General features: G+C 45.7%; 1 long non-coding RNA gene across 1 annotated transcript; it reads left to right on the top strand.

The window, feature by feature from the left end:
• On the top strand, positions 25,192-139,391 carry LOC106503076. Its single transcript, XR_001296746.2, has 4 exons — positions 25,192-25,364; positions 110,399-110,482; positions 137,209-137,339; positions 137,805-139,391. It is a non-coding gene; the product is annotated as an uncharacterized LOC106503076 (long non-coding RNA).

The following is a 144,179-nucleotide window of genomic DNA, read 5'->3' as shown; positions in this document are numbered from 1 at the left end:
ACCTTGTGCTGTGTGGACAGAGCCTGTCACCCCAAGGCTGGATGAACCGGGTGATCTATGCTTAATCTCCCCTCCGTGTTATTTCACTTCGTTATTTATGTTTTGTTTATACAGCATGTCCTATGTGCCGGACCTTCTGTTAAGCACTTAACAGATAATAATTTATTTGATCTTTGTAATCATCCTGTAGGCAAGGACTATTGTTATCCTGAGTTTGATGAAAAAACTGAGGCACAGAGAGGGTAGTGAATTTCCTCCCCAGGGTCCCAGGGCTCGTAAGTGGCAGGGTAGGATTCAGCCCAGACAGTTTGGTTGAGTTGTCATGCTGCCCCCGTAGGAATGGGAGATTTGGTCCCTCTGGTGTCTTCCTGCTTGCCCGCCTCTGCCCTGGGTCAAAAGCCACATTCTCATCACTCGGGTCTTCTGGCCTCTGCTATAGCAGCCACATGCCCTTCTGAAGCAGTGGACTCTGTCTGTGTGCCTGGTCTTGGCCTTGGCAGCATCCTGAGCCCAGGAGTGAGGAGCGGAACATGCCACCCTCTCCCCTCCTTTGTCAGGAGCCACCAGGCCCTGAGCCAGCCACCCCGAGGGAGGAGCTTGAACACCCTGGGCCTGCCGCCACCCACGAACGTGTCCTTTCCCAGAAACACAACCAGGTCCTTTCTTGGAAACTGACAAGGGGATGCCAACAGACAAAAAGCTTAAAGGTCCTGCTATATCCACCCTGATTGCCACCTGTACCCACCAAAGTCCCAGAGTTTGGGACAGAAATACCCATGTTCTTTTATCTGCTCCTCTGAAGTCTGTGCTTTTTCTGTGGGGCTTACGGGATGTAGCAATCTCTTTGGGTCAGTCTCTGAACACTGCAGACGAGGTAGCTGGAACAAAGGTCTGCAGGCTAGGCCTCTTTTGTTAAAGGCATAGCCCTTGCATCGGCTTTGTGCCCTGTACACAGACTGATTTTATTTTCTGAGTTCAGGTGGCGCTTGAGCAATTCCCTTCTGCTGCTTGTTCATTCAGTCAACAGATGTAGACAAGCCATGCCCCGTGCAAAGCACACGGAAACCAGAAAGAAAGCAGCCCCAGTTCTTGCCTCATTGAGCTCACAGTCTCCTGGGGGAAAACAAATAAACGAGCAATTGCACCTGAATAGAGAAATGCTTTGATAGTAGCAAACAAAGTGGGAGAGACAGGTAGCCTACTCGAGGGTGGCCTGTCAGGGGCTGATGCCTGCCCTGGGTCCTGGGATGGATTACCTGCACAGAGGAGAAACGGAGAAACTGTCCAAGCGTAAGGAATAGCATATGCAAAGGCATGAACGGGGAGAAAACACTTCTGAGTGATGCATAATGTGACAGTTGAGCATAGGATTAAAACTTATCAATCAAGTAGATGCTCTTAATGTGAGCAGGTGATGTTTGGCACCACAGCAGCCACCTTGTGATCATGAAGCTTGAGGATTAGTGCCAACTCCTTTGGGATGTTTTGTAAAGTATTAAATACCCTTCGGATCTAAGCAACTTTTGTTGTTGTTGTTACTTTCACCTTAAAGGATATTAACTGATGTAGCTATGGTAAGGAGTTGGCCTTTGCCTTATGACAATGTGAAGACATAAAATGTTAAGCAGTCTGCCTTTACAGATATGTTACATCTGGGATGGCTGTGTGTGTGTTCCCCAGCATTGCACACTCCATTTGTGTCCCTGCTTTATCAGTCTAACCAAATAGCAGTTTAAATATGGTGATAGAGGCAGACACATTTCTGTCCCATACCACTTCCCAGAACAGAAAGCCTTGTGAACAGTCACTCCTCTAACAAGCCACTCTCATGCAGATGCTCACAAGGAGGACACCAACTCTTTTCACACCCGCCCCTTGCTTCTGAAAAACTTTTCAAATTCATCATTATTTATAAAGTTAATACTCATAATGCAAAGGTTTCTCTTTGATGTGGGAGTGTTTTCGAAGCCTTGGTGACCTATATTGCCAACATACTCTGTGCGAGGTGAGGCAGGGACCGGCTGGGGAATTACCCGTGTTTAATGAACACTAAAATTAGAATTTGACTGAAATCCACAGAAATGGCTCGACAGCAAGTTCGAGATGCCCCTGGGGAGCTGTGGGCAGCTCAAATTTACCCACAGGCGTTTTTGAAAATGTTTCTTTTTTTTTTTTTTGAATCAGCATAGTTGGCTCTTTTGAGCCGAGAATGCTGCTTGCTCTCAAAGCTTCTCCCAGCCCCTCCCCTAGCCCCGGACACTGATGCTTCAGAGACAGCTAAGCGCCTCCACGGGCCTTTGTCATAGTGGTCAGGCCCCAGTGACCACGGTGCATGGGGCGGGGCGATGGCCTGTCTGCCCTGTTGCCAGTGGTCACACCCCTCATGGAAAGTTCTAAGAAAAATCGCAGCATCAAAAGTGAGTGTAAAAGAACCCTGGATATCCTCCTGTTCCGTGGACCCTACGAACGGGGACTTGGGGTTGATTCTGATATCCTAAAAGAGTTAATAGAAATTCTCCTTGGAATGAGAACAAAAGCCCTAAGTGAATACACGAGCTTAGTTCGGTGACCATCACTCCAAACCCAGGAGTAATAAAGACGACAAACCACTAGAAATGAAGTCCTGGTTGGCGACTGGGCGAGAGTTTGAGGTGCAGTTTCAGTGCAGCAGCCTCATCTCCCAGGAGAGGGAGCGTCTAGGAGGTGGGGGCAGAACCAGAGTTTGGAACTCAGACATCTCGGTTCTGAAGCCAGTGTGCTCCGTCCGGGGTTCCTCAGCCCACGGTGCACTCCAATGCTGTGTACAAAGTGCAGGAGAATTCTGGGGGAGTGCTTTTATATACTTGTGTAATTCTAAAACTTTATTTTCTAAGTTATAAGAGCATTTATAAAAATGCTTGCTTGGACACGTTTTAAAATAGAAAAAGTTAATAATGACTTCTAATTCTCCTCCAGTCTCTCCTCACTAGGAAACTGATGGTAACATTCAGTCCTTGATAGTTGATAGTTTTTGATAGGTCTTTGATAGTTTTTTATATTCTTAGATATAAGTACAAATATATAAACTATAGGCATATATGTCTGCATGTTTGTAATAGGACATTCTATTCAGCATTTTGCTTTTTTACTTATAAAGTATCAAAAGAAAGATGACAATTAAAAAAACAACCCATCAGAAGTATCTTTCCTCATATAGCATCTAATTCTCCTGACTACTATAAAATGAATTTATCAAAATTTATTCACCATCCCTTAATGACCCTTTCATTTACTTTTCCAGAATATAAATTTGCGTATCTTCCTCTCCTGTCATGAGCACCATGGGTACTCAACTTGAGAGCAAATAAGAATCACATGGTGATCTGATTAAACCCGATTCTGGAGTCCCACTTCAACAGTTTTGAGTCACCAGGTGTAGATGGGCCTGGGAATTTGAATTTCTTAAGCTGCCAGGTGTGGTTTGATGCTGCTAACTGAAGACTAGGTTTCAAGTGGCTCTGCCTTTCTTCAAAATCCTCAGTCAGCTCAGGGGTGTTGGGGAGTTTGTCTCTTTACCAAAGCAGCTCCTGAAATTTCATCTTCCTTTCAGCCTCAAAAACACCTCCCTGTTAGCAGAGGTCCTCGGGCCAATGTCACACGCTCTGTGGTGCCCTCTTCCTGTACCAAGGGTAGCTCCTGCTGGCTGCAGGCCTCACACTGGAATTGAATTATCATCATATCCCACATTATATCAGTCATCCACACTCGAACCTCAGACAGTCTGCTCAAATAATGCTAACCTGGGGCCTGTATCCTATTATTTTAAAAAAGAAAAATTTTATGGCATTACACATCAACCCTAAGGTTTCCAGTTTCTTGCATCTTAAGGCTCAGTGAAACACCTGTATATGTAACAAGCTATCAGTCAGAGGGCAAAATGTTTCAACCTTCGGTTCTGAACCCCAACCACCAGATGACCTGGATTGTTATCCCTCAGCTGCCTGTCTGCAGTGAGGCTGTGGAACCTTCTCATCACCAGCTTCTTCTGACATACGTGTCCCTTTTACTGACCCTCAGGAAAATATATTTTTAAAAAGCTAGCTCTTGAAAATATCTACATAGCATTCTGACATTCTTCGGATTATATTTGCAAGGTCGCTCAATTCTTTGTTTTTACATTGTTTTAAAATATGTGTTGCATGGCCTATAGGGGATCTAAATATATGTTTCCCTGGATATTTGCAGAAGAGTGTGATGTTGAGAAATAGTTGCCTTCTATGAAGTTCAAATATTAAAAACACAGATATTCTGCTGCTAGAAAAATGTTAACGGACGAGATGTTATCTTTGCAGGGGGGTGGTATAAGAAAAATGCATTTTCCGCTAATCCCAGCCAATCAATAGCACCACCTGGAGAACTTTCTTCTTCAGGTGATTCACAGGCTCCTCCCCCAGAGATTCAGACTCGCTAGGTCTGGGGATCTGGGGATTGGGTCCTGAAATAACTGAAATGAGCAGGTTTAAAGATTGCTGGTTTCCGTTTCTGTCTTTGTCAACTCGATCACGAGTCTTTGGACAACAGGCGCTCCTGGGTGTCTTTCTGCCCGGGTGCCTGGCGTGGAGTGGTGTGCTAACTGACTAGCGCTGACGCTGTGCGCACGGCGGGCCTGCCTCACTGCTTTTCTAGAAGCGTTTGTGCGCAGCCAGGCAGGCGTTCTGGACTGTCCTAGCGCTGCTGCTGTAGGACCACGAGTGTAAGTAATCATGTGAGAGTCTTGCTTGTGATAGATCTGTGAGAACATTCTGTGCAAAACATTCCCTCCCCCTCCCCTACAGACTCAAGCAGGTTTTGTTGTTCTGCAAAAGTCAGACTTTCCTGAAGTATCTGTGAGCATGGAGTGAAGCCTGATCCTGGTTATAATCCCTATTGTCATCTCGTTCTTGTATCCTTCTGTCTACCCTGGGGCCAGGTCAAACTGCCCACCTTCCTACGCTTTCACCTCCAACCAAACTTCCTGCCCTTGACCTTGGGGTCCATCAGCTTGCCCTTCGCTTTGCTTCTCCAGCAGATTCAGGGTTGCCTCTGGGGCTCTCACCTTTCATTTTATTTTCACTAACTCCTCTGGGGCTGCTATTTTTATCCTTATGTTTGAGGTGTCGAGACTGTTTAAGATGAGGCCTGTGCTGTGGGCACAGCTCTCCTCCGCAGGCTGGGGGCTGCTGTCCCACACGGCCAGCTTGCAGCATTTACCTGGACACCCTGGGTGACTCCCTTCCCCATTCCTCCTCCCCTTTACTCCACACAGCTGGAACGCAGGCACACACTGCCATTTATTTGTCAAGTCGATAAGAGGGGAAAATGTTGGTTTGCAAATTTCTGAAGTCACCTGCTTTTTCTGCACCGGTCACTTCTCTTATCCATAACTCCTCTGCTTCTGACTAGTAGCCGTGATTCTCTTTTTCTCCTGTAACATCCTGTCCCTGCAGTAAGGCTCTTAAACTCTTTGAGACTGGGAGTTCATCTCACCCCTCTCTTCCTAACACCCAGGGGGCCCAGGAGAACTAAAAGACGGCTTGTTGAGTGAAATGTTAGGGCCCAGATTTCTGAAGACATAGCCGTTGATGCACAGCAAATTAAAATGATCATAAATGAAATTCTAATGGTTTAGTTTTGAAAGTGTGAAAAATGTAAGCTTAGTTTATGAAAGCATTTACGAAAATGTTTATTTTATAATATTTATTTTAATGAGTAAAAAAGAAAACATAATTAATTTCTCCCCACCTTTCTCCAGTCTCTACATGCTAGGGAGCTGATGTGAATGTTTTGATATGTGGCATTCTATATAGCTTTTCCTACTCTTGTGTAAACAGTCAAGTATGTAACTATATAGGCATGTGTTATGGTTTTAATGGGATTTTTCACATGTTACTTGTTTACAGTTAGACATAAACACCCCAAAGCAGCACCCTGTGACAGCTGGCTAATTGTCTACCTCAGTGATTGCCAAGGAGATTCTCAGGCACTGTTGACTCCTGTTGATATTACACAGCAGAGAGCAAATATGTGTTGGTGTATTTATTGGATGGACGGGTGAATGAATGAATGAGTGAATTTGGATGACTCCAAAGGAGGCTCAGATGCTAGTTTCCCCCTGACTCTGCCAGATGCCCCTCTCTGCCCATCACGCTGGAAGCCAAACCCGACAGGCCCGTCTCCCGGTGGAGAACCGCGCGGTCATTGTATCTCTTTCCCTTTGTTCTCCACCCTTGTCTGTCCCTGGGAAGGCTGGGCAGGGGCGCTGAGCAGCCAACACCAGACAACCCCTTTTATTCCTTTTGACGGCCTCAGGGAAGTTTGATGGGGATATTTCCATAATCGATGAGGGAGCCCTGTCACCCCAAACATGGAGTCTTTAAAGAGAAAAGGTTTATGCAAATTAGATATTGATGGAGTAATGATTAATTGGCTCCGAGCCTTTGTTAATATGCAATTGTAGTAACAGAGATACATTTATAATTATTTCGGTTAATTGTTCAAACAAGCACTCAGGACTTAATTGCACAGAGTAATTGAAGAGCCTTGGTATCAGGATTATTTCTTTCCAGAGAAAAATCAGAGTTCTTTAACTAGTTGGATTCCTGTGCCGAGGGGCTTAGGTGCATCTTTGAGGTCCTGGTATCGGCAAAGGAGAGGGGACAGCCACATATTCATGGATCTTCCTGTGTCTGCAGACGGTTGGGGATGTGGGCTTTGAATTCGGTCACATAAAGGTTCAGAGTTCCAACTCCACCTGTTTAGTAGCTCTGTGGCTTTGGGCAAGTTATTTAGTTGCTCTGAGCTACAGAAGCCAAATCTGTGAAGTGAGAGGGATAACCCTTCTCTTTAGCAATAGTGGGAAAAATATATGAGGCGGTCCATGTGAAACCCTCTGCTCCTTGGTGCCTTGTCCCCAGTGAGCAGGCCCAATGGGAACCGGCGCGGCCGTATTTACCAGCAGAGCCACCGGCGGAGGCGAGAGAACGGCAGTGAGTACAGGCTGCCCATCACCTGTGAGCCCACGAAGGCATTGAAGCGCTGGGGGTAGGAGGGGCACCAAAGGCCTGACTTGGAGCATTTTTAAAAGCACAGAGGTGGGAAGAGATGGGAGGAACATATGTCCACTCCGGACTGCTCTGTGAAAGTGATGCCAAGGAGCTGGCTTGGCTGCCCGCCTCCTGATCAGTGCTGTTGGCAGATTCCAACTTTTCTCGCAGTTACCTTTGTTCAAAGTCTCTCTCTCTCTCTCTCTCACTCTCTCTCTCTCTCTCTCTCACACACACAAACACACACACACACACACACACACACACACACACACACACACACACTGTAAATCTTGCAGTGGGGAGAAAGAACTCTTGATGTTGCTTGCAAATGGGCAGGCCTTCCCACAGTCCTTGTGTTTCTCTCTCCCTCCTCTTGAAAGTGGCCACTCCCAGCCATGCAGGGCCAGAGGCTGCAGGATGAGCTAGCTGGAATGGAGGGAGTATGCCGTGGTGTTCGGAGCACGGACTCTAGAGCTCAGCCAGTGTCCTTGCCAGTCCAGGCTTTGCACTTCAAGGCTGTGACCTTGGACCGGCTTTGGAAGCTCTCTCTGGCTCATTTTCCCATCCACAGTTTGGACCTCATCGGACTGAAGGGAGGCATAACTGGGATGGTACATGTAGGGTACTTATTTAGCACAGAGCCTGGCCGCTGTAAGCGTCTGACAGCTGTGTGGTGATGAGGATGAAGATCAAGATCCTGGGGAGCTCAGGCAGCACTTCAGGCGCCACCCGAAGGGGGTCACACTCTCCCACATCACCCCATCAACTGCCACCCCATAGAGACACCCAGAAAGGCTGTCCCCCAGTCTTCCTCATCTCTGGGAATTTAGGAGCCTTTTTAGCCTATGGCTCAAGTCATCCCTGTTCATTTCACTCTTTTCCCACCTGAGGTTGAAACGAGGAAGCAAAGAGCTGCTTTCTGTGGCGGGTACCATCCAAGAGTTTCAATCACAGCAGCAGCTCTTCTCCCACCCAGATTGTGCTCTTCTCACTGTCTCTGGAAAGATTCTTTGTTTCCAGGTCGACTTTGTACACTGTATCTGCATCTGACACTTTCTGTCATGCTTTTTGCATCTGCTTACTTTCAGCCTTTGTGTGTCTTCATGTTAAGACACATCTCTCATAGGCAATAAGAGTTGGGTTTTGATTTTTTTTTTTACCCATTTTGACAATTTCTCTCTTTTGAATTGAGTGTTTATTCTATTAGTATTGAATGTCATGATTGATGTGACTGGATTTAGGCCTGGTTTGCTATTTGCTTTCTATTTGTCCCTCCTTTTATTTTATTTTTGTTCTTCTGTTCCTGCTTTTCCTACTTTCTTTTTGGTGTTAAAAAAAAATATATATATATATAAAATTATAAAACATATTAGAGTTCCATATTAATCTATTGGCTTTTTAGATAAACTTGTTGGCTTTTTATACTTGAATATATATCCTGAACCATGCACAGTTTACTGAAGGTCAGTATTGTTTCACTTCTAGTAGCATGCGGAAAACCTCCAACCATATGGGTCCATTCGCTCCCACTGACCCTCTATGTTACAGTTATATGGAAGTCTTATATCTATGTAGATTATAAGCCTCACCTCACAACACAACTTTATAATATTTGTCTTAAATGAAAAATTATAGAGATTGGCAAACTCTGACTTGCAAGTCAAAAATTGACCTATCACCGGCTTTTGTAAATAAAGTTTTATTGGAACACAGCTGGGCTTGCAGGTTTCCATAGTGTTTGCGGTTATGAGTAGTTGTGACAGAGACCATATACCTGCCAAACCTAAAATATTTCCTATCTATCTTCTGGCTTTTTTTCAGAAAATATCTGCGGACCCCTGCTTTAACCAATCATGTGTATTATAAAGAAACTAAAGGGGGGTGGTGGTTTAATGCCTTTCACCGTTTCCCAGGCAGTCACCACATCTGAAGCCCTTCTTCTTTATCTTAGTTGAAATATAGCCCCCTCTGCTTCCCTGGGGACTCAGTGGTCAAGAATCCACGTGCCGATACAGAAGACGTGGGTTTGATCCCTGGGTTGGGAAGCTCCCTTGCAGAAGGAAATGGCAACCCACTCCAGTATTCTTGTCTGGAGAATGCCATGGACGGAGAGGCCTGGCAGGATGCAGTCCATGGAGTTGTTAAGAGTCAGACACAACTTAGCAACTGAACAACAACAACGATCTCCTGCTGTAACAAGGAGTGAGACCAAGGAATTTTGACTATCAGATTACAGAGCTGACTGTAAAAGGCGGCGGGCTGCACTCAATACTATGGGTTTTCTGATATTGTATGAATATTTGAACATGGCTTAGGCAAAGAAATCCTATTGTGAGTTTCATAAATGTGGCTAGCGTTGTTTTTATGGGATGACTAGGTGCCAGTCACTGGGGTAGATGCTTGCAGTGGATTGTCTCATTGCATCTTGACGGAAACCCTCTGACGTGGTTATGGTTAATGTCCTGGTTCACCTGAAGGTCCAAGGGATGAGCCTTATACTCAAGGTCAAGCACCCTCAGGGAGCCAACAATCAAACCCAAGGCGTGTGATGGTAGGACTCATGCTCTTGACCAGCGCTGTGCTTGGCCTCGTTACCCTTTGTGGTGTGTCTGTCTGGGCGGACTGTCAGCTCCTAGCATGCATAAGCTAGGGCTCTCTCGCCTGGAGCAATATCCACAGGCCCACAGCGTTGCCCGGCCCCTGGTGTGTGCTCATGGGTGTTGAGAGGCAGGGCTAATGTGAACTGTCTGGTGTAGGGCAGATACCAGAAATGGAAAATGAGCGGAGTGTTAGAGAATCAGCAGACTTTGGGGTCGGGTGGGGCTAATGCCAAACCTGAAAGCAGGACCTGGGGAGGAGGCATAGGCAGGGTTCCTGGCAGGGCAATACTAGAGACTTAATTAGGAAAAACAAATTCATCTGAAAGAGGCACAGCTTGATGGAAGACACACATCCATGCCCCAAAGAGGGAAGGGATACATTTCAGGACTAGGTGGAGAATCAGGCTACCTAGAGAAATCGCTGGATGATGTTAACTTGCTTTTGGAGGGTTCAGAACCTGCCAGCCCTTCCCCAGCTGAATGTAAGAGAATATACCTCTCTCTCTCTTTCTCTCTAAGTTTCAGCTCCTGGAGTCTGGCTCCTAATATCAGGTGCACAATAAATCCTTGCTGAATTAAATTAAAATGTTTAAGGAGCCATTTTCTGAGCCAGGCCACTCTCTGCTGTCAAGGAAGAATTTATTTAACAAGTCCTACACTTTGGCACATGGATTCTACTTCTCTTGGCTGGTCTGTAGCCATGATTTAAGATGCTGAGGTTGCTGCCCATTGTTGGGAAATAGATTCTTGGTTGGGGAAGGGGTGTGGCTTAAAGGTTTGGGAAGAAGATAATTTTAAAGAGTTCTGAAAAAGATTGTTAGTTTATACGCTGGTCCCCCTAGAGGTCTCTGGCTCCTTGAACTGTGTACTTGGTCTTCAGAAGTCATAATTCCCTGAAGGCAGTTGGGTTTTGCATCAGCATGAACAACTCCAGGTCATCTGTCTGCAAGAGGCAGGGAATATGGTCTGGTGTAAGTTTTCCCCGCCCCCCTCTTCCCGCCATGGATGTTGTCCGTTGTGAGCATCATCTTAAATAGGATGAATATCTGCAGTGTCTGGGAGCAGTGATCAGCACTTAGAAGACATGGCCCCTGGTTATAACTCCGTGGTGTGTCTTTCCTCCTATTTCATGACCAGCAGCAAAATCTTTCCTCCCCTGAACTTCCCTGAGCTTGAAAAGGCGATACCCTTTCCGAGACACCCAGAGCTAAGATGGAGTGTCCGTGCCAGGACTTAACGATCACCTGTTTCTCAAGAAGACAGCTCCAGCAGCTCGAATGAGCCCTGTGATTCAGTGAGTTGAGAAGGAAAGGAGACGTTTTAATTTTAGTGGACGAGTGCCGTGTGGCTTCTGGGAATCCCAGCACTCAATCTCCGCTCCTGCGAATGCCAGCTCTTGTCCCCACTTCCATGGGGTATGAGAGCTAGACCCTCCTTGCCAGGGAGGCATCTGCAAACTAGCTCTTGCTTCTTCAGCAGGCACCAGGGGGGCAGAGTGACAGAGAAACCCCTTAGGTACTGGTCTGGGCCCATGTATCTCTTGGCAGAATGCTCAGGATGCCATTACATTCTTCCAGACCTAGTACTTGGGCTCAACACACAAGTTGTAACCTTCTTTATTGGTCTCTTGAGCTGGACCTTCAGATCCTTCCAGGTATAATTATCTGAGAAGTAGACTCTGTCTGCTTAATGCTGTAGGATTCTCTCCTAAGCCTAAACAGTTCCTTTTGCAGAGGTGATGTGAAAGATGGAACAGTATTTCACAGACCCCAAACACTTGGGCAAAAGGGAGAGTTGGTTTTACCTTCTGTTAGTGAGTGCTGAAGTTATCCATGAAGTTAGATGGCTCCGTTTAACTTATCTTGAATGGTTCAGTGTGGAGTGAAGGCAGTCTTATTCTGAGCAGAGTTGTCTGCTTCTGTTCAGTTTTACTTTGAAGCCCCTTTCAGCAGGTGTTTTTCTTCTTCTGATACTTCTCCCAAATACTACTCCTGAATATTTTGCACAAATGAACAACACAAAAATATTAGTGACTTTAAAGATGGGAAACCTGTGACCCCACTCTAACTCCTCATGATTTCATTTTTATCTCCATATTCCTGTTTAATTTACACAGATAAGATAATACTTAACCTACCCTTTAGTGTTTTATTGGTACCTCATCACTTTCCTCTGTGGTGCTGCAAAGTCAGTTTAATGGTTCCTTAGTATTCCGTCCTATTGTGTAACAAATACTGAAATTGTCCCCAAGTAATGAGCATTTATGTGGTTTTAAGGACTAACTTTTAGAGAAAATCTGCATTAGATATCTGTGTGCATATTATTTTATTTTCTTGTGTTTCTCTTGAATCGTATCATTGGGTAAAATTCACAGAAGCAGGACAGTCACGTTCAGGACTGTTTTCGTGAATCTTGTTCCTTCTTTATAACACTTTCCGACACGGCTGCGCCAGTTTACATGGAATGAGTGAATGAGTGTAGGGCGCGCTGAAAACTCACCACGAGTGGATGTCACGGTTTGTAAAACTTAGGTTTGAGAGATTATGTCACTTTTGCTTAATTTTCATGTATTTGATTTCTCTCCAAGCTTTTGATCTTCTTTCTAGCAAGAGAGACCTGGCTGTTCCCAAACTAATCAAAGGCAGTGTTTACTTGGCTTTAAAGCATACACAGTCATTTTTAAGTGCTGAGAACTCCTGTAGCTTCTTCTTCTAAGAGCCACACACAAAAGAGAGGGGAATGAGTTATTTAGCAACATGATAACCTGGAGTTACCTTTCCCTAAACAGGAGAAAAAAAAAAGTTCTGCTTAATTATTTGTTTCTCACACTGAAGACCTCAGTTCTGTTATTTGTCATTAATCCAGTGGAAAATTTCCAGTCTTCATCCTGCTTGAACCTCCAGGGTGCTTGTCCTGGGCCATTCTCTCCTTGAAATAATTCCTCGTTTGACTTTGTTTTCCCCTGTTTCCTCTCACTTCAGCTGCTGTTTGGGATCCTGTATGGCCTCTGTCTCCTCCCACCTGGCCTTTGAGTGTGGGATGTTCTGGGACTTAGCCTTAGACCTTCTCCTCTCCTGAGCTCCCTGGACAATCTCATCCCCACAGAGTCTGCCATTATCACTTCTCTGCCATCTTTATCTCCCACTGGAGTTCCAGATTTGGAGATGTGAGCATTGCCTTAGGACCCCAGTGGCTGCTCTGAGTACAGCGTGGTCTGCTCTACCTCCTTTGGAGTCCTCCACCCTGGTCTAGGCACGTCTGCTCATTGGCGGACCAGAAAACAGCAGTGTCCCTGATGCCTTTTACCCTTCTCGCCCCTCATCTCTGCCCATGTCAGACCTCATTAACTTCACCTCTAAAACCTCTCTTGACTCCATTCAATTCTCACCGTCTCCTGGGCTGCCTGCCACCTGCATACACGTGGACTGGTCTTCCTACCTCGGCTCAACCTTGCCTCTCTGCATTCTACTCAATTCTGTTCTTTTTGCTGAAGCAAATTGCTTCTTTTGGTTAAAAAAATCTCTGTGGCTTCACATTACTCTTCGAATGAGGGCTAAAACCCTACCGTGGTCCACCTGGCCCCATTGACCTCGTCCTTCCTGCTCTCCAGCTTCGTCTCATTGCACACTCATGCCTGCTCTCCACAGCCCCAGCCCTGCGTGGGCCTTCTCTCCATTGCCCACACGCTCCAGGCTCTCTGCTGCCACGGGGCCTTTGCACGTGTTGTCCCCACTGTTGGGTGTATCTCCTTCCTCCTTTGTCTCTGGTTCCTTTTAGGGATGTTGGGGTTAGTGTGGGGGGCACTGCTCACTATTTCCACTCAGCTCACAGGACTATTGTCAGCTGATGGTTGAGTCTTTCCCCAGGGTTTGTCCTCAACTGAAAGGAGCTGCCTTGCCCAGAGAGTTATGACCGGGTTGACGAGGGTACAAAGTCTAAGACTCTGATAAGAATCAGGCTCTTGGCCAGGTCCTCTGTTGCCACTTTTCCCTCTGCCCCGTGCAGCCTCCCTCACTCCCTTGCAGGCGATGTTTCTGAGAGCACCCCACCACAGACCCTTTGCACTCAGATCTGCATGTCAGAGTCTCTTTTCTGGGGGCCTTCCTCTTCATCCTTTAGATCCTGGTCCACACATCACGTTGTCAGGACATCTTCCCCAACTCACCCCAGTCTCTGTATTCATTAGTGTTGTTCATTAATGCATGACTAGATTTTAAGCTTCCAGAAAGCAGGGAGTTCACCAAGTCTCCCACTCCAGACTATCCCTGCGCTATCTCCCCAGGTGACGTTGAGTTAGCTGCCAGACACGGCAATGAGACCACCGTATCCAGCCCAGATGAGTTGGCCCAGATCAGAAGACCTACTGGTCAACCCACAGAACCATGAGATATTAAAAAAAAAAAAAGTGTGTGGGAACAAATTGCTTTAACCTATTGAGTTTGGGATGCTTGTTCTTTGTGTCTTCCTGCCAATTAAAAATGTGAACACCTGAAACGACTATAAAGGGTTAAAGTTTCCTGAGTGAGTAGATTGGATTTTGTCAATAGTTAAATGTTCTAAGCTTATGCAACTTTACGGCTCAGCTAGTAAGGAACCTGCCTGCCATGCAGGAGACCTGGGTTTGATCCCTGGGTAGGGAAGATCCCCTGGAGAAGAGAAAGGCTACCCACTCCAGTATTCTGGCCTGGAGAGTTCCATGGACTGGAGAGTCCATGGGGTCGCAAAGAGTTGGACACGACTGAGCCACTTTCATTCATTCATATCCAACCAAGGATTTCTAACTTGGTAATTGCTGTCCTGACCGACTCTACTTCTGACTAAAGATAAGAGAGTGAAGCCAGGTGGATGTGGAGGGAGGGGATGTGCTATCCTGGGGAGCATAAAGGTACCCAGCTACAGAGTTGTTGTTGTTTTGCTGGAAGGTCTTAAATGAACTTATCAGTCTCTGTGAAGTACTGAGCCCAGCTCGGTGGTGAGCCATAGAGTGATGCTTCTTCCGTGTTTCACAGCATTTAGCTCATCTGTAGACGGACCTGTGTCTTTCCAAGGCAGGCTCCTGCAGACACGTTCACCTTTAACATGTACAGCTTGCATGTTTAGATCCCTTCATACCTGTTTCAACATACTTTCAAAATCCCCCCAAATCACTTATCTCAGACAGCGGTACATCTTTGGGAAAAAGAAATATTTGCATAAAAATCAGAATACCAGTATTTCTCAATAAAACTGGGGAAAAAAATCAGACTAGCAATTAAAAGGCATAGAGGTCTCTGCAGGTGAGTGTAAATTGAATTGGGAATAGGATGTACAACAAACTTTTCAAAAAAAAAACCACTAATCATTCAGTAACACAGTTATTTTTTAAAGCTTATCCTTTCAACGTCTTCCACTTTATTTTTTTTAATGCTTCAGTGACTAAAAATGGCAAAAACATTTTATTTATGTAAAAAGAAATCACTTGTATGCAAAGTTGCAGCTGCTTCTTATAGGTATACAAATGGATAAAAGCCTGGGAACATGCAGTTTTTCGTTTTTTAATGGAAATCTTGATTTGCTCTTTAGTGTTGAGTTGAGAATCCTTCATTCAGTGGTATCTTGGAGTTTGAACTGGATTGACAGCAAAAAATGAAATACTAGAGAGACATTTGTATCCTGGTTATATCTCATTAGATGCAGTTGTGCTTTTGAGAACTATAACTTTCTGGGTTAGAACAGAAAATAAAAAGTGATGATGGTGATGACTGTAATAATTTGTAAAATGTCTGAAATTTCTAATTGTTTAATATTACTTGGTCTGCTTTCCCCATCCTCCACACCCCTGTTTTAAAAATAAAGAATGTTTAAAATAGAATAATAACATGAAAATCATTCAGAGAAAGTAACCCCCAAATGTGTACTCAATTAGCTTGTTTTTGATGACTTGGAAGAAAAAAGACATTCACTGTATATATTGCAGATAGGAATGATGCTTTTGTAAAGAAAAGCAAATAATCCCTTATCTTTTGGAGCACGATTCAGGCTTGTTTATTTATTTTATCCTATTTTTTTTGAAGCCAGTCAGGTCAACTTCTGAAGGCAAAGGGGGTGGGTAGGGTTTAAAGGACGTGACCTGGGCTGGACTGAGATGGAGTCATGGTCAGACCTTATGTCTGGGCTCCTGTCCTTTGGAGGAATGTCTGGGCAGAGTGGATTCAGGAGAAGCTGACCTTGAACTTCCTTGGAAAAGCTCTTGATCCTCTGCTCTGACCCATGGGCTAGCGGCAACTCTTAACCAGGGGTGACTCCGTCCCCCAGGTAGCAATGACAAAGTCTGGAGATGTTGTTGGTCATCACATTTAGAGAGGAGGTTGCTCCTGGCATCCAGTGGGTGGAGGCCAGGGTGCTGTTGACCACCCTGTGATGCACAGGACAGCTTCCACCACAGAGAATTAGGGTCTAGATGTTATTATGCCCAGGTGGGAAACCCTAGTGCAGTGAGACTGTTTGGAATTGCTTCAGAGGCTCTCACTCAGAAACCACTTGGATGCTTTGGGGGTTTTTCATGAAGAGGAGTGTAGGTGATTGGTACCCTCCCTCCCAGGGTGTTTTGTCAATGAGAAAGCAGAGTCACAAAGATTGTCAGCAGAACCCAAGCAAGACCTCAGGTCCTCAAGGATGAGCAGGTCTAAATGTTCATTTCCTGCATGTGACTCCCACTGTGACGGACTCTGCTGCAGGCCTGGCAACAGCAAGGTCTTTGCTTCCACTTCTGACCGTTCTCAGCACCAGCCATCCCCAGCCCAGGCCTCAGCCATCAGTAAATGCCCTCTTGTTCCAGCATTTTAAACCTCTCTCACCAAATCTGTACCTCCGTACTCAGCCATGTGTGAGTCAATTCCATCCCCCAAAGAAATGAGAAACAAGCCGTCAGGAGAGCTTCTCTTGCTCTGCCTCGCTGTCTCCCACATGGCCGTCTAGAGCACGACTTCCTCTGTCCCCGCCGGCTCCCCGCCTTCACTCCGCAGCCGCTTCAGGGATGCCCTTCTCTACTTTCCCCGTATTTCCTTGCTTAGCGCTGGCCTCCTCATGCTAGGACAGGAGCTCCCGTGGTAGGGTGCTTTCCCCTGCTGCCCTGCGTAGAACAGGGCAGGCAGCGTAGGTTCTTACCAACTGTGTTTGGAATGAGCGCATGATGAGTGATGTTCAGTTAACTCTCTGACATCATGGTCTTCCCTGGGATGAGGAAAGTGACATTTCTAGAACCATGGGAAGCTGTATTTTTCAGCTCCCAGAACAGCCCCGCGTTCTGCCTTTCCCTTTTTAAAACCACCTATGCATGACTGGTGACATACACCGATTACATACCTGCGCGTGTGTGTCATGCTTGGTATTGTCCATGCTCTTAGGCCAATCAGTGCTACTCGAAAACTGTCAGGAAACAGCATCTTTTTCTTTTTCTGGTCTCAGCTTTGCTTCCACTTAGTCTCACTCTGGTGGAGGTCAGTTGTGAATGATGAACTCACAGTGCTGCGGGTTGGATCCTGTTCCTCCCAAAGGTGCGTGCAAGTCCTAAGCCGCAGCCCCTGTGAATGTGACCATATTTTATTTGGAAATAGGGTCTTTGTAGATGTAATCAGGTTGAGGCCCTAAGTCCAGTGATTGGTGTCCTTTTGAGAAGAGGCCTTTGGGACATACAAACATGAAGACATCCGGGGGAAGACCATGTGATAACAGGCAAAGACTGGAGTGATGTGTCTGCAGGCCAAGGGGTGTCAGAGATGGCTGGCAGCCTCCAGAAGCTGGGAGAATGGCCTGGGGCAGATTCTCCCCAAGAGGCTTTGCCAGGAACACGGCCCTGCTGACAGCTTGATCTCAGACTTCCAGCACCCAGGCTCAGGAAACACACTTTTATAGTTTTAAGCCCTCAGTTTGTGGGAATTTGTTGTAGCAGCCCCCAGAAACCCACATGCCAGGCTAATAGTCTCCAAATGTGCAGGTCCCTTCAGCCAGCCCTTGCAGCTGAGGAAAGCTGTGTTGGAAATAAGCCCCAGGCTCTAACTGGCCGGCTCAGCACTGTTGGACAAAGGGTGTCCATGTGGTGAGGCAGCGAATTCTTCTCTCCACTGATGAGGGAGGCGACAGGTGGCTCTGGGATCCCTGGGCCTGAGCCCTGTGGGTCTTGCATGAGCTCTCGTGATCTGGGGCTGCTGGGGATCCCTGGGTCCCAGAAAAGTAGAAGTGGGGACCCGAGCCAGGCTCCAGTTTAGAGGAAGTCATCTGAGATCATGGACCAACTCGGGAGATGACTTGAGGGAACCAGAGCATCAAGGCTCTCTGCTTCGGGGACATCTATGACGTCAGAGCCGTCATTCTGACCCCTTGGGTAGATTCTTGCAGCTTCTGTGTGTGCCCTTTGAAAGGGGAACTTACTTGTATTTACTTACCAGATACTCATCTCGAATGGTAAGCTCTCAAGCTTTACGAGGGGAAGGACCATTTCTGTCTGTTTACTACTCTTAGCCCAGCACATCGCCCAGTACCTGATACACCGTAAGCCTCACAATGTATATGTGATGGGATTGAATTGATGGGAGGTGTTCACGTGCAATCGTATATCCTTAGGTAATTAACAAATGAGTTCAGTTATTGTTTTAAACGTGGTTGCTTTAGTACTTTAAAGAAAATTTTAAGGAATCCTTAGGTGCTAAAATGTATAGGGAAAAAATGATCTAAATCAAAGCACCTCACAACCCACAGACCTGTACAACACAAACCGTGAACCCTAAAACAGACTGTGGACTTGAGTTAATAATGTGTGTTGTATTTGCTTATCAGTTGTGACAAATACACCACACTAATGCAGGATACTAGTAACAGGGCAAACTGGGTGGAGGAGAGAAAGAGCAGAAGGTATGTGGGGCCTCGCTGTGTTTTCTGCTCAGTCTTTCTACAGACCTGAAAGCACTCTAGAAAATAAAGTCTGTTAATTAAGCACTCTAAACACACGGAAAAATCTAACCTCCTTGTATTTTGAAGACTCGCGCTTACTTTGCAGGATTACTATCAAGACTGCACACACACACACACACACACACACTCACACACAGGCTCACACACACACACAGAGTTAAATAGTTGCTATGAAGTTGGCTGTAGAGAGGAGGCTGAGGAATGGCTTTGCTCTCTTCACTCCGTACACTACTATTGGGAACCCCCGTGGCAAGAGTTTTTACACAGATTAACTCCACAGATTAATTTTTATGTGCAGAAGCTCAGAAAAGTATCAGAGTGAAATTGATAACAAATTACAGAGTTAATGCTCCGAATCTCGTATCATCATTTCTGCCACATATATTCTCTGATGCTGGAAGCTCCGCCTCTTATATGATTCTAAGATCTCCTTGGCACAGCCTCTCATGCAATTTTTATCCAGCTACTCTAAACTCTGTTTCAGCTGGAAGGCAGTGTTCTGGCCAGCACCATGATCTGTATTTTGATCTTTATTTCCTTCTGACTTTTGGAGAAAATCCAGAAACTTCATCTGACAAGTACAATGTGACAGGTATGATATTAGTGACGTGAGAGTGTTCAGAGGCCTCCTCCAAAGTCCATCAAAGAGGAAGTGGTCAGAAGTGGTCAGTAAGCTGGTCTCAGCTAGAGCCTCTGCCAAGGCTGTTTCTAGAATTTCAAGATGCAGAACCAGGTAGTGAGTGGAACGCAGAAGACCAGAGAGTCTAGTTGTGACGAACCTAGTGAGAAAATCAAACAGCTACTCAAAAGCATAATGAATGGGTGGGAGGAAAGAAAGTAAGACCTGAGCAGGGTAGGGAGGTGAGGGCGGGTTGAGGGCAAGTTTATTACGTGAAAAGTGCTAAAGAACCCAGGAAGTGAGATCTAGGAGCAGAGAGAAGGGATTCAGGACAAGTTTCTGGTTTGACCAAGAAGTTCTCTGGGGGTAACCAGTAAAGGGGAGGATTCATCCAAGTCACTTATTGGCTCTTTAATTGTCAGGCGGTTTTTTTTTTTTTTTTTTTTTTAACGTGATACTGCTCTCTCTGATGTGGAAATGCATATCCTGTCTTCAGGACCCTTTGGGAACAATTCTTTGTGGGGCCCTTGTCTACAGGTAATTTCATTGTAAACTTTATTCACCTTACGAGCTATGGTGATTTACTGATGAAACTGTAGGACAGTGGGCAGAGAACATGAGTTTTTCATTGTCCAGTCTCCACATACCAAGGCACCATTGCATCAGGTCCAGAGACTGCTTCTTTGTGCTTTTCATGGTCAGTAAGGCATTCCTGGCTGATTTCACGTCTTCCATCATAAGCAAACAGTAGCAACCCCATTATTATTCATACTGCCATGGCTTTTCATAACCAGTTCATACTGAAAACAACACAGATATTCTTGCCTCTGCAGCTCCCAATACCGTTGATTTAGCTCTGGTCCCAATATTGTTCATGATGCAGCGTCATCCTTCACTCTACCTGTGAATGCCAGCTCCCGCTGATTCAGAGGTTGTGCTTTGTTGATGTTGACCAGAATACAACCTTACCAAGAGTGTGCGGGAAAACAGGCGCGATGACTGACTTTCTGGGCACGTTAAACCTACCATTTGGAATTTTTTCTGTACTGACATGAAATGTAGAACACTCCATCCTCCGGTGGCGTCTTCTTTGGAGCTGTCGAGGGCTTAACCACTGCGTGCCTCGTGTGTGATCTCTTTCACTGCTGGTGACACCCTGCCACCCACAGAGTGGGACGCACAGGAGACACCAGGCAAGAGGCCTGTGGGTGGAGAAGGGAGAGCAGTCCACTTGGCAAGAAGCGTCTCTTTCTCACCCAGCCTGACCTGCCAGGCCATGTTCCTGGAGCCAGGGTCCGGCCATGGGGCCTCAGGATGACCTCATAGTATGAATCCTGGAGCTCTGGGGGCACTGACTCCACGTCCGGGGTGAAGGACCCACAAGTGCTCCAGAAGGGAGGAGTGAAGACTGAGGTCTGTTTCAAGGGAGGGACTCCCAAGTATGGGGTCAGTGAAGTCTGGGCCTGGAGGGCACACTGCCTGTGTACAGTGAGATTATAAACTGCATGTCTTCACATGGGGTCGCTGCTCCCTGGTTTCCTGGCGCACTTCCCTTTGACCCCCATTCAGGTCCTGTGTTCCACCAGCTCTTTGTTCCTTCAATGCAGTTCTCTGTGCCAGGCCTCTGATAAGCAGGTGTTACAAGTGAATTTCTGTCTCCAAGAAAACCTTTTCCTTCTTCTTCTGATGAGAACTTTTTATTCTTCAGCTCCAGCTTACTTATTCCCTCCTTCATCAAACCTTCCAGAAGCTTCCCAACTGCCTCATCAGAACATCCATTCTTTCCTTCATCCAGCCAGTGAGAACTTTTTAGTGAGCAGCTACTCCTCTCTGCCAAGCCCTGTTTCAGGCACTGTAGCAACAACAGTGACTAAATAGGCCAACCATCATACAGGCTCCCTCTGGACTCTGTGTATCTGTTTCCACTTAACTTGTGTTGAAATTGTCTCTGGTGGTGGTTTAGTCACCGAGTCAAGTGCAACTCTTTTGACCTCATGGACTGTAGCCCACCAGGCTCCTCTGTCCATGGAAGTTCCCGGGCAAGAATACTGGAGTGGGTTGCCATTCCCTCCTCCAGGGAAATTATCTGTACTTGTCAGCAAATGTTTTCTGTAAAGGGTCAGATAGGAATTGGACTTTGTGGGATGTATGGACTCTGTTAAAATTGCTCAGTCCCACCACTGCTGCAGCACAGAAGCAGCCAAAGATAGTAGGCAAATAAGTGGGTGTGGCTGAGTGCCAGTTAAACTTTATTTACAAAACAGGTCAGGGGCCTTGTTCTGCCCACCGTCGTCGTTTGCTGCAATAGAAGATAAGCTCCATTACAATAGGTCCTTGTTTCTTTACTCTTTCTATTTTATTGTTTTTACTGTTACCTGAGTGCTGAGAACTCGGTGCTGAGCACACTGCACACACAAGGGATTTGACATAAACGAAGCAAGAGAAGTAAAGGAGTGTCATCCATTAAACTGGGAAGTTTTTGAAAGACAGGGTCCATCTACACAGTGATCAACATGAATAGGTGTTGAATAGATGAGTGAGCTACAGGAACACCTTCCTCCTGAGACTTCCTCCTGGTCAGTGCCTCTGGTGGGTGGGCAGGAACCGGGCAGGTCCAGGCCAGCCTTGTTATCCTGTCATGTTGCAGCTGCCTCCTCGGCAGGCTGAGTCGAGCATGAGGAACCAAAAAGAGAATTCCAGGCAGGCCTCCTGACTGGCGCAGGCCCCATGGCCAGCTCGGTGACAGCCTGCTGCAATCTTGCAGAGCAGCAGTCCAGTCCAGGGAACTCGGCAGCAGAAATGGCCATTAAAGTGAAACACGCCTGCCTGTCAGAGAGAAGCAGCGACCACAGGAGCCCGATCGCCACCGTCAAAGCGCCTGTCAGCACCAGCCCGCTTGTTAAGTTTCTGGGGCCCTCCTTCCTGAGCAAGGGTCAGCCAATTGGCTCTGACAAGCAGGGCCCTGGCGTTTGGCGGGGCCTGTCAGCTGAGACCCAGAGGTGAAGCGGGTGCTGCTTTGGAAACGGGGGCCTGACAAGTGCCTCCAGATCAAGACAAGAGAAGGAGAGAGGGTGGGGGTGCTGAGCTGGGGGGCTCCAGGCAGCGGGGCCTCCCCCAGGAAGGAAGTGGCTTTGCTTCTGTGTTGTGTCAACTTTGCTGTTGCTGGACAGTCGGCGAGGTTTCAGACAGATCACCGCCCCTTTGGGAAGCCCGAATGACTTGGCAGACAATTTCAGGCCTTGATTTGATTGATAAATCCTTTGTGACGGGAGGGGATGAAACAGGCCCCCAGTTTGGTACATACGAATAGGAAATTAGCTGGCAAAGTTGTCAAAGATAATTAACTTTCCTATTCTGCGGGTCTATTCAGGTTGACATCCTGAAATTATTTAGAAATGCACATGTCAACGCTCTGACAGAATCTGCGGCTGATCAGATAAACAGATTTGGAGATGTTTGATTGTAAAATGATGTAAGCGCTTAGCCGGTGTTTTATCACTGCGAGTTTCCGTTTGCCGCTGTGGGTGATGTTCAGGGAGAGGGTTTGGTGGCTAGGGGTGGGTGGGGGCCAGGGGTGTAGGGGTGGAGAGATTGAATAGGATGCACCAAGTACAACAGACTTGGCTTCTCAGTTTACTCTCAATGAGTTGAGAAATTCCTAACCTTCAATTCAAACACAGTTAACCTTGGACTCAACCCAAGGGCTCCTCTCCAGCCCTCAACCCCCAGTACGAAGGAGAGTTTTCCAAAGGATTTGGCAGCAGGCACGTGGTTCCTCTGTCAAACCCAGTCTTGGCCCAACAAGTACAGGGTGCGAAATCCCCTAGAGTCACTGCTGTTTCTTATTCACCATGAGTCTGGGTAGATCACTGGGTTGTCATTGTTGCCGTTAGTCACTCAGTCACGTCCAGCTCTTTGTGACACCATGGACTGTAGCCTGCCAGGCCCCTCTGTCCATGGGATTTTCCAGACAAGAATACTGGAGCGGGTTGCCATTTCCTTCTCCAGGAGATCTTCCCAACCCAGGGATTGAACTCATATCTGCTGCATTGCAGGCAGATTCTTTAGCACTGAGTCAGTCACCAGGGAAGCCCAGATCACTGGGTCTCACAGGCTATTAAGAGCAGAGAATACCTTTTCAGCATTTCCATCTTGTTACTGCAAATTGCTTCTTTAAAAGACCAGTTCAGAGCCAAATTCTTTCAATGAAGAAATTCTTTCCTCCGAGTGAATGAAGGTGAGTGAGAACTAACATTTACTGAGCACCTACTCTGTGACAGAGGTCAAGGTGGACACGGTATTGTGTCGTTTGCTTATTGTAACGTTTCTAATTACCATAGTAGACAAGTCTTTATCGTTTGCCTGCTGAGAAAATAGATACTCAGAGGGGTTAGCTCAGCTACTGAGGTGAGCCAGCTATCTAAGAAGTGGCATTTGGACTCGAGCCTGGTTTGGCTGCTTCTGCTCTTCCCTCACCACGATTTTCGGGTCAGTAGAATTGTAGACTCTCAGACGGATGCTGCCAGTGCAGCAGATGCAGGCAATGGGCGCTCTAGCCCTGGGTTGGGAGGATCCCCTGCAGTAGGAAATGGCAACCCACTCCAGTATTCTTGTCTGGAAAACTGCCTGGACAGAGGAGTCTGACCCCATGGGGTCCCAAAGAGTAGGACATGACTGAGCAGATGAGAAGGCACACATGCAGACTCTCAAACAGAAAGGATTCTGAAGGTCATGGAAGTCAGCGTTCAGCAACCCAGAATCCATGGGCCAAATCCAGCACTTGTTTTTGACAGGCCTACAAGCTAAGAATGTTTGTTTGTTTGTTTGTTTTTTGCATTTTTAAATGGTTGGGGAAGAAATAAAAATAATGTTTCATGACATGAAAACTACATGAAGTTAAAATTTGAACGTCCAGAAAGTTTTTTGAACGTAGGCTCACTCATTCATGTATGTATGTCTATGACTGCGTTTGTGCTACAATTGCAGAACTCCATAGTTGTAACAAAGACCATATAGCCTTCAAAGCTGAGAATACTTACTGCTTGAGCCTTGACAGAATACATTTGCTGACCCCTGGTTCACTGGTTGTCTCAGTGAGAGCTTATTGGGCTGGCAAAATTATTTGCACTGGCAAAACTCTCAGCAGGTATTATCTAATTTATCTTAACTACTCAAGGTAGGTGCTCATAGGTGAAGAAATGATAGGTTCAGAGAGGTTCAAGAAGCTGGTCAGGCTAACTCAGTAGAGCCAGGATTCATGGCCTGAGTTCACACTCAAAGCAATGCACTCAGTTCCCTTATTTTATTGCCATTTCACTGTAATTCACGTTACCTGGACATAGCTTGAGACGCGATGGTGATGACCACTGAGGTGGGCAGAGTAATGGCCCCCAAAGAGGTCCTCATCCTAATTCCCAAAACTGAATACTTTCCATGGCACAAGTGACTTTGCTGGTATTATTGGGGATCTTGAAATGAGAAGGTGGTTCTGGATTATCCAGATGGGTTTAAGGACAAAAGGGAGGCAAGGAGTCAAAGAAAATGAAAGAGACAGGATGATGGAAGCAGAGGTTGGAGTATTGTGGGGCCACGAGCCAAGGGATACAGGTGATCCTAGAAGCTGAAAAACACCATGGAGGTATATTCCCCTCTGACCTGAATGGCGAGAGGATACGTTTGTGTTGCTCTAAGATGCTAAGTCTGTGTTCATTTGTTACAGCAGCCATAGGAAGCTAATATACACTTCCCACATCCTTGGCTTCAAGCTGCTCAATGTGGTAAAGGACCCCACCCATCAACAGAAGTAGATTTCAAAGAAAAATCTGTACTGCAAGTGTTAAAAATAAATAACTTCTTGGGGAGTGGAATCAGTCTAGAGGCCTTCCTAAGAAGGGGGTTAGAGAGCTTGCAATCCTGCAGATCTGTCTTCAAGGAGGTCCTTTCTTTATTCCAGTTTCTGTGGCTGGATGCTGGCATCTCCCAGGATCAGCCGCATGAGGTAAGGAAACAGAGAAGAATCAGAGGCAGAAGGACAGACATCTGTCGTGCTTTCGTCTCAGCAACTCACACTACACTTCTGAGGCTAAACTCGGGCTTTCTGGCATGTGACCTAACCTGAAACCATGCTCCTTGGTGAGTTTTCTCCTCCTGTTTACGGAGGAGCTGAGCTTCTGCAAAAGGGAAATCAGAATCTCGCCTGCATTTTATTAGTATTGTGACCATTTGCAAATTAATTTGGAAGGCAATATAATTTACCTCTTGTATAGAATTCAGTTTTGATTACTGCCATGTCACTGCATTTCCTGCTTTCACGAAAGCTCTTATTATGAGAAATTAAGATGCCTTCCTCCTTCATCCAAATAAAATAAACATACGGCTGTGGGATGCTACTGAATTAAAAAATATCATTTAATCCAGGGAAGATAATTATTTGAAAGAAACTGGAGAGGAGAGACTCAATCTAGGGTTTGAATGTTGACATGAAATTGTGAAGGCTATTTTCACTCATCACTGACTTTTAATAGCACTTTGTACAGAGTAATTTCCAGCATAAACCTTGTTAATGTGATATTGGTTATTTCAGAATCATGTCAGGGAGTCGGAGCCATTCCCCAAACCACTGTTGGGGTGTCCCGGTATGTGGGCCTAGGTATTCAAGAAGTGGTACTTAATGACACATTTTGCCTTGCCTGTCAGTTGACTTTATTTTCTGTAGTCATGCTTTGTTCAAAATGGCATTTGGGAAGAGAGCAGAAAAGTTAGCTGCTGTAGACATACTGTGTATATACCATGCTGTGTATCATATGAAGGCTGTGTGTGTCTGGGGCATGGATTACAGATTTGAGAGACTGGTCTTGACTTTCCATGCTGGCCCGTGTGCCCTGAGTTTTGTTTCCACTGTTAGAGTCCCTGTCATACATGTCCTTGGAACTTAGCACTTGGAAGCATACCCTGCCTGACTTCCAGCTGCCAGGTGAGTGCTCTGTCTGGCCTCAGGAGCCCGCTCTGTCCATTTTGAAGCAAGCTGGAAATGCTTAGGAGCATTAGTCCTCAGTCAACAGCTCACGTGAACTGGTGGGGAGAGAGAGTGAATGCCTCTCCTGGGATGAGGGTGGGAAGCGTGAACATCTTACGGCTCTTCTGCTGCCCTCCCAGTGTTACCCAGAGAAAGCCTGGTTGCCTTCAGTGGTAATGTGCGTGAGCCTCCATGCTTTGTAGCTTCTGTCCCTTTCTCGTCCCTGTCTCTTACTCCTTGGCTGGTTTTTTCCTGTAATTGCCTCCAAAACAAACCACTTGCACCCAAATCCTTGTCTTGTTGTCCTTTGGTGGGGAAACTAGTTCAAAACAATCATTATTCCAATGAGTTCATTCGCTTATTTATTAAACCCTGGTTGGGAGCCTGTTCAGAGCAGGCAGCTGAGAACCACGTTAAGACCCCTGCCTGGAGGAACACAAACCCCATCGAGCAGACAGATGTTAAACAAGCAAACAGACACAGAAAGGATAGTTTTTTCAGGTTGTACCTACGTGTCCTGCTGGAAATAAACAGGGCCGTGGGGGAGAGTGATTGATGGGAGAAGATTTTCATAGAGTGGTCAGGACAGTGACTGAGGCCTGGAGGATGGGAAGGAGCCAGACGTGCCACAGTGAGGGCAGCGCTGGACAGTTCAAGGAGCGCAAAGGAGGAGGGTGGGCCCGGAGTGCTGAGGACAAGCGAGAAATGGGGTCTGACCAGAGGGGTGACCTTGATAGACTCTCCAGGTCCCCGTGGGCTGTGTTAAGATCTTATGCTTTAAGGAGAACAATGACTCAAGTTGCTGAAAAGACCGTTAGGCTAGATGGCCACTGTTGCTGATAAAGAGTGACGGAGGGCTCAACAGTCATGATGAGGGTGAACGGCAAGCAAGTAGCGCTTGCTGCGAGCTTGAGGCTCCATACCTTAAGATCTCACTTTAATACTTTGAGCAAAGCATTAAGTTGGGGGTATTTGTCATCCCTGTTTACTTGATGAGAAAATGCCAGACAAAGGAGTTTGGCTAGCTTACCTACAGCTGAGTAGGTTACGTGGGATTAAGTTGAGATTTGAACCTGGATCTCTCTGGCTCCTGAACTAATGCTCTTCCCATTGTTAAACCACACTGCCATCTTTGCTTTATTAAAAACACTGCTTAAAATCATTAATAAGCAGTAAGTTACCAATAAGACTCTTTGCAACCCCATGGACTGTAGCCCACCAGGCTCTTCTGTCCATGGGATTCTCTAGGCAAGAATATTGGAGTGCGTTGCCATTTCCTTCTTCAGGAGATCTTAAAGAGTTGGGCATAACTGAAGGGACTTTGCTCACATGCACACACCAATAAAAAAATTAGCCTGAGATCTTTTGATTCAGTAAAGAAAATCAGAATCAGGCTGTGAACTTAATTGCTCTATAATTTACATGTTTCCTGTTCAATGAAAGTATTAACGTAATTTGATCATTCTACGTCAAGCTTTGTGTCAAGCTTCTTCTCTGCTCTGGTTCTATTTGTTGTGCTTAAAAGTCCCGATGCCTGGGGGGCAGGTGGGGCGGTGTGGGTAGAGTATCCTGCAGATGCAGTGGTTGACTGCCATTGGGATGTTCATACACAGAAATAAAAGAAAAAAGAAAAAAAGAAAGGAAAATGCTTGTCTCTGTTCTGGGTGCCTACCATTAGAGCTTCATTACAAATGAACCTCTCCCCTCCTCTGACTTGTATCTGTAGGATTTGGTCAATTAGAGAAAAGCTTTGCTCATCAACTGTAGATGGTTAAAGTGGTTCAATAATTTCATTTGCCAATAGAAAGAGAAGGAAGAGGTGTGAATATAAACAGAGGAATATGTTTATCACTCTCTAAACTCCTCCACCTACTATTGATAAGCAGTTTAGTTCCTTCTTAGCTTGTTTAGCTAAAGAAATGGTCACCGACTCCCAGGGAAAGCCTTCAACTGGGACGATGGGATGTAGAGTGGAATCCTGGGGATATCAGGGAGTCTATTAAAGTCTGGAATACTTGCCAGATTAATATTAGCAATTCTGTTTGGATACACTTTGAATTTTATATTAACAATATTGACTTCAGTAGCTAAGTCAAATCAATCAAGTTGATTTTATTATTTTGATCGACAGGACCTCTTAACTCATTTAAAAAATAATTATTGAGGACCTACTATATACTGAACACAGATGATGTAACCATGAGCACAACACAGAAGGTTCCTACTGCTGTGGAGCTTCGGTGCAGCAGGGGTTTCACACAAATACATAAATCCCCAAACATCAGGTATACACATGAGTTATGATGCTAAAACACAGTGAAGTAAAGAGACTGGGGGCAGGGGGGCATCCTCAGAGAGCGGTCAGGAAAGGTATCCTGAAGAGCTCACAATCAGCTGAAATATGAGTGTCCGGCGTGTCACCATGTAAACATGTGGGAGAAGAGCTTTGCAGAGATAGGAAAGTGCAGACAGTATCAGGATGGGAATGATCTTAGTGTTTTTAAAGGTCAGAAATGAAGCCACGTGACATGAGCTGAGGAACCAAGGGGGAGGGAGGCAGGAGATGTTGGCCAGTAGACAGGGTGAGGATTGTGTACCAAACTGTATACGGTATTGGAAACCATTAGATGCTTTTTGTTAGACTCATAAGATGACGTGATATTCTTCTTTAAAAAGATCATTCCCATTACTTTAAGAGAGCAAGACCAGAACCAAGAGGAACAGCCAAGGAGCTATGGTGGCTGATGGGGAAGAAACACTGGTGTCTGGCATCAGACAGCAGAGTATATGGAGGGACCAGTGAGCGGGTTTGGAAAAGGTTTTGGTGTCATGCAATAGAAAATCTCTCTATAGTGGTTTAAACACAAAAGGCTTATTCTCACAAGTAGGAGAATTGGAGCCAGACAATCCAAGGCTAGTGTGGCAGCATTATGAAATCACCGAGGGACACCGGCTCCTTCTGCCTGGAAGCTCTGCTCTTTTTAGCCTGCTGCCCCATGGTCCAAAATAGCTACAGAAGCTCCAGCCATTAGACATATATTCGAGGCCACAGGAAAGTAGAAGGCCAGACCCCTTCTTCTTAAAGGTCATTTTTGGAAGTAGGCACCCACACATTTGGTTACAATTCATTGTCATACCTAGCTTCAAGGGAGGCTGGGAAAGTAGTCTGTTTGTAGAATGACATTTGCTGAGAAATAGACTGGATATTAGCAATGATCTAGCAGTCACTTCAGTCGTGTCCAACTCTTGGTGACCCCCTGGACTGTAGCCCACCAGGATCCTCTGTCCATGGGATTCTCCAGGCAAGAATACTGGAGTGGGCTGCCATGCCCTTTTCCAGGGACCTTCCTGACCCAGGGATCGAACCTGAGTCTCCTGTAGCTCCTGCACTGCAGGCAGATTCTTTGCCACTGGGCCACAGGGGAAGCCCTAATGATCCAGCAATCTTGCCTTAACCCTAGCACTACCCTAGTTTACTTGCCCAAGACCACGTAACTTAAAACAGGTGGGAGGGGCTGAGACCTAAGTTTTACTATTATTTGTTCCCTTATTTTCTGCCTTTCCTATACTCAGCTTTTCTATTTTCTTCACAGTTGAGAAAATGACTAGTTTTTTTCTCAAACACCCTTTCAGAGCTATTTATTTTCCCATTTTTAGCACCAGGACCATTCTCTGAGTTCTGCAGTGTTATGGGGAACAGAAGAAAGGGAGAGTACTGATTTCAACCTTGCAATGCAATCACTCCCTGCTTCCATAAATCAGCAGGTTTTTAGGAGGCGGCAAGGAGAGTGCCATCTGATTTTTACACACCTGATTCACAATAAAATCTGCACAGGGGCTTCTGGGGGTGCCTATTTTCCCAAAAGGCTGAGGTAGCAGAAACCCATCTATTATATAAGGGGAAAAGGATTCACCCATTTAGAAGTAACTGCTAAATGCTGGTATAGAGCTTTTTAACTTACAGTATCCATTTTTAATACAACTCGGTGGAGTGTATCTCTGCACGTGTCCTAAAACTCCCAGAGAGGATCCTTAATGACTTTTCTGCTATAAACCAAAGCTTTGTTTAAAAAATAAGAATAGCAGTGAATACCTGGATCTCAGATCGCTTTCACCAACGTGAATGTGTGGCTTCATGAAGTGCAGTAGTGGTAACTCCTCTTGCTCTTACAAGAACCATCCTCTCTCCTCCTCGGGTAAATTCACATGCGCTGGATGGCATGACGCGGCATTAGTGTGTGCATGACTCTGGGGCCACACATAAGCATAAAGGCAAAGCATGGCTTACCTGGGAACAGAAGCTGCAGTTAGCCCCATCAAGTTTTGGGTCTCAGGTTTCCTCACCACTCAGAGGAGGTTGGTTTAGACTGTTTGGGATTTCCATGCTCCTGGACAGGGCATGGTGGTGAGAACTGGGATTGGAAATCTAAGCATGCAGCCCCATGACTGGGGTTCTCAGCGGGCATCCGTTAAGGGAGCTCCTTCGATGAAACGTCCCTGCCTGTGCCCTGCAGAGCAGGGGCTGCCTTGCCCGCAAGTTCTCACGAAGCGCTCTTGGTGGTTTGATGCCGTGGTTGCCGTCATCCACACTTTACGGTAGAGGACGCTGAGACTGAGGAGAGGTCAGTAGCTCATTCTCACTCTTTATTCTCCAGTGGGACCCAGATCGGAGCTCAGACATATGACACCAGTGTATGGCCTTTCAGGAAAGCCAATTCACTACATGTATATTCAAAGTACATTAAGTTTTAAAACTTAGCAGCACCAAACATAAATAGATTGAACCATTTGGAATTGCCAATACTTGATATTATTTGTGCTAAAAAAAAATTGTCAATCCCATGTGGTTCAATGGGTAGATAAAGTAACCCTTTGCAAAGTCATTGTACTCAGTTTGGGGTTTGGCAAATACAATTACTGAAGGACTTCTGGTGTATGTAATTCTAATCCAGATGGGTATAGTACCCTTATCTAAAACCAACAAGCAATGGCATTATCAAAAGACTTGGTCATTACTCCTTGCTAAATATCTATTATCTGCTTTCCTCTGTAAGGAAAGGGCTTAGAGAAGAAAGCCCTGTACCAGCCCTTACTCTAGGATCTAGTAATACTGTCTCATCAGAGATCAGAGTAGTACTTCCTAAGTGATGGGTCTCTTTATGTAATTTCTGTGGCTGCATTTCAGAGAAAAAAAATTTTTTTTGTTGCTACAATGATTAAATTACAAAAGATAAAGAGATTTAAGCCAAAGAAGTTTATTGCAAGAAGAGTCAAAATATGTATGTGATATCAACCAATATGGAAAAATAGGACTGGAGAATATATGGGGGTTGCGTTAGTGACTGTGGAATGGAGCTGAGTTGTGTTATATTTCCTCCCTGCTTCTTTACATTTTCACATACTTTCTAATTTTCCTGTCTTATATTACTCCATACGAGAGGAAAATCAAGTCAAATCCTCAAAAATGAAAGAAAACTCTTCAAAAATAGCATTTAAATATGGCAGGACAAAAACATTAATGTGAAAAGAAAGTCTAATTCTGCCTTTTGAAGGAGGAAAATGTTGATTGGCTGAGAGAGGAGCTGAGCAGATCTACACAGGGAATGTGGAGAGCCAGGGAAAAGAAAGAAAATGGAAAGGATGGAACAGTGTGACCGTGAGCTGGGAGGACGTGAGAAGAAAAGGAAAGCCAGGGCTGCCCAATGCAGATCCTCCCTCCAATGCCGCAGCCTCCGGGAGGGCTCCCTGAGCCCCCTGCCTCCCCACCCCCACATATAGGGTGACCCTATAAACTCATCGTGTGTAACCAGGGCCTCCTGGTTTTAACACTGAAAGTCCCAGTTCCTGGGAACCCGCTGGGGGAGGCTGGTCAGCACCCCTCCTCTCCCCTTCTCTGTACAGTTGTAGCACAGTGTTACAGTTGTAACAAGTCAGCACTGTTGTTACAAGATGCGCCATTTCCTCATCTCTTCAGTTTCCTTGTATCTGTCTTCTCCCATCTGGCAGTAAATTTCAGGATGACAAAAACCATCCCAGTGACTTGCAGTTGTGGGTGTCGGTGGATTTATTGAATGAGGAGATGTGCTGGCCAGGCACAAGGGGTCCCGGCTGAGCATGTGTAAAGATGGAGCAGGGGCAGAGAGTCTGGTGTGTCAGGAGCTGAGAGTCTTCTCGCTTAGCCAGTGAGAGGTGTGCAGGCTAGAGCGAGGCCATGCTAGAGCGTTAGCATTTGGGGACTATCACACCCTTTCACTGTCTGCTGAAAGCGCTGGACCTGCTGCCCACGGAAATCCCCAATAATTGCACATCATTTTGCATATAGATTCAGAATTTTGGGCAAGAGTGGCATGACTACAGCCAGTGGTATGTTTCTTGTAAATGAAGTTTTATTGGCACATAGCCACAGCCATTCACCTACATATTGCCTATGGCTGCTTTCTTATTCAAGCACAGGATTGAGCGGTTGTAACACGCAATGCGATGAGCTTGTGAAGTCTCAAATACACCTTCCAGCCCCTTACAGAGAAAGTTTTCCAGTTCCTAATTTGTGAGCAGTTGAGAGCCTGGGGGTGGGTGGTGCCTAGACCCAGGTTAAACCCTTGCTGTAGAAGTGAGAGGGCTACTGAAGGAAGTTAAAGGTGACGGCAAAGTGGTTCGTCCCCCTTTGGCTGGTTTGGATGGTGTGGAAGGCAGGAGACTGGGAGCAGGGAAACCTTCATGGTGATAGCCCAGAGGAGAGGTGGTAAAGTCTGAATGAGGGCAGGGGGGTGGAGTGGCCAGCAGAGATTTCCAGATGCCTACCTCACCAGCTCTGCTTTGCTTCCCTACACCCTCAACTCGGCCCCAGACGCCCACACCCCTGGCATTTCTAGTCTGCACTTGACTACGAGCTGCTGCTGGGTTCCATACAGATACTGTCAAATCAGCCCTCTAAGGCTCATTGCTGGCAACGCACAGAGGTCTAAGCAGGGAGTTCACTTGTCCACTTCTGCTTTGTGGAGTGCTGGCTTTAAAAAGATCTAAACCCAAAGCTTGGTGAAAAAAAGATCTAAACCCCCATGGGGTTCACCCAGCAAGTCAAACAGCAAGCGTTTACTGTTGGCATTCAAAACAGCCGCTGCCTCTGAAGTGAGAGGTCTTGAAGGGTGTGCACTGGGACAAAATGAGGATGTGATGAGCTCTCACTGGTCACCACCTCATCGTCCACAATGCTGGGAGGTGACAAGGAGCAGAGAGAGGAGAGCATCGTGTACCCTCAAAACTGCTCCCCCCACCCCCCAAGGACCACCCGCTCTTCCCGCTTACAATGTCAGGGTTCGGGGGCCACGTGTGGAGGTGGGGTCCTGGGTGTGAGTGCTCATTCCTCCACTGGCCCTCGCTTTTCTCCCCCTCCACCTGGAAGAACTTGTGCTATTACTGCCATAAGCAGTGTTCTCAAGGAGCATCTCCACTAGTGCCAGGCAGCTGTGGGGCCCAGGAGCGTTCCCAAGGACGACAAGGTGAGCAAAGAGCTGCGAGGGGGAACTGCACCGAGTCGTGCCTCATGCGGATGCACCTCCAAGACATTCTGCCAAGTGAAAAAAAGAAAAAAAAAAAAAAAAACCAGTCACCAAAGAGCACAGATTGTATGATCGCATTTATGTGAAATGTCCAGAATGGGCAAATCTGTAGAGACAGGAAGCAGATGAGTGCCTGCCAGCAGCTGGAAGGAGCGAGCAGGGAGCGAGCGCTTAATTGGTCTGGGGTTTTCCTTTGGAGTTGATGGAGACATTTTGAAACTAGACGGAGGAGATGAACAGCATTGTGAATATACCCATTGCCACAAAACCGTTCGCTTTGAAGTGGCTGCTGTTATGTTGTGTGACTTTCCCTTCAGCAAGTCATTTCAGGAAGGAATAGGAGCATGGGGAGGAGGAGGAGGCGGCAGGGTGTGGGCCTGGAAGGCCTACACTGCTCCTTGGGGGACTCGGTCCTGCAGCCGAGCAGCCGTCTCCGTGTTGATGGCCATGCTACCCGTCCTCCCATCGCTATTTTCTCTCTGCGCCCTGCCACCACGTGCTGTTGGCTGGCCTCCAGAGTTCTCAGATCTACCTGCTTTTCTCCTGTCTCACTGTCACCCCCTTCCTCTAGGACCTTCATCCCCCAGCCCAGGAAATGCCCTTTCTCCCTGCCTCACCTCCACCCTGCACCCCTCCACCCACCCCTGGCCATAACGTTCCTCTTACGGCACATCTTGGGGCTGGGCCCCATGTCTTTTCTGGCTCCCTTCCTTTGGTAGGAAGGAGCCTGGCATGCCAAACTGAAGAAGACCATGGACTTGGCTTCGGATGCTCCAGAGCACCCTGGTTCCGACCCCGACTAGTGTGGCCTCTTGGCAAACCCATGAGGGTGTCTATCTATTAGCACAGGTTCTATCTCGTTTCTTCCTTTGGTTGCACGGTGGTAATGACAGTCTATCGTGGGGTTTGGTGAGAATCAAATGAGATTGCATGTGGCCCAGAGTTATTGAGCATTGGCCAGGCCCAACCCTGGACTAAGGACATTGTTTGAGTTTTCTCAAATAATAGAAGACTGTGTTCAATCTGCAACTATGTGTATATTTGATCCATCCAAGGAGCCTGGTAGGCTGCAGTCCATGGGGCCACTAAGAGTCAGACACGACTGAGCAACTTCACTTTCACTTTTCACTTTCATGCATTGAAGAAGGAAATGGCAACCCACGCCAGTGTTCTTGCCTGGAGAATCCCAGGGATGGGGGAGCCTGGTGGGCTGCCGTCTGTGGGGTCGCACAGAGTCGGACACGACTGAAGCGACTCAGCAGCAGCAGCAGCAGCGTTGTCATCATCACTTTTAAAGTCGCCTTCAGTGTGCTCCAGTGCTTTGCCTTCATGCTTTTATTCTGTGTGTGGTAGATCAGTTTACCACCTGTACCTGTGTGAGCGTGATGGCTTCACACTATTGTCTGGACAGTCCCTTCTGCGGGGAGCTCCCACTCTCCCCTCAGAGTCAGGCCACTTGCACTGTCTCTAGATAGCATAGTTTTCCTCCAGGAAGGTCTGAGAGGACTGAGGCTGTTTTCCCAAAGATTCCTCAGACTCAAGCTGAATCTTCAAAAGTTGAGTAGCCATGGGGAGTTGAGAGAGACAGAGACGCCCAGATCTTTTAGTCCTGGGTGCTGAGCCTCCAGCAGAAATTTACCCCACACTTGCAGCCACGTGTCCCAGAGTTGTTGTCCTGGCTGGCCAAATTTTAATCATGCAAACCTTTTGCATTCACGTATTTTACCAAGACCTTAATCTCTGGTTAAAGTGCCAGTCGTGGGTGGCATTTCTTGTAAATGCCCATGAATCTTCTGAGGGTGTCCTATGCGCATCTTTAGTGTGGCTGATCCCGGCTCTTGACTCCCTGCCCTGGAACGGACCCGCTTCTCTCATGTGGTCCAGAAGCTTGGCTGCTGCTGGACAGCTTCTCCTTTTCCTCTGATGACTCAGGTTGTGTCCAGGAGGCCTCATGGTGTGGGAGGTCTGTAAGGAGGCAGGAAACTGGCGATTGTTTTCTGATCGCTTGACAAAGAATATGACTTTCCGAATACCCAAAGAAGAACAGATTTCTTCCCTCCCTTCATCCGTCTCTTTATTCTAATCCCAGTCGTGGAACTGGCTGGCAGGGAGCATAGAGGCCCCAGGTCTTGGCTGAGATGTTATGAACAGTGCTCGGTATACCGATTCCTTGAATAAATGTTTATTCAGCACGTACTCTGTGTCAGGAATTTTGCCAGGTGTTGGAATATGAGGTGAAACACATGGACGTGGTCACAGCCCTCTCAAGGTCTATCATATAATAGGAATGACAAGTATGGGATTACCAGCAGCCAGTGTTGATCCCAGCGGCAGAAACAGGAACGTGAAACAGAGGCATCTCCCTGTGGCAGTCCCGGTGGGAGCTGAGGCCTGAAGAATGGAGAAGCGTGGATATGAGGGAGTGTTACCAGCCACCAGACAAGACGCAGAGAGGCTCAGAGAAAGAGGCCGCTCGGCACATCCCAGGAAGCGACAAGGCGTCATTGTGGTTGGAGGGGATGGAGAGTTCTACTGGGTTTCTGAGGATGGCGGGGAGGAGAAAAATGAGAAATGAGGCTAGAGAATGTTGCTGGGTCTGACATCCAAGTGCCTCCCTGGCCCCAGGGCGCCCAGAGAGTCTCTTCTGCACAGGGTTATGGTATGGCTGGAATCACAGGGCCCCCCTGAATTCTATCTCCCCAGCATTTAAGAACAAGTTATTGCTGCTAGATTGCTACTAGTTATTGCTAGTGTCTGCATCTACAAATTGACACAGTTGACCTGGTCATCCATGGAGATAGGAGGATTGGAGGTGGACACACTTAGTTACCGTGAGTTCAAGGCTTTCCTGGAGATGCTGATGCTGTGGTTGCTGCTCAGACCTGGCCCCCGCCCCCTATCTGGCCTCAACCAGCAGGCACAGAGCCTGAAAGGCTGACCAGCAGGCGGGCAGCTCATCCGCAGGCAGAATGCCTGTCATTTGTTTCTGACTTGGAGGAGAGGACGTGGGCACCAGACAGATGCAGACTAGGCTCTTGGTGGGGTCATCTGTTCATTCTGTTCATCCAGTCACTCTCTCCAGCATAACTTCTTCACACCAGGGAAGCACTTGTCATGGTGAGCCGGACAGGCATTGACCCTTGCCACCCTCAGAGACTTTACCATCTGATCAGGAAGAGAGAAATTAAACAGAGAAGTACAAAAACAATCACGATTGTTAGAGGAGCTAGAAAGGACTAGTAGAGCATTACCCAGTGCTCTTTACTTGTATGAAAGTTTATGGTTTGAATCTGGGATCTACTGCCTGTCTGATGGGAAGGTGCCTTCTGTGCCTTGGTTTCTTCATCTGCAAAGCGTGAGGAGTGGTGCTAAACCATGTGAGCAACGGTGGTTTTAAACTTTGCTGTATCTGAATCACCTGGTGAGATGTTAAACATCCCAGTGCCCAGACTATACCACACCAACTCACTCAGGATCCCTGGGGGTGGGGCCCAGACATTTAAGTTTCCTTAGAGGTTCCTAGGTGATTGGAATGCCCAGCCAAGTTTGGGAACCAGCACTCTAGCCCAGCCCTTCTCACACGTCCACGTGCCTATGAATCAACTAGAGTCTTTATTAGCTCTGGGATGGGACTGGAGTGTTTACATTTCCAACAGGGCCTGGCGTGTTCTCTGCTGGGGTGATTTTACCTCCAGAGGACCTGAGTCAATGTCTGGAGATGCTTTCAGTTGCCAGAACTTGGGGTGAAGGAAGGTGGTGTTAGCAGGCAGTGAGTGCAGGTCAAGGATACTGCTAAACATCCCGCAGTGCACAGGACAGCTCCCACAACAGAGAGATTTCTGGCCCCAAACGTCACCAGTGCCAAGGGCTGAGAATCCCTTTGCCAGGGTGAAGCTGATGCTGCTGTTCCCACTGACCATGCTCTGAGGAGCAGCAAAGTCCCCTCCTCCAGCTCAGCCACGACTCTGGGCTAAGCTGTCCAAGAGTGACCGAGAATTCCTCACAAAGCAAGCCGACCCAGTGAGCCAAGACTGAATTTTGTCTTTGGTTGGGGTTTTGGTGAAAGGCAGAGAGGATGTCTCCAGCTCCAAATCACTGGCGTTAGAGAAGCGGCCGTTTGAATGTGTGTAAGGATGTAGCCCTGAGAAATCAAAAGGAAGCTCCCGCGTTTCTACCGGGTTTAAGCAGCAAAGACAAAAGAACTGAAGAAGGCAAGCACATGAATTATTAACAGGCCCGGGTGTGAAAGTGTGGTGCAAGCCTTTTTAACACTGTTTGAGATCAGGATGAGGAAAAATGGGCAGAGACTTAATTGTTTCATTGACTTTTGCAGAGGAAACCCAGAGTCATCAAATACACACAGGGAGGGCAGAGGAAGAATTCGTGCACAACACTCTCCTCCCTCACTTTTCTGTTGAGATTAATTTGTAATTTATGGCTCTAATGACCTGCCTGGTGATGGGGTTCAGATCTGGACGCAGGATTCATGGCACGGCTACCCTCGCCCAGCTCTCGAAAGCCTTCCCTCCACCCTACTCCCCCCGCCCTCTTCAAGACCCCCGACATTTCTCACCCAGATGAGCCCCACATTTCTCATCCCACATGGCTTTCCTGCATTTGCTCTGCCAGCCTTCCCTTCGAAGTGTCTCCACATAGTGGCTGAAGGGACGTGTCTCAAAGAACAGCTGACCACTGCTGCCCAGGGGAAGCTGTTTAATGGCACCTCAGGCTGTGGTCAGTTACGTTTCCTAGGGTTCCCCTATTCTCTAGATCTGTGTTCCTCTAAGCATGATCTGTGGACCCTACTGGGTCCCCAGGAGTCTTTCAGGGGGTCTGCAAGGTCTAAACAATTTTCATAATATTAAGACATTACTTGTCTTTATCGCCGTCTTGACAGTTTCCCTGATGGCACAAAAGCCACAGTGGATGACAGTGCTGGTGCCTTAGCAGGAATCTAAGCAGCAGCTTCCAACTGTACAAACTGTCCTTGTGCCCTGCAGGACCGTGCTCTCTCGATGACACAGAAGACAAGCAAATAAGTACACAAAGCATTTTTCCCTTAAGAATGTCCTAGATAAAGCAATACTAATGATTAATGTAATTAAATCTCAACTCTTGAATACACATCTTTTCATATTTTGTGTGATGCCTCAGAAAGCATGCAGAAAGCACTTCCACTTCTGCTGCCTGGCAAAGCACAATGGTGGCCTCCAGGCAAAGCACTTGTGTGTTTGAGTTGTGAGCTCAACTAGCCACTTTCTTCATGCAACACCATTTCACTTGGAAGAGCAACTGACAGACAAATTATAATTATTCAGACTGAGGTATTTGGCAGACATTTTCTCAAAAAAAAAAAAAAAAAGAGATAGGCCTGTCACTTCAAGGAAAACAGCTGACAGTATTTTTTGCCACTGTTAAAATGCAACCTTTCAAGGGAAATTTAGCCTTTCGTACAACTTGTGTCTGCAACTGTGAGCTTGACAGCATCCCCATACTTGAATACTTCTGTGATGAGACTGATGGTATTAACATTGCGTGTGTTCTCAGTCACGTCCGACTCTGTGTGGCCCCACCGGGTTCCTCTGTCTGTGGAATTTTCCAGGAAAGAATACTGGAGTGGGTGGCCATTTCCTTCTCCAGGGGGTCTTCCAGAGCCAGGGGTCACACCTGCATCTCTTTTGTCTCCTGCATTGGCAGGTGGGCTCTTTTATCGTGAGTGCCAGTAAATGTGAGTTTTTAAAAAATGTGGTACAAGCAAAATATGAAAATATTTTAAAATCTGCATAACTCAGAGGATCTATATTTTCCAAATGAATTATTATGAGTGGGTTCAAGAACCATTCAAAGTACAAGATGGAACCCTGGATTTTAACTGGGCAGAGTACAAAATAAATTATTGAGAAGGTCTCAGATTCTACTATGCAACTAACCTTTAAGAAATACCTCTTGTTGAGTTTTGGTGTAGTATCAAACAAGACTAGCCATAGTCACTTGGAAAAAACTATTCGGATATGCTTCTCTATTTTCATTACATGTCTATGTGAGTCTGGCTTTGCTTCATATTCTTTAACAAAAATTAAATTATAACAGATTGAACGCAGGAGTCTATGTGAGAACCTAGCTGTCTTCTAAGCCAGACATTAAAGGGATCTGCAAACACTGTTCAACAATGCCACTCTTCTCACTAAATTGTTTTCTTAAATTGAAAACGATATTATTATTAAACAAAGCTGTGTTCCTTACGCTGACATGTAATGGATTTAGTATTATTATTGCAAATAAGTAGATAAATATTAAAATTTCATCCGTTTGAATTTGTAAAGGGTAAATACTGATAGACATAACTCACATAAACAAAAGCTGTTTGGGAACCTCAATAGAGTGTAAGTGTGTAAATGGGTCCTCAAGACCAAAAGTTTGAGATCTGCCGTCCTGGACCTTCACCCGTGTCACCTCTGATCTCTGTGCTCAGGACAATGTGCGACTCTTGTTTTAACCTGCAGTGTGCACCACCCTAGAGAGCCTTGCATTTCAGAGAGTGATCACATTACATTAGCAGCTGAAGTTTCGCAGGGCTAAGGAGTTTGGGAGTTTGGGAGACTTAATGACTTGCAGCATGGAAAGCCATGCTGTGAAAAATAATACCAAACAGCTGGTGGGAACTGAGTGCCCACCGAGAGCTGCCCTTGGGTGCGTCTGTCTTTCACCCTGAACTCACAGAACCTGTAACTACCAACCTTCCCGCGCAGCAGGAGCTGGGCTAGGCCACGTGTGGATTGCTTCTCAGTCTTCCTCCTACAAAGGGCGCTTGCAAAGGATGGGTTGGATTCACTGTTTTGCCTCCTCAGAGTGATGTCCTTTTTCTCCTTTCTCAGAGCTGACCTGAAAGTCACCATCAAGACCCGAATAGGCTGGTTTCCCATGAGAATGCTGCCCCTTCCACAAGCCCACCTCCTCAGAGCTGCAGGCATTTTCAGGCCTCATTAAGCCTCTTCATGGAGTAAGTTGTCTTGGCCTGGACCAGATGGACTCCCCGAGGAGATTTGGCTAAAACATCTTCTCCTGAACGTCTGAAGCTCCCATGCTCACAGGCACCCATCTGTTCCTCTTGTAAATGCATCTCAGCCGTTGTGTTTGGGATGATCTGGAATTTTCACTGCAAATGAGATATCCCTGCCCCGTTTCCTCTGACACTCAATTCCCACTTTCACAAGCGTTTGGTTTCCTGGGCAGACAGACTTCAGAGTGACGCTGGCACTTTGGATTCTTGTGTCACATTGTAGCACCCAAATCCTGCCATTCACCCTCCTGTTCTCCAGTCTCCCGAGTCAAGGTTGCTATATGAATAAGGGCAAAGACTAAATGGGAAATGCAGAAAGGCTTAGATGGAAATCCATTTCTCTTAGAATGCTATATAGTCCCCCCTCTGTGGGTTATTCCCGTTTTGGATAACTTTGAACCAGTGGATTCGTGATATATGGCTTTTTTGTGACTGGCTTATTTCACTTAGTATAAAGTTTTCAAGACTGATCGTGTGGTAGCATATGTCAGGTCCTCGTTTGTTTTCGTTGTCAAATAATATTCCTTGGTGCTATAACACATTTTATTTATTCATTCATGAGTCAGTAGACATTTGGCTGTTTGCCAGTTTGTGGCTCTAATGATACTATGTACATTCATGTAAAGGTTTCTGTGTGAACCTCGACTCTCGGCTCTCTTGGATGCATGTCTAGGAGTGGAATTGGTAGATGTATGGTGACTGTATGTTTAGCATTTCAGAGAGCTGCCAAGCTGTTTTTCACAGTAGCTGTGCCATGTTATAACTCCACCAACAATGTATGAGGGTTCTAGTTTTTTTATATCCTCACCAAGACTTATCATTGTTGGTCTTTTTGATTGATTGATTGATTCGTTCTTTTATTTATTGAACAATTAGGGAATTTCCTGGTGGTCCAGTGGCTAAGACTCCACGCTTCCAACACAGGGGGCCCAGGTTCTGTCCCTGGTCAGGGGACTAAGCCTGACATGCCACGTCTAAGAGTTTGCATGCTGCAAGGAAAGGATCTCGCATGTGGCAACAAAGATCGAAGATTCCACATACTGCAACTAAGACCTGCTGCAGCCAAATAAACAAACGTTAATATTAAAACCCAGCTAGTCACTGAGTGCCTGTGTGTGCTGGAGCCTAGAGAATAAGAGTTAGGAAATCACGTAAGGAGAGTATGATATTTGGCAGAGACTGATAGACCAAATGAAAATGCAAATAAAGGTAAAAATGCAATTATGAGGGAAATTACAGAGGGGTGGTTGTACATGATGTTATGTGACTATACACCAGGGAGGGTTTCCCTCAGGAGGCAATGATTGAGCTGAGATGTACAAGCTGAATAAGAGCTTAGTAGATATTTGATTATAAACAAGAGTGTTAATGGATCTCTGCCTCAGTTCTGCCTTTGTCATGGAGAGTTTGCCAGATCCACATAACAGAGTGGTTTGGGGAACTCAATGAAAGTTATTGTTAGGAAAGGATTAGATCCCTCAATTAGCAATTCTCTGGTTTCCTTTTGTGATCTCCTACCCTCCCTCACTCTCCAGAAGGAAGGGCTCTAGACAAAGGATAGTATTGATGGCGATGGTGGTGGTGATGATCTTGAGGTAGGCTCTGATTTGATAGGTGCCTTCTATGTGTCGAGCACTGTGCTAAGTAATTTAAAACATCTTATTCATTTCTTATAATGACATTGCAATAGAAGGAGGTCAGCATGAGATCAGAATGAAGCAGAAAAGGAAAGCGGAGTGTGGGAGACAGGCACTGAGTTTAGGTCTGAAGGAACTGGACTTGTAGTTGAAGTGACTCTTGAGAGAAATGTTTCTAAGTCTGTGTTCACAGAGCACCTGAAATAGACATTTGGTTTCAGAAAATATACATTCATGCAATTTAATTCTGTTTATACTTAGAAGGGTATTTTACTTCTTGAATATGGAATGCAGTTTCTTTTATTTTAAATTACTTCTCTGGTATTAAACTAAATAGTTTAGCTTAATCACATATAACAAACCTCCCAGTATAAGGGCCTGGATCCCAAATCTCGCTACAAATTAGTTTCCAGCCCAGGCAATAAATGCATACCTGGAGCAAATTCAAGAAGGGAAACCACTTTAATTAGGTTTGAAAGTGTCTCCAATCAGTTCCAGAATAGCTGTCACTGGATTTATGATGTACCTTCCAAATTGTAACTCTTTTCATATTCAACTGAAGTGAGAAGGCCGCAGAGAAACTGAACTTGATTTCTTGAAACCTAAACATTTATCTCCCCAAACAAGTGCCTCTAGAAAAGATGGGCAAGACTGATGGAAGGCAGGCCGGCTCACCTGTCTGTCGGCCTCTGTGGTAAGTTTCCACTTAATTGAGAGGGTTCTAGAAGGATTAATCCAAACAAACCTTCCTTGGAACATTTCCATAAGTATAGTCTGACCCCACTAATCTGTCACGCAACAATTGCACTCACTTTTACATTTGTGCCCAAATGACAGTAACACACAGCTTTCCTGGGGGAGGAGCTGGTGCTGAGACTCAGAGGCTAGACGGCTTGCAGAGTATCACTGACTTCTAAGTGTCAGAACCAGGATTCAAGCCCAGATTACTCTAATTCCAGAATTTTGAGCCCAAGGGACATATTCAGAATAAAATATCAGCAATAAAAATGATGATTAGTCACCTTATCTACGTGATTTCCAGCTGTTTTGAAACCGAGTCGCCTGTTAATTTTTGTTGGATTCTTTTAGCCTTGTTTTCGCAGCCATAGTACCTGAATGTGGCAAAACTCAAGAAAGTGGGCATGGCAGAAAGACGTGATGCCAGGGTGGGAAAAGTGGGAGCAGAGCCTGGCTTTCCACTTCGCACCGCTGCGACTTCGGGCTCAGCCACTCTGACAGGAGTCTGAGCAAGCTCCGGGAGTTGGTGATGGACAGGGAGGCCTGGCGAGCTGCAGTCCACGGGGTCGCAAAGAGTCAGACACGACTGAGCGACTGAACTGACTCTGACGCTTTGTCTCTTCCTCTGGGTAGAGGGAATTAACACCTCTGGGTAGAGAGCTGTGATGAAGCTGAAGGGAGAAAATGCCTTGTGAACTCTAAATTGCCTTCACATTGCTTACTACTTTCATCTAAAAGAACACCATGAAGTCTGACAGGAGTGGTATGCAAGGTCTGCTCTGAGAGGTAACTGGAGATGTCCTGCTTTGTCAGAAAGTCACCATGACTCTGAGCCTTGATCACTCACCAATCAGCTCTTTAATTCTTATGTAAATGGCATAGTAATTGTGAAGAAGATAGGGTATCTGGGTTAGAATTCCTGCTGTCTCCACAGTGTGCTGGCCACTGTAGCAATACTTTATGAATATTATCTCATTAAATAAATCTATGTGATTGGCAGGAGCATTATAATCCTCACTTCACAGACAGAAAGTGAGCACACGTTGGCTCAACTTACTGCAGTCCAGCTAAACGGCAGTTCCCTTTGGTTCCCAACCTTTTCTCCCTTCCATTTTGCTTGTTATTATCAAAGTAGTTTGCCAATGGAGATTATTTAACTCCTTCTCCTAGATGACTGTCATTTACCTTTGACTGTAAGATGATGTGGTAGGCAGGGGACTTACCTGGTGGCCCAGTATCTAAGACTGCGCTCCCAATGCAGGGGGCCTGGGTTCAGCTCCTGGTCAGGGAACTGGATTCCCACATGCTGCAGCTAAACGTTTGCATGCCACAGTGAAGACTGAAGACCTTCTGCAACCAAGACCCGGCAGCCAAATTAAAGCAATGAGCGAACAAATAAATATTGTTTTAAAAGATGACGTAATGGGGAGACTAAGCCTCCCCCCCATTGGCTGCCCACCCCCCCAAGAAAAAAGATGTCCACCTTGTAATTTCAGGACCTGTGAATGTGTTCCCTTACATGGCAGAAGGGACTTTGCAGATACAATTAAAGTAAGGCTCTCGAGATCGGGAGATTACTTTAGATTATGTGGATAGGCCCAATATCACCAGAAGTTTCCAGGATAATTAATACAAATGCCAGAGACAGAGATATGAGGACAAAGCAAAGGCTGGAGTGATGAATTTTGAAGATGGAACAAGAGGTAGGAGTCAAGGAAAGCATGCAGCCTATAGAAGCTGTTGGGGAAGGAAATGGCAGCCCACTTCAGTGTTCTTTCCTGGAGAATCCCAGGGACGGGGGAGCCTGGCGGGCTACAGTTCAGGGGGTTGCAAGAGCTGGACACGACTTAGCCACTGAACCTCCACAGAAGCTGTAAAGGATGAGGAAATGGATTCTCTGTTCGAGCCTCTGGGAGGAACCCAGTTCTGCTGACACGGCAGTTTTAGTCCAATAAGGCAGACCTGCTTTGGACTTCAGACCTCAAGAATATTGGGTTTTAAGCTACTAAGCTTGTGTTAAGTTTGTGGTAATTTGTTGTAGCAGCAATGGGAAACTAATACAGAGGGTCAGACCGAATGAGTGTTCTTGGCAGTCAAGACACGATCGTAAACATTCAAGCGTGTACAGCTGTACTGTGGGCTATAACATTCTCAGCAGCAGTGGATTGTGAAGCCAGCCAGTGAGGTCAAGCCCACGCAGCTGGGGAGGGCAGCTCCTGGAATCCAAGTTCAAGTCTTTCCAACCATGTCACCCTCCTTGTTCATAAATGTGGTCTGTGTGGCGACTCCCTCCAGGGCCCACAGCTGGTTGCCAGCAGAGCTGGGCTGAAATGTGGTCCTCACCCTCCAAATACACTTCTTCAAAAGCAGGGATGTGGACCACAGACTCCTCACAGAACGGGGATGTCTGACCTGCTCCTCTGCCTCTCCCACTTGACTGTTTCCGAAAGTACCTGAGTGTGGTGCTCATCCTTCGCTTGTGACTAGCCTGTCCTCACTCATGGTCTCGTGTGATGACTGACTGGCAGACAATGGTGAAGTAATCACCAGTGAAGCGGTTAATGTTTGCTGAATGTCCCAAGACTGCACTTTGACTCCTTGTCACCACCACCCATTATTGAGGGAGAGTCCTGATAGGGGAATCTCTCGGCATAAACAAGGGCTGGGGTTACTCATGGTTCAGGGTGTACCCTATAGAATGCTGTGTCCTCCCCAGTGCTGAGCTTAGGATGCAGCTAGATAACAAAGTGTTAGTTGCTCCGCTGTCAGAGACTCTTTTGTGACCCCAAGGACAGTAGCCCACCAGGCTCCTCTGTTCATGGAATTCTCCAGGCAAGAATATGGAGTGGGTAGCCGTTCCCTTCTCCAGGGGATCTTCCCAACTCAGGGATCAAACCTGGTCTTCTGCATTATAGGCAGATTCTTTACCTTCTGAGCCCCCAGGGAAGCCCAAAGTTGTGTCTCTGAGGGAAGGAAGGAAAGTGAAAGTGGATGGGCACCCGTTTTGTACACAGAATTACACCCAGTGAATTCAGATGGCTTTGTCTCACAGGGGCATTCTGGAGGATTATGGTTCCCCTTTCTAGATGTGGAAACTGAGGCACATATCCAGTGGGTAACAGGGCTAGAAATAGTGCTGGAGAGTTTAGAAGTGTGGGATTAGTGAGGGGAAAAGCCAGAGTTATAGTCCATACCTTTGGGTGACAAAAGGCATTCAGTGTCCTCTGTGTCCACCTGTGAACAGGAGAGTTCACACTGCATCACTGACCCGCACATATAGTTAATTTGACCTGCTAATGTCCTGAACAGAGCTGATCCAAATCTACTTGTGTGGGGTGCTGGGTTGGTGCAAACTACACCAGGGTAGGTTTCAAAGACTTGAATTGTAGTTTGGATATTATTATTATTTTATCTTGGACAGATTAAAAATTTTGAAAGAGGCTTTCCCCTGGACGTTCTTACCTATTGAGGTAGCATAATATAGAGAATATCTTAGGTTTTGAAGACAGGAAAACTGGGTTAAAATCCTGGTTCAGTTATGCATGAACTGCGGCCTTATGCTCCTTAACCTCTCTTGCCCTCAAGCTCATCATTAGGAAAATAATGGTAATTATATGGAGCTCGTCGGCCTGTTTCATCACTGCAGTAATAAATAACAAGCACCCAGAAGGCCCACTGGTGCCTGGTTTCCCAGTGGTAGCTCTCCAGTGAGGGACGTTCGTCTAAGTCACCTCTGGACCTCCTGCACGTCTCTCATTTTCATTTCTTAAAACCTTCGACTACTGTTTATGGGGAACTTATTACACAGTAGGCTATATGCCAAGGACTATACTTGCATTATCTCAATAAAGCTTCATCACAGTTTTAGCAGGTATCAGAATCCTTGTAGATAGGGAGAAGATAAATAAGTTATCCCTGTAACTAAAAATACCAATAGACTCAAGATCTGAATCTAAATATGACCATCTCCAGAACTCCCACTCTTAAAATTAAGCTCATATTCATAACATATATGTCTACACACATTATCACTTTTGTAGAAAAACCTGGACACCAACTCTCCTCCCTCCCCCCAATGCAAGTTGACAACCCTGTGGATTACTGAGTCCTTGCGAGTCCCTAGGTGGCATTGGGATGAGAAAAACCCAGTACGAACCACACCAATGCTTTCTACCAAAAGTTGTAACTGAGACTGATTGTCAAAGGTGTGAGGAAAGTGAGATTCAGATATTTGACTGCCCATGTTCTCAAGGAGTGGAAGAGTTGCTGCTCAAAGCTGATGGGAACTTGCCTCTCTGAGAACCAATCAGGAGAAGTTTGGGTTCTCATCCTAGTTTTTTCTCTCTTCCTTCATGCTGATTTCTCAACCATTCTATAGGCTAAGCCATAGGTTGGGAAAGCAGATGACTGAATTCTGTAACTTCATCCAGCTCACTTCCCCAAAAATTCACATTTAGCGAGCTTCTGTAATCTGCCAGGTAAGCTCTAGCAACAAGAAAACTGGACTTCCCTGGTGGTCCAGCGGCTAAGACTCTATGCTCCGAAGGCAGGGGGCTGAGTCCAACCCCTGGCCAGGGAACTGGATCCCACATGCTGCAACTGAGGGGCCCACATGCCGCCCCAAAGACTGAAGACTCCGTGCTGCAACTAAGACCCAGGACAGCCAAACAAATACTTTTTATAAAAAGAGTGCCAGAAAGAGAAGGTCCTTATCCTCAAACAAAACTTTAAAAAGCCTTGATTTGCAGCATCTGCCAGTGGTGTAAATACTCCTACCAAGGCCTGTTTTAAGCTTTGTATGTGATGTTACTGAATGTGGAGTTGGGAAGAGCTACCTACTGGCTCTGGTAAACCTGTACTATCTGGCTCCAGCCTTCCCCCTGTCTTCTTAAATTTCCTCTTTGCTGGAAAACATGTCCCTCCTTTGCCTAGTTAGCACCCTCTTATGCTTCAGAGCCTCACACAGTTGTCACTGCGGCAGAAGTTTCAACTAGACCCTTGTCCCAGATGGAAAGCCTTCTGAGAGCTTGAGAGGTCTTTCTAGTCATGGCCCTCTTGCATGAAATACAAGAAAGCACTTCCGGAGAGATTTTGACTGTGACTACACATGAGAAGGGCTTCCCCAGTGACTCAGCGGTAAAAGAATCTCTCTGCAAAGCAGGAGAGGCACAGAAGATCTGAGTTTGATCCCTGGGTTGGGAGATCTCCTGGAGAAGGAAATGGCAACCCACTCCAATATGCTTGCCTGGGAAATCCCATGGACAGAGGAGCCTGCTGGGTTACAGTCCACAGGGTCATAAAAGTGTTGGACACAACTTAGTGACTAAACAATAAGAACACAAAAGAACCTCTGAAAAGGGCCTAGAGATGAGTGTGATGTCAACACAACCTTGAAGCAGTCTTATGAGAGGAAACTTTTCTGTTGAAATGGATCTTGGAGTGAGTCCTGGGTCCCAAGGAAACTTCCACTACAAAGCAAACCCAATTTCCCCACAAAACAACTGAAAAGGGTTAGGCCAGCTGACATAGGCATCACATAATCCACGTGTTCATTATTGAGTCCTGGGCTCTTATTTTAAGCCATGTGAGGCTCTAACTTCCAGTGGCATTTTAGGCACCTCAGGGCAGCGTTAAGACATTTAGTCGAGGGCTTTGGAAGTACTGCAGCAGTGCCATCGTCTTCTCTCTAGAGGCTGCTGGGCTGATTTGGATAAAATAAGAAATGGCTTGACCCCTTAGCCTCAGACAAAATCAGGACAAAATCAAATGTTTGAACTTTCCCGGAGTTCATCCCACTTCTGCCCTATTGGTCTCACTTGCCTCTGCCTTCCCTTCCCAGTGGCCACTCACAGACAGCTCTGAGGATGTCCTGCCTGGAGTCAGCTCTTCCCGGGGTATTTCTGGCCTCACCCAAGATAGAAAGAACCCGAGGTCTCCAGAGGTCACCCATCTGAGTTTGCAGTCAGGCAAGAGAGGAGCATCTGCAAGACAGGGTCAGTGGCTGAATGCGCACCTGCTGATCAAACTAAAGCCGCCGACTCTGCAAAGGTCACCTTTACCATTCGTCACATTGCCTGCGAAGTCGATTCTTTTCCCCTCATGACCTGCTCTGACACCAAAGAGCTTTCTGGCGCCTCCTCCTGGGTCCAGGCGGCCTTTATCCGAAAAGGCCGGACCAGGGACACGTCCAGTGAGCTCCTGTGCGGGTGAGGCACGGCCATCCCTGTCTTCACTTTGCCACCGTCACTGCCAGCGTTCCAGAGCTCCAGGGGACCCTCTGTCCGTGGGCCTTCCCGGGCAGGAACACCGAGGTGGGCTGCTGTTTCCCACTCCAGGGGACCCTCTGTCCGTGGGCCTTCCCGGGCAGGAACACCGAGGTGGGCTGCTGTTTCCCACTCCAGGGGACCCTCTGTCCGTGGGCCTTCCCGGGCAGGAACACCGAGGTGGGCTGCTGTTTCCCACTCCAGGGGACCCTCTGTCCGTGGGCCTTCCCGGGCAGGAACACCGAGGTGGGCTGCTGTTTCCCACTCCAGGGGACCCTCTGTCCGTGGGCCTTCCCGGGCAGGAACATCGAGGTGGGCTGCTGTTTCCCACTCCAGGGGACCCTCTGTCCGTGGGCCTTCCCGGGCAGGAACATCGAGGTGGGCTGCCATTTCCTTCTCCAGGGGACCCTCTGTCCGTGGGCCTTCCCGGGCAGGAACATCGAGGTGGGCTGCTGTTTCCCACTCCAGGGGACCCTCTGTCCGTGGGCCTTCCTGGGCAGGAACATCGAGGTGGGCTGCCGTTTCCTACTCCAGGGGACCCTCTGTCCGTGGGCCTTCCCGGGCAGGAACATCGAGGTGGGCTGCTGTTTCCCACTCCAGGGGACCCTCTGTCCGTGGGCCTTCCCGGGCAGGAACATCGAGGTGGGCTGCTGTTTCCCACTCCAGGGGACCCTCTGTCCGTGGGCCTTCCCGGGCAGGAACACCGAGGTGGGCTGCTGTTTCCCACTCCAGGGGACCCTCTGTCCGTGGGCCTTCCCGGGCAGGAACACCAAGGTGGGCTGCCATTTCCTACTCCAGGGGACCCTCTGTCCGTGGGCCTTCCCGGGCAGGAACATCGAGGTGGGCTGCTGTTTCCCACTCCAGGGGACCCTCTGTCCGTGGGCCTTCCCGGGCAGGAACACCAAGGTGGGCTGCCATTTCCTACTCCAGGGGACCCTCCTGAAGCAGGGATTGAACCTGCATTGCTTACATCTCCTGCATGAGCTGAGGGGTTCTTCACCACTGGTGCCACGTGGGAAGCCCACCTCTGATGGTAACTTTGGCTTAACAGCTCTCTGATGCCTGTGCTGAGCTTTTCTCGCATTGAAAGGTGGTCTAGGATCCTTGCTCTGCACATATCGTGCCTCTTGTTGCTCCAGTGTATTCCCCCTGAACTCCTGTATATCTGTTTATGAGTTTCCTGTTGTTGCTCTAAGAAATTGTCACAAATTTAGTGGCTTAAAAATACACAAATGTATTCTCTTCCACTTCTGGAGGTCAGGAGCCCAAAATGGGTCTCACTGGACTAGAATCAAAGTATCGCTGGGCTGCATTCCTTGTGGAGGCTCCCGTGAAGAATCTACTTCCTTGTCTTTTTCCAGTTGCTGGAAGCCACCTGCATTTCTTGGCCCATGGCCCTTTCTTCCATCTTCAAAGCTGGCCGTGTAGCATCTTCAAATCTCTCTGCCTCTGACCTTTCTTCCCCCCTTTTATAAGGACCCATTTGATTATGTTGAGTCCATCTGGATAATCTCACATACTCTTCCCATCTCAGTATCCTTAATCCCATCTGCAAAGCAGGGTAAACATATTCACAGGTTCTAGGCATTAGGAGGTGAGTGTCTTTGGGGACCATTATTCTGTCTACCATAATCTCCTGATGCCTAATTCAGGAATTGGCTATTCTAAGAAGCCTTCTCTTACTTCTAAATCAAAAGCAACTACTCATCCCTATGAAACACATAATTTTAATTTTATCATGTATTATAATATTGTATTATTTAATAAATCACACAGCACTGCCCTTATTTTCTTATTTACTTCCCTTAAACTAGATGGTGAGAACCACGGGGTATTGGGTCATATCTTATTCAACCCTGTGGCCCCTAAGCTGAGCAGTCTGCCTCAGTTTAGGTTTCAGTAAATGCTTATTACAGGGGACTGGAATGCAAAAGTAGAAAGTCAAGAAACACCTGGAGTAACAGGCAAATTTGGCCCTGGAATACAGAATGAAGCAGGGCAAAGGCTAATAGAATTTTGCCAAGAGAATGCACTGGTCAGAGCAAACATCCTCTTCCAACAACACAAGAGAAGACTCTACACATGGACATCACCAAATGGTCAACACCAAAATCAGATTGATTCTATTCTTTGCAGCCAAAGATGGAGAAGCTCTATACAGTCAGCAAAAACAAGACCAGGAGCTGACTGTGGCTCTGATCATGAGCTCCTTATTGCCAAATTCAGATTTAAATTGAAGGAAGTAGGGAAAACCACTAGACCGTTCAGGTATGACCTAAATCAAATCCCTTATGATTATACAGTGGAAGTGAGAAATAGATTTAAGGGCCTAGATCTGATAGATAGAGTGCCTGATGAACTATGGAATGAGGTTTGTGACATTGTACAGGAGACAGGGATCAAGATCATCCCCATGGAAAAGAAATGCAAAAAAGCAAAATGGCTATCTGAGGAGGGCCTACAAATAGCTGTGAAAAGAAGAGAGGCGAAAAGCAAAAGAGAAAAGGAAAGATATAAGCATCTGAATGCAGAGTTCCAAAGAATAGCAAGGAGAGATAAGAAAGCCTTCCTCAGCGATCAATGCAAAGAAATAGAGGAAAATAACAGAATGGGAAAGACTAGAGATCTCTTCAAGAAAATTAGAGATACCAAGGGAACATTTCATGCAAAGATGGGCTCGATAAAGGACAGAAATGGTATGGACCCTACAGAAGCAGAAGATATTAAGAAGAGGGGGCAAGAATATACAGAAGAACTGTACAAAAAAAGATCTTCATGACCAAGATAATCACGATGGTATGATAACTCACCTAGAACCAGACATCCTGGAGTGTGAAGTCAAGTGGGCCTTAGGAAGCATCACTACAAACAAAGCTAGCAGAGGTGATGGAATTCCAGTAGAGCTATTTCAAATTCTGAAAGATGATGCTGTGAAAGTGCTGCACTCAATATGCCAGCAAATTTGGAAAACTCAGCAGTGGCCACAGGAGTGGAAAATGTCAGTTTTCATTCCAATCCCAAAGAAAGGCAGTGCCAAAGAATGCTCAAACTACCGCACAATTGCACTCATCTCACATGCTAGTAAAGTAATGCTCAAAATTCTCCAAGCCAGGCTTCAGCAATACATGAACCGTGAACTCCCTGATGTTCAAGCTGGTTTTAGAAAAGGCAGAGGAACCAGAGATCAAATTGCCAACATCTGCTGGATCATCGAAAAAGCAAGAGAGTTCCAGAAAAACATCTATTTCTGCTTTCTTGACTATGCCAAAGCCTTTGACTGCATGGATCACAATAAACTGTGGAAAATTCTGAAAGAGATGGGACTACCCAACCATCTGACCTGCCTCTTGAGAAACCTATATGCAGGTCAGGAAGCAACAGTTAGAACTGGACATGGAACAACAAACTGGTTCCAAATAGGAAAAGGAGTTCTTCAAGGCTGTATATTGTCACCCTGCTTACTTAACTTATATGCAGAGTACATCATGAGAAACGCTGGACTGGAAGAAGCACAAGCTGGAATCAAGATTGCCGGGAGAAATATCAATAACCTCAGATATGACACCACCCTTATGGCAGAAAGTGAAAAGGAACTAAAAAGCCTCTTGATGAAAGTGAAAGAGGAGAGTGAAAAAGTTGGCTTAAAGCTCAACATTCAGAAAACGAAGATCATGGCATCTGGTCCCATCACTACATGGGAAATAGATGGGGAAACAGTGGAAACAGTGTCAGACTTTGTATTTGGGGGCTCCAAAATCACTACAGATGGTGACTGCAGCCATGAAATTAAAAGATGCTTACTCCTTGGAAGAAAAGTTATGACCAACCTAGATAGCCTATTGAAAAGCAGAGACATTATTTTGCCAACAAAGGTCCGTCTAGTCAAGGCTCTGGTTTTTCCATTGGTCATGTGTGGATGTGAGAGTTGGACTGTGAAGAAAGCTGAGCACTGAAGAATTGATGCTTTTGAACTGTGGTGTTAGAGAAGGCTCTTGAGAGTCCCTTGGACTGCTAGGAGATCCAACCAGTCCATTCTGAAGGAGATCAGCCTTGGGATTTCTTTGGAAGGAATGATGCTAAAGCTGAAACTCCAGTACTTTGGCTACCTCACCCAAAGAGTTGACTCATTGGAAAAGACTCTGATGCTGGGAGGGATTGGGGGCAGGAGGAAAAGGGGACGACCAAGGATGAGATGGCTGGATGGCATCACCGACTCGATGGACGTGAGTCTGAGTGAACTCTGGGAGATGGTGATGGACAGGGAGGCGTGGTGTGCTGCGATTCATGGGGTCACAAAGAGTCGGACACGACTGAGCGGCTGAACTGAACTGAAATACTCACCTGAACTGAAGCGTGCACTTTGTGACATGAAGATTGCATTTTGACGGGGACAATCCAGAACATCATTTGTAGAGTGTCCAATACGTAAGACCAACTAGACAGACGGTCCATAAAACAGGTAGAAATCTGGGGATCTATCACAGTCCAGCCTAAGTTAAAAGGCTGAGTGGAAGCACCAAGGCTGGGAGTGTGATCCAACGTAGTGTCTTGGGAAAGTAAGGTCTCTTGGAGTTGCTGGAATGTAAAATTCAAGTAGGAGCAGAGCCTGAAGATGAGGCTAGAGGGAAGAAATGGAAATTCAGGCCAGACTTTGTACATTTTACTAAGGAGTTGGGATTTTGTTCTGCAGGTAATTGGGCTTCCCTGATAGCTCAATTAGTAAAGTATCCGCCTGCAATGCAGCAGACCCCAGTTCTATTTCTGGATCAGCAAGATCTGCTGGAGAAGGGATAGATTACCCACTCCACAATTCTGGCCTGGAGAATTGCATGGACTGTATAGGCCGTGGGGTCGCAAAGAGTCGGACACGACTGAGCCACTTTCCCTTTCTGTAGGCGATAGAGAGCCAGCATGTATTTCTTAGTTGAGTAATATGATGGAATTGTTATCTCCTGAGAGTGGAGGGTGAGGGAAGGGATGGCAGACCAAAGGCAGGGAGATTGGGATGGTTCATAGGAAGACGTTCACTCTGGGTCATGTCTGTTTGAAACGGGACAGAGGAGCAGGCCTCCCGGTTAAACACCGAGTTCAGTGAGGCGGTGACTGTGCCCGTTTCGACTCATCATTTGTCCCAGGCCCCACAGAGTTTCAGTGGACGCTCAATGCACAGGTATTTGCCAAGTAGGTGACAAGAGTGATTCGAGTGATGTAAAAAAAAAAAAAAAGGATTGATGCAACTGGATGATTGGGGAACTACAAATAAAGATGTTAGATTAGTTGGCGAGCATAGCGCAGGAGTGTGCTAGGAGGGCAGTTCTAACTGGCTTCCTTCGGCTATCAGATGACTGACTCAGAGTGTGTCCGCTGTCCTCTTGAACGTGTGCTGGAGGTGGGCTGGGGAGGGTAGCGGCCCCTCCCTCTTGGTTCCCATACACTGGATCTTCCGTGCCTCCTGCCCCTTGACCTTCAAGGCGCCTCTCCCCGGCCCCTCCCTGCCTGGGCACACTGCTCTGGGCTAATTCTCAGTTACTCAGTTTCTAGTCTAGCTTGCCCCAGAGGGCATCCTGCATAGCATTCCTTCTCCAGCCCACTTGGGGATTCTTAAATTTAGCCTCATTTACATACTCCCAGCATTTGCCAGCAAGCAAATTCATTTGGATTCATTTTGAATAAGCTCCTGGGTGCTTGGCTCAGACCATAAGTATTTCACTTGATTTGTGTTTGAGAGGGGAGGGGAACCCACAAACAACAAAAAATGATGGCTCTATATAAAATGACAAATATTTATTGGACTTTTCAAAATGCATGCAATACTTTTAAAGGCCTCTCGGAAAATATTAAATTAAAAACTGTGCATTAAACAATGTGAAATCAACTGCTCTTGGTACATAAAGATCTGTTTCTCCCATTGGTGTGTATGGGCTTAGACCATTTGGCCAGCACTGTCTTTATAAACAGAAAGTGGTGATGAAACATTGCATTTCAGTGATTCGTAGACTAACTAAAAACAAAAAAATACACCCTCACCAACAAAATTCTTTCTTCCCTCTTGCTTCAGTATGTGATTTCAGTTCAGTTCAGTCACTCAGTCGTGTCCTACTCTTTGCGACCCCATGAACCACAGCATGCCAGGCACCCTTGCCCACCACCAACACCCAGAGTTTACCCAAACCCATGTTCATTGAGTTGATGATGCCATCCAACCATCTCATCCTTTGTCGTCCCCTTCTCCTCCCGCCCTCAATCTTTCCCAGCATCAGGGTCTTTTCAAATGAGTCAGCTCTTCACATGAGGTGGCCAAAGTATTGGAGTTTCAGTCTCAAAATCAGCCCTACCAATGAACACCCAGGACTGATCTCCTTTAGGATGGACTGGTTGGATCTCCTTGCCATCCAAGGGACTCTCAAGAGTCTTCTCCAACACCACAGTTCAAAAGCATCAATACTTCGGCGCTCAGCTTTCTTCACAGTCCAACTCTTACATCCATACATGACCACTGGAAAAACCATAACCCTGACTAGATGGACCTTTGTTGACAAAGTAATGTCTCTGCTTTTTAATATGCTGTCTAGGTTGGTCATCACTTTCCTTCCAAGGAGTAAGTGTCTTTTAATTTCATGGCTGCAATGACTATCTGCAGTGGTTTTGGAGCCCCCAAAAATAAAGTCAGCCACTGTTTCTACTGTTTCCCCATCTATTTGCCGTGAAGTGATTGGGACCGGATGCCATGATCTTAGTTTTCTGAATGTTGAGCTTTAAGCCAACTTTTTCACTCTCCTCTTTTACTTTCATCAAGAGGTCCTTTAGTTCCTCTTCACTTTCTGCCATAAGGGTGGTGTCATCTGCATATCTGCGGTTATTGATATTTCTCCCGGCAATCTTGATTCCAGCTTGTGCTTCTTCCAGTCCAGCGTTTCTCATGATGTACTCTGCATATAAGTTAAATAAGCAGGGTGACAATATACAGCCTTGATGAACTCCTTTTCCTATTTGGAACCAGTTTGTTGTTCCATGTCCAGTTCTAACTGTTGCTTCCTGACCTGCATACAGATTTCTCAAGAGGCAGGTCAAGTGGTCTGGTATTCCCATCTCTTTCAGAATTTTCCACGGTTTATTGTGATCCACACACAGTCAAAGGCTTTGGCATAGTCAATAAAGTAGAAATAGATGTTTTTCTGGAACTCTCTTGCTTTTTCAATGATCGTTTTTTCAGGTCGTGAAGATCTTTTTTGTACAGTTCTTCTGTGTATTCTTGCCACCTCTTCTTAATATCTTCTGCTTTTGTTAGGTCCCTACCATTTCTGTCCTTTATTGAGCCCATCTTTGCATGAAATGTTCCCTTGGTATCTCTAATTATCTTGAAGCAATCTCTAGTCTTTCCCATTCTATTGTTTTCCTCTATTTCTTTGCATTGATCTCTGAGGAAGGCTTTCTTATCTCTTCTTGCTATTCTTGGAACTCTGCATTCAAATGGGTATATCTTTCCTTTCCTCCTTTGCTTTTTGCTTCCCTTCTTTTCACAGCTGTTTTTAAGGCCTCCTAAGACAGCCATTTTGCTTTTTCGCATTTCTTTTTCTTGGGGTGTTCTTGATTCCTGTCTCCTGTACAATGTCACAAACCTCCATCTGTAGTTCATCAGTCACTCTGTCCATCAGATCTAGTCCCCTAAATCTATTTCTCACTTCCACTGTATAATCATAAGGGATTTGATTTAGGTCATACCTGAATGGTCTAGTGGTTTTCTCCACTTTCTTCAATTTCAGTCTGAATTTGGCAATAAGGAGCTCATGATCAGAGCCACAGTCAGCTCCCGGTCTTGTTTTTGCTGATTGTATAGAGCTTCTCCATCTGTACCTGCAAAGAATATAATCAATCACCAAAATCACTGATTTTGGTGGTGACCATCTGGTGATGTCCATGTATAGAGTTTTCTCTTGTGTTGTTGGAAGAGGGTGTTTGCTATGACCAGTGTGTTCTCTTGGCAGAACTCTAATAGCCTTTGCCCTGCTTCATTCCATACTCCAAGGCCAAATTTGCCTGTTACCCTAGGTGTTTCTTGACTTCCTATTTTTGCATTCCAGTCCCCTGTAATGAAAAGGACATCTTTCTTGGGTGTTAGTTCTAGAAGGTCTTGTAGGTCTTCATAGAACTGTTCAACTTCAGCTTCTTCAGCATTATTGGTCGGGGCATAGACTTGGAGTACCGTGATACTGAATGGTTTGCCTTGGAAACGAACAGAGATCATTCTATCATTTTTGAGATTGCATCCAAGTACTGCATTTCAGACTCTTTTGTTGACTATGATGACTACTCCATTTCTTCAAAGGGATTCCTGCCCACAGTAGTAGATATAATGGTCCTCTCAGTTAAATTCACCCATTCCAGTCCATTTTAGTTCGCTGATTCCTAGAATGTTGATGTTCACTCTTGCCATCTCCTGTTTGACCACTTCCAATTTGTCTTGATTCATGGACTTAACATTCCAGGTATGTGATTTAACTGTCTGTAATTCAGTTGACTTAGAGAAATTGATCCATGAGGGGATTTTTAAATCTATAGTTTTACCACAATTGGGAGACTATGAATAACATAATTGACCAAATATAACTCTCATCTCTAAGGCTCACCCCTGATATGTCAGTATTTCAGAAAGGAAAGAAACCAGCAATTATTGAGTACCTACTGTGTGCCAGGTTTTGAGCTAAGTGTCTTTTTGATCCATTCTTATTTCAGCTTCATCTTTGCTGTAGCGAAATATACATGTATATGATCTCTGTCTTATAGATTAAAGAAGGACAGCTCAGGGAAGCTAAGCGCCTTGTGCAGAGTGACCCAAGAAGTGGGCAAAGCAGGATTCAAGAGTTCAAGCAGATGTCTGTAACCTGCAGAAGGAATGGTCACAGGAATGAACGCAGGGACGGTTGTCAGACACCTCACTGGTGATTTTCCTCCTCTGTCCTGGTTTGCAAAGCATCAGCTCAGGCACTGCACATGCCAGTTCAATGGATTCAGAGGTCTCTGTGCGCAAGAGAGGAGCCTACTCCAGCAGGCCACACTCTCAACTATACTGATTCCTTGGGAGTTACTTACTGTCTTGTTGCTGAAATTAGAGGGATGTCCTTGTTTAAGGGGTGATGTTGGCTTTGGGTTAAGATGGTGTATTTGTTTCCTAGAATGGTCTTAGGCTTCCCTGGTGGCTGAGATGGTAAAGAATCTGCCAGCAATGTGGGAGACCTGGGTTCCATCCCTGGGTTGGGAAGATCCCCTGGAGAAGGGCATGGCACCCCACTCCAGTACTCTTGCCTGGAAAATCCCATGGATGGAGGAGCCTGGTGGGCTGCAGTCCATGGGGTCACAAAGAGTCGGACACCACTGAGCGACTTCCCTTTCCCTTTCCTTACAACCCCATGGACTGTAGCCCACCAGGCTCCTCTGTCCATGGGATTTCTTGGGCAAGAATACTGGAGTAGGTAGACATTTCCTTCTCCAGGGGATCTTTCCAACCCAGGAATTGAACCCAGGTCTCCTGCATTGTGGGCCGATTCTTTACTGACTGAGCTACAAGGTCTGCTTGAATTAATTTTCACTCACGTGTGATTGTTTACTGTGCACTTCCATCCCATCCTGGAGGTAGATGAGAGGCGTCTTCCACTCATATTTCTCTGAAGCCTCTGTGTGTGTGTGTGTTTGTGTGTTGTACAGGTGTATAGCAGGCATTACAAATGAGTGGAAGATGGTGAAAATTAATGTCAGGGAGATGAGATAGAATAACATGCATTAAAGAGTAATAGCCACAGTCTCATCTTGAACAGACAAAGGAATTGTCTGAATTTCATGTAATAGATGTGCAACTCAATGGGGAAAAAACAGTAGATTCAATATATATCAACTCAAAATAATGAGAAACAGAAGTAGAAATTGACAGAAAGTGTGGGAGACCTGAACCCTCATGCCCAGTGTCTGAAGCTTTCTAACGAAGGAAAGAAACGGGGGCAAGACAAAGCTCAGTGCTGGTGTCCATGTTTTACAGGATGGACTGTTCATTTCCTGCTAGGGACTTTCTGATGCAGCTGTTAGTGAGACAAGGTGATCCCAACAAGTGCTCTTTCGAAAGCTGGGTTCTTAGGTCCTGGGTTCTGTGGACCTGCATTCTGGTGCTTTGGGGTGTGTACAACCTAAACAAAAACTATTATCAAGACAAGCACATAGTGCTTTGGTAACATCTGTGTGAAAGATGAGTCTGGGGGCCATTGATAATTTCCTTGGAACCCATGGTGCTTTGGAAAACATTTTGAGAAGAAGTAAATAATAAGTTCTGCCACCTCACCCCTTATTATCCATCCATTAAGGTTTTGTTGAGCAGCTAATGTGGCTACCTGAGGAGTGTGAAACAGACGTGAGTCATACACTGTCCCATGGGATGGAAACCCTGTCCCTCTGGAGGATAAAACCAATAAAGCTATGGTTGCAGGTCACCTATTTCCAAGAACCACAGCCTCAGAGGGGAGACAGATTCAAGGTGGGTTCCCACAGTCCTCTCTCATCTTGGAGAAGACAGTGGGAGAAATGATTTTTGTGATGAGGAATTGCTGGTGAGAAAAGTGATGTGACAGAAAGTGTCATAGCCTTGGGCTAAGAGAAAATCAGCAATTAGCCAGAGAGAGACGTGCCCCCCCAGAAAAGTCCTTAGTGTTTATACATGTGTTAAGGAAAGGGGTTGCTGTGGGGAGTGGCCTCCTTTGCCCTGGGTACAAATAAGTCTACAATCCATTGACAGGTCCTGGCAGACTGAATCGAGAGCACTGAGAAAGTCCTGAGGTTACATTTTTCTTTTTGAAGAGTACTGCCAAATTGCTAATTTGGACTCACGTTCTTTTTCTGCAACATAGCTTTCTCTGACCTCGAAGGAGCGAGGGTGTAGGCTGCTGAGTGTCTTAATGTTTGAGAATTGCCAGCTCTGCTTCTCCTCCCGTAACTCTCGGGTGGATTGGTCCATAGAGTTAAATGGCTCATTGCAATTCAGCAAAGTGGCTTTTATGTGCAATTAATGTTTGTTAATTTGGTTAAATGTCAAAGTATACATTTTTTGGGGGGGCAGCTGGAAAGTTCCTGCAATACAGTCTCCACCCCCCAAACCTTTTAAGTATCAAGGGGTGAGATGGTATTCTCAAACAAATGGGAAAGTGATCATACTCAGCATCTGTTTTAAATTGAATGGACAATACCTTAGTTAAATGTCCCTCTTGGGAGACAAGACAGTAAGATGTCAGCACAACTGAGTTTGGAAGCAAAATTAAGGGAATAGTTGAGAAAACCCAATGAAAAAATATTGCCTTTGCCACCTGGCCCCCAAAGAAAGAAGAAGGGCTTTGAGTTAGCTGTTTGGCCCACTTGTTCCAATTCCTCATCTTTTGGTTTCCCCAAAATTTTAATATTCTTCCACTTCTGTTTGCATATTTTACGCTGTGGGTAATTTTTTGTTATTCTTGGATGCGTTCATATCTGTATACTGTGTTCTGGTTCTGTTGCTCTGAGTGCTAAAGACTCGGCCACAGCTACAGGATTCTCATTATAGTGACCATTTTTATTAAAGTCTACTGTGCCTTTATTAAAAATACAGTAAAAATACAGACTAATGTACTTAATTCTTTAGCCCTGGAATGTATTTATCACTAAAGTAGAAAGACGGTTGTCTTTTTCTAAGTTTACAGGGTAAAAATAGGCTTAAGGGTCTCAGTCTTAGAATTTCTTTCCTACTTCTTTCCCCCTAAGAATTGGATCCTGCTATACCTCCGTGCTGGTTAAATTGTGCTGCAGACGTCCGTGGGTAGAATTTAGGTGTGACTTGTGGATGTCCTAGATATTTTTAATTTCTCGTCTTGTCCTCTTCTTGAAAATCACTCTTTCGCACTGTTCATCTCTGTATTTCTGTGGCGCAGTGCAGTGATGAAGCTCTCTGCTCCACTCACTGGCCGCTCACCCTGCTGGATGTGGGAGTTCAGGCCAGTTCCTTCTAAGCCTCAGTGTGACAGTCCATCTTCCTTTTGTTGCAGGAACTGCCTTATGGTCATCACTCCTTTCTTCCTCATAATGTCAGAAAGGAAGACCTCTGGGACCAAGATGTGGGATCTATGGAGACCTGTAGTTTGCTCCTTAGGTGAGGGCAAGAGTCATCCCAGTGGCTCTTCCACATTAGGCGGGGTCACCAAAGCCAGCAGAGCATAAAGAACTACATGTTCTTGGTATGTTCATTGCTTGCATCATTTTCAGAAACCCATGACCACGGCTCCTTCTTGGCAGGGCCAGCTGCGCAGGGCTCGGTGCTCAGAAGGCACCTGCACCTAGTTTAATGCCCTGCTGTTGCCGTCTTCAAGGTTTTTAACCATCTTTGAATAAGAGGTCCTCAACTTTGATTTGCACTGGGCCCCACGAACGGGAGTTCCCGTCTGCCTCACAGAGTCAGGGAGACCTATGTATGTGCCTCTGTGGGCCAGGAGAACATGTTAGTGTCCCCAGGGTTCACAGGAGAGAGCTGAGCTCAGTGAGGCCTCAGCTTAACACGCCAAAGCGTCTACAGTTACACTGGGTGGCGAGCTCATTCTCTGATAGCCACGTTTTTATGAATGGAAGGGAGCAATGTCCAAGGTACTTTTCGATTCTGTGGAAATCAGTCCTTCTTATCTGGGAAGCTCTCTGAAATTTGTGGCCCCCTAATCCTTGAAGGTTTCATTACTTTAGAGTTGATACAGAGTCCTATATCCTACCATAGTTACGCTTTGGTTGTTCTTTCTCTGAGAGTCCTCCATAATTTTGTAGACATGGCCTGTGAATTTCACCCAAAGAATGTACCATTGCTTCATGGGACAGGCTATGTCCAGGAACTAGACTATGGTAAGCCAACAGAAACATGTTTGACTTTCTCCCAGACCTCGGCTGGATCTCCATTGCCTACCGGAAACAAAGGGGAAAAAACCCCTCCTCAGCCAAGCATTCAACACACATTTTGATATATATATCAATATGTTTTTTCAGAGAAGTCCCTAACTTCATGGGCTGGGAAGGACATTTTTGTGGGATCAGAGAAGGTAAATGACACATTCTCAGAGAAACGTGCCCACCTTCGTGATGGGGTGACGTCCCAGGACTTACGCGTCAGAACGGGCAGACAGGTTGGTGGAGGGAAACAACTGGATGCACGCTGCACTCTCTTTCTCCGACTTTGCCTTTTATTTCCTTTTGTGTGTGAGATGAGATTTTAGTTGGGTTTATGAAGGAAAGACAGGACATTCTGACAGAATGCTCCATCGTAGAATTCCTACTCAGTGGGTATGATTCTGGGCAGGATTCTGTTGATTTCTTTGGTTTTCACCCAGTTCTTGACTTGGTGGAAAAGAGAATCCCTGGTCTAGATTCACTGTCTATTGCGCCCAGGGCCTCTCTTCCCAGGAAATGGAACTGTGGTGGGGAAAGAGTCTTGGAAATGGAATAGGGAAGTTGGTTTGCAAGTCCTGGTTGTGTGAGTAGCCATCAAACTTTCTGAGTCTCATATTTCTCATGCTTGGGGAGGGATGGGGTGAAGTTTAGGCATTGCAGAGTGACTGTGATGGTTACTGGCTACAGTCTGTGAAAGCACCCTAACCTAGCATGTCGTACATAGGAGCGATTCACATTTTATTTAGTTGAACCAGAGCAGAGGAGTAACTCTGTATGTGTTGAATTTATTGTTATTAAATGTCCTTTCAGCAGGAAACCAGAGTTGACTGTATTTTGCTTTGTTTGCCTACAGACTCCCTCTGTATTTTCTTATATATATATATATATATATATATATATATATATGTATATGTATAACGATTATGACAAAGAAACCCCAAATCACAATGACTGGTATTTCTGCCCCAACTTCTGTGCTAGGAAATGTGAGGGAAGCAGACGGAAATCCATTTTACTAACATCGTTAGGCTTTACCATGTTTTGGGCCAATGTAACGCATCTGCTAATCCTGGAAGAATGTCAGCAGAGCAAGAAAGAAATCCACTTGCTCTAGCCTGCAGCTGAGCAGAGATCCTGGGTCTGGTTGACAAGAGAGCAAGAAAGGGCAAGCTGGCCAGCAGTCAGCCTCCAGACGGGAGTTCGCCTGTCCCAACAAGGGCAGAAGGAGAGAGAAAAGGACAACTGAGTAAGGACAGGAGAGGCACATGCGTGTGACAGGGCACCGGGTGCACAGACCCTGGCTGCAAACGAGCAGAGCCACACGCTGGCTCAGGCGCTGGCAAACGCGCAGCAGGCCTTCCTCCTGGGGCAAAGGCTTTCCCCGAGAGGAGAATTAGAAGGGCTGCACCTCCACCCTAATGGCCCTTCAGAGGCCACTCCTTGCAGATTTGATTTCATATCTCCCAAGGGAAACATTTTTATCTTCATGGGAGAATTCTACAACAGATTATCCTCACTGGGGTCTTACTTTTCCTACCAGGATAGAAGAGGGGCACACTTTAGGCCTTCATGAAATTCCAAATTCACATTCCAAAGAACAAAACTGCATTTGTTCATGTTATAAATAATAATGCATTTGGACCTGGCAACCACTAGGCATGGCTGCAGAAGATATATAATACAATTAGCCCTTGCTGGGAGTTGCCAGCTAACAATGCTGGCAAGATTTATGTGTTTGCTTTTTCTATAAGTAGAGTTTTATTTGATAAGTGCAGTCCAAAGATATAAAGAATTAATCCAGGGTCTGCATTGTGGGATATTTCCTCTATAATATTAAATATTGCACCTCTATCCAATTACATAAAATTATGTTAATATTATCTTCTTTGTTGTTGTTGTTGTCTGCCTGTTTCATCTTTGTAGCCAAAGAATTTATTAAAAGCAGTGACTGGCTTCCTTTCAGTAAAAGGTAGATTTTTTTTTTTTTTTATCAACTTGGAAGATTACAATTATTTCCTCCTGAAAGAAACACTGCTGACTCGGGTAGAGGGTCTGGTTTTCATATCCTTTGCTCTGGACTCTTCCAACTTATACCTCTTTCCTTATGGCCAACCTGAACTTCTAGGAATAGCAAAGTCACACATGTTGAATGCGTGTAAGCAGTTGGTAGTGCAGAGAATTGCCAGTGGGCATTTGATCATTTCAAAGGATTTGATACCTATCAGATAAAGGGATGGGCTCCCCAGGTGGCTCAGTGGTAAAGAATCCCCGCTTGCCAACGCAGGAGATGCAAGAGACTCGGGCTCAACCCCTGGGTTGTGAAGATCCCCTGGAGTAGGAAACAGCACTGGTCTCCAGTATTCTTGCCTGGAGAACCCCATGGACAGGGGAGCCGGGCGGGGTGCAGTCCATGGTGTCAGGGTTGCAGAGTCAGACATGACTGAGCACATAGCCCTGGGTGTTGTGCAGATCCTTGGAGCAGGAGAGAAATATAACGACCCAGTAGGAGGGTGTAGGGGTCAAGGTTTGGGGATGAATCATTTTCTCCAATGCCCACGTGATACCCGGACATTCAGTGTGTTTACTGGTGGCCACTTAATAAAAAGTTTATCTCAGCCTGGTGATGGTGTGTCTAGTCTCTGCCAAGGGTCTTGGAACCTGGGAGAGAAAGCAAGAGGCGACATAGAAATTAAAGTGTGTCACAGTCTCGGGTGAGAGAAGGAAGATCCACTCTTTCACGCAGAGGTATAGCTTGAGAACTAAGATACACACAGACAGAACACAGATACACACTTGCCAACTGCTGCTTTCCATCACACTTTACCGAAAGTGTGGTCTGTGGCCCAGTGCTGATTAGTTACTGTCGGTGGTGAAAAAAAAACACAGAAATTGAGAGTTTGCCTTTAGAAAGCTTTATAGCAGTTTAACACTCTCATCTGATGTTTGAGGAATCCAAGAGTTTAAAAAAAAAAACAAACTTGACCTTATAGTTTGTGTTACATTGTTTCAATTCTACTGTTTGCTGGCAATGAATTTTTATTAACTAGAAATAAATGCATTAGAAAAAAGAATATTGGGTTTTTCACTGGATGATTTGAGAAAGTGTAGGTCTTAACAGATAGTACTTTTTCTATCCACAGAGCCCATTACAAGAATTAAAAGACAGCAGAGACTTAATAAATGTTAACCTGATTTGAGCTTTGAACGTGACTCAAATAGCTGTGCTAACCCACGACTTCTGCTGTCAGGAAGGGGAATAATGAGGAGAAACCAGGATTTAAGGCAGTATCCTGTGTCCCAAACACGTGTATATTGAGGATTCACAAAAATTCCCAGAAGAAGCATAGTTAGAACCACTGTACAGGGAGGAAGACAAAGGACACACAGTTATACAGCTTAGAAGGGGTAGAGCCAGGTTTCAACCCCTAAAAGCAGATTGTTTCTTTTTCTCGACTTGCCTTGGCTTAGGGGAGACTTCCAGGGAGTGGGCATTGCGTCCCCTCTGTGTCCAGGCCCAGTGGGAAGCCCCTGGCCACATTCTCTCAGTAATTCCCTGAGAAGCCCTCTGAATTTATCTAGCTCTTTACAGATGAGGGATCTGAGCCGTGAGAGGTTACTTGATGGAAGAAAGACCAGAGCAGGCAGTGTCTGACATCAGTTCTGTTCAGCAAGAGGCAGACATGGTCCAGCAGTTTAGTCAGACTGTTTTCATACCTGAGATGGATAAGGGGGCTCGGTACTGCTGTGTAGGCTGTGCACTGCACGACAGCAAGGGTTCTCAATCACACCATCACCCGTGTAATGGAGCCCCTTGGAGCTGTGCAGTGCACAACCCCCGTGGCTCAATCAATGGGCCTGGCTGAGAAAGGCAGCAGAGTCTGAAACCTGCTGTTCAAAATAGTCCCAGATGCACTTTTCAGAAAGCATGCCAAGCTCCGCCCTACACTCCTCAGAGAGAATGCCTCTTCACACGACCTGATGCCCCTATTGTCCTGCCCCCGGCGCAGGTCACCGGTCAGAAACAAAGCAAGATGAGCTTGTGATACACCCTTTGTTGGTCCTTTAATCTCTGGCTCGCTGTGCTTTTATGAAATGTGAAAGTAGATTATGGGCTGTGAAACACTATAGAACTGCGTTAGGTAATGATTGGGATGTAGCAGACGCTGCCAGTGATAATAATGGAAGAATGAGGTCATAGGAAAACCCACTCACGTTTCAGCTATTCGCTGTTTCGGAAGATCCAGATTCCCCAAGAAGAACAAAACAAGCATTTGTTCTTATTGATATCTCTGTTGCCCTCTCTTAGTAAGGCTTGGCATGGAGTAGGCATTCAATAAATGCTGACACACGAAGACGGCGACAGAGAAATGAAGGGAAAGTTAAGTGACTGAATAAACAGAGTTGCAAGAGCGGCTGAAAGTGGGAGCTTGCTGCCTGGTGCTGATCTTTTTTTGGAGAGGTAAATTGGTGTAGATTATACGGTGGTACTTCTTTGGGTGTAAATCACCAGTCATGGGAGCCAGTGTTAAATGAGTCCCACCTTGTACGTCAGTCACTGTGTGGGGGACTTCTCCACATGCTAGTCCATTCAATCCCTCATCAGCCTCAGAATGGAATCACTGTGGTCTCCATCTCACAGGTTAAGTAGCTGGTCTAGGTCCACATTTGCAGGTGACAAACGTAGGATTTAAATGATGTTCCAGATCATTCTGGAACATGCACTTTTCTGTCCTATTTGTTAAGCCAAGCAAAACTGCCCCAAACTGACTTAGAGATAAATCTCCTGTTTGAAATCATGGGCTTTTCAAGGTGTTGGGTTTGTTACGCCCTTGTGTCTGTTGTTAGGTTCTTGACTTTCCTGGGAGAGCCTTTCTTCTTCTGGTACCTAGAGAGAGCCTGGAGTCCAGGAGGAGGATGCAGGGCAGAACCATAGATTCTTGTTCCAGCAGCCAAGTGCTGCTGCTGCCTGGAAGGGCCAGACTCTTAGGCACTGAGACGGGCTCTTGATAAATCAACTTTCACAGGTCACAAGATACTGAGACCTTTCAAAGGAAAGAGGGAGAGTGAAACAGAGAAAGAATAAGATGGTAAGAGGAAACCATCCTGGGTGGATCATTGCGTTACTGGATTCATCTTTTCCACTGGTGCTTAGTGGTAAATACGCTGGGGACCATTAGGATTCAGGGTAATGAAAAAAAGAATTACTTCCTTCTCCTGTCGTTTGATGCCATTGGATCCGGAGGTGGGGCTGCAAACTGCTGTCTGTGTCTTGTGGATGTTGTTAGTTTTACTTCAAAGCCCTGGAATTCTGAGTAACGGGCCTGGAGAGGGCTGTGTTTGCAAGGAGGAGGGGCGTAGGGCCCGTAGGTCAAGGGGGAAGAGGAGACTCGCCAAGTGTCAACATCGTTCAGTCTTTCAACCTGTCAGCTTGGTGCCACTGCTTCTGCCAAGACCCGGAGGTTTCCCCGTGGCCTACATGTCACCTCGAATCTGACTTTATGTTTTCAGGGCATAGCTTATGAGCGCCCTCCTCACTCCCACTTATGTGCTGACCCAGCATCCCTTCCTTTGGCCGCCCGGGTGGTGGGTGAGGGCAGACCCCTGGGCTCTAGGCCTCCAGCATCGAGGGCCCCGTGCCAAGTCTACACCCAGGGTCGTTCAATGCTCCCAGGATGCTCCTCCCTCCTGTACTGCTCAGAGAAGGCAAAGCCCTGGGTATGGGGTTTTCAGTGGTGTGTGTTTATGCTGTCAGGATTTGAGGACAATCAACCAAAACTTCCCAAGCATGGTGAGGTGGGCCTCTTAGCCGCCGACGCTGCAGGGGCCTAAGACCCCAGGTGTCTTACTTTGCCAGGTTCAGCGCTGGTAGGGGGTTTGAACATGTCCTTATTCCCTCAGGCTGCATTTGTAATGATTTGTAATGCTGAGCCACACGGAAAGATCTTCTGGTGTTTTCCTGTGCCCTCTTAGCCCTAAGTCCTTCTTAAGTATTCCAGAGCAGGATGTCAGTGTGCTCTGTATCCACGGCCCATATTATTGTCAGAATCTTCTAGTTTAGCTGCCTGCTAATGGCTCCTGCAAACCCATCCCTGTCCCCTGCTGGCTGGGTGGATATTGGGCAGGTTGCCATCAGAATCATCCCTTTTTTCTCCATCCAAAGATTTGGGGCGAAAGAGAGAAAACACTGTGATTGTTTGGGGGTGAAATTCTGCCTCCAAATAACCAGGATGTCTTGGCTTTCTTATCTGTGGGGTTTAATTCCCCAGAAACTTTCTAAATAAATCTTCCAGCTATTTTTTGTGTCATTGCTAAAGTAGCTAAGTGTTTATCTGCAGATTAGAAGCTTTGAAACTCACGTACAGCCTGGTTCATAGGACTTTAGGGTCATGTTTCTTGCTCCTTTGATTTGGTGAGCTTTTTCCTAAGCACTCTTTGGTGTCTTTGGTGAGGTCAGTTAAAGGAGACTGTAATTTTGGTCTTCCTCCCATGTAGAGGCAGGCTCTTATTCCCTCCCTTTGAATCTGAGTGGCCTTGGTGACCTGTGTAACTGGTAGAAGGTGACAGAGGTGACGGTCAGAGACATCCACAGCCGGGTCACATAGTCTTGCAGCTTCATCCTGAACCTCTTATAACATTTGCCCTAGGGATGCTCCCTCTGGGAACCCAGGTGTAAGGCCCAAGGAGAGACCACACGTAGGCGGTGTGTGGACCGGCCCTAGATGAACTCCATGGTCAGCCTTCCCAGCCTAGGCTCCTGGCTTGTGAGTGAAGATGGCACCTTGGAAGTGACCCTGCAGCCCTGGTTGCATGACAGGTTAATCATTCCAGATAACAGATGAACCAGCCAGCCGAACCCATCCTGAATTTCTGATCTGCAAAAATAAGATGGGTTTTTATTGTGGAGGGAGTGAGGTAGCATGAAATTGCTGTGCATACACGAGGTGCCTCATATGTCTTGGCTGTGGATAACTAACACTCATCTCAACCTCTTAAGAACAGCTCCCTTGGGGTCCATGACATTAGTAATCAAAATTTAGAGAATGATTTGGGGCTTTCCTGGTAGCTCAGCTGGCAAAGAATGCACCTGCAATGGAGGAGACCCCAGTTCAATTCCTAGGTTGGGAAGGTGGAGGGCATGACAACCTACTCCAGTATTCTTGCCTGGAGGACCCCCATGGACAGAGGAGCCTGGCAGACTACAGTCCATAGGGTCACAAAGAGTTGGACATGACTGAGCATCTAAGCACAACACGACTCATAGAATTATTTGGAAACATAAAGTTATCTTACAGATCACTTCACATTTTCAAATATTATATGATTATTTTTATTAATACAATCATTGTTAGTACCATCATTACACTAATTTGACAAGTAGGAAAATATGTTTTTCTCTCCCATTTTAGAAATGCAAACAGACCCAAGGAGGCTGAATGTCTCATCACTGGTAATAGTTTTCATGACTTCAGGCCCTGGTACAGGATCGTCTCACAGTTCAACCTCAGCAGTAGCACAAGGGGTTATAATCAAGGACGTGACAGAGACAGACTGTTAGCCAAGACTTGTCGTTGAAGGCAAGGGTCTATGGGGTTTGGCATGCTCTTTCCATCTTGCTTTCCTATTGTAAAATGACATGTGCAGAAAACCCAAATGTCTTCAGAAGTACTCTGTCTCCGCTCTAATTTCAGGATTTGACGGCAATGGCTTCTCATTTGTACCAATTGTAGAACTATCCCTGGCTGACTGTGAAGAAATGCCTATCAAAGTTCAAAACTGTTATCTTGAAGAGGTCAGTGAGAAGGAAAACAACATCTTATCAGCTGGGACCCAAGTTAATGTTTCTCCATTTATTTTAACCCTTAGATGGGGTGTCAGAGGGATTAAGGGGTGCCTGAGTCATAAGACCTTGGTATACAGCACATGACACATCCCAGAGGAGCTTGGACTCTGGGAGCTAAAGGGGCCTCTGCTTGGGAATAATTTCAAGGGAAGTATCAGTTATGGGGCTCTGTACAGGGTATGTGAAGAGCCTGAACATGTCACAATCATCACCAGATAAAATGTGGACTCCTATATGAGCCTGCTGTGGGCTGGGCATGGGTCAGGTGCTTTGCGTACACAATATGACTTAATCCTTCCACAAAGCTATGAGGGAAGGAAAGGAAACCAACATATATATAGATATAGACATACAGATATAGATAGGTATATCTATTTATATATATATATATATATATATATATATATATTCTTAATATGGGCTCTGTAGTCAGCCTGATTTAGGATTAAATCTTGACTCCACGATCAGTATGTAATTGAGGCCGAGCAGACTGTCTCTAAGCCACGGTTTCCTTGCCTGAGACTCTGCATGATGTAAGTGGAGTGAGTGCTTGGCCTGAAGCCTGCTGTGTGCGCCAAGCTCATGCTTGGTCTTCAGCACCATCCCTGCCATCACTGGCATCGGCATGATCACGCAGGCCTTGATTATCCCCGCTTTCTAGAAGGCTCAGTGCCCTTTGGTTTGGGAAGTGTTTCTAAGTTGTGCTAACATCCTGCTTTATAGAACTGTTTCTCCTAAAGAGGAAGGTACTCCTTTCTCAACAGCTTTTCGGTCCTAACTATCTGAAGGAGAATGTCACCATTTAATGCTAATAGGAAATTAAAAGCAGGCCTTAGGATCAGAACTCTAGATAGGAAATGTTATATGACCAGAATGTAAGAGTCTGGCTTTTATTATAATTTCTTCACATTTCCATTCTATTTATGTTGGTTATTTATTTATTTATGCTGTTGTTCAGTCGTCGGGTTGTGTCCTACTCTTCACGACCCCCTGGACTGAAGCACACCAGGCCTCCCTTTTTCATTTATTTATTTTATTTATGGGAAATAGTAATTAATAGTGGTACACTTGAAGTGGCAATTAAAGTTTCTTATGCCATATGATTAAGGGAAAGGGTAAAACAGTAGATTAAAGATAAGTAGCAAGTAGTAAAGAATGCACACAGATATGACATAAACGGTGATGGCAGGTGAGTGAGTGTACACTGCAGTGTTGCCCCCACAAACATTAATCTTGGCTCTAGGCTCAGAATTGTAGTGTTTCTCTATTTGTGTTCTTCCTAAATAACCTACTGTGGTGTCAGAACCACCCATGAGAACCTAATAAATATGCAGATTCCTGGCCCTGGCCCAGTGGGGTCTTGGAACCAGTTCTCACCAGCTCACAAGAGCTGCACATCTCTTCCCTACTCTGTGTTAGCTGGTATCACATTGGCAGCTGAAACTGTCCATGGTGAGAACACTTACACCAGAAAATCAGCAAACGCCGCAAATCAGGGCTTCTTCTTTTTCTTCAAGAGAGAGCTGGTTGCAAACTTGCCCCTGCCCCAAACCTACTGAATCAGGAGCTCCGGGGAGAAGGGCCCCAAGCACCCGTGCTTATTAAGTTGCCACCCAGGTGATTCTGCTGCTCTGCGAACGTTTTGTAACCACCACTGCCTCAGAAACTCTCTGGACCCGCAAGCAAGCCTTGCTTCCTCTAAGCCACTCTCCCTGCTCCACCCGCAGTCCCCCCAGCCTCCCTGCCCATGGACGATTCCACTACCAGAAGGGAAAATGCTGCGGCGGCTTCCCGACCTGATGAAGCAGAAACCCTGGGCAGGGCTGGAGAGAGCGCTCATTTAAACACAGATAGCTGAAATAATTGCCGAGTGAATCTGCAAAGTGACTGGCTGAGTAAATTGCTTTTTCGTGTGTCAGGTTTCTTTGAGTCTGCCCCCGGTGCTGGGGGTGGAGAGTGGTGGGGAAGGGACTCCTAGAGAAGCTCAGGCTGGCAGGGTGAGCCCCTGGCTTCACCTCTACTTCCTACTGCAGCGCCCGCCCAGCCAAGCTCCCCCAGAGGCTCTGAAGGCTGGGAGGGATTACCCCCAGACCCTGAGATGTCAGTCTGGAGCTGCGGCCCTGTCAGCTTCCCCCAGTCCTGGAATTCAGATCAACACGCACGCAGCCCGTGAAATGGTGGGCTGATTTCCCTGTAAATAAAAGGCTACCTATCCATTCCCGAGCATCTAATATGTGGTGTTCCACGCACTACACTGGTTTTATTTAGAGCACAGGAAGAGCATATGAGGCACTGTTTTAAGCCCCTTTTTGTCCATTAACTCATGAAAGAGGTACAGCAATGCTATGCGGTGGGTATTCTTCTTCTCCACTGAGGAGCAGAGTGAAGGCACCTGCCCAAAGCCACGGAGCGAGGATCCCCGTGGGGCCCACATGTCCCCCACCGACCCCCGCCAGCTGAACTCTCGCCCACACAAGCTGAGCTGCCTCTCACCCTAGGCATCCCTCATCGCCTCTGGAAAACCCTGCGCAGTGGCCGACGATGATGATCGTGCTGCCGAGGACAGGACAGCTCCAAGGAGCAAAGAGGCTAGTCCCAGACCCCACAGGGAGCGAAGGAAAGAGCCCCAGGAAATAAAGGGCTGCACCAGATAAGCCCGTCTGCATGAGGAGCAGCCATGCTCACACCTTCACAAGGTGGCAATACCTGCTTCAGGACCATAAAGCTTGAGACCAGGAGCGAGAGCTTGGCGTCGCGGCTGAAGCAGCTTCCCTGGGGGTCAAGTTCTACCTCCGCAGCCCAGGGGAGTCCCTCAGCCTAGGAGTTTCTCTCCCCTTTTGCAGAGTGGTCTTGCTGTGCTCTACACCTGAAACTATCAATATCGTGAATCAGCTACACTATACCAAGTGAAAAAAGAGGAACTCAGAAGATATTAGCTCAAGATAGCATCCTGAACATTTAATAAACTAGCATGGACAGCCCTCTTAGCAAAATCCCTGACGAAGCAGGGGGGAGAAAAGAGTGGTGTTATTGTTAACTGTTGCCACTCAAACCTGGATGCTACTGTGAGTTTGCTATCACGGTTGACCTACAGGAACATACCTCGAAGCCTGGAGCCTGCCGTCCCTAAGGTTAGTCCTGCAATTAAGCCCTAAACACAGTCAGGGCTTTCTTCCTGGCTGGCTTCCCACAAACATTAACCTGAGAGGGGGAGGGGGTGATGACACAAGGCCCAGACGTCCAGCCCTCCTGAGACGCTGGGCTGGGGGAAGGGACATGTTGCCCTGGTTTTCTCTCCCCAGAGGAACTCACTCATTTGTCACCACCTGGTCTGACCTTGGGGTTGACCCCCTTGCCCCCACACAGTGGCAGTCTCAACATGGAGCCAGCTGGGGATCCATTTGATCTCAGAGTGGTCCTCTCAGACCAAGAGTAAACTCCCCGTCTGTTGGTTGCAATGAAGGCTGCCTTGTCTCCCGCCGGACAAAGTAGACATATTGCTTTCAATGTTTGATCCTAGAATGTCAGCAGTGGCCCAGATGTAATGCAAGAAGCTGCCCAGGGCTTCTTTTCATTCTTATTTATGTTTTAAATACTTCAGAATATTCTAAGTGCAGTACTTGGTGATTGAAGACAGTTTAGAAAATATAAGTGAAAGTAAGGAAAAAAAAAATTTAAACCACGAATCCTACCTCAAGCATAAGATATAGCTCGATCGTCTTTATCCAACTCTAGTTCTCTTATAAAGTAATGGAATCACTGCTTATAAAGTAAGGGAATAAATAATAAATACGAAGTGCTAAGTGGTTTAAACAGTCTCAATTTGTTGCTTAAAAAATTCACATGGTTGTACTAGTTTGCATTCCCACCAACAGTGTAGGAGGGTTCCCTTTTCTCCACATCCTCTCCAGCATTTATTGCTTGCAGATTTTTGGATCGCAGACATTCTGACTGGTGTGAAGTGGTGCCTCGTTGTGGTTTTGATTTGCATTTCTCTTAATAATGAGTGATGTTGAGCATCTTTTCATGTGTTTGTTAGCCATCCGTATGTCTTCTTTGGAGAAATGTCTATTTAGTTCTTTGGCCCATTTTTTGATTGAATGGTTTATTTTTCTGGAATTGAGTTGCATAAGTTGCTTGTATATTTTTGAGATTAGTTTGTCAGTTGTTTCATTTGCTATTATTTTCTCCCATTCAGAAGGCTGTCTTTTCACCTTGCTTATATTTTCCTTTGTTGTGCAGAAGCTTTTAATTTTAATTAGATCCCATTTGTTTATTTTTGCTTTTATTTCCAGAATTCTGGGAGGTGGATCATAGAGGATCCTCCTGTGATTTATGTCGGAGAGTGTTTTGCCTATGTTCTCCTCTAGGAGTTTTATAGTTTCTGATCTTACATTTAGATCTTTAATCCATTTTGAGTTTATTTTTGTGTGTGGTGTTAGAAAGTGATCTAGTTTCATTCTTTTACAAGTGGTTGACCAGTTTTCCCAGCACCACTTGTTAAAGAGATTGTCTTTACTCCATTGTATATTCTTGCCTCCTTTGTCAAAGATAAGGTGTCCATATGTATGTGGATTTATCTCTGGGCTTTCTATTTTGTTCCATTGATCTATATTTCTGTCTTTGTGCCAGTACCATACTGTCTTGATGACTGTGGCTTTGTAGTAGAGCCTGAAGTCAGGCAAGTTGATTCCTCCAGTTCCATTCTTCTTTCTCAAGATTGCTTTGGCTATTCGAGGTTTTTTGTATTTCCATACAAATCTTGAAATTATTTGTTCTAGTTCTGTGAAAAATATGGCTGGTAGCTTGATAGGGATTGCATTGAATTTATAAATTGCTTTGGGTAGTATACTCATTTTCACTATATTGATTCTTCTGATCCATGAACATGGTATATTTCTCCATCTATTAGTGTCCTCTTTGATTTCTTTCATCAGTGTTTTATAGTTTTCTATATATAGGTCTTTAGTTTCTTTAGGTAGATATATTCCTAAGTATTTTATTCTTTTCGTTGCAATGGTGAATGGAATTGTTTCCTTAATTTCTTTTTTACTTTCTCATTATTAGTGTATAGGAATGCAAGGGATTTCTGTGTGTTGATTTTATATTCTGCAACTTTACTATATTCATTGATTAGCTCTAGTAATTTTCTGGTGGACTATGGAAAACAGTGTGGAGATTCCTTAAAAAATTGCAAATAGAACTGCCATATGACCCAGCAATCCCACTGCTGGGCATACACACCAAGGAAACCAGAATTGAAAGAGACACATGTACCCCAATGTTCATCGCAGCACTGTTTATAATAGCCAGGACATGGAAACAACCTAGATGTCCATCAGCAGATGAATGGATAAGAAAGCTGTGGTACATATACACAATGGAGTATTACTCAGCCGTTAAAAAGAATACATTTGAATCAGTTCTGTTGAGATGGATGAAACTGGAGCCGATTATACAGAGTGAAGTAAGCCAGAAAGAAAAACACCAATACCATATACTAACACATATATATGGAATTTAGAAAGATGGCAATGATGACCCTGTATGCAAGACAGCAAAAAAGACACAGATGTGTATAGCGGACTTTTGGACTCAGAGGGAGAGGGTGGGATGATTTGGGAGAATGGCATTGAAACATGTATACTATCATGTAAGAATCGAATCACCAGTCAATGTCCGATGCAGGATACAGCCTGCTTGGGGCTGGTGCATGGGGATGACCCAGAGGGATGTTGTAGGGAGGGAGGTGGGAGGGGGGTTCATGTTTGGGATCGCATGTACACCCGTGGTGGATTCATGTCAATGTATGACAAAACCAATACAGTATTGTAAAGTAAAATAAAGTAAAAATAAAAATTAAAAAAAATTCACATGGATAAACATTTTGGACCTTTGCCTTGAATTTAGAAAAGGAAAGGGCTGTTCCAACCTTTCCTGGATGAAGGTCTCAGGAAGACATAGGATATGTATGGTCTTTGCCCCACTCTGGTACCCGCGGGGATGTCATATTCTAGAGCCTGAGAGGAAAGAATTAGGAGTGTTTAGAAGCCTGTTTCAGGTGGAGTGCCTTCCTGGAAATTAACAATGAGAACAAAGGTAGACTTGGGTTCATCGGGCACAGAAAAAGGCTCTTTCCTACTCACAAAGCCATTCCCCGAGCTTCTTGGTGTGCACAGGAAGAGGATGAGGAGGTGGAACAGGAGAGCCAGAGCTCCTTCATGTTTGCAAGGCTGGCGAGGGGAGGAGAACCTGCCCATCAACCCCTGTTGGCTGCACCTTTGTAGCTTCATCATGATTCAAGGCCTAGTCCTCCTCTCTGCAAGCCCAGAATGACCCTGCCTTGCAGATGGAAGGGGTGTGTTGTTGGTTCAGCTGGCCCAGTTTCTAGCCCCTGAATGGTTGCAGGGGAAGCCAAATTGCAATCAGAAGATTGCTTGGTGAAAATGCACCATAAGAACAGAGCGAGTGGGTGATGGAAGCGGTCTGTGCCTTCAGACTTGACCTCCCATCTCCAACCAGGAGGAAAGGGTGGCCAGGGAGTCTGGACCCAGAGGCAGCCTGGGGTTGGACGTTCTCTATCCTGTCTTTTCTGTTTAGAGTGGTGCAGGGTTTGGAGTCAGTGGGCCTAAGTGAGTCACTTAGGTTTCCCTTGCCTCAGTTCTGTCATCTGTTGGTTGGGAATGACGTAGTGTTTACCTATGTGATCCGTGTAAACCACCTGGCACGCCGCATTGCCATTACGAACTATGCTCTTTATTTCCTTCATGTTTTGGTTTGTTTTATATAGTAATGTAGCTGCTGAAAGTGAACGTGTTACTTGCTCAGTTGTGTCTGACTCTTTGGGACCCCATGGACTGTAGCCACCCAGGCTCCTCTGTCCATGGAATTCTCTAGGCAAGAATACTGAGGTGGGTAGCCATTCCACACTTCTTGCTTATATCAGGAGCCATTCTGTCCCATTAAATAGAAAATGCTCCCTGGCCTTCAACTAAAAGCAGTTGCTGACAACCTGTGTCCATGACTCCCCTTCTGACTCCTGCTCTTAAGAGGTCCCTCAGGCTTCCCAGATCTACTGCTAAGTCACTTCAGTAGTGTCCGACTCTGTGCGACCCCATAGATGGCAGCCCACCAGGTTCCCCCGTCCCTGGGATTCTCCAGGCAAGAACACTGGAGTGGGTTGCCATTTCCTTCTCCAATGCATGAAAAGTGAAAGTGAAGTCACTCAGTCGTGTCCAACTCTTCGCGACCCCATGGACTGCAGCCTACTAGGCTCCTCCGTCCATGGGATTTTCCAGGCAAGAGTACTGGAGTGTGGTGCCATTGCCTTCTCCATCCGCAACATCTCCTCTCCTGGATTATCCCGTCATTCAGCCTCACCTGTAGATCTCCAGATCTCTAGTTCAGTCACTCAGTCATGTCTGACTCTTTGCGACCCCACGGACTGCAGCACGTCAGGCTTCCATGTCCTTCACTATCTCTCAGAGTTCGCTCAAACCCATATCCAGTGAGTCGGTGAGGCCATCCAACCATCTCATCCTCTGTTGTCCCCTTCTCCTCCTGGCATCAATCTTTCCCAGCATCAGGGCCTTTTCTAATGAGTCAGTTCTTCACATCAGATGGCCAAAGTATTGGAGCTCAGCTTCAGTATCAGTCCTTCCAGTGAATAGTGAGGGTTGAGTTCCTTTAGGATGGACTGGTTTGATCTCCTTGCAGTCCAAGGGATTCTCAAGAGTCTTCTCCAGCACCACATGAGAGGAGATAGAGTTTCGAACTTGGATACAGTCTCTAGGAAGAGTTGACCGACATTCTTAGTACCCAGAGGTTCGATACACCTTGCAATCTTCACTCCTGCCATCCAGTCTAGTAGACACCGTGCTTTCCTCCAGTCCCAGTTTTTTGGGGGAAACACACACAAACGAAGAGAAACTCTTAAGTGCCTGATTGGGAAAGGACCCTCACTCAGACCTAACAATATATGATACAGAACAGAACCTAATCCAGATCTCATTTCACTTATAAGAAAGTGTTTATTAGCAAGCATTAAGATTATAAGGAATTAATTTTAACCCAGAAAGGAGTACATTTTTCAGGCAAGCAGAAAAACTTTAGAATTTTTTACTAACCTCAATTGACATCTAGGGATTTGATAGTTTCCTTAAAAAAAGCTTGTTTGAAAGCCCAGCCATTTGTACATAAACTTTCTCTATTAGTTGGGCTAATTGCTTGAGGACTTGCCTACTAATCTGGCATTTTCTTCTTGCCTAAAGCCCCCTATATGGTCCCCACAGGGATTTAGACTCTCCTCTGGTGTGCAACGGAGAAGGCAATGGCACCCCACTCCAGTACTCTAGCCTGGAAAATCCCATGGATGGAGGAGCCTGGGAGGCTGCAGTCCATGGGGTCGCGAAGAGTGGAACATGACTGAGCGACCTCACTTTCACTTTTCACTTTCATGCATTGGAGAAGGAAATGGCAACCCACTCCAGTGTTCTTGCCTGGAGAATCCCAGAGACAAGGGAGCCTGGTGGGCTGCCGTCTATGGGGTTGCACAGAGTCAGACACAACTGAAGTGACTTAGCAGCAGCGGCAGTTGGTGTGCGAAATTTAGATCAATTGATAACTTCAAGAGCACAGATGCCAATCTTGACTACAAAGAGTCCAAGATGGCATGAAAAACCTCTTCTCATTCTGTTTTTCCATCCATGTTTTAAGGCAGCATTTTATAGAATGAGGGACCTTTAGTCCTAGAGAGATTCTTTCCATTTTGGTACTTTGGGTAACCTGATGCTTTCGATAATACCAGAAGGCATCATAAGAGTTGTTTGCTTTTCATTTCTCTTTCAATATTTCTGAAGGTGTCTAGGAGGAAAGGTCAGTGTGATGCTGGTATAAATTGTCAGTCTCTTTTTGGGGTTGCCAAATTTAGCACAGAAAAACATAATATATCCAATAAACTTTGAGTTTCTGATAAGCAAATTACATTTTCAGAGTAAGTACACCTCCAATAGTGCATGGGGTCATACTTATACTAAAAAAGTACCTGTTGTTTATCTGGATTTCAAATTTACTGAGATTCCTGTATTTTATCAGATACTTTCACCCCTTTCTTATTTCTACTAATCCCCTCTTTTAATGAAGATTAAGCAGACTCCAGGCTCAGACCCTATAGTTGGCAATGATATCTAGTTAAAATTTAATAGCAGGATTACATTTTCACATCTTATTTTTACATGTCACTTTTAACTTAGGGCAAATAATACCAGTTATGCATTTACAGTGGTTCTTTTAGAAATAAACTTAATTTTAAATAAATTTAAGTAAAAACTAAGAATTGGATGGATTAAAACAAAAGGTTAGCATAGAGTGAACCTGAATGTGAGCCAGAATTACTGAGGATGGGACACATTACCTTCCATGTGCTTTAATTAGATGTATCTTGCATATCCACCTGGGATCAGACGTAATACTTGAAGAGAAGTTTGAGGTTAGTTATAGGAATCCAAGTTCTCGCCATAAATTTTTATAACTTAAGAGGGAGGAAAATCCAGATTGCCTTTTTTGAGGGGTGGGGGGAGAGTGATGGGTTATTTTAGGACCCAGTGAGGCTAACTTCTGAGTGGGGAAGAGTTTTCATTTGGAATTTCTTTTTTACTCTTTATACTTTCTTCCCAAGTTTTCTTAGTTCCTGGGTTCTCAAAGTATGGGCCAGAAGCATGTAATGAGCTGGCTGGGAGCCTCTTAGAAAGGCAGACACTCAGGCCCCACCTCAGACCACCAGTATCTATTTTGACAAACTCTTCAAGTGATTCTGATGAAACAAAGTTTGAGATTTACGGTCATAATCCATACATTAAGGAATAGCTACAAAGCAACATCCCCTGTGTGGTTTCCCCTGCTTCTCTTAGCTGGAAATGTTCTCTTCCTTATCTGAATGGCCATAACATTTCATTTGAATTCCTTTAGAGAACTTTATTGTGCTTCCTGGGCACTGCAGTTATTTGCAAGCAGTATCTGCTGTCCTGTTTGCCATGAGCTCTCTGACAAGAGGGACATTAATTATGTATATAGAAAACTTAGCAAAGAAATATCAGAACTCCTTATCTGACTAAGAATTTTTAGAAATTAATTCATGAGGTGTTCTACGTAGGAATGATTAAGGGAAAATACCCCCACTAAACTCTGAATAGCAGTATCTTGGGCTAAAGAATACCAACCAGACAAGACGCAGAAGAAGAAATGCAAATTCCTAAATATGCAAAAATATTCAGTTTCCTTGGAAAGTAAGTTAAAGCAAATTAGGATATGAATAAAGAAGCATTTTAGCTATAAAATTAACAGAGATTAAAAAATGGTAATATTCAAGTTTGGCTAGAATACAGAAAAATAAGCATTCATATAAAGTGCCTGAGGGAGTTTAAGTTATACAATTGATATGGAAAGTAATTTGGCAGAATATATGGACCGCCTAAGAAAGTTCATGCCCTTTGACACCATCATTTTTCTTCTTGGGGCAAAGTCAAAAATTCATATGAATATTTATGCACAAATATGTTCATTGCAACATTATTTATAAATAGCAAAAATGTGGGAATGAAATGCATGCCAAAATGGTTAAATAAATTATGTTGAATAGAAATGAGAGAACATATGCAGCCATAAAAAAATGTTTTCAAAAGATATTTAATGACATGGAAAATGTGCCTCTTCTAATGTTAAGTTAAAAAAAGAGAGCAAGATAAACATTTATATATACACTATCATAAGAATTATGTTAAAAATGTGTGTGTGTTTGTCCAGAGGAAAATAGCCTAAAACAGTGCCAGTATTAGCTCTGAAAAGCAGAAAGTTCTACTCCTATGAGATGCTACATCTCTTTATTTTCTTCTAGACTTTAGACAGCTGGATCCATGAAATAAAATGATGTGCAGAAATAGATTCACAAACACTGTATTCAATCAGTTTGTTTTTGTGGAACATCTGTATAAGCACAGAGGGGGGAATAAAAAAAGTCTTGACCCCTACCTCACTCCGTAGACAAAAATTAATCTGAGATGAATCATATAGGGAAACATGAAATCTCTTAACTTTCTATAATAAAACATAGCCATCTATCTTCAGGACTTTGAGGTCGGCAAAAACTCTTTTGGGGGCAGAGGTGGAGAGTTAGGAGGTGTACCATGAAGATAAATATGTTATGTTTCAAGTTATTTCAGAAGTTCACAAGATTGTCTTGATAATTAAGCAAAATAATGTCTATGCAGTGGCCAAGACATAGTATGGTATCTGGTATGTGATACGTGCTCGAGTTTTGTTCCCTTTTCTCATCTCCTTTATCCAGGCATGAAGGTTACCATCTCCACACTGGTGTCAAACAATGGGAAGCAGTGGGCCATGCGTAAGTTCTGGAATTAGACCTTTCAGATTGAAGTCACACGAGCACCCCCTGAGTAACCTGGAACACATTCTGTTTAATTTCTCTGTGCTTCAGTTTCTTCATACGTAAAATGCTGAATTAACCCATACAGCCTTTGGGATTCCCCAGATGATCCATATAAAGTGCCAGCACAGAGTGGAGGGTATAGTAAGTGCTCGAGAGAACTCAGCTAGCTACAGTTACCATGGAGTGACCTTCTGATGTTAAGTAGCACCCACTCCAGTTGTGGGGCAGAGGAAGTAAGTGCGTAGGACCTTGGAGAGCTGTCTGAGTCAAGGAGTTGCCTCAGCTTTTCAAGGCCATACTTTCCGTGTTTCCAGTGTCAGTTAGACGCTGAAATACATTTTGCACGGAACCCAGAACAACACAGAGATCATTCTACTTGGACCAATGACTGCCAAATTAGGAACATGTCCTCAGCTCTGGGTTAGGATAAATTATACGCTATCTTCCCTTATTATCTTCATGGGGTCTGTGACACGGTCTCCTTGAAATTAGGTGTTGAAACACTAAGACAAGTAGTGTCACAACATCTGTGATGAAACAAGAAGCTGAGGGTTCTCACTGCTTTCTTGGCCGTGTTTGGGGGAAGAACCATTTGTAGAGTATCCCTTGTTTGTAACTAAGTATGAGGATTTTGCTGGCTGACTCAATAACGAGCCAAAAATCAAAGCAAAATTTAGTTACACCTCCCTCCATGCAGAGGGATATAAAGAAGAGGGTTCCTAGTCCATCAGTTAACAAGAGTTACCACCCCAGCACTACAGGCAGAGGAATGAAGAAGGTGCTGGGGATGGTGGGGTGTGTTGCATCTTGGCAGCCTCAGGGTCCCCAAGAATCGCTGGTTTCTGCTTGTCTGGTCTAGGGAGAGTCATCAGGTCAGCCAGCAGTGTCCAGCAGGCACAGCTAAAATAGCATGGGCCAGAGAAGCAGTGGAGGGTGGGGGGTAGGGGGTGCATTCTTTGATGGTCTGAACTTCTGTAGTCGTATCTTTTACTGAGAGGTACTGGGCGTTCACAAGTTAGTCCACAAAGCACAAGTAACCCACTTATGCTTTCCAATTATCCCTCATAAAGATGGTCAAACATACGACTGAGACCTCGTATTTAGTACCATACCTGCATATAGTAGTTTCCCAATAACTGAGCTGGCCCTTTAACTTTGCCCGCAGAACATAATACTGCCCCAGAGGACATACTTTCTACTGTTTCTCCCATTTCACTGATGGTTAGTTGGTGAGGCCCCAGGGAAGGAGCTGGGATAAAGAAGATTACGTAGATCTCAGGGGCCCTGTAGAAAAAGTTAGACTCTGGGATCTTCTTACTTAGGAGTCTTTTGGTTCAAAGCAACTCAAACCAGCTCTAACTAGAAGAACTGGGGAAAGGGAAGTTTGTATAAATCTGTGGGTTATATCACCATTTTCACGGGCAGGGAAGGATCCAACATTGGGCTTGAATTTGAATGTAAAATTTCTTTGTGCCTCTCTATCTAGTCCATCCCTCTTTGTTGCTGAAGTCTACCCTTCCCCCCCCCCCCCACCCTGCCCCCGCCTAGTTCACATGACTAAAAATGTTCACCTACGTGTCTTCTCTGGAAACCAGGCAGACTGAAGCTGGGGTCTTGTTTGTTATTCTATATTCCTAGAGAAGAGACTTTAGCCTTCTTTGGGTCTGATACCACCTATGATTTAATTTTTCTCAGTCAGGAGCCCATGCTGTTGCCAGACAGACAACGCATATGAGTCAGGACAGCTCCCAGCAGAGACACTAAGCGTGTAGCCCAATTTGTGTCTATTCTGTCAGCGATGCTGGTCCTCTAAGATGGCCCTCCTCTTTCCTGGGAATATGAGAAAGGATTGAGAAAGAACCCGTACATTCCAACCAAGCATTCAGGGTACATTTCCTTAATAGGCTAATGAAAGATGTTACTAAGATAGTGGACCTAGAGCTTAGCCTTGCGGCTAAGACACTTCATGCAGGGTGTCAGAACAGCCCATTAACTAGTCCCCTGGGCTAAGCCTCTCTGACCGTCTTCGTGACTGTCGCCTTCTTTTGCTAGTGCCTGCTGCGCAACGGCCCACTGTTTGGCCTGCCGCGTGGACTCCGTGTTCTCACTCTGTCCACGTCCTGCAGTGCTGTCAGAGATTGGGATTCCTAGAATTCAAACCTGGCCACATCAGCTTCACTCTTTGGAATGAATGTTGCTGGTTCCAGTAGCCCTAAGTCCATGTGCTCTGCTCTGCTCTGCAAGATGCCAACCAGTGGCTTTGTCCTCACTTCCTCATCGTGCATGCCGATTGGAAGGTATATCGTAGGTTTGTCCAGCTGAGCTCACGGGAAAGGCGATGGAGTCAGGCCCTAGATTCAAGCCTCCTCTCGCTAATTGGCTCTGTGACAATGGGCAGGATACTCACCCTCTCAGGCTTTTAGTCTCCTCCCTTGTAAAATAAAAATTAAAATAGGACCCGCACACAAATCTATGGGAGGAACTAAACAAAATAGCCCATGTAAAGTGCTTCAGACGATGCCCGTGCGTGTGCGTGTGTGTGCTCAGTTGCTCAGTTGTGTCTGACTCTGTGCAACTCCATGGACTGTAGCTCGCCAGGCTCCTTTGTCCATGGGAACTCTCCAGGCAAGAACCCTGGAGTGGGTTGCCATGCCCTCCTCCAGGGGGCCTTCCCAACCCAGGGACTGAACTCAGGTCTCCCGCATTGCAGGCGAATTCTTTACCATCCCAGCCACCAGGTGGTAAGTACGCAGTAAGCAGTACCTACGATCAGCAGCAGCAGTTTCATCAATAAAATGAACACCGTGATCAAACAAATGAGCCACCGTTTTGATTCCTCAGCCTCCAGCTCTGCAAACTGTGCTAACTACCCATTTCTCTGAAGCCAAGTTGAATATGTTCCTTTAGTAAATGGCCAAAAGGAGGATGGGAACTCTGCAAATAATGAATAAAATGCTGCCTCATTAATGAGCCCTTAACCATACCTGCCTCAGAGGCAGCTAAAAGATAGGAATAAATATTTCTTAGAAATAATGTCTTTTTATCCCAAGCAGAATACCAATCCTTGACCTTGGACTGCCCATGGGAATCTAAGGGCAGATGCCACCTGGCCTTCGGGACATAGGGTCTGAGCTGTGGCACCTAGCTGGGCTCCCCTGTCACAGGGACGTGGCAAGCCTGTAATTCATTACCAGTGGAAATAGAACATCATTGAAGAGATAAGGGCAACAATGGCTTTCTATCCAGTGATAAATGACTAACAGTTGCATTATTTTCCCTTATTTATATATGGCTCTCTTTATTGAATTTAGGGAGAGATAAATAAACGATCTGCCAAGCGTCTGGTTAATATTACTTCTCGGGGACTTGTTTTAGGCCCAACTAGACTCCTACTGATACTATCTGTAAGCTTTTCAGGAGGGGAGAGACATAACATTTGTTTCTGACAAGAACCCTCTGTTCGCCTTATCTGTTTCATTTGAGAGGCCATCGACCCCTAGCTTCTTTGGTTAAAATGAGCTCTTTCCAGCCACGGGGGAGTTCTTGAACTTGCCTCTCAGCGCACGGCGTGACTGGGCGTCTCCGCTGCAAATCTGAGGACCCCTGTCACAGAGTGTCAGACTCAGTGCTTCCTGCTGCCCGCCAGGAGACAGTGAGGGGCATGGTGCTGAGCCTCTCCCCGCACACATTAAGATAATTCCTTCCTGGTCTGAATAGAGAGAGATGCCTTTTCTTTTAATCACACCGTTTTTAAAATTTAAGCATTTATTGATGCATACTGGTTTAGGAACACAGAGCTGGTGTGTGGCAATGGAAATCAAACCTAAGCCAATAAATAAACCCTAAGCTAATAAATAAATAGCCCTGAGCTTTTACCAACATGGTGCAATGTACGCTCGGAGACTTTATTTTTGAGATAAAGAGATAAAGGCGTCCTTCTAACGCCCTTTCTCTATGTACCGTATTGGAGGCATAGTTCTATATGCGCGTGAGGAATTCATACTCCTTCTTTGCAGATGATTTCATGTACAGCCTCTGAAAACCTTGCTCTGATCCTAGATCTGCATCTCCAAATGGCTAACCGCTCTGCCGGGGTCTCACACTGCTGGTCCCCTCATGCTACATGGCTGTGTCTACAAGGCTCCTTCTTGCTCTAGACAGCAAGTTCTTGGAGGACGCATATTGCAGTCTCTCTGTATCTTCAGGATTCAGTAGAGGGTTCGGCACAGAGTGGGTGTTTAGTAAATATCTCTAGATCTAATGGGTCAGCGTTTCTCTCCCTTGAGTGCTGATCTTGTTCTTTCTTGATATTATTTGTTATTTGAGACATCTCTCTCTCACCAGACTGTAATTTCCTTGAGAGCAGAAATTGTGTCTGTAAGTATACAGAGTTCCCCTCAGTGTCTAGCAGAGTGCCTGACAGTTGGCATCCGATGCATGATTACCAAAGGGATAAGCAAGAGATTGAAAGACATGGGGTCTTGGGATTCGAGGGCTGTGCATGTGGGCAGACGTCAGAGTACTGCACACGACCACGCACCTGAGTCCAGTCTGGCTCAGATTCCAGTGAGAGGCCTGCTTTATCATGTGTAAAACGCTACCAAAATCTCAGAGATAGTAGTAAGGATGAAGAACCAATGACTGTGGAAGCTCCTACTTCACTTTGAGCTGCCATTTGGAAGTTAACAACTGTCTTTGACTGACATCCTAGCCCTGACCACCTCCTTGAACCGTAGTCAATAAGCAAGGAAATGGATCCATGAGGTGGGTCTCAGGATGAAGATCTGGACCTGGGTGATCCTCAGGTTGCGTGGGCCGTGGTACCTAAATGAGAGAGTCAACAGGAAAAAAGAAGCCGTGCTGCCATTGTAATAAGATCTGTCCTTGGTCCCTTCAACTCTGTGAGTTCCTCGAAGGTGGTCTTGAATGGGCTTCCCTTGTTTTGACCGTCAGTGGTTCTTCTTCCCTGAACCCTCCTTACCTCATTCCACATCAGCTGTTTATTCTCTCGCTTCCCCTCTGACCTTTCCTGCCCCTTCTTTACCCTCTAACTGAGCTAGGCACCAGGTGGGGCTGAGCAGCACCAGGAAGCCTTTCACATCAACGGAGCACGAGGAGGAATTTGGGAGTCTGGCGACTAGTTACACAGCGGCAGGCGCTACATCACTCCACCCAGTCAGCGTGCTGAGTGTCGTCGAAATCTTCCTCCGTGTCCTGCGTGTAGTGCGCCCTCCCTGAACCGCTGCCACCCAGCTTCACGCAAGCTTACTGCCTTACTTTGAAATCGCTGAAGGCCCTCTGGCTAATGAGCTAACTTCTGGCTAAAGTCAAGCTTAAACCCTGAAATCCTTCACATTGCTAACAACATTATTCTTTTAAAACCAAATTGGAAGCATTATACTCCCTTTATCCCATCCCTTGAATGAGTTTCTAATTCTCCAAGTTAAATTTCACATGCCTCATCCTGACACTGAATGCTGTGGATGTAATGTGCCTTTAACTCAGCTTTCTAGCCTCATTTTCCTCTGAATCTTAGTAATCACTAGCCCCCAGATAGCTCCAGACCCCGTTATGGGAGGCAGGGAACATGGAATGCTTCCTGTAGCGCCATCCTTCTTAATCTGTATCTGTACCATTTTGTGTGCACCTTCCTTGGAATTCTACATTCATGATCATCATTTAATATCCACTCAATTATTCCCTTCTCTAGGACATTTTCCCAGAGTCCATCTGTTGGAGTAAGCTGCAGGAGCTCTGCTCCTAGAGCAGTTTCGCTGTTGCTCTGTTCAGCCCATCACAGCCTGTGTGGTCTCCAGAACTATAGGTACAGCGGTGCCTTAGTTCAGGCTGCTCCAACAGAATACCATAGACAGAGTGGCTTGAACAGCGGACACTTATTCCTCGCAGTTCTGGAGGCTGGGGAATCCGCGGTCAAGGTGCCAGCAGATCTGATGTCTGATGAGAGCGCTCTTCCTGGTTTGCAAATGAGGGGAGAGAGAAACCATCTTTCTTGAGTCTTTTCTTGTAAGGACACTGATCCCATTCAGGAAGGCTTCACCCTCGTGACCCAGCTACCTCCCAGAGACTCCACTTCCAAGTACTATCGCATCGGGAGTTTAGATTTCAACACAAAAGCTGTCGGGGATGGGGTGGGGAGTGGTGGCAAGCGTTCAGCCCTTAGGGAAGATCTGCCCCTTCAGCCAAAGGGTGAGCTTCTTGCAGAACAGTGTCTTCTTTCCACTCTGTGCTCCTTAGCTCAAAGTCTAGGACACAGTGAGTGCTGATGTATCTATGGGAAATTAATTTTAGCAGTTTTTCCATAAGTATCCTTTCCCCCTGTGTTGCCAGTTCCTTTTAAAGGACTAGTTATTAAGGAAAATTTCAAAGTACACACAAAAAAGTTGAGAGAATAGTTTGGGAAACCATGTATTCATCATCCAGTTTAAAAAAAAAAAAAAACACAAAAACAAACCTTGCCCATGCTTTTAAAAGCAAAACTCCTCTGCAGACAGAGCCTTTGGTGTTGAGGGGTATAGTTCTTTAGTGTCCAATTAATTCAAATCAAGTTTGAGCTGAGTTTCTTCCCCCAGAATAACATCAATAGGACTCCCAGTGAAAGGATGTCTTCCTAAGGCAATTCTGAAGACAAAAATGCAATATAAGAACACGCTTCCCAATAATGTGAAGATCTATGGCTCTACTAAATAAAAATGTTCCCTTAATGTACTGTAAAAAAAATAAAGATGTTTGGCTAGATTTATCAACCTGCTTCAGGAGCAGAATTAAGTTTCCATGCTACATTTTTTCTACTTATTTAAAAACACCTGAGTTGTTACATAGCTAGTCAGACAACTGCTTCATTATATAAATACAATACATGTCTGCTCTGAAGATGTGTGGCTTAAGAAAAGACCTCTATGTCCTCAGACCTGTTGGGTAACTTGCAACCAATGATTTCTAAGGACACAGATGTGGATGCAGTTAGCTATATGTTACAGTTTTAATAGATTAATAAGACTATGCTTCCCTGGTGGCTCATCTGGTAAAGAATCCACCTGCAAGGCAGGAGACCTGGGTTTGGTCCCTGGGTTGGGAAGATCCCTTGGAGAAAGGAGCCACTACCCACTCCAGTATTCTGGCCTGGAGAATTCCATGGACTGTATAGTCCATGGGGTCACAAAGAGTTGGACACAACTGAGCGACTTTCACTTTCTTTCAAAGATACTTAATGTACTAGAGGTGTGTTCCCACAAAATGAAATTAAAGCCAGCTCTTACAATTTTGAAGTGATGCTGCCTGAAAATTGAATAGCAAGCCAAGCAGGAGGCAGAACTCTTTATTCTGAGCAGAATGGATCACCCCAGATGATCTACAGTGATAACAAGCATGTGTGCCTATTGACACATCACCGCATCACATGCCTGTTTTAGAATCGCACAAAGTTCATGGCCTAGAGTTCCAACAAACAGCACGTGAAGAAGGGTTTTTGCCATGTCTTTGCTCTTTACCTAAGCTATTCACCAGTGTTGCCCACAGCTTCTAATCCAGGCAACTCACAGGACATGAGATGATGGAAAACAGTCAAACGTGGAGTGTTAAAACAGTGACCCAATGGCTGCCAATCTCCCCTGGGGAGGAAGGGAACCAGCAGCGGGGAAGGCTGGAGGAGCCCAGTGAGAAGCTACAATAATGTGAGGGTGAAAATCAGAATGGGTGGGGTTTCACCACTTTTTAGAACCAACCATAAACTCCATCTATGATGGAGCCAGGAGACTTGGAATAAACCAAGCAACGAAGACACTAGCTCCTTCCCGCACAGCTCCCACAAACCTGGGTTGGTGGAGTATAAGAAAGTTGGCTTTTTTATTTCATCTTTTCTCTCAATGTGAGCCCAGGAGAGATTTGGAATATCACATTTCACTGGGACAAACTCTCCAAACTCACCTTAGCAGCCCCACCTCAAGCAATAATCCTGCGTGAGCCTGGCGCAGTGTAAATTCCTCAGGAGCCTGCATCAGCCACTAACTGATCGGCTCAAGCCCAAGTAGCGGGTGCTCAGGCTCTCCTGGGCCTCTCTGGCTCTGTCTCACCAGATCAGGACTGACACGTCGATGTAGTGAACAGCGTCCACTCTTTTCTCTTCCAGGCATAGAAAACACCACTGCTTCCAACTAAACTCTGTGTGGTTTATGGAAACCAGCCAGCTCACCTGCATTAATTCTTCCCTCTCCTGGCCAAGCCGTCCTATTCAATTTCCTCCTTAAAATCTAGTGCTCCATACTCTGAAATGCCATGGGTTGTTCTGGAGTAAGAAAGTTCAAAAGAGAGTGGGCTAAAGGGAATCTGAAAAACAGTAACAGCTGCCTTCTGCTTTCTAGACAGGACCATGTTCCAAAAAATGCACCAGGTACTTCAGTAAGAAGCTTCCTCACTGCATCCTCTGGGTCCGTATAGTCCACCCTTGACAGAAGGGGAAACTGAGACCTGGAGAGAGCCCGTGACCTTCCTAAGGTCACATAGCAAGTGGCAGAGTTGAGGCAAGAAGAGTGCCTGAGACGGATGAGAGTTTCTCAGGATTCCCAGCCTTGCTCCCGGCTGTGGTTGCATCTCCACCATCTCCATCCTTCTAGAGTCCTGGAAAAGGACTGTTGGAGTCTGTAAAGCCTGTTCTGGAATTTCAAAACCAGAAATAATTCATGCATTTACTAATGAAATAGTTTCACGGTGAAAAAAAGTGTTAATTTTGTTTGGGCTGGGATTTTACTAACCCGGCATAGTAATCCCAGTTATCCATGTTGATCAGTACTAGGAAGAAAAGGAAGTCTTTGAGCTCTTTCCTAAAGGGTGACTGACTAACTGGAGCGTGGCCAGGTGGGAAAGGAACAAATGAAAAACGGGAAACCTGTCATCCTGAGATGCCACAGTGGATGTGGAGGGTAAGGGGGTTCAACTCTGTCTTCTAGTCATTTAATGACGAAACCTATTCTCCACTGAGTGGATGGAGGCTATGGAGGACGTATCTTGTGACTGAATAAACTAAGCTTCTTGAAGTCAGGAACTCTGTCTGCGTACGTTTGCTTCCCCAGGAGAGTGGCTAGTATATACTAGCTGCTCAGTAAGTTATTTAAAAAAAGTCTTGAGGCGTCCCTGGTGGCTCAGTGGTAAAGAATTCACCTGCCAGGGCAGAAGACACGGATTTGCTCTCCAGTTTGGGAGGATCCCGCATACCTCGCAGCAGCCAAGCCGGTGCACCACAACTATTGAGCTTGTGCTCTAGAGCCCACAGGCCTTGAATACGGAAGCCCACCCGCCCTAGAGCTGCGCCCTGCCTCCACAGCACGAGAAGCCCACGCGCCACTCGAGAGCAGCGCCCACTCACCACAGCTAGAGCAAAGCCCACGCAGCAACAAAAACCCGGCGCAGTCCCAGATAGACAAGGGAACTAAAGAAAGTCTCGCATGGCCCCTTACATCCAGAACATGTGGTATAGAGAATGGTATTTGGGTTTTTTGAAGTGAACTGATAATTCAAGACCTAGAGGACAGTGACGTCACAGAACTGATTGCATTTGTGGAAAATAGGGCAGGGTAGGCGGTGGCGATAAGTGTTGTCATGGCCACAAGAATGTATGTTGGGGCTACAGTTTGGTTTTCAAAGAGCAGGGCACAAGAGTGAGTTACGGGTTAAGGTCCTGTTAAAAGAAACTCAAGAATCAGAGAATAAGACCTAGACTTGGCTGGCATGGTCTGTGCAAAGACCCCAGAGGGTAAAACCGCAGGTAACTATTCTTGTTTTGACCTGGCAGCCATTCTGCAAAAACCAGTTGTGATGTAATGGCATCTTACTGCCTGTTTCCCATATAAATTGGTCTCTTCATCTTATCTTCCCAGAGAAGTTTCTCACTAAGCATCACCTTCAGTAAAACCCAAACCACAGGAGCTCTTGGTGGCTTCTCTCTTCCAACATGCATTCTTCTGGAAGTTATGCAAAGCTATGAAAGGAGGAGACACAGGAGACATGGGTTCAGTCCCTGGGTTGGGAAGACCCCCTGGAGGAAGAAATTGCGTCCCATGCCAGTATTCTTGCCTGGAATATTTCATGGACAGAGAAGTTGCAAAGACTTGGTCATACCTGAGCGCATGGCACACTTACTGTGTTCTGTGCAGCGCCTAGAATGAAAAATAGAACAAACATGATCTGAGCAATTCCCATGTGTACTCTGTCATGAAATCACAAGCATAGTTTTTCTAAATACAGACAGGTCTTTGGGAAATTAGGAAACACTGAAATGATTAGTAGCCAGGGGGCAACTTTTCCTTTCCCCAGTGTTGGCTGGAGCATCACTCTGAGATGATGATGGGGCGCATCCTTAGGTTTTGCTTCATTAAAATGACTAATGTTCAAGTGAAGGTGCAAAGGTTAATTGCACCATCTCAGAGAACCACGCAAATACATCAACAATCAAGGGAGTATCAACTACCAGCGAAACACCACTAGGACGTCTGAGGAGTCATAAATTTCTGGTTTCAAATCTTGGGTCTTCCTAGAATTTTCCAGAGCCCACTCTGTTAGCAACTTGAAGCCTAAAACTTGATTATTGACAGGTTTCATAGTTAAGTTTTCTTAATCACCTGAAGACCATGTCAACTTGGGATCTTCTCTCATGATATCTTCCCTCCCTAATCATCTAGCACCTCAAACCCTAGGGATTCCGTAAGTCTCACGTCCACGTGGAAGCCTTCCGTCATGCATCCCCTGACTTCCTTTAGCGCTCAGAAGCCAGCTGCGAATGGAAACTGTCCTCTCTCTCATTCCTTCATGTCTGTGCAACTTGTGCCCTCAGATGGACTCCAAGCCCCCCGTCGCCAAAGACACGTCTTTCCATCCTCTGTATCTTCCATCACCCACCATCCCAGAGCTGAACATGGAACAGGCCCTCGACAGGGACCCGTGGTGATCCTGTCCCACATATGACGGAAAATGTCACTGGGAAGCAAGCATCTATCAAACCCTTACTAAGTTCAGCCTTGGGTCAGGTTCTTTTACATGCATGTTAATTTTTATTTATTCAGCAACCCTGAAAGATAGTATTCATATTTTAGAGATAGAGAAAACGGAGTCAGAGACTGCTACTACATGGAAAAAACAGCAACCAAAGGCAGCTTAGCCCGACACCAGGGCTTCACCTCCTTCCTCTATCCTGTGCCATCTTCCTCCCAATTCTGGCTAATACACCTCAAAGAGAGTGACTTTAAGGGATAAAATGTTAAACAAGTCTGTGCTCCCTGCTTGACACTTGTTCCCCTCCTAGCACCGCATGTGAGTGCTATTGATATGAGGCCTAGGAAGCGAAGCTGGTAGCGATAAATTATATGGCTTATTATAGAAGGGACAGTCAATAATTACTATGGGGCCCATTTTAAGTGAGATCCACGCTCTCAGAGCCGCTTTACCCATGGCCACTTCTTCCAATTAAATACGATCAATGAAGAGAAAGAACCAGAGGAGAGGAGATATGGCCTCAGAAGGATTTGGTTTTTGTATGCTCAGTGACAGACTCCTGGGGTTTTAATTGGCTTTTTGTTGCCAGAACATTCTAAAGAAATACTTTTTTTTTTTTTTATGACTCCTGAGAGGTCTGGCACTCATCGCTGTTTTACACGTGGATTTGAATATTCAAACACTCACTCAAACGTGAGCTGGGAGAGACTGGCCTTTGCCTGTGATCCTGACACACACACTGGGTCCTGCTTCCCCACCTCCTCCCACGCTGGGCCTCCTGCCTGTGATGCTCGTCCTTCCAGCCTTTCTTGCCAAGTGGCGACATCCTTCCTTCAAAACATTGCTAAAATGTCACCTTCTTTGTGGAAACTTCCCCAAGCCCTCCCATGCCCCTCTCCAGCAAATACAAATCTTTCCGCCTCTGAGATCCAACTTTGAGAAGATCTCAGCATCTGTCTGCTGCACTGTAATCTTTACTGAAGCGTGGACCTCTGCGCAGGATGTCTAATTATTTGAGGAGGCAGTACCACCTGGTGGTTAAGGCTCTCTCTCTTCTTGTCCAGACTCAGCTTCCTCATCGATGCTCTTGTTCAGTCACTCAGTCATGTCCGACTCTTTGTGACCCCATGGACTACAGCACGCCAGGTGTCCCTGTCCCTCACTATCTTCCAGAGCTTGCTTAAATTCATGTCCTTTTGAATTGGTGATGCCATCCAACCATCTCATCCTCTGTCACCCCCTGCTCCTCCTGCCTTCAATCTTTCCCAGCATCAGGGTCTTTTCCAATGAGGCAGCTCTTTGCATCAGGTGGCCAAAGTATTGGAGCTTCAACTTCATCATCAGTCCTTCCAATGAATATTGAGGGTTGACTTCCTTTAGGATTGAGTGATTTGATCTCCTTGCTGTCCAAGGGACTCTCAAGAATCTTCTCCAGGACCACAATTTAAATGCATCAATTCTTCGGCACTCAGCCTTCTTTATGGTCCAACACTCACATCCGTAGATGACTGCTGGCAAAACCATAGCTTTAACTATACGGACCTTTGTCAGCAGAGCGATGTCTCTGCTTTTTAATATGCTGTCTAGGTTTGTCATAGCTTTTCTTCCTCATCAATAGTAGCGCCTTAATATCCACCTCTTAGGTTTAGGGAGAGTTAAATGAGATAGGCGATCCTGGCAAAATGCTTAGCACCAGCTCTCAACTAGCATTAACTCTTTGTACTGCTGTCCTTTCGGTCATCCCTTTTGACCACCTACTCTGTGCACACAGCTGAGCACAGTGGATTGAGACGTGGAGCTTGCAGTCCACTGCCCAAGGAGACTGGCCTCTGTCCTCTTGCATGCCCTGCTCTGTGCTGGGCAAACACCGTTTGTTGTGCTTGATGTGCCTTCCCCAGCCTCTCAGCGGCATTCTGACCCTCACTGCCAAGGATGACCCAAGTTGTACCTCTTCCAAAGACCCTCCCTGACCCACCCAACCCCAGGTGATTCCAGGGACTCAGTTCCCATAGCGTTTATCTGGGGTCACTAATTGTCAAATTCTATCCTTTCTCACCAGTTTGCTTCTCAAGCATGTATATAGTTAATCTTGGATTCATAGCGAGAAACTTGAAGGCAGAGGCTGTGTCGGATTCTCCTTTGTGCTCTCAAGAGCCTGGATCAGGGTCATTCCACAGAATCCCAGGGACTCAGTCATCACCAGTTCCAGCTCAGTCTTTCGGGGAATGCTGTTTGCTGGCATCTTCCACTGTGTAGGCCCTGAAGTCCATCTGGGAACAGGACAGCCAGGACCCCTCCACTCCCATGGGATTCGCCCTAGCCTAAGGTATGGTCACATAGACAAGTCAACACGTAAAGGCAGGCGATAGCTGGAGACACTGTCAAATCCTAGAGAAAATACGGCCGGGTGAAGTGTGAGAGAAGGACTGGGGGTGGCAGCCTCCGCTCAGCCTCCTCATTCCGTTACTCAGCAGTCGAGCTCACTGTTTCCTAAGGAGTGCTCTGTCGAGCAGCCACCGGGCCAGATGCTCAACCAAGGCAAGACGAGGGGCTCTATCGTCAAAAACAGTTGGAAAATACAACCTGCGTGTTTATCCCCCGTTGGAGCTGCACAATTTATATTAGTACATTAAAGGCATTGATGCTGCAGTAAAGGCATTTTTATTTTGCTTCTGCAAGCATTTCCCCCATTTTTTTTTCTTCGTAGAACTTTTTATCTGTCTGTCTTTTAATATTTGGCACTCATTAACAGCCCATGAAACTCAGGTCTGCAGAATAAACTTTGAGATATATTGATTTATTGAATGATATTTATTCTCAGCAAAATTCTTATCTACGTAACCCCCCCAAGGAAGCTGGCCTACATGTCATTGCTAAGCCATAAAACTGAGACAAAGCAGAAACGCCTTCACTGAGTGAGCCAGTCATGAGCATGATGACATTCTTAATTCAACCCCCCTAGAAATTATTAAATATCTCCTGTGTTCTAGTCAATGTTCTAGGAGCTGGGACTAGAGGAGAGAGCAAAATACAGTCCTTTCCGCCATGGGGCCATCTGTCAGGCCTGCGGGGTGGTACCGGTGGCTTCCTCCCAGGTCTTCCCTACAGAGCAGAGGGCCGCAGTGAGCCCGTAAAAGCCCAGGCAGATCGCCCCCCTGCCTCATTCAGTGTCCCCGATGGCTCTTCACCTCATGCAGAGCAAAAGCCAGAATCACTTACGGTGGCCTGTAGCTGAGCTGTCGCCAACTCCAGCTGCTTGCCTCATGTGGGCTTTTTAAATTAAAATTATTTGCTATTAAATAAAATTGAAACTTGCTAGTGCAGATCCCTCAGTTGGACTAGCCACCCTTCTGGCCCATAGGCATGCGTGGTCAGAGGCTGCCACTGTGGGCAGCATTGATGTAGAACCTTCCCATCCTTGCAGGAAGTTCTGCTGGTTGGATGATGCCCTGGGGCACCTGACCACTGTTGCCCTCCCTATCTCCTGCTCGCCTCGCCCTCCTCCCTCGTCTGCTCCCACCCCACTGCCCCCGTGTGGTTCGCACACTCTCAAGGCACAGTCCTGTCTGTTTGCCCTCCTTCCTTCCACCGGGCATGCTCTTCTCCACGTGGCCACCTGGTTCGTCTCTTTGCCTCTTGCCGTTCTTCTCCCGTATGTCACCTTCCCAGTGATGCTCTCGTGGTGCCCCAGTTACAGCTGCGGCGACTGCTTCTTATCTCAGCATGCCCTCTTCCCCTCTTTACTGTTTTTCCCTTTAGTGCTTAGCACCATCTGGGGTACACACCCTTTACACATTTGCTCACTTTTCGTATATTCCACGAGAGTAGAGATTTTTGATGACTTTGCTCACTACCGCATCCCAGTACCTGGAACGTGGTAGGTGCCTGAGAAACATTTTCGGATGAACAAAGGCACTTTATGGAGAAGGACATCGCAATAGCATGGTGACAGCAACATACACAGATACAGACTCATTGTAAGGTCAGGTGGTGACAAGCTCCTTAGGGGAAAAAACCAAGCCACGTTAACTGGAAAGTGTTTCGTCTCCATTTTTAATAGGGAAACTATTGAGGAAAGTTAAATAAGTTTCCCATGACCGTCATCACGATGGGCCAGCCAGGATTTGAACCTCCCTCCCGTGTGGTGCTGGTTAATGTTTAACAGCCGGCCCTCCGAACAAAAGATACAGCACCGACTTGCAGTTTGCCTGCCTGCATGATACAAATACTCCCACCACGGCTGATTTCAAGCTACCAACCTGATGCCGTTGACCATGGAGTTGGGAAGAGACAGGCACCGTCTGTTCCCCTGGGCTGTGTGAGTTCCCGTGCACCACCACTGACCTTGACGTCCAAGCTCATCCCGTTGCTCCAGGCAGGCCACCCTGTAGAGAAGCAAGCAGACCCCTCTAAGGGAATCCCCCTTCCCAGATACCGCGTGACCACTATCCTCTAGCATCCTTGCCTTGTGTTACAACCTCCCTCTGCCCAAACCATTTGGGTTTGCATTTGACCTGTCTGCATCGTAGCATTTTTCTCCTAAGAGGGTCATGCTTATTTGACTTGACAGAAGAGGTTGCTCTCAGAGGGGTCTTCTCGCCACGTTAGCCTTTGAAATGACTGCCTGGACAGCACAGGTAATCCTACTGGACCTTTGGGGCCTGGGCAAACTATGCTTTTAATTGATAATTCCACATTTCTACAACAAGTGGCTTCCTTAATAATAGCCTGCCACGTCACATGCGATGATTGCTAATTTAGGTTTTCAGGCTTCCTGGATGTAATGAGCTCTAATAAGCCCAAGACTTGTCACAGGCTCAGAAAAGCCCATTTCCCCCCTCGAAGCAACGATTTCCCTTCCATCCCTGGACACAATCGGGCACACTCTTAAAAATATTAATAAGTGTGACTGGGATGTTCACCCCTTTCCAAATAAAACATAAAGTCCTGGTTTCATTAAGCCAAGCTATTAAATTAAGAAAGCGTTTTTAATTATCTGAGCATTTCAGGGAGCTCATAAAACATTTAAGGACCTCACGGGCTGGTGCTGAAGCCCTTTCAGAGTGAATTAAAGCCTTGACTCCTGGAGTTGGATGGGAAGGGCTGGGGCCCAGAGCTGCAGGTTCCCCAGGGCCCAGGGCATCGCCCTGCCGGACAGGAAGGAGCTGCCGATCTGGCTGCAGTGGGTGGTGGTGGGGTGCACCCATGTCTCAGGAGACAGGCTGCAGGAGACAGGCTGCAGGAGAAAGCAGATCCACTTCTCAGAGCCAAACGAAACATCTCACAGAACCCAACAAGCCTTTCCCTTAAGTCTTGCTCTGCTGGAGGCTGAGGCTTGAAATGATTCTGCCACTTACTGAGGAGTCTCTTATGTGCTCAGTGCTATAGAACTTACCAGATCTCAGCCCATTCTTACGAAGGTGAGGCCAGCTACATGTTATCCCCAACTGATAGGTGAGGAAACTGAGACAGTTACCCACGTGGGGCAGCTAGCGAAGCCAGTCCCCAGGAAGACACCCTGTCCTGTCTGACCCACGGCCCGTGGGCCTTACACTGTTGAGTGAGCTGTAGCTCACACCCTATGTGCCATAAAGTAATGATGACCGTCGTCATTGCGAGGGATAGTAAATACCTCTTAGGGTGCCAGGCTCAGTGCTCTGCACCCTGCATAGCTTATCTCATTTAGTCCTGCTAACGACCCTGCGGGGTTATCATTATCTCCATATGACAGGTGAAGAGGCTGAGTCCCAGAGAGAGGTCGAGTAACTTCCAAGGGACTCCACATCTAGCGCTAGAGGTGGGGTTTGTGCCAGGACTATTGAGTCCCAAGTCCATGGTCTTAGTCACTTTGACCTTCCAACGCCCCATCTGAGCCCATCTCATCAGCTACTCAGTTTGTTGAAGCAGCTGAGTATTAGGCTGTACTCACACCGTGTGGGAGAGGCATTTTTCTTTATAATCCAGACCTAAGTGTCCTTCCCAGTCTTCTCTCTTTTTTTAATCTCCCGTGTTACCTTGTCACTGGAGTTAATTCACCTGTACCCAAACATGCCTTTGGATGTATGACTCATTAATAATTGATAAAAATGGGTCATTTTCCCCCTCAAATTCCTAGCTAGTACTCTGCACAGGTTGCTGAGACACTGATGCCCAAGGCCTCTGGGTATCTGGATCCAGTTGTTTCTGGATGTGAGCAACCTTTCTTATGTCCCTAGTGTGCTGCTCAGATATCATTAGCACAAGCATCACACTGGCTAATTATTAGGTCTTTCATTCGAAAATATCTAGTAGAATCCATATTTCACCTCCCAGAGTGACAAAAAAAAGTAATATTTTGGCTTGTGGAGAACAGACTCTGATGGGTGAGAGTGTCACTTGAAATGCCCAAGGAGGGCAACTTAGCAACATCGGTTCCAATTTCAATTATTCAATCATTTAGACCCAGCTTTCCTTCTACTAGGATTATATCCTTTAGCTACACTTGTTCCCAGCACCTCATGTACATTATTATTTGCTACAATATTGTTCAAAATAGTAAAAAATGAAAGAGAGGGAGAGAGAAAGGAAGGAAGGGGAAAAAATGAAAGAAAGATAGATTATATGGCTTTGTGAATGGCTTATATAAATTATGGCACAGCCATAGAATGGAATACTATGCAGCTATAAAAAAGGGAGGCATTAGTTTGTGGCCCTAAATGGAATGATCGTGTATTACTTTTGCAAACATCGTATGACATAAATTGCAGCTGGAGGATTCAATGGCAGTGAGAGCATGGAGGAGAGTTCTATATGCAAGGGGTAACAAGTGCAGACGAGAGCCTGGCATTTTCAGGGGACTGAGGGAGAGCTGGTGTCCAGAGCAGAGAGGAGAGGGGAGTCCAGAGCACGCAGAGCAGGACTCTGGGAAGGTTTCTGCGTCATTGTTCCATCGTAATTGAAGGGCTCTGAGCAGGCAGGGATGCCTTGATCAGATCTGCGTCTCACTCAGAAGGATCATCCTGACTACATGGGGAGACCAGTGAGGAGCTGCTGCCTCTGTCTGGGTGACAGCCGCCTGAAAGGCTGTGGCATCAGAGTAGGGGGGCGACCACAACAAAGAGGTGACGGCATGCGCTGGAGGCTTGGCTAGGAGTGTCTTGATGGGCTGTGAGGGGGATCCACACAGGTGGGACCGCTTCCTGAGAGAGGGTGGGACCAGGTGTGGTGAGGCAGGGGACTTGAGTGTGATTTTAGGACACTGAGTCCAAGCCCCTTTGAAACATCACAGAGGAGACAGCGAAAACATGGTTAGAGGTAGACTTCTGGAATTCAGACACGTCTGACCACAGCAGGGAGACGTGTACACAGAAACTTAGGGTGAGCACGGAACAGCATTTTCTGGGACGAGACTGGTGACCAGGCCTTCCTCCCAGAGGTGCGAGCAGAGGCTGGACATTCATACCCCAGCACCGTCCACATAATCAGTGCTTCTCGGGTGTCTTCTGATCAGTCAGAGGAGCCGTGGATGGCAATTAGGGGGTTACCTGCTCTCTCCCCGCCGCACCCGCTCCAGGCTGGGGGCCCTCTCCTCTGACCTCAGAGTCTTTCTGCAGACCGCCCACATGGTCCCTCTCCCTGGCGGTGTCACTCCTGCAGCTTAGAGGTGAGCGGGGCATCCCGCCCTCTCTCTGAGCACCTCCCCGCCCAGCAAGCGGCAGCGCTCTCCGGGAATAATTGATATTACAGAAAACACAGGGCCGGGTGCCAGCTTCACATTCTCCAAGCATTTAATGATTCAACCTTTTCAGTTTCATCAAAGCCAAGCGTGGAAACTCCCCGATGGCCCACTGCTAACAAATAGCAGGGTGCCTGCCTTAGCACTGCTGCTCCTCAGGTGTCCGGGCGTGGAGGAGCCCTTTGGCCTGCTGACAGCTGCCCGGGGCCCCCTTCCGGGCCTTTGTGCCCACACAGAGGCCTCAGGTTTGGCAAGCTGGGTGAAGCCTTACTCTTGCAGGGGATCAGCCGGCAATGCTGGCTTGAGCATCCAGGGGTTGGCACGAGCTCCCTTTTAAAATCTGTTTGTTTAAGCTGTCAAGACAGGACACAGCTGTTTGTGACAGGGAAAAGGAAGCACAGGACAGCCCTGCTGGTGTGGTAGAAGCAAGCTGGGGGGGCGGGGGATCTATCACGGGAGTGTCAAGACCACTAGGAAGTGCAGGTGAGAGAAGGGGAGGAGGGGGTCCTGGGCAGGGGACCTGGGAAGATGGGGCAGATCGGGAAGCCAGGAGATGATGGATGAAAGACAGACAGCTTCACAGAGGGACCAGGGAGAGGCAGTGAGGGACATAGAGACACAGAGAGGGAGGCAGAGACAAAGGAAGTCAGAAATCAGAGCTATGCACTTTCACACAAAATGAATTCCGGAGGACGCAGCTAGGTTCTCTGACTTAAGGCCCCTCAGCTGGGTTCAAGGGCATTGAAAGAGACTCTTGGCATTCAGTTTCTTTGATTATTGTCCATGTGAGCCCCACATGATACGTTATTATTAATTCTAACAACTAGTAACAGCAAGAGTGGGATGGTAGCAGCAGTCACAGCAGAATTAGAACTGGCTTCTCTATAGAGCCTTCCAGATTCCTTGCAGCAACTACCCCCAAGGTAGACTCTGTAATCTCTGCTAAGACTTGAATAGCTGAGAAAACAGTTGCTCTGAGAAGTCATATAAATTTTAGCAAGTCACCCAGCTGGTCAGGAGCAGAGCTGTGTAAGTCACCCAGAACTCCTACTTGGGAGACCAGTCCTCCCCCAGTCCATGTGGCTCAGGGAGGGCTGACCTTGCTGACTGGCCCCATGACCAGGCCTGGCCAATCAGAGCACACCACCTATCTGCCCTTTGTGATTTGTTTAGTCGTGGTTGGGCCAAGTCAGGCCAATCAGAGGCCTCCCTTGACGTTTGTGAACCCGAACTGTTAGGAGAAACTATTTCTCAGGGCCTGCAAGTTATATGCATGAGAGGAGCCAGGCCCGCTTGTGGCATCTCCCTCATACGCTTGAAGGAGATGTGTGCTGATTGGAAACATGGGAACAGACAGCACGGGAGCCCTGGGATCCATGTATCCCAACAGCCTTCTGAGAATGATTTCTTCATCTGGGGTCCTACACGGCCTTATTTTGGGCTTGTTTTGAGTCTGACTTCCATCCTTTACAACTAGAAAGAGTCCTGATATCAAATGCATCTTTAATTCTTACTTTTAATTATTTAAATAAGTATAATTTGTTTTCTACTCCTCATATCCACCCCAGACTTTAATTCACACAGTTATCTTCCATTGATAGTAAGAAACAAGACTGACTCTAAAAATGTTCCTGGAGATCATTTCTTGACTCAGTGTAGCTGCTAAGTGACTTCCCAGGTGTCCCCAAAGTGTGACTGTGCTTGAAGACAGCGTCTGTTTCAATAGGTTGTTGGTTTTTGTTTGTTTTTTTCCCTGAACCATACCTAAAGCCCACTAGGCATGAGCAGGGGATTCAGATGCAGAGACGATTTATGTGTGAAAGGAATTAAATGTTCTCTGAGTGGAAACTGCTTCTGCTCGGTGCCTTATAGAAATTGGCCATTGCTGTGTAATGGAGAACTGAAAACCCAGTAATTCAAAGGGATGCATGTGTGCTGAGCTCTGAATTTGCACATGGGTAGGTGGTTCTAGTGGGTTGAGCCGAGCTTGGTGGAGTTCACCTATCTCTCTGAGGTCCGCTGTGGTTTTGCTGATCTTGACTCGATTCTCCATGTTCTGGACTTTGCTTCTCAAGCTAAAGATGCAGCAATGAGAGAGGACAGATGGAAGTGGCCCTTTAAGCTTCTGCTTATTTTGAGTTTACTTCTGTCTGCGGAGGTAAGCCCAGAGTCAGTGTGGAAAAGCATCGCTGAAGGGCAGAGATACTCGAGTATCATCTGTTGTCTTTAGTGAACATTCAGAAAGTCTTAGTAGAGAACCAGCTCCAGTCACTGGACTGGCAAATACTACCTGCTGATGTGAGGCCCTGAGAATCTGCTTTATTTGGGGGTGGATGGGCAGCTGAGGCGTCGGGGGTGGACCTTTGAATTCATACCCAGGAAGGAATTTAGAACTCTATGAGTTATTCTTCTGCTGAAAATATTTCACATGGAAAATTGTTTTGTCAGTTTTTTACCACTGCCTCTAATGCTTTACTTCTTGCCAGAACCCTTAAAAAAAATCTTTTCAGCAAAGAGGATCCTCAAAGAACTTCCAGTCTAGAGTGGGAGGCAGACCCAGAAACAGAAAATTTCAAGATCAAAAATAATGGCGGAGGCAGAACTAAGCCCAGCGTGCTGTGCAAGTCAAGGGGCGGGGCATTTAGCCTGAGCAGGCAAACCATTTAGAGAAATCTATTTTAAATTGATTGTTTTATTTGCTGGATTTTGTATTGACATGTTTTGCTTTGTTCTCAATGTGTTCTGGGACTGCAGCCTATTCATTTATTATTAAGAGAACGGTAATTATTTCCAGGAGCTCTTGAGAATACGCTTTGCTTCCCCTTTGCCTGATCTCTGCTGATTCTGGTGTAACCTTCATATCTCCGAGGACATCTGTAGCAGGAAGTGACAAACCCTGCGTGCCCCGTGGAATCACCAAAGACCCCACTCTGGAAGGAAGGCTTGCCGACCACCACTTTGCAGACTTTAATGAGCATGTGGGTCCCTTGGGATCTTGCCAAAATGATTCAGGAGGTCCAGGCTGAGGCTTGGGATCCTGCTTTTCTAATAAGCCCCCAGAAGGTGCTGATGCTGCTGTCTGAACCACATTTTGAGTAGGAAGATTCTAGAAGACCAGCAGCACTTTCTCCACTGGTGAATATTGCAGCAGAGCTGAGCAGAGGCTGACCTATATCTCATCTGTCTGGCCAAAATGCCTGGCCTATACACTCGGTGAAGACAGGCCCTCTTTCTTGCCCATAACTCTATCTGCAGTGCCAGGAACATAGACAAATCTCGATGAGTATTTGTCAAACCAATGCCTCCTGTTCCCACCCCCCCACACCCCACTTTCCCATGGATGTGCTTACATGAAAATTTACCTGATAGTCTTCCAGGTTCATGATGTGAACGGAGCCTGGACTTGCACCCATCCCATGGGATGTAGTCTTGACCCCAAACCGAATTCAAGACAGCTTGGATATCCAGGGCTGGACCATGTGACCTGAAGCTCTCTCCTACATTTGAATAAATCTCATCCTGATGAAGAAAACCTTAGGAAACAGGGTAAAATTCAAGATGATTCAGACTGCTTAGAAAATATCAACATTAGACTGAAACCAGTTCTAGACAAGTGCTGGCGCTATTTTCATGGATGACCTACCGGTCCCTGTATCCTGCCCGTGGGCAGACTGGCTAGGTCTTGATTCTAGCTGAATGTTACACTGCCGCTGCTGCTGCTGCTGAGTCGCTTCAGTCGTGTCTGACTCTGTGCGACCCCACAGACGGCAGCCCACCAGCCTCCCCCGTCCCTGGGATTCTCCAGGCAAGAACACTGGAGTGGGTTGCCATTTCCTTCTCCAATGCATGAAAGTGAAAAGTGAAAGTGAAGTCGCTCAGTCATGTCTGACTCTTCGCGACCCCATGGACTGCAGCCCACCAGGCTCCTCTGTTCATGGGATTTTCCAGGCAAGAGTACTGGAGTGGGGTGCCATCGCCTTCTCCGGAATGTAACACTAGAGTTCCTTAAATCCTCATGGACTCAATGATTGACACTGTTAGCGTCTTCCTATTACAGCTCTTCTGGCTTAGTTCTCCTCGAATCTTTCAACACCTTCCTGCTTCCTTACTTGAAAATCCCAGCAAAGCTGCACGATTGGAGCTGGAGCTAGGCCAGTGATGACACGAAGGACTAACATTGAAATTTAAGATCATTACTGGTCCCTTAGCTTGAGTTCCCACCCAGAAACTTGGCACCTTCCTTAGAATGCATTTTTAAAAAGCCAAAAGCAATTAGCCATTATGCAAACTATCTGCTTCTCAGTTTCCTCAACTGCAAAATGCAAAGAGCTGCACCCTCCTTGTGGGGTTTTAGTTAAGATTAATGTTGTGTTATAATAGTTATAAACTGCTTAGCTCAAGACCTGACACATGCAAATGGCCCCATAAAGGAGAGTTCTTTTTATTTTTACATCTAAAGTGTAAGCCCTAAAGTCCAGGATCCCCTAGGGGGAAGGACTCCAGGGAATCTACACCCACAACTCCAACAGCTCATTATGGAAGAGAGCAGGTTGGGTCTAGCAAAGGACAAAGTATTAATAGCTAAAATAGAGAACACACTCAAGTTTCAGATCACAGTCAAGCCCCTGTGATGCCAGTAAGTGGATGCTGGCAGTAGAGGTCCCATGCTGGATGTCAGGCATTTAGCCAACAGGGTAGCTGTTGGGTGTCTCTACTCTGAGAATTCCCGTGGACCCCTCCGTCTTCTGTGACACCTTTCCAGACTCCTTGCTGTGGGTATGGCCCTTCCCTGTGTATACCACCCAGCACTTGTCCAAAACTGACTTCATTCTAATGTTTACATTTTCTGAGCAGTTGGATCACCTTGAATTTTATTCCTGTTTCCTAAGATATTTTCGTCATCATAGAATATGAATATCCTTTGAAGGATCATAGAATGCATTCAGCTAGTCAACAAATACTTAGTGAACATTTCCTATATACCAGACACTGTCCTAGGACAGGACACCTCCGAGGACACGTTGCTGAAAGAGGAAGAGAAAGGTCCTGTCCTTATGAAGCTTGAATGTATTTTGCAAGAGCAATGTACAGTTTTTAGAGTCAGGAGTCAAGATGATGACTAGGACGAGTGCCAGCCTGGCAGAGATTCCAGGAGAGGTCCCAGTAGGCCGGTGTGCACAGTAATGCTTGCTTGCATCCTGAACTGAATCCATGGACATATAATCATGAGGAACAAAAAGAGAAGATGGAAGAGAAGAGAGACGAGGTGGCTGGATGCACCAGGAGCCATTCCGGTTCTTGCTGGGAGTCAGTCACTCACTCAGTTATGGAATGCCCAGGAATATGTATCCCATAGTCAACAAAAAGAGACTGAGCCTTGACCATGGGCTAGCTATCATAATCAGAAAGATGCACATTGCAGTAAGTGAGAAAAGCAAGTCCTCCTTCGTGAAACGTACTGAGTCACTAAGCATTTTATTGGTTCTCTCTGTGTCTTGATGAGATCAGAATCTCTAACCACATACGTCATCTTGGATACTGGAAGGTACATTCTGATCACAAGTTTTATTGAACATGTTTTTGTGTATAAGAACATTTTAGGTATCTTTCTAGATCAACATGGCACACAATGACAAGTTGACTATCCAAAGGTTTGAAATCCTGAATCTTAAAATTCATTTTTCAGCTAAAACTGATAATTGAACAACCAATAGTACACAATCCATTTAACTTCAGCTGAAATAATATCACCCAGTCCATCTTGGACTATATTTATTTATGTTAAGTCAGGGTTTCTCAGCCTTGGCCCTGTTGACATTTGGGGCCAGATGATTCTTTGTTTTTAGAAGCTGTTATGTGTATTGTAGGGTGTCTAGCACCATCCCTGGCTTCCACCTGCTAGATACCAGTAGCATTCTCCACAACTGTGACAACCAAAAGTGTCTCCTGGAGTTCTAAATTTCCCCTAGAAGACATATGGTCCCATTGCTGAGAAACACCGCATTACATGTATCCGTGCTTTCAAAGAATGGCACGGTGTTTTGAGGTATGCCTGATCTGGTGTTGAGTGTTGGTTCTGTTGTGAACAAGCTATGTGATGTTGGGTGGGCATGACCCAAGAGTCAGCTTCCGCATCTAGGCAAAGGGGTGGTGAGTCCATCACCTGACACTGTGGTGAGGTTTCAGAGCTGACATGTATGAGGAGCCTGGTCACATCTTAATCTTTGGCTAGTAGAGTTGGCCATTGCGAAAAACTCTGGGTGCTAGGAATACGTGTGTGTGTGTGTGTGTGTGTGTGTGTGTGTGTGTGTGTGTGTGTGTGCGTGCACATGCACGTGTGCTACAGGCCAGGGCTTTGCTGCTCAGAAAGAACTAGCCCCCATGTGGCTCATGAACTCCCTGGTGGAACATGAGGGGCACAGAACAACACGTAAAGGTGCAGCTTTGGGGTGGGACCGGCCTGCATTCCACTCTGAGTTCCACCATCTGCCAGTTTTGTGCTAATTTCTATCAAGCTCTGTGACCTCTCTGCCTCAGTTTAATCTGACACACAGAGGTAGTAACGGTACCCATCTCACGGAGTAACTGTGTTGTGAGGATTACATGAGATTGTGTGTGTGAAACAGCACCGTGCCTGTGGCCAAGGCAAGTTTGCTCAGTAACTATTAATTGCTGTTCCTGTTATTATTGGTGTTATTTCACCCTTGGGTGCATCCCTAGGGGTAACTTCAAAGCAGAGAGTGGCCTCTTTACAGGGGGTTCCAATCTTGCTAGAGAAGCTCAGTCAACAACTTCCCTAATGAGCTCAAGGCTCCATCGGGGGGACCCTTTGTTTGCCTAGTAACTCTCTGTCAACGTGGTTTCTGTTCCTGCCTCAACATTATATACCAATTGCATATTCACTTGCCTGCTTGGGACTCAAAACTATCGGTTGCTACAATAGTGTAAATGATACTCATTGTTAAAATAGGGTAAATGCCTATTTCCTTTGCACAATGGAAGAAACCGTTGTAGGCTATTAAGTAAATAACTATAAATAACACACTATAAAACGCTTTACATATGCCTTGCTGCCCTGAACTGCAACACTACGAAGTAGCTGTTATGACTGGGTAAATTATACGTGTTTTTAAACACTGTCCAAAATACATATTTACACGTACTTAAAATCCTACACTAAACAGTCTCTATAGCAACCAGAAAAACACAAAAGCCTTATTAAGCATTCTTTGTAGTATTTTTAGGAGTTTAGTCATTAGGAGAAAGCTCATAGGCCATGTAGACACCAGGGAACACAAAGAAAGAAAGTCTTTATAGGAACAAAAGAATGAGGCTGGCTTTGAACCTGGTGGGAGGGGATTTTATTTTTTTAAGCTAATAATCACCAAGGGCCTTCTCTTTGTGAAGTCGATGCTATGTTTGGGGTACATCAGACACAGTTTTGGAATTACAATCTGGTTTCTCAACAGAGAAGAGAGAATCTTCAGTTTACAATTACCATATTTCAGCAAAAGATCACTTTCAATGTTTTCTCTTTAGTCTCAGCAAGAAAAGATTTCCTTGCCATTCAAAAATGAAGTCACATGTGCTGTCTCTGTGGAGTCTGAGTCGTATAACTAACACTTTAAAGGGGCATTCTAATGGTTCCACCGGGGTGAAGCCCACATCCCATCAGTTGAGTACTGGGTTTATCTGTCTATGGCGAGTGACGACAACAATGTACAACAATGTACCCCGTGACTGGTTGGTGGAGTTGCTGCCCCATGCTATCACTTGGGGACTCTGGGGAACTCTATCCTTGTGTGATACCACCTCTCAACCACTTGCTTCTGTAGCAGAGGAAGAGGGCTGGAAAGTGGCTTGACGGCCCAGGAGCAGCACACCCCATTTCCATTCACACCCCACTGGCCAGTACTCACATCACAGAGTTCCAACCAACCTGCAACAAAGGCCGGAAGAATAGCACCTGAATTATTCACTGAACACTCAACATCTTTGGGAAGAATATCACGTAAATGTCCGATCTATACCAGATAGTTTATAGTGCTTGATCTTATCATTAAAACAACTCTGCAATGTAAAAATTCCCCATTCACTACTGGAGAAACAGGCTCAGAGATCTTAAATGACTTGAGTTAAGTTCACTCAACCAGAAACTGGAAAAGTGAATTTTAGTATGAAGTGAAGTGAAAAGTCTCTCAGTCATGTCCGACTCTGTGTGACCCTACAGATTGTAGCCTCCCAGTCTCCTCAGTCCATGGAATTCTCTAGTCCAGAACAGAGGAGTGGGTAGCCATTCCCTTCTCCAAAGGATCTTCCCGACCCAGGAATCAACCCGGGGTCTCCAGCATTGCAGGCAGATTCTTTACCAGCTGAGCTACCAGGGAAGCCCAGTCTAAAGCAAAATATGAGATACTCTGTGACCAGCAGGTCCATTCCTAACTACTTTTCCAGAAATGCTGCATACATATGCTCACCAAAAGACACGTTCATAGAGGCACGTTCAAAAGACACATTCATAGTAACAGCCCCAAACTGGAAACAACCCAATATCTATCCAATGATGGGATAGATACATCAGTTGTGGTATATTAACACAATGGAGTTCTACACAGTACTGAGAATGAATAGTAGCTACATACAAGCAGGGATAGAGCTCACAAATATTACCTTGAATAAAAGAAGTCATGTGGAAAAGAGATTGTACTGTATGGTTCCCCACTGTATTATTCAAAAGCAAGCAAAATTAATAGAAGTCAGGATAATCACTGCCTTGGAGTTTGGTAGTGATTAAGAGGATGTGAAAGAGAGCTTCTGTGTTTTGTAATGTTCGTTTATCTGGGTGCTAGTTATAGGGGGTGTTCAGTCTGTGTAACTGCATCTAGTTGTACAGTAATAATTTTGCATATTGCTCTGTATATATTATATTTCAATTAAAAGTCTACTTGAGAAACACTTGCAAAAGTATAAATTATAGGTTCAAATCAAACTGATTCCAAAGCCCTGTCTTTCATCATGTCATATCCATTTCTCTCTCAACCACATTAAAGTAAAGCTTATCGCCACCCTTAAGAGTTCAACTTGATTCCTACCCGAGTCACACAGCCCATCCATTAAGATGGTTCCTGAGAATTATGGCTTAGCTAGAAACTTGCAGCAAATTTGAGAGAATTGTCAAAGCCAACTCCAATTCACTCTAATACTGACTTTGGTAATGTAGTTTTCTGCCTTGAAATCGAATGTAAACCTGGAATCTCCAGAGGCTGGAGGGAAAGACAGTGGAATCTGCCTGCTCTTCAGGCTAGAGGGACGCATGCAGTCAAGTGTAGAGGAGAGGATAAAACCTGTGTTACAACAAACCCCAAACCAAGACAATACAACCATATAGACTGGGGCTGGGGATGTTCACACCCATTGTATCTGGAGCCATCATAAGACTCAAAAACCATTGTGCCGACCCAGCTAAGGTGAACTCCCAGCTGAAGAGTGATCCCATTAGTTTTCTCTGCCCCTTCCCTATCCCCTCAACACGCCCAGCACCAAAACAGCGATTTGGTGGAGCCCTGCCTGCCAAAAGACAGTGCTGTCTTAGGGAAGGTATTAGTGGTAAATCCTCAAGCTGTTTTATAAGCACCTCCTAGGTTGGCAGCAGAAGGCTAAACACAAAATTGCAAGATGAGCTTAAATTTAATTTTGCAGCTTTCATCTGTCATCACGTTATGACAGTATGGTGTTCTGGGCTTTCCAGAAGGTGCAGGGCAGGGGTAGAATACTCCTACTGGGAAGGGCTTCTCTCCCATCTGTTCCTGTTTTAGAAGAAATGCTTGTGGGATCATGGTTTCCAAAGATCTAGTGCGAGTCACCAGAGGCACTCCTAAGATCTGTCAGGTGCTTAATCAGTGGCAGCCTTTCTCTCCATCCTTTTTTCTTTCATTTACTTATTCTGCACCTATTTCGTTTCAGGTGCTATGCAGGACCCATCGTCCAAGAAAACGTACCTCCTGCCCATGAGAAGCTTGTGATCAAGAGAGAGAATAGACGACATGAGTAAGTGAGAAATTTGAAAGAAATTTTGCTGTTTAGGCAAAAAGAAGGACGGCCCACCAAGCCTTGAGGACGGAGATCACTTCTGGTGGTAATGACTTCCAGGTTGAAACATGAAAAGTCCAGTGTGGCTGTGCTGGATACACCCCAATACCCATGACTGTGCTGTGCCCTGGAACTGCAAGGGTGGACAGAGCCTGGTCTGAAAAACGGGGTAGAGTGTGGTCTGACAAGGGATAAAGGAAATCAGTGGACTATTTCAGGAGGCTGGTGAAGTTCAGTAGGGTGTTTGGGGACCAGCTTGGTGGAGGTGGTGTCTGAGGAGTTCATTCTGGACACATGAGTAGCTGTTAGGGGGAAAAAGCATAGAGGGAGAAAGTACAGGGTGTTCTCAGAGAGGGAACTACATTAAGCAAGCACAGCCGTCAGGAAGCAGTGGGCCTGCAAAGGATGCTGGGTCTGTTCCAGGGCCACTGGCGGGGCTTGCAGCGGGTACAGTGGAATCTGGGAAGCGCTCAAGGTGGGAGTTAAGGCACGCGCTGGTGATCTTGGTGACTCACCAGACGGTGGTAGGGGCGGTTGATCACACGGTGCTTGAGAAGGATCACCCTAAGACCTGTCTGGTGAGAAGGTGAAATTGGAAAGCCACCTTAGTGTGACCAACATCCCAGCGGGACCCACAAGCCTGATGCTTTCCTCTCCCCCTCAGTCTTCTGGGCTGCTAGAGACAAAATCGAAACCCAGAGAATGCACATCGGAAGCAGGACAACCTGCTACGGTGTTTCCTCTGTGGACGCACGGCATTGGTGTGGATTTATCCAACTGCATTTAGGACTGATGATAGAATCATTGCTTTTTTTTTTTTTTTATCCCCTCCATGACACAAACCAAGGAAAAAAAATCATAATAAAATTTTACAAGTTAGCTGCCACTGAGAATAAACAAGAGAGCACTATAAGAAATGAATCAGAGGCTCTAACTGAATCTCCTCTCAGGACAATAACTCTAATGTAAAGCCAGGGTCTGAGGAGGTCACAGTGGAAAACTCTCCTGGGGCATTTCCGAGGAGAAAGGAGATACTCTCCTCCTGTCATTTCCACTTCATATCCTAATATGTCTGTGGATGTGCAGGGAAACATAATCTGCAGCCTCTGCTCTGAATCGAGGTTTGGATAACCAGGGCCATTACGGCATCCCCAAGGATCACAGAATTAACCCTCTATGAACCCAGGGACGCCACTGCCGCTGACACACCAGGAGAAAGTTGCTTGATTCTAATCACAGCTGAGCCAAAGTGTCACTTGCCATTAGGTTCGATTGGCACTTTTTCCCCCTTTTTAAATTACGAGATTACCTTTAAATTGTGTACAGGAACTCATAACTGCTGTCCATTGGAGGTAATCGAGAGTGATTTCATTTTGCCCATGGACAGGCTGCCTCTTCCCGAGTCTTTGTTCATTAAGCCCCTGTCTATCTCAGGTTCCATTCAGGTATCAACAAGGAATAAATTCTGTAGCACAGAGCACATTGTGCGTTTGCTTTCAGAGTTGCCTGCTTTGTTGACTGATGATTCTTTAGGGCAAGCTAGATTCTCCTAGAGCCTGTCATGTATTTGTGGCAGACATGTTTTCTCTATGTCACCTGGGTGGTCTTCTTGACAGAGACTGCTGTGTTGGGCTGACCCCACGAACTCTCTGCAAAAACATCACTTGGAAAGACAGGTCCAAATCTCTATAGTCATTCTTTGTTGCCTTCAGTTGAAGCAGCGTTGGTATAATTGATTATAGACCAAGTCCTAGCATTATTCATCCCTTTTGTATACTTATACTTTCATTCATTCATCCATTCATTTGATATAATTGTGCTTAGTCGCTCAGTCATGTCCAACTCTTTGAGACCCCCTAGACTGTAGCCCGCCAGGCTCCTCTGTCCATAGGGATTCTCCGGGCAAGAATACTGGAGTGGATTGCTATTCCCTCCTCTAGGGGATCTTCCCAACCCAGGGACTGAACCCAGGTCTCCTGCTCTGAAGGCAGATTCTTTATTGTCTGATCCACCAGGGAAGCTCAAGAATACTGGAGTGGGTAGCCTATCCCTTCTCCAGGAGATCTTCCCAATCCAGGAATTAAGCCAGGGTCTCATGCACTGCAGATAGATTCGTTGTTTTTTGATAGAGTTACTGTGCATGTATTATGTGTAAGACATTGAGCCTGACACTGGGTACACCGGTAAGCTGGTAAATGGACACAGTTAAACAGGCTCTTCCATTACAGTGTGATAAGGGTTGTGAGATGGAGAGAACAGGAGGCCCAAACTAGATGCATTTATTCCAGGGTTGGGGACACTGGCGAGGCTACTCAGAGAGTTCCTTCTGAGCGGGGGTGAGAAGGTGGAAAAGTTTCACTGGCTGCAGGAATAGCTCATGCAGGGGTCTGGAGGTGAGAGGGCAGTTCAGAGAGGGTGGGAATGGAGAGCCGTGTGTGCGTGTGAAGCTGGTAGTGCAGCACATCGGGGTGTTAAGGGAGGATGCAAGGACCATGTCACAAGGAGGGCTGTAAAGCAGTTCATGAGCATGTACTTTGTTGTCAGGACAAACATGTGCGTAGACATGTGTTGTAGAAACATCACTGTGGTCCTTGTATGCACAGTGGGTGACTAGTCCTATGTGGGTCTGAGGCATTTGCAGTGGGGGTCTGACTAGTTCTATGGGGGTCCGAGGCATCTGAGGTCTCTGATGAGGGTATCCCTTTTCCCAGACACAACATCTAATGCATTCTTTGATTTTTATCTTTTCCTCCAAGAATGCCCTCTGTGCTCCATTTATTTCATTTCTGCATGTAATGAAATAGAATTTCAGTAAGAACCCATCTAAACAGGCTCACAGCCAAGAGTTAAGGGTGTAACAAGAGTGTTGATACCCAAGGCCTAAGACTGTGGATGATAGTAAGCAGAGGAAACGTTAAGATTTGCCTTGGCAGAGTAATTTAAGTGGCTGTATTGTCAGGTCCTGCCACTTTACCAGTAGAAAATATTAAAATCCTGGCTTGTGAGCTGTAAGCCAGCACATGTTGGGAGAGGACACTGGAGTCAGAGTCTTAAGATCCAAGTTGAAGTTCATTGTTGTTGTTGTTCAGTTGCTCAGTCCTGTCCGACTCTTTGTGACCCCATAGACTGCAGCACCCCAGGCTTCCCTGCCCATCACCATCTCCTGGAGTTTGATCAAACTCATGTCCATTGAGTTGTTGATGCTCCAACCATCTTGTCCTCTGTCGTCCCCTTCTCCTCCACCTTCAATCTTTCCCAGCATCAGGGTCTTTTCCAATGGGTCAGTTCTTCACATCAGGTGGCCAAAGTATTGGAGCTTCAGCTTCAACATCAGTCCTTCCAATGAATATTCAGGATTGATTTCCTTTAGAATTGATTGGTTTGATATCTTTGCAGTCCAAGGGACTCTCAGGAATCTTCTCCAATACACAGTTCAAAAGCATCAATTCTTCAGCGCTCAGCTTTCTTTATGGTCCAACTCTCACATCCATACATAACTCCTGGAAAAACTATAGCTTTGACTATACAGACCTTTATTGGCAAAGTAACGTCTCTACTTTTTAATATGCTGTCTAGGTTGGTCATAGCTTTTCTTCCAAGGAGCAAGCGTCTTTTAATGAAGTTCATCCTGCCACTGAATAGCTTAGATGGCTTAGAAGTCATCCCATTTTTCCATCTCAAAACTGTGTGTTACTCTTACAACCCAACATGTTGTGGGGGCTCACTAACAAATGCATAGCATTCTGCAGATATTTATTGGATGAATGGAAATGGGTAATACTGGAGAAGCTCTGGACTCTCTAGGCTATAGTCTCCTCATCTGTAAAATGAGGAGGTTGGGGTAGATGTTTCTGAGCCCTTTCTACCTCACATAATCTACAATTCCTTGATGCTTGCCTATTTCAGAAGTTCATACTGGCCAGTTGTGCTAAAGACAGGGAAAAATGGTTTGCTATCTAATAAAGCCAAAGGACAAGGAATAAAAGATTTCTGAGAGAAGAAACCCTAGTGATTCTCTGGCCTGACTAAAGTTGCTCTCATCCCCAAAGCCAGGTGATGAGAAGAGAGCTTGCTTGCTGCTGTCTCCGGCTTCACTTGACTTCTGTAGTGAAGACTGGTCTCAGAGGATGCAGCTGGCAGCAGCTCTCCTGTAAGACCACTTTGCACTATGGAAAAGAGCTGCTTTATCCTTTTATGTTATCTCAGGAACACTGTTGCTGCACTGTTCATGCAAAAAAACCTTCATGTTTCTTCTCGAATAAGGACTCAAAGAGAGGCGATTCTGAGCACAGAAAATCTGATATCCGATATTAAATAAAGGTTCCCTCTGGCTTTCTGAAAGGTGACTTGACTTGGAATTTAAAAACCACTGGGAATTATCCCCCTCTCTACAACACCTCTGATGTATATACATTCTATCCTTGCTGTATTTAAAGACTTTGTTCTTTCTTATCATGTAGAGATTGGCATTACTCAGTATTTAATGACTCAGCTGATTGGCCTTTACTATAGTGAGGTAGCTAAAAATAGCCACAGGGGGAACAGTTCCAAAGAGAGGAGAATGGAATGACTTGAATATGCCCTGATCACAGCTGAAATATCTCTTGAGCACACTGAGTATCTCCTATCCTGTTGGGACCTGAGACCTGAGGTTTTCTGTATTATTCATAGACTCTTTTTTGGTGCTTCAGAGAGGGCCAACTGTGATGTTGATCACATAGGACCATCCAGATTCCTGTCCTAGAGCACAACCCTCAAACCTTAGGAGATAAAGCTACTTAGGAGTCAGCTGCTCGAGATGGTGTGAAATGATCAGAGAACCCAGTTTCAGCATCTTTGTCTCTGGGAGTCTGGGATGACCTCTCAGGAGGTCACTTCTACAGCATGCAGCCACCTGTTACAGACTTTCCTTTGTTGTCTGTCTCTTAGCTTGGGCTTCACATTCCCAGGGAATAGAAAACTATTTCCTCACTTCTATTGTATGCTGTCTACCACATAGTAAGTACACAAAATAATTTCCCATGAAGGGTAGAGATCTTTTAATAATTACATTTTAATTGCTATCTGCTTGATTTGATTGCAAATTCCGTGAAAGAAAGACTTCATTAAAAAAACACAAACACTGTATTAGAAGAATGCTGGCTGCTAGTCAGCGCTTAATACTTATTTACTGAATGACTGAGTGAAGCAGTGAGTCAGTGAATGAATGAATACACATTAACCAAAAAACCCCCTCAAAAAACAAAAACCCCAACTTTAAAGGGAAGAAGGTAACCAGATTGGTTACCTAACAACTTAACACTCAAAATCCACTGCCCGGAACAAATAAATTTTGCTAAAAAGCCCTGTTAAATTAGTCCATCTACTTCTTTATTCTGAATCATTAATCCGTTTGGTATGCATAAGTATATTTTAAGAATTCTGGCACTAAAACCATTCCAGTATCTATACTTGAAAGAAAAACGGGTCTCCTGAGGTATAGTTGACATATAATCAACTGCACATTTTAAAAAGGTATAATTTGACGTTTTGATATATGTAGACACTAGGGAAACCATCACACAAGATAACGAACATATCCATTCACTCCCGAAAGTTTCCTTGTGTTCCATTGTAGTCGCTCCTTCCCCTTCGGCTCCCACAGATCTGCCTTCTATCACTCTACATTAGCTTCCGTTTCCTAGAATTTTATATAAATGGAGTTATACAGTATGTTCTCATTTCTGTTTGGCTTCCTTCAGTCACACAATTATTTTTAGACTAATCCAGGTTGCAGTACGTAAAAAGAGTTTATTCTTGCTTTGCTTCGAAATATCCCATTGTATGATTATACCTCTGTTGAATGATTCAGCTGCTGTGGGATATTTGGGGAGCTTCCAGTTTTGGGCTATAACAAATTAGGCTTCTATAGACATTCATGTGAAAGCCTTTGCATGCACAAAGGTTTTCATTGCTCTTAGAAAATACCAGGGATGGAATTGTTGGGTGATGTGACAGGTGGGTGTTTAACATTTTAAGAGAGTTCCAAGTCATGGTAGCATTTTGCATTCCCACCAGCAGTGTGTGAGAGTTCTGGCCTTTCACATCCTTTCCAAGACTTGGTGTGATGGGTCATTTTAATCTTAGTCATTCTGATAGGTATGTAGTGGTATCTGTTGTAGTTTTCATTTTGTTTTCCCTAGGGACTGATGATATTGGACAACTTTCCGTGTGCTTATATATCATCCATATAATCTTTTTATTTATTTATAAATAATCTATTTATTTATTTATTGTTTGCTTTCTATTAGTGACTTTCAAGAGATTTTTGTATATTTTGGATGCCAATTCTTTACCAAGTATAAGACTTGCAAACTGTTTCTCACAGTTTGTGGCTTGTCCTTTCAACAGTGTCTTTTGAAGAGTAGACATTTTGAATTTTTAATTAAGTCCAGCATATCACTCTGTTCCTTTATGGATTGTGCTTTTGATGTCACACTGGAGAAATCATTGTCTAATCCAATGTCAGGAAGGCTTTCTCCTATGTCTTCTTGAAGTTTCATAGTTTTAGGCTTTATATTTAGGTCTGTGATCCATTTTGAATTAATATTATGTATTGTTCAAGGCATGGATCAAAGTTATCCATTTTATATGGATATTCAATGGTTCCATACCATTGGTGGTAAAGACTACCCTCATCCACTGAATTGCCTTCGTAACATGTAGAAAATCATTTGTCTGTACATTATTACTATAGCCTAACTATAAATTTTGACATTTGGCAGTGTAAGCGGTACAACTTTATTCTTTTTAAAAGTTATTTTGGCTGCATTAGTTCTTTTGCATTTCCATATGACTTTTAGAATATAATCAATTTCTATTATAAGAAGCCTGCTGAGAGATCAGGGAGAATTGACATCTTAACCATAATGAGGCTTCTGACCAGTGGACACAGTATATCTTTCTATTTATTTAGGTCTTTAATTTTTCCAGCAGTGTTTTATAGATCTCAGAGGATGGGACTTTCACATCTTTTGTCAGATTTATGCCTGAGTATTTCAAGTATCGTATTTTTTATATTATTGTAAATGGTATTTAAAATTTGGTATTTCTAGTTATTTATTAACAGAAATATGACTGATTTCTATATATTGATTTTATATGTTTGCAATCTTGTTAAACTCATTTATTAATTTTAGTATAATTTTGGGGGATTCAGTCAGACTCTCTGAATAGAAGATCGTGTCATATTTGAATAAGAACAGTTTCAATTATTTATTCCGACTGAGATCACTGTTATTTTCTCTTTGTCTTTTTGCCCTGGCTAGAACAAAAAGCCTAGTGGTGAGAATGGACATTCTTTATTTTTTTCTGCTGATGGAGGGAAGATAGTCAGTCTTCAAGTTTGAACTCAAAACATTTGCAGACAAATACCAATTGTGCTCTGCAGTTCAAGGAGAGCCCCAAACATATACATTTGTCCATTTCTGATGAAGATTGCTATGGAAAGTGGAATATCATTATACAAAAATTAGAGTCAGCAGCTGACACTAAACCAGATAATGAGAAACAGAATTTAAGCAGGATAATACTCCCCTCAAAAACAGGGGCTAGGAGCCTAATAAGAAAGGATCACAGATTAATATCAGATTCGCACTTTTAACTATATATAACTTGATAATGTTGGGGTGATATTCAGTAAAAACCCTGATAGGGCTTCACAGGTTGTTACCGTCATATTGGTCCGCTGCCTGTGCTGCGCTGGTGGGGAAGGAGGTTGAAAGCACCTCTGGCTTTGCCTTCCTGCGGTGGTGCCCTGGGGCTGGCTCCCCCAGGCTCTCCAGGCCAGTTGTGCTCATCTCGTCCCAACTCGCGTTCAGTGATGTCACCTTGTCAGCTGGACACCGACCACGGTGGGAGGATGGATTTACACTAGGGAAACTTGGCAAATGCTACAAATCAGAGAGCTGGTTCTTAAACATTTATCAGCATACTACTGTCTAATTGGCATTTATCAGCACACCACTGTGTAGTCAGTACCCTGAATATAATTGGTATTGATATACGAATATATTCACATAAAGTATAATTCCTTGAATCAAGAGTAGGACACCACATGATTTTATGTATATCTAAGAAAGATAAGAAAGAAAGATAAAATGCTATCATTGTAATTTTGAGATTCCACTGGTAGAGTGGAAAAAAGTCTCATCCTATTTTCAGCTAGGCTGAAATGTAAGAAACCCTGAACTATTGCAGTGAAGAAATACAGCATTACTAAAATTCATCACAAAGGAAACACTATATAGTTTGTTTTATTTTATGCATTAGCCATTCACATAAAATGCTTGGCTCTCATTATAAAGTCCTGCTAAAAACAAAAGAATACAATAATGTTTTTGGAGTTTAACTAAAGCATTAGAACTTGATAAGCATATAGCTGATTCACTTCATTGTACAGCAGAAACTAAACACACTATTGTAAAGCCATTATGTTCCAATAAAAAATACAATAAAATAAGGAAAAAAAAGATTCTGAAGCCTTGTGTAGGCAAAGAACCAAATATATGGCTCTCTTTAACCTATGCTTACAAAGCGCTTGCTGCTTTTTATTGATACAGTTTGTTTATGCCTTCATTTATCTGTCTCAACTAGATGATGATATGCTTCAGAGCAGAACTTTGTGTGTCTTACTACCCTTTACATTCTCAATATTGAAGTAGTTGTTCAGCTCATTTAAGTGATGAAGAAATGTCAACTGAAAAACAAAACAAAACAATAACGCTGTCTGTCTATCCTGATTCCTAAAGGAGGCATACTCATGTTTGGGTGTAGTTCACACACAGAGATGCCGAATGAAGGTTTATTTTAACAGATGTTTCATTATGACTTATAAATCAGATATATTATTGAGTAACCTCTTTTCTTCTGACCGTCTCACCCAATAGGCTAGCCCCTAGTTGGATATTTCTGAGAGCGAAATTGAACATGAAGATGGTTAATGCCTGATCATATCAAATGGGCCACTGGCCTGGGGTGGCTTTCAAACATTGTAACATAGATAGACTTGCCTTTTCTTGCTCTTCCTTTAAGGACTGAATACAGGTCAGAATCTCGTTAGCCTCTGTGTGCCTAGGTGCTTAACAGGCTATGAGGAACCAAGTCTTCAGGGATCTTCTCAGGCAGCCTGGTTCAGTATGTGAGAAGCTGACCATTCCTGCGAGGTACCAACCAAGCACATCACTCGATAGATCCATTTCGACACGGTGGCTTCTTTCCTTTTCTTTTTCCAGAAGCTGAAAATATTCCCTGATAGCTCAACAGAGAAGAATAAATTGTCCCTGTGTATTTACACAGAGGAAAAAGATTTTCCTCATTGTATTTGCAATTCCGTCTCATGCGATGACCTCCATTCTCATAATCCTTCATGGAGTATCATGATGTAAAAAGCTTTCTCTCCCTGCTGTTTCTGTTAAAAGGTTTTCTGGTGCGGTTCTTGGAAAGTCAAATTCTGCATTTAAATGTTGTATTTTCGCAATATAATATAAAAGAGGCCATACTTCTGGCATGTTTTTCTTCCTGGGAGAGTAGAAGGTAATTCCACCCTTCTGCATATATTGTTAACCAAGCCATGAGAGTGTACAGCAGCTTTAATAGCAAAGCAATTGTGATTACATCTTGCTCGTAATTACATTTATTTGCTCACATATGTTGAAAAGGCAAGCATTAGCCCGACCGGATGGGTATGTGTTTGTGCAAGGAAAATCATCCGGCAGATTGGCAGTGAGGAAAACAGCTTTCAGCCACTTAGGTCTCTCCTGTCACGGACACTTGCAAAAACTGTCAGGGCTTACTTAGTTTTTGCTTTCATGCTTCTAAAATCGATTGCATTTGGAAAGCAGGTGAATTTATTGTGGGTGATGGATTTGCATCAAAGTAATCAAAATATTAGGGGTTGCCTGTAACAAGATACATGTCTGTGGTCCAAAAGAGAAGGAAGTTGAGAAGTGCCATGGTTCAAAACAGCTTTAGAAATGGCCCCTGTCCCTTCTGGGGAAAGGCGGTATGCAGCTCCTCAGGGAACTTAGAGGGCTGTAAGAGGGCTGTGTGTGTGAAAGAATTTTAGGTCTGCAGCACTGAACTGTCCCTAAGGAAGATGGGAAGGTGGTGGACATGGCACTGGATTTTTGTGAGACGGATGAGCTTGGCCAGGCCACCTGTAACTCAAAGACTTTGAGGAAGCTAGTTTATTCCTCTTTGCCTTCATTTGTCTGTCTCTAGAATGGGTATAGCGATACTGAGCTTATTGGGCTGTTTTCTTATTTTTATACTCACTGAACTATAGATTAGTTCCTCACTGTTTGGGCCATTGCTGTACCCTCAGAAGTTGGCACAATTCCTGGAACATCATGCTTACCCAGCAAACTTTTTTTTTTTTTTTTAATAAATGAATGTAAATTACTCGATACGGGCACAGCTCAACAAACAGTATCATATTTACTGTTGCTGGAATAAACTGCCAAACTTTACTATCTCATAGTCCTGAAGGTCGGAAATGCTAAAGTTCAAGGTGTCTGAGGGCTGTGGTCCTTCTAGGGACTTGAGGGGAGAATCCATTCCTTGCCTTTTCCAGCTTCTGGAAGCTGCCTGCATTCCTTGGCCCAGGGTCCCTTCCTCTGTCTTCAGAGCCAGGTTGTATGGTGTCATCCACTCTCTCCCTGGCTTTGACATCCCACGTCTCTCTTATAAGTATCCTGCAATGGCACTGGGTCCACTTCATGATACAAGGTGGTCTCCCCACCTCAGGGTCCTGAACCCAATCACATTTGCAAAGTCCCCTTCTGCGGTTTGAGGGAGCATCCTCACAGATTCTGGGGTGAGGATGTGGGCAGCCGTGGGGCAGTCTTGATTCTGTCTACCGCATCTCTGTTATGGAATAAAGCCCTCCCTGTTCAGTATCACCATATCTTTTCATTACCTGTTTGAAAGCTCCTCTTGAAGACTTTCAAACAAGTCATAGTCATAGTTCTGGATTCTTTTTGCCTCCTTGATAATGGTCCAAGGATTCTAGACACCAACAATGTCCCTTTAGGCCTCACTGGGTGGTGACTTATGTCTCTTGCTTTTGGAGTTAGAAGAGCATGTGTTTGGTTAAGTAAGTCTCTCTCAGCAACTAGCAGAGGGTTTGGCACTTAAATAAATGATCATGGAATGAATAACTCAGTGTTGAAACAGTAACAGTCTACCTTCTAGGATCACTTCTCAAGAGGAGGGATGGCTTATAGAAAATTCTTTGTAACCAGCAGAAAAGCAGCACTTAGCTGAGCTGATGCACTGAGCATGTATCTCCCAGACTCACTTATCAATAAAGTGTTGCTGAGATTCAGGTGCCTCTTTTCCCTTGGGCTGAGAAATTTTCAAATACAGGGATAGAGCCTTCAAGGCCTGAAACTTGTTTGGTTTGCCAAAAACTGTGACATAGAATTGAACTATGTGAATAATCAAATAATTCATGGAGAAGCCAAGATCTCATACATGTTTTGGGCTGAGACAGGGTTAAAGGGTCCTCCAGTTTAACCTTTTATCCACTATGTAGAGTTCTTTGGACCATGTGGTCTATAAATAAGCCAGTGAAATCCTTTTATGACATCAGATTAGATGAGTTTTCTATCTTTGGCACACGTGGTGGGAAGTTCTCTCTTACATTGAGAGAGTTCTCAAAACGATCTCCCTACGGGGGCTGCCCATCCACACGTCCTCTGTGTCATACGTCGCCTCCTCTTCGGCACCTTCCATAGATTTCTCACCCCAGACTCATGCCTGCCTCCTTTTCTCTCTTCTCCTATCTATTCCTTGTGATTCCTGTGGTTTCCGTAGTGCCATATTGCAAGGGGTTATTCGGTGTCTCTTCTAACAGACTCCACATTTCTTAAAAGCAGGTTTGTTGTATCTCTGAGTCACAGAGCTTAGCAGAGTGCAAGATTTATAGCATCAAGAGAGTCAAGTTTTGTTGAATTAAGGCTACAGGTAATTGAGCCTAATGGACCGAGCCCAGGACACCCAGTAAAGAGAATCAGGGTTGGAGTCTGCCCTGGCTGCTTTTGAACCATGTGGACTGGGCAAGGCAATTCTCCTCTCCAAGTCACAGATTCCTGTGTCTTAATGGCAACCACTTGGGGCTGTTTTGAGGATAAAATGTGTGAATTATGGGAGTGTATTATGCAAATACAGAGGGTTGTCTCAGTGCCCTTGAAGCCACATAGAGCAGACCTCATCCTCTTCTGCTTGGCAGCCCTTCAAATATTCAAGGGAAGAGATCTCACACTCCATATCCCAAGCTGACAATGTATATAATAACTAACTGGGAGATGTCCAAAATTAAAGCTCTGGGCTTCAGCTATCTCTCTGCTGCTTATTAGCTGTGTGACCTTGAGAAATTAACTTCTCTATGCCTCAGTTTCTCCATCTGTGAAAAGAGGGTAAAGACAGAACTCGATTCTCAAGGTTGATGAAGTATTGGGTAAGATATTGCTCATCAAAGCTTCAGTCAGTACCTGGCACGTAGTTGGCAATCAGCCAGTTATTACTGCGTGACTCTCATTGTTTCCCTGCAACCTTAATGTCCTTAGTTCCTTCCACAATATGAACTGTCTTCCCCCACAGGCATTATTCTCTGAGAATGGCAAATAAATTCTGTCTATTCTTTCAGCTGCAGTTGGTTCATAATGACTGGCTTGAACTTTATGTTAAGGAGGATTCTGAGGCCCTGTGGTGTGGGCTCAGTAGGAAAGAATGTGAAAATAACCTACTTGTCCTTTCCGACAATGGAGAAATGCTAACATCCATGCCCTAAATATGCCGATGTTGCATCTCTTTACAATCCTAGGTAAATTGAGTCTAAATTCCTTATTTTATCGCATATGTCAGACCATATGTCAAGTCAGGTTCCCCAAAGGTCAGTCTGAAAAATATAAAAGGTAAGAAGTACCAGCTGAACTCCTGCCAAGTGCCAGGCACGCTTTTAGGTATTGTTTATACAGAAGTGAACACATTTTGCTTGTTAATGGTGTTTACCTTCTCATGAGGCAACAGAGAATCAACTAAGGAAATAAATTTGAAGGTGATTTCAAATAGTTATAGGTACTGAGTGAAAATCAAAGCTAGCTCATTTGATAGTAACTGGGGAACAGGGGAGTGGTGTGTGATTTAAACGGAACAGTTAGGAGGGATTTCTCAAGTGGTGACATCTGAGTTCGGATGTGAGTGGAGAGGATCTAGTTGTTCGCTGCTGTTAAAACAAATTACCACAAACTCGATGGCTTAAAACTACACAGATCGATGTATCTTACTGTTCCGTAGGGCACTGATCTGCACTAACCTCTCTGGGCCCAAGTCAAGGTGTCAGCAGGACTGTGTTCCCTGTGGACGCTCTGGTGGAGAATCCATTTCCTCGCCTCTCCTGGCTTCTAGAGGTCGCCCACATCCTGTGGCTTGTGGCCCCTTCCCCATCTTTAAAGCTAGCAGTGGTGGGTCTAGGCCATCTTGAGTCTATGTCCCTGCCTTTTCTGCCTCTCTCTTCCACTTTTAAGGACTCTTGTGGTTACACTGAACCCTTTTGAATAATCCAGGATAATCTCCTTCTCGAGGTCTTTCACTTATTCACACTTGCAAAGTCCCTTTGGTCATGAAAAGTAGCATGTTCACAGATTCCAGCACCCAGGAATGAGGATGCAGACCTCTACCACAGACCTCTACACACAGTATTTGTGGTAGAGGTCGCCAGGCTGTGGTACCAGAGAGAAGAAGGGCTCCCAGGTGGGAAATATTTGGCATGTTTAGAGGAAGAGAGAAACCTAGTATGCCTGTGGTCTTCTGAGCACAGAGAGGGCAGAAGATAAAAGTCATGCTTGTTTCTATTTATTGAGGAACTGCTATGTGTCTGTAACTTGGTGAACACTTTCTAGATATTATTTCATAGATTCTCATGATCACCTGATGAGAAAGGTGTTATTATTCAATTCCTTTGAACTGTTAAGAAATTGGTAGCTCAGCAGTTAAGATATATAGCTAAGATCATAGAACAAACACATGATGACGGCAAAGTATGATAGCAAGCCATCTATATATGAGTCTCTGTTCTTGACCATCATGCTTTTCTGCTTCCAACACCTATGACGCAACTGCTTGGGAGCAGATCCAAGTGTAAGCTCAGAGAGGGTGGTCCATGACCACCCTCTGGTGAGCCTGGCTAACCTTGACTGCTGCTTCTTAAATTTTCTTTGAAACCATCCGTACTAACTTTGAGCTCCAGGGATATTTTCCTGAGAAAGAACAATCAGTTGAGAAGAGAATAGTGGCTAATAGTGGGAGTTGACCTGACGTTAAGAGCCAGACCTTTGTAATTCTGAGAGCTGGCCTGGCACTCACAGCAAGGCCATGGCATTTTCCCATTGCACGTGAACAATTCTATGGGACACCAACATCAGACAAGGCTACTTTGTGCCCATGATAGAATAAGGCAAAAACGAGATCACCCTGCAATTATGCCTAGAAACAGACAAAACATGAACACTGTCCACCCACAAAATGGCAACCATCTTGCTTTCCCAGCCAGTAGGCGTGACTGCAGCTTCCTTACCAATCATAGCTCTGGCGTTACTCTTGTCTGTCCCCCAAGATGATAAGATTTATTGATATACAATCAGGGAATAACCACAGCTTTCTCACAGTGCTCAACCTAGACCAAATCCCTGTCTTTTTGGATCTACTTCATAAGCACATAAACCAAGCCCAACCGAATCTTAGAAGTTGTTCTAGCACTTTCTGTTAAGATCATACATGGCTTCCTATGGTGTGGGTTCTCCCTTGTTCCAACAAGCCAATAAACAAATCTTGGTGTCACAGGTGTGTCCTGGGTGTTTCTAGCTGATAGGCATTGTCCATAGAGAAACACACAGGCGTACAGCTGTCCATACATGCCTGATCTTCTGCTCTGGACTGCTGGGGTCTGAGAAAGATTAGGTGGGGTCTTATCGTGAAAGAGACAGCTTGATGATAAACTCTAAAGAACAAGGTACACAGAGTACTCAGAGACAGGGATAAATAGAAGGGACATACTACTCAGGGTTCAGTTCCTGACCTGCCTGTGTAAGTGAGTGTAATGATGTGCCCACCTATAGAAACGTGGAAATCAAGTGAAATAGTCCAGGGAAAGAACATAGCATAAGAGGTGCCACATAATAAATATAAGATAAATGTTGACTACTTATTATATTGTTTCCAAATAAAAAAGAGATTTGCTGGAGATGATATTAATATAACAAGGGGTACCATTCTGGAGGAGGGGGGGCTTAAAAGGAACACTGGTGATGGAAATGTTCTATGTCTTGTTAGGCGTGGTGGTTATACAGGGATATGCATTTATACAAACTCCACTCTGCATGTAAGATCTGTCAGTTTCGCTGTATGTAAGTTATAATTTAGTGAAGTAGTTCACACTTAACAAAGAGCCTTGGAGGCAAGGTGAGACTAGGCAAGTCAATACAAATCAGTACAGATGGAGGAGGCACGGCGGGCTTCCAGAATGGCGTTAGAAGTTCTCAGTGACCAGCAGAAACAGGCAAGCCTTCCCCTAAGTCTTCCAGCCAGGCTCCTGAGCCCCTCACCAGTTCCGCGAGCCCCTCGCTGGTTCTGAGAGCATGGCAAATTCTACAGGCTGTGGCCCTCTTATCAGGTGATTACCATTCAGCAAGTGGCTCTTCAGAAAAAGCAAAAGTCCTATTTTTTGCTGAGATTATTTAGTGAAAGCACATCAAAAGCACAAATATAGTTTTGGACTGAGACTGCCTGGATTCACGTCTTTGCTTCTCTGGTTTTGTTACCTTGGGGAGTTCTCGTCACATTCTGCAACTTCCTGTACCCCCTGCCATAAAGGATGAATACGGTGCCTGTTAGCAGTGCTGCATGACTGAAGGAGAGAACGGGTGTGTAGTGCTTAGCATATTGGACATATGAGAGCACTATTTTAAATCACTTGCAGTGACAGTGGTTGTGATGGAGGAGGCGGAGGTGGTGGTGAGGAGGGGGCATTGGTGGGGGTGACGCTGGTGCTGGTGGTGATGGAGGCGGTGATGACGGTGGTGGTGATGGTTGGAAAGGTGGAGGAAGCAATGAAACTTAGATAGCAGTATGTGCACTGACCCTTCGTCCCAAAATATAGATCAAACCACGTTTCCGCTCAGCTGAAAACTGAGAAGTTTCTCTCTCCAAGCTGACTACCATTCAGTCTTTACCTTCTGTTGCTCTGGTCCCCTGTGTTGCCCGCATGTAGCATAGACTGAGGTGGCAGCAAAGAAAGGAAGGGTGTTCACAGTGAAGAGAGGGAGGGCAAAGCCTGGGGCTTCAGCCCGCTTCTTGTGAACACCATTGATATCTGCACCTTCTGGCCCTGCCTAAGCTCAGGCGTGGTTTCTTACCCTCTTGGGGGTGCCCTATTCCTTCTGAGTGCAAGGAACTCTGGACAGAGCCCATACTTGCACCACCAGAAATAGCAACGTCAGTGTCAGCTCGAGCTGAATGAGGATTTGCAGCAAATGGTGATGCTGCTGTGCGGTAGACCCCGACTTTATTCACACAGTGCAGAAGCAAGCCACATCCTGTGATCGGTCCTCTATATTTTCTTCCTCTAGAATATAATAAATTAAACATAGAATGAAATGCAAAAAGGTTACATTGAGACATATACTATTTGAGGGTTTAATTCATTTTTCTAGTGTATAAGACACAAGGCTATTAAATTTTTAAAGCAGTGATCTCCTAAACTCTCTACTTTATGAGGGCTTTCTTCATAAAGATAAATGGTTTCCTTGCCAAATCAAATGCAGATTTGAAACAAATTAAGTTAATGTTCAATGATACAAGGTAGAATGAATGGGGGAGCTGTTTTATTTTGCATTGTAATAACCATACACACCTAAATCAATAGCTGTGGAAAAAAGGCAATAATATCACGTAACTGCAGGAAATGAAATATAGTGGCCAAGCCGGGGGGAACAGGCTGCAAAAAGAAAGGGTTTGTATTGGAATAATGACATTTCATTAAACAGGGAAGGAGGACTATTGAAGAGAAGTCCATAGCAGTAAATTCTGTTTCTTATAATAACACTTGAGACGAGTTGAAGTTGGCTGGGTATTGTGATAAAGGATAATGCTGTCGTCCTTCTGTGCATGGGGCTATAATTTTAGGTTTAAAGAAAACCTAGATATTAAAGAACCAGTGCATGTTTTCAGAGGGCGTCCTCATTCTTCTCATCTTTTGCTTAATTTAGTACAAGGTCCAATAATCTGTCTGAAAGATTGCAAGAGGAAGGTAGCCTGAGTTTTTTTTTTTTTTGTAATTGCTCTTGAATGAAAGTCAACAGGTTTTTTTCTTCTCTCCTTCCTTCTTTCTTTTCTTCCTCCCTCCCTCCCTTTCTTTAGTTCATAGTAGGCAGAGCAGGGACAGAGGGATTTGCTATTAATGAAAGCTGCTTTTCAACCGTTATTAGAGAAGGAGAAAGAGAGAGGGGAGAGAGAGAGACATGTTCCATGCTGATATTTTTGATCATATACCTCTCTACCCACAGTCTCTAGAGTAGCTGCCAAAGAACTATCCTAGATGATCTAAACACCCTTACAGAGGCGGAGGCCTGACTCAGGGATATCATGGTCTGAAACCATTTTGAGTAAACCGTATCACCTCAGTCTTGCCCCGAGAGAGATGGTACAAGGCCCTCTCAGCTGCAGCCACAAGTGGTGTGCTCTTGGATTGCCCCCGTACTTTGAAATCAGCCTTTGTTGCTATTGTCTAGTTGCTAAATCATGTCCGACTCTTTGCAACCCCATGGACTGTAGCCAGGCTGCCCTGTCCATGGAATCTTCAGGCAAGAAGACTGGAGTGGCTGCCACTTAAAACTGGGGAGGAGCTTTTTTTGTTTCTCCTTGGATATCTTTCTGCCCTCTTCACTGAGGGAGACAGATGCACCTTTTCTATCTGGTACCTGTGTGCCCACCTCGAACTGGGCCTATAGAGACGCTGGCAGGAAAAGCATCTCATTAGAGGGGCTGCCTTCTCCAGAAAGGCTTCCTTGTCCTCCCCAGCTGGATGAACTTGTGGCCTCTGTTGACAGTGCAGCTTTGGCATGGGAAGATAGTACACTGTGTGTTTTACTGTGTTATCCCAAGAAATTCTGCCTGTGTAATGGAAGGTACAATTGTACTCATCTCACACGCTACCAAAGTAATGCTCAAAATTCTCCAAGCCAGTCTTCAACAGTACGTGAACCGTGAACTTCCAGATGTTCAAGCTGGATTTAGAAAAGGCAGAGGAACCAGAGATCAAATTGCCAACATCTGTTGAATCATTGAAAAAGCAAGAGAGTTCCAGAAAAACATCTACTTCTGCTTTATTGACTATGTCAAAGCCTTTGACTGTGTAGATCACAACAAACTGTGGAAAATTCTTAGAGATGGGAATAGCAGACCACCTCACCTGCTTCCTGAGAAATCTGTAGGCAGGTCAGGAAGCAACAGTTAGAACTGGACATGGAACAACAGACTCGTTCCAAATTGGGAAAGTACGTCAAGGCTGTATATTGTCACCCTGCTTATTTAACTTTTATGCAGAGTACATCATGTGAAATGCCAGGCTGGATGAAACTCAAGCTGGAATCAAGATTGCTGGGAGAAATATCAATAACTTCAGATACACAGATAACACCACCCTTATAGAAGAAAGCAAAGAAGAACTAAAGAGCCTCTTGATGAAATGAAAGAGGAGAGTGAAAAAATTGGCTTAAAATTCAACATTCAAAAATCTAATATTATGGCATCCGGTCCCATCATTTCATGGCAAATAGATGGAGAAACAGTGGAAACAGTGACAGACTTTATATTTTTGGTCTCCAAAATCACTGCAGATGGTGGCTGCAGCCATGAAATTAAAAGATGCTTACTCCTTGGAAGAAAAGCCATGACCAACCTGGACAGCATATTCAAAAGCAGAGACATTACTTTGCTGTCAAAGGTCCGTCTAGTCAAGGCTATGGTTTTTCCAGTAGTCATGTATGGATGTGAGAGTTGGACCATAAAGAAAGCTGAGCACTGAAGAATTGATGCTTTTGAACTGTGGTGTTGGAGAAGACTCTTAAGAGTCCCTTGGACTGCAAGGAGATCCAACCAGTCAATCCTAAAGGAAATCAGTCCTGAATATTCATTGGAAGGCTGATGCTGAAGCTGAAACTCCAATACTTTGGCCACCTGATGTGAAGAGCTGACTCATTGGAAAAGACCCTGATGCTGGGAAAGACTGAAGGCAGGAGGAGAAGGGGATGACAGAGGATGAGATGGTTGGATGGAATCACTGACTCAATTAGACATGAGTTTGAGTAAACTCCAGTAGCTGATGATGGACAGGGAAGCCTGACGTGCTACAGTCATGGGGTCGCAAAGAGTCGGGCATGACTGAGCGACTGAACTAAACACACAGGTTCTGGAAGATAAACCACCCAAGTACAAACAGGATCTGTGATCCTAGTAGCACTGCAGTCTTGAGGAGTTCCCTTAAACTCTCTCTTCCTCAGCCTCCTCATCTGTAAAACGGTACCCAGCCCTCAGGGATGTTGTCAGGATGAGGTGAGAGGTTACACACGCAGCAGTTAGCAATCCGGCATGCAGAATGTCCGATAACCAAGGACGTGAACAGAGCCCATTTATTAACCACCGCGCCGGGCTCCTGGAATTCAGTTGCACAGTCCTTCTGCTCCTGTATACCCAGATACTCCCCACAGTGCCAGTCCTGAGAACCGCCTGAAGCCCCCGGCCCTGAAAGGACTGGCAGGGGCCGGACTGGCAGGGGAACATGCAGCAGGAGCCTGATGCCAACAAGAGTAGACGAGGCTGTTCAGCCCAGTGCCCAGGGCGGGGCAGGGCATAGGGACCCAGAGCAAGTGCAACACGAGGAAGCCTGAGGGCGGATTCAGTTTCCAGGCACAAGTCTATGGGGCCACCGCAGAGAAAGGGTCCTTGCAAACTCTGCAGTGGCCTGCAGCTAGGGAGGGTGTATGCACGACATGTTGCCCCCGGTGCCGTTTACCCTTGCCTCCCTGCTGCCCCAACGGGCGGAGAAGTCTTTTCCATTCCGTGTTGGTATGGCATTGCTTGGTCTGTGCTGGGCGGGGTGGTTCTCTAACTCCCCCAGTCTTCTCACCTGCCCACCCAAAGTCTTAGCTCCTCAGCACATTTGTGTCTGACGCAACATGTATTGATCTAGCTCAGCATGCGACACGAAGCCCCTACCTGCTTTCTATCAAAAATCTACCACCTCCTAGCTGTGTGGCCACAAGAAAATAAACTGGCCTCTCTGAACCTTTGTTTTCTTATGAATTAAGTGAAAATCAACGTACTGAGGATCTGAGGATTAAGTTAGGCGATACATGCAGAAGATCTAATGCAGTACCTGGCAACTAACACATTGTTAACAAATGCTGTGCGTGCATGCTAAGTTGTGTCTGACTCTTTGTGACCCTATGGACCGTAGTCCGCCAGGTTCCTCTGTCCATGGGATTCTCCAGGCAAAAATACTGGAGGGGGTTGTTGCGCCCTCCTCCAGAGGATCTTCCCAACCCAGGGATCGAATTCGTATCTCTCATGTCTCCTGCACTGGCGGGCAGGTTCTTAACCACGCATCAGGTAAGCAAGAGGCCAGAATTCACCCTACTCGGGAGAGGATATCTCGTCCTCATTGTCCTTAACATGCTGTGTGTTCGACAGAAGGGCCTCTGCTCCTCACTTGATGGGCACACAGCTTAGGGCCTGGGATGTGAGCTCTGGAGCCAGACACATCCTGAGTGTGAGTATCAGTGCTGTCCCCTCGGTCTGTGGCACCTTGGGTGCCTTGCTCTCATCATCTGTAAAATAAGAAGGCAGTCTTCCTCACAGGGTCAGTGTGAGGGTGAAATGGACTAATGTGAGTGAAGGGCCTGACCAGAGCTTGACACTTAGGAAAGCGTTCAGAGCCCAACCATGAAAATAAGTACTGTTATTCAATACTTAGAACCACCACTTGAGAGTGATAAGAATAAGGACTGTCATTTTGGAGAGAAAGACTCCGATGCTCGGAAATGAAGCAAGGTGTCCCCCTCCACCACCAGGTCACACACTAAGACAGGGGCAGTTTTGGGTAAAACAAATGCACAGCCACGTTAACCCTCCATGGCCTCTCATTAGTGAGCCGCCTCTGCTCGCCCCGCGTTGCCATCCACTCCAGCTCTGAGTTCACGCGTTTTCCAGCGTCCGGGGTGCGTGCTGTCCTCCTCATCTTCTGATACGTCCCCTAGGCCTCAGCCTGTCATTCCTTCCAGAAGTCTGCCCATGTCTCTACCCCACCCTGGTCTGGACGGGGGCTCTCGCCTCACAACACTGTCCGGGACTCCTGCAACCATGTTCCCCCTGCTCTACAAGCCCCTTCCTTTCAGAGACCATCCTGCTAACCATTCGCTCTCTGATGGCTTGGCTGCTGAGCGCCTGATAAACACTGCTGCTGCTGCTGCTGCTACTGCTAAGTCGCTTCAGTCGTGTCCGACTCTGTGTGACCCCACAGACGGCAAGCCCACCAGGCTGCCCCGTTCCTGGGATTCTCTAGGCAAGAACACTGGAGTGGGTTGCCATTTCCTTCTCCAACGCACGAGAGTGAAAAGTCAAAGTGAAGTCGCTCAGTTGTGTCCAACTCTTAGCGACCTCATGGACTGCAGCCTACCAGGCTCCTCCGTAGTTAGGGGAAAGAAGCAAAGGAGGGAGAATTGAAGAAAGTAAGGGTGTTCTCTTTGGTTGATAGTATTTAGAGTAATGTTGCTTTCCTTTTTTTTTTCCTAAAAAGTTTAACGGGACTGTCACCGCCATATGAAAAGCAGTTAATAACGGCACGTGAGACCAGGGTCTATTCTCAAGCTCTTCGGGCAATGGAAAGATCAGGAGCTCTGAGCCAGGAGACCCTGGCTTTGAATCTCGGTTCAGCGAATCACTTGTGTCGTTGTACTCAGTAGTAAGGTAGGCATTCACGTTGCCTAGCACGCAAGGCTGTGGTGAGAAATTAGAAAGAATATGATGGGGATGGCCTGGCCCATGCGCACCGTCTGCTGTGTTGCAGTGACGGCCTCATCATGGTGGGCATCTCTGCTGCTGTGACTTCTGTGGTTTTCATTAAGAGCAGAGCTCTTTCCATCTCAGCAGATTGCGTTCTTCAAGGAACACACAGTTCTAACAAATTAGCAGCTCAGCCCTTCTCTCCAATCAGCAAAATTTCTTAAATATGTGCTGGGCCCTGCCCTGAGCAGAATTTGATACTCATTTCTGTGCTTGCGTGGAGAGGTTCATAATCCTAAATTCGGGAACTGGAAATCACACTGAGTACGTTGGCTAAAGAGCCAGGCTGAACTCATCATACAGAGTCCTTGTTCCAAGGAAACAAGACGGATGCTCCCAGGGGATGTGCATGGTCTGGCGTGGGCACTCCGTTTCTTCTTGCTGCTGTAACAAATCACCACAAACCTGGTGGCTTAAAACTACGCAGACTTATTATGTGACAGTTCTGGAGGTCAGAAGTCTAAGACAGATCTCACTGCACTAAAATCCAAGTGTCAACTGGGCTGTGTTCCTGCTGGAGGCTCCAGGCAAGAACCAGTTTCTTGGTCTTTTCCAGCTTCTCGAGGTTTCCTGCATGCCTTGACGTCTGGCTTGTCTTCCATCTGCAGAGCCAGCAAGGGCAGCTTTCTCATGCTGTGTCCCTCTGGCTCCAACTCTCCTGTCTCCTTTCGTTTCTGGGGACCCATGTGATGACATTGGAATAACTCATCTCCCCATCTCAAGATCCTTCAGATCACATCAGCAAAGTCCTCTCCTCTATGTAAGGCCATGCATTCACTGGTTCTGGAGTTCTTCACGTGGACATCTGTGGGGTCCATCTTCTGTCCACCACTGATTCCTGGGGACAGACAAGGTCTCCCAACAAGGGGCTTTGAGTGGAGATTTGCTGACCTGCAGAGTGATCCACCAAAGGCTTTGACAAGTGTGGCTTATTTATAGGGAAACAAGAGGGAAATGTATCCATTTGAGTTTATTATCACACTTTCCATAAAAGGGCGTTTTAATTTTAAATAGGAGGTGAGAGTTATGACGCTAATTGTACATTGTGTGAAGCGCCTGACCACTTGCACTTATTTAGTCTCTATAATAACCCAGCAAAGCATTATCTTCATTCAGTTTAAAGACCGGTACCTGTTATATTGGACATCTGGAATCTGAACCCAAATCTGTCGAGCTGGAAAGCCCAGTTCTTTCCAATTGGGCACACAAATTCCTGGAAAAGAATCCCTCACTTTTTCCAAGGACTGGGGCTACTGGTCAGCAGTCTCGTTTCCCAGCCAGATGTGGACAGATGCAAACAAGGGGGTAGTCATGCCTTTTTTTTTTTTTTTTTTCTGGAACACCAGCTGGGTGGGGAGGTCTGGGCTGGCAAGAACTCAGAGTCATCTGCTCTTTTCTGACTGCCCTTCCAGAAGCAAGCTGATGAAGGGGAAAGGATTTCCCCTCCAGCCTGACATCAAAGGTTCCGGTCAGGGGCTCCCCGGGCCAGGATGGTGTTAGCATGGGATATTAACCTAACACACTTCACCCCTGTGTTTGTCAGGGGTGGTTGTGTCTTGGACGCAGCCTCATTCCTTGGACTTAATTAAAACCCAGTTCCCTCTTTTATTCAATTTATGAGGCCTAGCCAGCAGGATTAAGCGATTACAGACAAAAAGCCCCATTTGTGAAACACTCCTAAACTCAAGCTGTTACGCTGCTTACTTGTACTCCATTAAATTAATAAGGAATGAATGGGCTGATCCATTATGAATAAAGCAGTGGGGAGTCTCTGCCCCAGCTCATACTTCCTGCTCCCTCCTTGGAGAACATTTGTGTAAAATGATTATGTTCATATTCATTCAATTGGAATTCTCTAAAAGTGGAATGCATAAATTACTCTAAAGACACAGAGTTTATCTTAAACATTAACTGCGAAGGGTGAATTAATACGACTATTATAAAACCATTAGCATTCAGCGTATTTACCTACAGCTGCAGTATACCTAAACCAAATTCAGCCCACGATTGCCATTTGTGTTGGGTGATCAGGCGAGTTTATTTTAGCCCTCAGTTCATTTAAACTCATAACACACCCTTGAATATCCAATGTTTCCATTAGCTCCTTTCTTCAGGGGTTAACTTGGTTGGAAATTGACTTTTGTTGTTTCCCGATTTAACCACAAACCTCTACCCAGCTGTTATGACACCGCGGTGTTTCCAAATATCTGTTGTTTAACTCAACAAGATAGGAACAAAGAGGCTAACTTTGTTCACACTTTGAGATCCAGACAATTACCTGAGGAGTACAGGAGACACAGCTGAGGAGATGGGATCCCCAAGGATCTTTCACTGACCACTTACCCAGACTGTAGAGTGTGCGTATCATGGCTGCATGTGTAATAGGCTACATGTGTAACAGGGCCACGTGTGTAACAGGGCCACGTGTGTAATAGGCTGCATGTGTAACAGGCTACGTGTATAACAGGGCCGCGTGTGTAACAGGGCCACGTGTGTAACAGGGCCACATGTGTAACAGGGCCGCATATGTAAAAGGCTGCACGTGTAACAGGCTGCATGTGTAACAAGGCCACATGTGTAACAGGCTACATGTGTAACATGGCTGCATGTGTAACAGGCTGCGTGTGTAACAGGGCCACATGTGTAACAGGCTGCATGTGTAACAGGCTGCATGTGTAACAGGCTGCATGTGTAACAGGGCCACATGTGTAACAGGCTGCGTGTGTTATAGGGCTGCATGTGTAACAGGCTACATGTGTAATAGGCTGCGTGTGTAACAGGGCCACACGTGTAACAGGCTACATGTGTAATAGGCTGCACGTGTAATAGGCTGCATGTGTAACAGGCTACATGTGTAAAAGGCTGCATGTGTAACAGGGCCCATATGTAACATGGCAGCATGTGTAACATGGCTGCATGTGTAACAGGTTGCATGTGTAACAGGCTACATGTGTAACATGGCCTGTATGTAACATGGTGGCATGTGTAACAGGCCACATGTGTAACAGGCTGCACGTGTAACAGGGCCGCATGTGTAACAGGCTGCATGTGTAACATGGCCCATATGTAACATGGCCCCCTGTGTAACAGGCCACATGTGTAACAAGCTGCATGTGTAACATATCTCCATAGAAGCTGAATCTTGCTATGATCCAGGATCTTCCTCCCTGTTAACTCTGGACATGTGGGGCTGAACAATTCCCTTTTGGAGGCTATCCTGTAGGATATTTAGCAGTATCTGTGGTCCTATTCACCAGATACCAGTAACCATACCTGCCTCCCTCTCCAACAGTTGTGATACCCGAAACTGTTTCCAAATGTTGCATAGCCCCTAGTTGAAAACCACAGCCTGAATTTTCTTACCAGGAGTCACTCTGCCTCTTTCGAACTTCTTTTTCTGACTCTAAACTGAAAGAAGGTAGGCTCTGAAGGACTTTTATAACCCTCCCAGCACTAACTGTTGTGGAATATAAACCTGCTCGTCAGCAGTTGCTTCCCTGTCCTTCCTCTGGTGGGGACATAGATCCCCACAGATCTTGGGAAGATGAACCACGCCTCACCCGAAAGCCACTCTCCTCTCTGTACCCCTGTCCTTTCCCTGCTCACAAATGGATTTCCCGTTTCAGCCTTGAGTGGGAAAACAGAAGCGGTCAGAGGAGAATTCCCACAGGCTTTCCATCTGCCCTGCCACTTCCATTCGCCCCTACACGCCCTGCCTTCCTCCTGTGAGTGTATCTAGGAAGTCCACCTGCTCCTAAACTCGGCATTGCCACCCAGATGGACTTGCTCAGGGCGTGCCTCCATCCAAGAGCAGAGGTGTTGCCTCTTCCCTGCTTGAGTAATTCCAACATACACGCACATGCACACACATTCCCCCAGAACTGCACCTGAGAGATGCCTGCTGCGAGGTCCCCCAGCTGTCAGGAGGGAACTCAGATGCCCTAAAATCCAGGCTGTCTTTTCAGCACGGGGATACCAAGGTCTCTTCCTTTTGTGACAACGAAATCCATACCGCCTGCGCAATCGCTATCCCAGCTCCCTTGCCCTTTCCCTGAGGGCCTCCCAAGTCAGACCTAGTGGTTCCGAGCCAAACTCACAGGAGGAAAGGGGAGTGCCTGGTGCAGGCGCGGGTGGGAACGCAGACTCAAGGCGGGTGGAAGTTCTCACCCAACAGCTTCTGTTTTCCTGGGGCTGGACTGCGGATCGCATCTGTTAACTGGGGGTGCTATCCTTGCTGGTGGAATGCCTGACGGAAATGAACATGAGGTAAAACTTGCTCACTGACACTCACCCAGGGAGAAAGGGCAGGAGGCACAACCCCAAGCGCCTGGGACCCAGTCTGTTGACTCTGACTCAGCACACTGCTCTCTCATTACCTTTGAATTACTACAGCCAGGTTGCAACCCATTGAAAACCAGCTCTTCGTGGCCAGGGCTGAACCCTAAGTAACTGAATGCATTGAGACAGCTTCTTTATACCCAGAGTTTTGAACTCCCGCCTTGCCGTATTTGTGTTCTCTCTTTCAGATGGTGTCCTGAGCAGTTTTACCATCGGCAGGCTTTTGTCTTCCACCTCATTTGCCCCTTGCACCTTGCGGAGACAGCTGCTATCATGCTTTGCATCTCATCAGGCTTTTAAGAAGGAGAGAGTGAACCAGGTGGGTGGATGATCAGTAGCGTGGCTTGTTGGCACGGTACTTGCATCATTTGGTACCGAAGGAACGGGCCGTGTCAGCTGCAGGTCCGTGCACCAGGGGCTTTGCGGTCAGATAGCACAGGGTCAGGCCCCAGCGGACATCATATTAGCTTCACATACTTGGGCAAGTTACTTAAATTGTGAGTCTCAGTTTTCTCATCTATCGAAAAAGCTCACATTCTGTGAAAGTCTCTGTTAAGTGGTCCTGGCCCACCCTCTAAACACAAAACTGAGGCTGTGAAGGCCGCCTCCTCCACAAGGCCCCTCACCTCATCCCCAGCCTGGTGGGAAGGATTAATGCATTCTTTCTTGAAAGGACTTACATGTACATATGGAATTGGCAAAAGTCTGGCTTTTTGGCCCAATTCCAAGTAAAACTAATCATCAGAAACTTCATGCAGATTTACGATTACTCTTTCTCTAACAGGGTGAGGCCCAAGCTGCTGAGACAGAATTAAAAAGGAGCTGCTGCAAGCAGAGAGGGCGCAGGGCTTCACAAAGAGGCATTTTCAGACGGGGCCCCTGGTGTGGAGCTCTGACTCCAGGTTGGCTGTAAATTAATATCAAACACTAAAACGGCCTCACTCCCCTCTCCTACGATTGTGGTGATGGGCCCTCACGACTGGGCTACCAGCTTTCATATAATGCTAATAAAGAGAGACACATAGGATCTTCCTAATCTAGTGTGCTTAATCCAAGACATCATTTAATTTTATGATGGCTGGTTTGTCCCAATTAAGCCAGATGTGTGCACTGAAGTCTTTCTCCTCGTGGATCCAGTGGAAATGGCACTGAGTGCTGAACCCGCTCCAGAGCATCTTGCCAGGTGCTAATCATGAGATCTGTAACAAGCGTCTCCTTTCTCTGCAGCCCTGTTCCCCTTTTATAAAATGGCTGATTAGGGTCAGGACGGAGGATGCCAACTGCAAGCAGCCCACAGAAACAGTTTGCTACACACACTGAAGAAACGTTAAATTCACTACCAACACTAAAAAATTGGCAGAGTCCACATGCAAAACTTCATTTTTGGCTTCTCTCAGAGAACTGGGGGACTGGGCCACGAGATCCACATTCCAAGAAGGTGGCAGCTGGATGGCACCGATCATCGGGCCCTGCGTCTCGCGGATCAAATGCTGGCTTTCTGCTCTGCCACGCCCCCTCCAGCACCCCCGCTCCCTATTATGACATCTGGCCCTGCTATTCATCCGTCCATTCTCTGGTTCCTATGTTCTAGTTTGAAACCGCCATGCTGCCCAAAGCTTTTCTAGTTGAATTTAGGATTTTGAGGATCAGTGTGATCTGGAATAGTCCAGTTGAAAATACTCTTGCTGGGTCAATATTTTATTGAGACCAATATATTATAATTCTACTAACAAACCTAAAATGCCTCTGATTCAATTTACTCTCTCTCTCTAGTTTGAAAGCCTGCTATATAAAAAGAATTTGCTGGCATATACTGGAGATATAAGGATGGATATAAATTTGGTAGAAGAGAAGACAGAAAATAAACAAGGAAGTGGCCAAGTGAATGTTAATGAAATTAACATCTGAGGGAATCTCAGTGTCACAGAGGAGGAGTTTTATGGAAAAGAACCATTTAGATGGCAACTCCTTTGGCTGAAGAGTTGACATTTAAGCAGACAATAAGGGCTAGAGAAGAAGCCAGACAAAGGTCAGTGGGGCTGGATACTAGAGGGTGGAAGCGAGGGGTGTGGCGAGGAAGTTGATGAGTCAGGCAGGGGCTAGACCAACCGGGCACTGGAGGATCTAACCGAGGGCCAAGCTTCATTTTTCAAGGTCTTGGGTAATGCAGACAAAACCGTTATTAGATGCCAAACTGACATGGATCATAGTCTCAACTCAGGGAACCCACAGAGATTGAAACAAAAACATCCTTGTCACTCCCCCCCATCCAACTTTGTGACCTTCCTTCTGTGCCCTTTCCCCAAATTATTTGTCCCTCCAGTGAGTAAATCTCATTAAAGACATAATTTGCATATGGTGGTTTCTTCTCTTGCAGAGGTTTACGATTGAATCATTTCAGAAAAGAAAACTAGCCCTTATTGAAAATGTTCCATATACCAGATGCTGTTCCATTAAATAAAAAAAAAAAAACCTTTGTATTGAAGTATCAACTTGTACTGCAGTTCAGAGCATCAGCGTACAGGTTGATGAATCTCACAAACTGAACTCATTGTGATCAACACCCAGATCAAGAAACAGAACACGTGCAGCGTTCGAGGTACCTTCCCGTACCTGCTTCCGACCGCCATCCCTACCCCTGCCAAGAGTAGCCGCTGACCCGGATTCTCACCCAGTAGATCAGCTTTTGCCTGTTTCTGAGCTTTATATAATGGAGCGTACAGGATGCTCCGGCTTCTTTGTCTCAGCGTTCTCTTTTGTGCAATCTGTTGTTTGCAGTTGTGCTTGCTTCACTGTCCTGACTCTCGCGTTACTCTATCGTGAAATGTAGCACTATTTCTCATTTTCGCCGTCGATGGACTTTTTGGTTGTTTGGAGCTATTATGAAGGGTTCTGCAATGGACAGTCCCGAAAACGTCTCTTCACATATGTATGCATGCTTTTCTGTTGGGTATCTACCCCATGAGTCGTGTTCTGCTTCATTCAGCCCAGTTCAGTTCAGTCACTCAGTTGTGTCCGACTCTTTGTGACCCCATGAATCGCGGCACGCCAGGCCTCCCTGCCCACCACCAGCTCCCGGAGTTCACTCAGACTCACGTCCATTGAGTCCGTGATGCCATCCAGCCATCTCATCCTCTGTCGTCCCCTTCTCCTCCTGCCCCCAATCCCTCCCAGCATCAGAGTCTTTTCCAATGAGTCAACTCTTCGCATGAGGTGGCCAAAGTACTGGAGTTTCAGCTTTAGCATCATTCCTTTCAAAGAAATCCCAGGGCTGATCTCCTTCAGAATGGACTGGTTGGATCTCCTTGCAGTCCAAGGGACTCTCAAGAGTCTTCTCCAACACTACAGTTCAAAAGCATCAATTCTTCGGCACTCAGCCTTCTTCACAGTCCAACTCTCACATCCATACGTGACCACAGGAAAAACCATAGCCTTGACTAGACGGACCTTAGTCGGCAAAGTAATGTCTCTGGTTTTCAATATGCTATCTAGGTTGGTCATAACTTTTCTTTCAAGGAGTAAGTGTCTTTTAATTTCATGGCTGCAGTCACCATCTACAGTGATTTTGCAGCCACTCAAAAATAAAGTCTGACACTGTTTCCACTGTTTCCCCATCTATTTCCCATGGAGTGATAGGACCGGATGCCATGATCTTCATTTTCTGAATGTTGAGCTTTAAGCCAACTTTTTCACTCTCCTCTTTCAATTTCATCAAGAGGCTCTTTAGTTCCTCTTCACTTTCTGCCATAAGGGTGGTGTCATCTGCATATCTGAGGTTATTGATATTTCTCCCGGCAATCTTGATTCCAGCTTGTGTTTCTTCCAGTCCAGCGTTTCTCATGATGTACTCTGCATATAAGTTAAATAAGCAGGGTGATAATATACAGCCTTGACACAGTCCTTTTCCTATTTGGAACTAGTCTTTTGTTCCATGTCCAGTTCTAACTGTTGCTTCCTGACCTGCATACAGATTTCTCAAGAGGCAGGTCAGGTGGTCTGGTATTCCCATCTCTTTCAGAATTTTCCACAGTTTATTATGATCCACACAGTTAAAGGCTTCAGCATAGTCAAAAAAGCAAGAGAGTTCCAGAAAAACATCTATTTCTGCTTCATTAGGTCCTGCCAAACGGTTTTCTGTCTTTACACCTTTCCCATACATTTATTCTTTTTGAGTTCTCATGTCAACCCTTTGATGAAGGCATCTCATCCCCTTAGGACAGATGAGAAAACAAGGGCTCAGACAAAGCTCTGTCAGTTCTTGCAGGCCACAGAGCCAGTGAGCAGCAGAGCAAGGACACGAGCTTGGATCTGTCTGGCTCCTCTGTCCGTGTGCCCACCATCACATGGTGAGCTCCATGGTACTTCTCAATTGCTGTTTCTCCATCACCCCTTTCCTGACCCAGTCTGGAGATGTTAACGGTGCTACTCTGCTTCCCGGGCACCTTCTATAGGGTCCCTGAGGCCACCGTCATGGATGGTGTTGCAGGGGGTGGAAAGGGCAGCTTCCCAGTCAGACAGACCTGGTTTCAGTGTCAGCTCTGCCACTCAGGTCACATGGGCTTGAAGCAAGTTGTGTTCACTTATGGGAACATGGAGGATAGTAATTATGGAGACCTACCAGGCGCAGGTGGTCTGGTATTCCCATCTCTTTCAGAATTTTCCACAGTTTATTGTGATCCACACAGTCAAAGGATTTGGCATAGTCAATAAAGCAGAAGTAGATGTTTTTCTGGAACTCTCTTGCTTTTTCCATGATCCAGCGGATGTTGGCAATTTGATCTCTGGTTCCCTCTGCCTTTTCTAAAACCAGCTTGAACATCAGGAAGTTCACGGTTCACGTATTGCTGAAGCCAGGCTTGGAGAATTTTGAGCATTACTTTACCAGCGTGTGAGATGAGTGCAATTGTGCTGTAGTTTGAGCATTTTTTGGCATTACCTTTCTTTGGGATTGGAATGAAAACTGACCCTTTTCAGTCCTGTGACCACTGCTGAGTTTTCCAAAGTCGTTGGCATATTGAATGCAACACTTTCACAGCATCATCTTTCAGGATTTGAAATAGCTCCACTGGAATGCCATCACCTCCACTAGCTTTGTTTGTAGTGATACTTTCTAGGGCCCACTTGACTTCGCATTCCAGGATGTCTGGCTCTAGATGAGTGATCACACCAGGGTGATTATCTGGGTCGTGAAGGTCTTTTTTGTACAGTTCTTCTGTGTATTCTTGATCTGCCTCTTGAGAAATCTGTATGCAGGTCAGGGAGCAACAGTTAGAACTGGACATGGAACAACAGACTGGTTCCAAATAGGAAAAGGAGTACGTCAAGGCTGTATATTGTCACCCTGCTTATTTAACTAATATGCAGAGTACATCATGAGAAACGCTGGACTGGAAGAAACACAAGCTGGAATCAAGATTGCTGGGAGAAATATCAATAACCTCAGCTATGCAGATGACACCACCCTTATGGCAGAAAGTGAAGAGGAACTAAAGAGCCTCTTGATGAAAGTGAAAGAGGAGAGCGAAAAAGTTGGCTTAAAGCTCAACATTCAGAAAACGAAGATCATGGCATCCGGTCCCATCACTCCATGGGAAATAGATGGGGAAACAGTGGAAACAGTGTCAGACTTTATTTTTGGGGGCTGCAAAATTTCATTGCAGCCATGAAATTAAAAGACGCTTACTCCTTGAAAGAAAAGTTATGACCAACCTAGATAGCATATTGAAAAGCAGAGACATTACTTTGCCGACTAAGGTCCATCTAGTCAGGGCTATGGTTTTTCCTGTGGTCACGTATGGATGTGAGAGTTGGACTGTGAAGAAGGCTGAGTGCCGAAGAATTGATGCTTTTGAACTGTGGTGTTGGAGAAGACTCTTGAGAGTCCCTTGGACTGCAAGGAGATCCAACCAGTCCATTCTGAAGGAGATCAGCCCTGGGATTTCTTTGGAAGGAATGATGCTAAAGCTGAAACTCCAGTACTTTGGCCACCTCATGCGAAGAGTTGACTCATTGGAAAAGACTCTGATGCTGGGAGGGATTGGGGGCAGGAGGAGAAGGGGACAACAGAGGATGAGATGGCTGGATGGCATCACTGACTCGATGGACGTGAGTCTGAGTGAACTCCGGGAGTTGGTGATGGACAGGGAGGCCTGGCGTGCTGTGATTCATGGGGTCGCAAAGAGTCGGACACGACTGAGCGACTGAAGTGAACTGAACTGAACTGAACCAGGCGCAGAGAGAAGATTCAGTGATGTGAAGTACAGCACCTGTGTGGGATCTGGATCAGAGAATAGGCCCTCAGCAATATCAACGGATGGATGGACATGCAGAGGGCTAAACAGAGAGGGGCGAGGTATTCCCAGCAACTACGGTTAATCCCGGTATTGGGTGCAAGCATGTGTGTTTATGTGTATGTCTGTGCCTCACACGTGTGTGGTTATATCTGCCTGTCTCCCTCATTTATTGCCATCTACCTGATAGGTCTTGAATAACCTTCCTCCTTTTAGGGATCTGGCTCTCCTCCTCCATCTCTGAGGAGGTGAGAGCAGATTCAGATTCGACAACCTCTGTTGATCAACTACTCTCTGCCGGGGACTTTTAGAACCTCCATTCCCATTCACTCCATCATTTACATCAAGTAAACCTTAAAGATTTCATGTCCAAATTCCAATAGGGAAAGTGAGGCTCAGAGAGGTCAAGTATCTAACCAGCTTATGAAGCAGAGACAAGACTCATCATTGGGTCTCGTTTCCAGAGCAGAATGTTTCTCTTATTTTCGGCATCACAGTGTTTCCCTGTCGAGTCTTTGGTCCTCTGTGATCCTTCTAGAGTTCTCTCTGTTCTTGGCTAAAGAGAGTCTTGCAGAGGCATCATCTGTGCTTGCAAGAAGTGGTTTGGAGCCAGCCTGCAATAAAGGAAAAATAGATGTCAAAGGGACCCCAGTGGAAAATCTGTGTAGTCAGCTGTGAGCAAGTGTAGAATCACAGGCCACGTGTCCCTTTGGCTTTGCCCTCAAAGAGCCCCAGCTCAGCTCCCGTTCCCCTTACTTACAGCGCTTGGTTGACTCAAATTGATGTCCACCTCAAATTGATGTCCACCCAGAACCGCAGAATGTGACCTTACTTGCAAAGAGAGTCTTTGCAGATGTCAGTAGTTAAGC

The sequence above is a fragment of the Capra hircus genome, chromosome 18, assembly GCF_001704415.2.
Source record: "Capra hircus breed San Clemente chromosome 18, ASM170441v1, whole genome shotgun sequence".
NCBI classification, from domain to species: domain Eukaryota; kingdom Metazoa; phylum Chordata; class Mammalia; order Artiodactyla; family Bovidae; genus Capra; species Capra hircus.
This window is presented reverse-complemented; position numbering and strand designations above follow the sequence as displayed.